This window comes from Salmo salar, chromosome ssa16 (genome assembly GCF_905237065.1).
Source record: "Salmo salar chromosome ssa16, Ssal_v3.1, whole genome shotgun sequence".
Classification (NCBI taxonomy): Eukaryota; Metazoa; Chordata; class Actinopteri; order Salmoniformes; family Salmonidae; genus Salmo; species Salmo salar.
Window position 1 is genome coordinate 44,026,872 of NC_059457.1, and position 129,878 is coordinate 44,156,749.

The window sequence follows — 129,878 nt, forward strand, 5'->3', positions numbered from 1 at the left end:
CATTTCAATTTGATCATGTAAAATATATCATGAAATAATATACTTTACCAATCCCCTTCAATCCCACTTCCTCATGCGCATTCAAAAGGGCAGGGCAATCATTGATAGGCCGACACATCCTCCAATATGCTGCTCAGCATCCAGCAAGGAGCATAAAAAGCTGACAGTGAAATGTGCGTTACTCTATAAGAGTGGTCCCAACCTTTCTCGGTTACTGTACCACCAACTAAATGTTGTTCTGCCCAGAGTACCCCTGAAGTACCCCCTCGTGTGCATTTTACCAGTAGGCCTATGGTCTCATGAGTCTTCTGAAGTATCCTCTGTGGATAGGCCAAGTACCTCCAGGGGTCCTAGTACCTCTGGTTGGGAATCACTGCTCTATAGGACAGTCACACTATCTGTAGTGTTGGTCTAGAATACGTTCGATAAAAAACACTGACTTCGAATTCGCTTAGGCATTGCTGAAGACCAGTCCTCGTCGAATAATATTCCCACACTGCTGGATCCAAATCTATGCAAGAACTCCCATTCATGAAAGCTGCCAACGTTAGCATCAGCAAAATCATCATATAGCTATAGCATTGAGGACTAGCAGCAGCACTGATAAGAGCCTTTTAGTTCATCAGTATATCACAAAGGCCAAGCATTAAACCATGGCCCATCCTTTCCTTTGCATAAGATTATGCCTTTTTATTTCCTAAATATCTGCTTGCTAACAGTTTACGACATATATATATATGTGTGTGTGGCTCAGCCTCAGTAGCTGTTAGCATAGATTTGGTTAGTACATTTCAATATGAAAGGTGGAAAGAAGATTTCATATGTTGTCACTGCCAACATGGCAGCAGATCACATGTTGGGATGGATATGTGGGTTGTGGGTTTTTGTGGTGCTAAATCATTGATACTGTTATATCTGACAGCCGAAGTTTAGATATTATTTTAGATAGAATTTTCTGCAGTTTGTGTTTCAAGAAAGTCACTGATATTTATATTTGCAATAGGAAATAGTGTAAGCAAGAGTCATTTTCCAGACCCACCTCAACAAGGAAGTGTTTAATCAGTTAAATTCCAAGCTTATTTGAAGCAACAACTAGGTGTTCTGTTTTTAAAGATTTTCTTTCAGGATAACACGCAACATTCATCTCAAAACTGATAAACATGAAGTCATACATCTCTTTGTTCTAACACAAACATACTGTACAAATGCACTTACTGTAGGGTGGTCAAACTGAAACCCATAGTGTTCCTTAAAAAAGGACTTGCATAACACCTTCATAACATTTCTTTAGAGGAAAGAATTACTTGGCACCTTGAGAGTGACTTGGAAAGCAACATGACACAGTGTTAATTTTGTCTGTTCTATTCACACCGTTCATTTTGCTGCCTTCAACAACTTTGAGCTTCAAGGTTAACGAACGTCAATGTCAATGAAGGATAATGAATGCCAATTATGTTCTTATGAAGGGTAATGATTGCATGGACATCTCCACTAAAGTGCTGATCCATCCTAACCTACTGAGCAGTGGGTGGAATTTACTCTTAACCACTGATGCAGGGTCAGATTTGATTTATCCCTAATGGCTAAGGTTAGGATTGGGGGATAGGTAATCCCCCAGATCCTAGATCTGTGGTGAAGGGTGACTCAAGCTCATTTTGAATACCCAATACTTCTCCTTCCTCGGTCCCTCCCTCTTGCTGAGCTTGGTGTAGCAGAAGTGAGGCTTGTCGCCCCTGGCAACCCCAGCCCCTCCCACTGTCTGCACTGCCAGCGCCATGGTTACCTCATGACTCTTGCTCTGCAACAGCGCCCCCTGTTGGTTCTTATCAATATTTACATTCCATTTCCGACTTCTCTCTCTCTACACACCCCCAATGCCTTGTAGCCTGGCCCCTGGTCAGGCATCTTTTTTGTAAATGTATATATAAATAGCAACATATAAATGTCTGTCGCTCTCTCGTCCTCTTGTGTAGACTCCTAGATCTCTGTGTTCATGGCAGTCAGTCAGTGAAGGGCCCAGGTAATAGAGTGGCTGTCAACACACTGCTGCATCTCTTATGCTTTGTAGTTGCGAAGATCTGCTTTCTCACAAACTGCAACGTGCTATAGAGGAAACGACAAATAAAAATGTGACGTGCTTCAATGGTCTCTCTCGGTCTCTGTTTTGTTTCTGCGTTTTCTCCCTCCATCTTGAAATGTGTTGTCTCCTTAGTCAATACAGATGAAGGTGGGTGCTGGTGTGAGTGTGTGTTTGTTCATGTGTGTGTCTTTAGCCTCAGTTCTTAGTCTAAAGTTGTAAGGCTCTCGAAGGCCTGCATTGTGAAAACCTCACAGTTCTTTCCTATGAACAAAGGTCCTGTCCACCTATCCACCAAAATGAAATGTTTTACACTGCTAATCTAGGACCTGCTGCAACATTGTTACAGCCATTGTCATTGACACAGTAACCTGGCTACACAGTCACTGTTGGCAGAAGTAGGATTGTGTGTGTGTGTGTGTGTGTGTGTGTGTGTGTGTGTGTGTGTGTGTGTGTGTGTGTGTGTGTGTGTGTGTGTGTGTGTGTGTGTGTGCGTGTGCGCGCGCGCGGAATGCTCCTCTTTTGTTTGGCGCTTTTTGATGGTCAGCAGCATTCCAACGCAATTATCAGCAACACACATGGCAGCTGCTGGAAAAAAGAATGGAGCAGTCACGCCACCCCTCCCCCACCACAACTGGTCAATTCTTCTGCACTAGCAGCTTTGATGGACAGGGGTTGAGGGGGGTTGATGGAGGGGGGCGAGTGACAGATACTGTGTGGGTGGGAGGACCTTAGGGGGTGAGGGGGGTTACAGGGAGGGGTTTGTTCAGGGCCAAACCCAGGACCAAAACACCAGTGGAGCCCGGAAGATCCAGCTCTTAGGCTTGACACACTGGAGGCTCCGAGGGAGACACAGATCCAGACGGTACTAGATTATCTGCCTGAGAGGAGCCGGGGGTGGAATGAAGAACACCTGTTGGAGAACCCAGAGGTCTAGGAGGGGAGGTCTAGAACCAGGAGGTGAGTTACAGAATGGGGGGGATTACTGAGGTATGGAATGGAACTATTCTCCTTACAATCATATAATGTAAGGAGAGAATTATTCTACATCTATGTAGAATTCTTTATTGAATTTTCATTTAGAAAATTGGGGACTTTTTGTATTTGTATTAATTAGGGATCCCCATTGGCTGCTACCAAAGCAGCAGCTACTCTTCCTGGGGTCCAAACACATTAAGGCACTTACATCATTATAAAACGAAAGATAAAACAGTATATCATATAAAATTATTACACCACTACATATCTACAATATAAAATGTACAATACCACCATACAACAATATTACAATGTACGTGTATGTAGAGTGTGTGTGCTTGCGCTTGTGTGCGTATGAGTGTGTCTGTACCTTTGTGTGTGTCTCTTCACTGTCCCTGCTGTTCCATAAGGTGTATTTTTACCTGTTTTTTAAATCTGATTCTACTGCTTGCATCAGTTACCTGATGTGAAATAAAGTTCCATGTAGTCATAGCTCTATGTAGTACTGGGCGCCTCCCATAGTCTGTTCTGATTGTGAAGAGACCTCTGGTGGCATGTCTTGTGGGGTATGCATGGGTGTCTGAGCTGTGTGCCAGTAGTTCAAGCAGACAGCTCGGTACATTCAGCTTGTCAACACTTTTAACAAAAACAAGTAGTGATGAAGTCAATCTCTCTTCCACTTTGAGCCATGAGATATTGACATGCATATCATTCATATTAGCTCCCCGTGTACTTTTAAGGGCCAGCCGTGCTGTCCTGTTCTGAGCCAATTGTAATTTTCCTAAGTCCCTCTTTGTGGCACCTGAGCACACGACCGGACAGTAGTCCAGGTGAAACAAAGCTAGGGCCTGTAGGACCTGCCTTGTTGATAATGTTGTTAAGAAGGCAGAGCAGTGCTTATTATGGACAGACTTCTCCCCCATCTTAGCTACTGTTGACAGTTTACAATCCAGGGTTACTCCAAGCAGTTAAGTCACCTCAACTTGGCTAATCCAGGGTTCAGACCTGAGCCAACTCCCCGTGCTTAGCGTGGGGAAAGTAGGACTGGTCAGGCACCGTGTTATGCGGTGATTTGCACGGTGTCGCCAGTGCGCCTGCACAGCTCAGTTCGTCCTGTGCCCGCGCCCCGCACTTCCCGGGCTAAAGTAAGTGTCCAGCCAGGACAGGTTGTGCCAGCCATACGCTCCAGACCTCCAGTGCGCCTCCAGGGCCCAGGATATCCTGCGCCAGTTCTACGCACTATGTCGCCAGTGCGCCTGCACAGCCAAGTTCGTCCTGTGCCAGCGCTCCGCCCTTGCCGGGCTAAAGTAAGCGTACAGCCAGGATGGGTTGTGCCAGCCCTAAGCTCCAGAACTCCAGTGCGCCTCCACAGCCCAGTATACCCTGTGCCTGCTCTGCGCACCCAGTCTCTAGTGCGTCTCCCCAGTCCAGTGAGACCTGTTCCGGCTCCACGTAAGAAGCCTCCAGTGATGATCCATGGTCCGAAGCCTCCAGTGATGATCCATGGCACGAAGCCTCCAGTGATGATCCATGGCCCGGAGCCTTTAGGGATGATCCATGGCACGAAGCCTCCAGTGATAATCCATGGCCCGGAGCCTGTAGGGATGATCCATGGCACAAAGCCTCCAGTGATAACCCATGGCGCGGAGCCTGTAGTGATGATCCATGGCATGGAGCCTGTAGCGACGGTCCCCAGTCCGGAACCTCATGAGACAGCCTACAGTCCGGAACCTCCTGAGACAGACTACAGTCCGGAACCTCCTGAGACGGCCTGCAGCCCAGAGTCTTCAGCGGCGGCCTGCAGTCCAGAGTCTTCAGCAGCGGTCGGCAGTTTAGAGTCGTTGTGTTGAACACTGTGCGATGTTTAACAGTGAGAATGGTAGAATGGTGAACTTACTAAATGACTGAGAGTTTGACTGTGTGATATTAGGTTGGGGATCAGCGGGCGGAGTTGGGGATCAGCGGGCGGAGTGGGGGCTACGCCCCGAACCAGAGCCACCGCCAAGAATAGATGCCCACCCGGACCCTCCCCTATAGGTTCAGGTTTGCGGCCGGGAGTCCGCACCATTGGGAGGGGAGGGGGGTACTGTCACGCCCTGACCTTAGAGACGTTTATTTTCCTCTAGTTTGGTTAGGTCAGGGTGTGATGTGGGGTGGGCAATCTAGTTTTTCTATTTCTTTGTTTTGGCTGAGTGTGGTTTTCAATCAGAGGCAGCTGTCCATCGTTGTCTCTGATTGGGAACCATACTTAGGCAGCCCTTTTTCCCTCCTTGAGTTGTGGGATCTTGTTTATGTGTAGGTGCAGGTTATGAATGCCATGACTTCACGTTTCATTTGTTCTGTATTGTTTTGGTGAGTTTCCTTTATTAAACATGTGGAAATCTACGCACGCTGCACCTTGGTCTCCTCATTCTTACGATGAGCGTGACAACAATATAGCAGGGGCCGTAAAGCAAAAACACATACGTTATTTCAGCAGAAGACTATGATCGATAATGTCAAAAGCTGCGCTGAAGTATGACAAAACAGCCCCCACAATCTTTTTATCATCAATTTCTCTCAGCCAATCATCAGTCATATGCTTGGTAAATGTCCTTCCCTATAAGTGTTGTGAGGTGTGTTCAGTGAATGTTTGCAGTAATCGTGGCTGAAAAATATTAGCCTGCAATACAGGTTTGGGTGAAGAAACATACCAAGTGAACAAAGATATTGAAACCTTTCAATATGCTGATGTAAGAAGGGCTTTATAAATACATTTGATTTCAACCGTGTCCATTTTTAATTGCCAAATGAAGAAATAATAAAATACCAAATAGGTAACCATCAGTTTCACCAAAATGTTTGTTTAATCAAGAATGTTTTATAGTAAAAACAAAAAAAAGAAGGCCCTCAATCTCCTCAAATGTAATGTTCTGTCTCCTCTCTCTCTCTTCTCAGAGGGCCTGAGTTGAACTTGATTGCCCCCTGCACCTAGCCTTGGATCCTGTTACATAGAGAGCTGCCGAACACATTTATCAACACGCTGTAACATACACTCTGCAGGATGTTCAAGTACACCCCTCCTTGGCAGGTGCTGTGTAACAGCATGGAGCATGAGACCAAGGTAAGACAACCCTTACCACAAACACAAAAGACAAAATGACCGTTGTGGTTGAAACAAAAAAAAATCCTGATTGTAGGCTACCAATTTTGTTTTGCCTTGACATCATTCTAGATGTTGCCTCATTTACCAACAATCAACAGTTTTGGATCTTCATTGTCTGAGATTTGTACCACCGCCATTACAGCCTAGATTCTTCTCATGTTTTCCATGCTCTTGTGCAAAAACTACGCCGATCATCATTGATTAAAAAGCAATTTTGGACAAATACATCTCAATAGTGCCCACTTTAATATCTGTCACATGTTACATTTGTCACTCATTTGATTCCTAGAAGTCCAGCCATAGGGATATAAACATGTATTTTCATTAGTAAGCTAAAATGAGATCAATATTAAAGGTCTTCATTCAGAGTGATAAAGTTGATTGAAATACTGTAATGATTAGTGTACATGCACATGCTAGCCACTAGAGAGCAGTAAACCTATTCTGTGTGAACATCCCCATTTCTCCAGACTGCTCTGAATCTGATTCTAAATGGAAAGTCCTCTACTACCTACTTTGGCTTGGGCCCAAAAATGTTATCTTATTTTGGCTGTGTCTTAAAACTTTTAAGTAGTTTAATTTCCTCAATAAACACTGATTTATTACTGATTTATCTGAACTGGTCAGGTGAATGAATTATTTAGCGGATGTCTCTCACCTCTCTAGTTGTTCAGATCAATGGCTGAATGAAGGTGGTTATAAGAAACAGTTGATCAGTATCTATTGTACTAGCTGGGTTTAATCACATAAACCATTAAATACATTTTCTTTAACTGGCGAAAAAACTAGAGCAATCAGAAGTGGAATGGAGGTATAGAAAGGTACATTTGAAAAGGTGTACTTTTTTTTGTCTTACAAGTCAATCACAAGTTTCTTTCCCTTAAGCTTTCTGAACTACTGCAGACCTGGCCCTGCCTGATGTCATGTCCAGCCCTTGTCGAAGTGTTAGTGTCTCTTGACAAGAGTTTCATCTTGATTGCTAAAATGTCTTGTAAAACATAAACGAAGCAGACTGGTGCGAGAGGTGCTCCACCTTAACCTAGGTAATGATTGAAAAAAGTAATGAACATTTAGAACACGTAGGCCACTATGACTCAAGCTCTTCACTGGACTGTAGCTAAGGCTGGGACATCCTCTTAGGTGAACTTCAACCCCAAAAGGAAGATGCCTCTGTAACAGTTCACAGGCAAGACTGATAATGATGATGCCTCAGTATTTGTAAACTGTGTTCTTTTCTGTTCTTGCTACCTTGTGAGACTGGTGATAGTTAAAGGGAATGGATACGTTTCATAACACCGCATATCAAGTCATGCCAGTGGTCATGAAGGGAAGGAGAAGCTTCTGTTGAAAGCACTTGAAAGCACTCAACAGGAAATTACCTTACTCATTCCCTCTGGTCAGGGTTCTCCAACTCCAGTCCTTGAGAGTTGCTGGGTGAGCAGGCTTTTGTTTCAGTCCAGCACTAATTCACCTGTTTCAAATGATCAACTAATCATGGTCTTTAGTTTGAACCACAGGTCATTTATTCAGATGTGTTGGTGCTGGGATGGAACAAAAGCCTGCACACCCAGCAGCTCTCCAGGAGTTACGGAGACTACAGGAGGTTATAGTTGCTTCTCTTAAACCACTCTAGGGGCTCTATTGCATCCTTATGCGTTAGCGGAGACTGCAGTTATGGTAAATGCCCCAGATGCCTGATCAATAGGAAATGACCTTTACATATCTAACGCGCTATCTGTAACGCTTCAGCGATAGAGATTGAATGGAGCCCCTACGTTACTTTGTTTTAGTACACATTGAAATAGTCTATGTTCTTTATGGCCCAATTGTTTATACTAAGAGGGATCTCGGTTATCTTGATTTATGATTGGCCTTGGAGAGGTTTAAAGGTTTCTCTCCTACCTCCAGTTGTTGATGTAGCGGTCTGTCAGTCTCATGTACTTTTCCCTGTTCTGTGAGAGGGTGGGACTCCAGTAGTTTACATGACATTGGCTGAACTTTGCCTGTGCTGTAAGGTGCTCAAGAGACCGTAATATATATATATATATATATATATATAGAGAGAGAGAGAGAGAGAGAGATAGAAAGTGGGAGACGAGACATCAGACAGAGAAGAAAAACTGTTTGTCTTGTTCGCTGTATACCGCTTAAGGTAGGATTCATTACTTATTTTTCTAAAATTATGTACTGTACAGTTTTCAGGTCAAATTCAATGTATTTCAACAGCATTATCGCTACTTACATTACAGATGTAGGATGTTAATTTGATCACCCTGTTGCAGGAGAACTTGCCTTCAATACAGGACATTTTAAACTTAGTATATCTGAGGTTTTAAAAGGCTTCTGAAGTTTTCAGACTTGATTTTTCCTTATGAAAAATGTATCAACCCCTACCAAAAATGTCCATTAATTATAATCCACATGATTATTCACATTTCCTGTTGTTGCAGGATTATTTTCCTGCTGTAGCAAACTGGCTCAAATTAAGATCCTATATTTGTATTTTTCTATACACTTTTATTGTGGTGGCACCTTGTATGCCCCTGTCTCTGTAGCGACACAACCTATATTGATAGGAGCACTCCAGTACATTGTTCCTTTCCAAAATGTTTTTTGAATACTAGAGCTTTAATGAGAAGTTAGCATGGATGTCCTTCCAAGACATATTAACTGGTTTGACATCTGCATGGTCAATAGACATAAGCTGCAGTAGCAGTGAGTGGGTAAAATGACCTATGTGTTGTGATAATTGTGTTGTTTGCTCTATAACCTGTTAATTCATATGCCTTCTGACCGTGATATATAGGCCTAAAGGCCGAGACAACAAGAAGACACAGTGGCAGAATAAATTCAACCACACCTTCGTTTTATCACAAAACCGGACAGTACCCTCTGTCCAGTGAAGTCCAGAAAGCATATTGTATGTACAGTAACAGACATGACCTACAGCATGGTCAAGCAAGTTAATGTTTCCGACATTTTCGGACCACTAAACAACTATTGATTTAGAACCACAGAGAGTTACCGTAAGTCGCAAAGAAAACAGGAGCTGCCTCCATTATTCCAGCACCATTTCAACTTCAACATTTTAACATTATCAAATCACCTCTGCTTAGTCTAATACAGTGACAACTAAAAGATACCCCAAAAAATGTAGTCCAATCAACGTAAGCTAATATGATGTGGCTGTCAATGGTTCTGATTTCTGTGTGCTTGTTGACGAAGCGGTCTATCACTCTGTCATACAGTAAGCGCTTTTATTTTTTGCTGTCCTAGGCTACCTGGCTAAAATGCTTGCTCGCTAGCCTAACTTCTATTCATTGGCAAAGTTAGCTAGTTAACATTAGCCTTCTACATCTAGCTACATATTTAACTTCCATCCTCTCAGGCCAGGTGCACAACAATGTATGAATTAATGGTTGGATCAGAGAATTAAGTAAAAGCACAAGTGCAAATCCGTATCTCCATCCATGGCTAATTTAGGAAAGGGCCTATTTTAGCTAACTGGCTAGCTAGCCAGCAGAGGACAACAACACAACGAGATACAACAATTCAAGTTTTTCTGTCAATGATGTATGCTCTCAATGGAATTTGATAGGAGTGATGCCAAATCCAAGCTGGCTTCCCTTCAGTGGTGTAAAGTAATTAAGTAAAAGTACTTTCAACTTTTACTTTTACTTCACTACATTTCTAAAGAGAATAATGTACTTTTTACTCCATACAGTTTCCCAGTTTCGTTTCACGCACTTATCAAGAGAACATCCCTGTTCATCCCTACAGTACTACCTGATCTGGCGGATTCACTAAACACAAACGCTTAGTTCGTAAATTATGTCTGAATGTTGGAGTGTGCCCCTGACTATCCGTACATTTAAAAAACAAGAAAATCGTGCCGTCTGGTTTGCTTAATATATGGTATGCGAAATGATTTACACTTTTACTTTTGATACTTAAGTATATTTTAGAAATTACATTTACTTTTGATACTTAAGTATATTTAAAACCAAATACATTTAGACTTTTACTCAAATAACATTTTACTGGGTGACTTTCACTTTTACTTTAGTCATTTCCTATTGAGGTATCTTTTTTTTATTCAAGTATGACAATTGAGTACTTTTTCCATCACTGCGTTCCCTTGACATTTTTTTTTTTTTTTTGGTGAGCCAGGACCATTCACAGTTGAGCTTGCTCAGTTTAGCTCAACGCTGGTAGGCACATTTTTTATACTTTTTTTGTTTAAGGGAGACCAGATGCTTGCGGGCTTCCCTTGCCTGTCATACTCTTTTGGACCAGACAGCATCAGATAGATGGCCAACACGTAGAGATACAGAGGGGCGCTGTTTCGCTCGCTCGGATTCTTTCTCCTGTGAGATACATTCAGCCTCTTGCGAATTGAAGGAAAATTATAAAACACATATACATTTTTTTTCTTTCTGTTTTTTGGGGAAGCCTGACTTCCCTTGGCATCCATGAATACACACCACTGGTAAGCTGCAGGGTAGGACAACATGTATTTCTGTATTTCTTTTGGACAGTCAATGAGTAAATGTATTAGAATTGAATAAGTCTAAAGGTTATAATAGGGATGAATCTGTGGCGAAATCTTCATTGCCCTATTTTCTACTTGTATTATCTTGAGTCTTTACAACTTGACTTTGGCCTTAGCTAATCCATGTCACAATAGGGTAATTTGTTGACAGGGACTAATGTAAGTTTGTGTGCGCGCGCACACACACACACACACACACACACACACACACACACACACACACACACACACACACACACACACACACACACACACACACACACACACACACACACACACACAGCTACAATGCCTTCAGAAAGTATTCATACCCCTTGACTTATTCCACATTTTGTTGTGTTACAGTCTGAATTCAAAATGTATTAAATAGATTCTCACCTATCTACAAACAATACCCCATAATGACAAAGTGAAAACATGTAAACAATTTATTGAAAATGAAATACAGAAATATCTAATATACATAAGTATTCACACCCCTGAGTCAATACATTAGAATCACCTTTGGCAGCGATTACAGCGGTGAGTCTTTCTGTGTAAGTCTCTAAGAGTTTTGCACACCTGGATTGTACAATATTTGCACATTATTCTATTAAACATTCTTCAAGCTCTGTCAGATTGGTTAATGCAAAACAACAACTTGCAAGTCTTGCCATAGATTTTCAAGCCAATTTAAGACTAAACTGTAACTAGACCACTCAGGTGTCATTTTGGTAGCAACTCCAGTGTATATTTGGCCTTGTGTTTTAGGTTATTGTCCTGCTGAAAGGTGAATTAATCTCCCAGTGTCTGGTGGAAAGCAGACTGAACCAGGTCTTCATGTAGGGTTTTGCCTGTGCTTAGCTCCATTCTGTTTATTTTTTATCCCCAAAAACTCCTCAGTCCTTAACGATTACAAGAATACCCATAACCAACGTTCACTCTAAGCTGCGCACATGCACTGGCCGGCAGCTCCCTTCAGACTGTTGTGCAGAAGAAATATCAGCCCGCTCAGAGAAGCAAGAGATTGAACTTCACTCAACTTTCTAGAGTTTTCCCCTTTAATTAACACTATCAATGTTTCGCTCTACTGTGCTCAAATCAACGCAATATTAGCCAATGTAACATACCGAAACAAAATTAACTATGTAAGAGACTTAGTATGCAAAATTAATTGTGCAAGAGAGTAGGATTCTATTTGCATTGACAGGAATGACTCAACCCATACTCTACACAGACCGGTGCAAAATAACCAATCAGAGCTGCAGTAGACCTATATGCAAATAGCCATGGCCATATATAGATCTGTTCCATTCACTGAAATGTTCTGTGTTAATAGCATGAGTGGTCGCATGTAGATGTACTTGTTTTGGTGTCAAAACTAGAGCTGCATGTAGCCACCTTTGATCATATTCTTTGCTAGTTAGTGAGTTATTAGCCCCGTTTTAGCTCATTTCTAGTCAACAATGAGGGTGGTTGCTTTCTACAAGGGCACAAAATGTCTGCATTTCTAGCCATCTTTGAAAAGCAAGTCAGGTAAAGGGCTTTTTTACGTCTTAAAGTGTTGTATTTTGAGATGTATTGAATAAACTAAGTAGCCAATAGGCAGAGGGTAACATAATTAGTCTGTTTCTCTCGAATAATGGTATGGGAATAATAATACATTACATTTTTTTTTTAAGTGGCTTCTTACATCAAACAACATAAAAAATGTTGTCACCTCCTTGTCAGAAGGACAAGTGGATAAACAGGTTAATGTCAAGCCCTGAAAGTTTTTTTCAAAAGTCTTATGGAATGTAGGCCTACATTGAACACCATACATTTGCTGCTGCTGACAGAACAGCTATTTCTATGTTAAAATATATGGGATGCATTTTTCTCCATTGTCTTTTATGGTATGCCACTCTTGTAGGCCTACATAAGGACCAAATAGCCACAGCAGCCTACTTGGCCACTGTTAAAACTGTAACTTAAAGTGGGTACACGTGCCGGAAGTTGCACAGAATTGTCACAATGTTCAAATTTGCGCTTAGCAGACCAGAAATTTGCTCAGTGCCCCCCAAAAATTTAAGGAACATTGCCCATAACATGATGCAGTCACCACTATGCTTGAAAATATGGAGAGTGGTACTCAGTAGTGTGTTGTATTAGATTTGCCCCAAACATAACACTTTGTATTCAGGACAAAAAATTAATTGCTTAGCAATTTTTTTGCAGTATTACTTTAGTGCCTTGTTGCAAACAGGATGCATGTTTTGGAATATTTTTATTTTGTGCAGGTTTCCTTATTTGCAGATTAAATCAAATTGTAGTGGATCTTACAGTGAATTGCTTACTTATAACCCCTTAACCAACAATGCAGTTATAAGAAAAATATGTTAAGTATTTACTTTTTTAAACTGAAGTAAAAAGTAAATAAAAGAAAAAAATGGATAAATAACAAATAATTAATGAGCAACAATAAAATAACAGTAGCGAGGCTATATATAAGGGGTACCGGTACAGAGTCAATGTGCGGGGGCACAGGTTAGTCGAGGTAATTGAGGTAATATGAACATGTAGGTAGAGGTAAAGTGACAATGCATGGATAATAAACAGAGTAGCAGTAACTGTTTTAAAGTGACCATTGGCCTCATGGTGAAATCTCCAGCAACTGAATTAGGAAGGACGTCTGTATGTTTGTAGTGTGTTGGTGTATTTATACACCATCCAAAGTGTAATTAATAGTCCATGCAACTTATTATATGACCTGAACTTATTTAGGCTTGTCGTAACAAAGCGGTTCAATTCTTACTGACTCAAGACATTTCAGCTTTTCATTTTTATTAATTTGTAAAAATTTCAAAAAACATAATTCCACTTTGACATTATGTGGTATGGTGTGTAGGCCATTGACAAAAAAAATATACATTTAATCCATTTCATATTCAGGCTGTAACATGACAAAATGTGGAAAAAGTCAAGAGGTGTGAATACATTCTGAAGGCACTGTATGTCTAACTGTACTTCTGAGAACTTTTTGGGGACCAACAATTGATTCCCATTCAAAAACCTATTTTCCCTAACCCCTAGCCCTAAACCATAACCTTAACCCCAAACCTAACCTTAACTCCTAACCCTAACCTTAACGCCTAACCCTAACCCCTAAACCTAATTCTAACTCTAAAATAGCTTTTTTACAAATGACGACCGGCAAAATGTCCTCACTTCTCAGAATTTTTGTTGGTTTACTATTCTTGTGATGACTTCTGGTACTCACAAGTACAGTATAGTAAAACATACACACAGACGTACCCATGTGAGGTAATACATTAGTGGGGGGGCAAGGAGACTTGTGTATCTCGTCCCCCACAGATCGCTCCTCTCCTCTCTCAACCAATGAGCAAAGGACAGAGGAGCCGATTCCAGGAAGTATCACTAAAAAGAGCTTATCAGGGGTACACAGTCCACTGTTACACACAGGCACACACACACACACACACACACACACACTTTAGGCTGCCTTAGAACTCTTGGGACAGTACATAACCTAAATATGAAACTGCTTGTCAGTGCGTTATCTTAGCAGTTACCATCTCTCACAAACGTATCTCTGTACTTTTTAGACGGTCTGATGTACCCATAAAGTTATTTTAAAATTCAAAATGGCCGTATATTTGCTGAAGAACGTATTCTGGATTGAGCCAAAAGTCTTGGAATCTCAGTGAAGGTTTGGACTTGGTTTACTCCTGAAAGGCCAATTTATTATTAGCCAGATAATTATCATTTTGCAAAGAAAAAAAACAAGACAGATGGGCTGGTCCAATTGTAACTTAGTGGCCTATCGGGCATTTTCACATAAGTCATAATAATTTTCACATAAGTCTTTGCTAGGTAAAGCTCCACCTTCTCAGCTCACTGGTCACCTTAGCAACACCCAACCGTAACACACGCTCCAGCAGGTATATTTCACTGGTCATCCCCAATGCCAACACCTCCTTGGACCGCCTTTCCTTCTAGTTCTCTGCTGACTATGACTGAAACGAATTGCAAAAATCACTGAAGTTGGAAACGTATATCTCCCTCACTAACTTTAAGTGTCAGCTGTCAGAGCAGCTTACTGATCACAGCCCATCTGTAAATAGCCCATCCAACCAACTACCTACCTCATCCCCATATTTGTTTTTCTGCTCTTTTGCACACCAGTATTTCTACTTGCACATCCTCATCTGCACATATCACTCCAGTGTAAATTGCAATTACTTTGCCACTATTGGCCTATTTATTGCCTTACCTGCAGGTTTGTCTATTGTGTTATTGACTGTACGTTTGTTTACCCCATGTGTAACTCTGTTGTTTTTGTCGCACTGCTTTGCTTTATCTTGGCCAGGTTGCAGTTGTAAATGATAACTTGTTCTCAACTGGCCTCCCTGGTTAAATAAAGGTGAAATATATATTTTTTTAATAAATAAAAATAATGCCAGATGACCAGTCTGCCCCTGATGAGAATAGTGAAATGCAGGATATTTCTGTCTATGTCTATTAATGACAGAATTTTGAACGGAGTGGAAGTTTCCAGGGGTTATAGATTTTACTCATTAGCCAACATGCTTGAATATCAGTCAGCATGGTATGCTATGCCATAGTGCCAAAAGTGTGTGACATTAAATTGACAATTCAACCGACCATTGCATCCAGCATCCAGTGTAGTGAGTATTTTTCTACAGCTGTTAAAGGAAGAAGGTATCCGTTTTCATTCCCCGAGAGTCTCTAATATCCTGCTCTTGTACCAGTACTCCCACCTCCAGATGAGTTGTGTGAGAAAGGGGTGAACACATCCCGCTCTCATTCCCTCATCAGGCGTCTTCATATCCTCTGACTAACTAGGCAATTTGAAAGAGAATTGGAGCCTAACACTCTAGGTACACCATATAGATGGCTGCAAATTCAGATTAAACCATTGCTTGAAGAAATTAAAAATAGCTTTTTGAGACAGCCTTTTTTAGTTTAAGTTTAATCATAATTTGCATTTGTGTTGCATTCACCATTGAGTGCATATATGACCTGACTGTGGTTTCCTGAAACCAAGTAAAAAGTAATATAAAATTTCGACTAACATCAAAAGTATAAATATCTGATTAAGTTTAGGCAAAGACTGTAGCAGAATGGTTTTATAGATCTTCACATCACAGCAATAGATCTGCTAATCTTCCATACAGAAACTCCAAAGTTCACAAAAATAGATAAGAGGTTTGACTGAGATGATTGAACCTCATATGAAATTCCCATGCATTCTTTGAGGGTTGCCATGCTAGGAAAAAAATTGGTATTGGATGATGTCACATGTTTTGCAGGTGTGCTGTAAAATGCATGGGAAATTTCAACATTGACTTCTCGATTCACGCTGAAAACCCCTGAGGTTAATACAGATTCATTACCTGACTCTGGTTTCATTGATCAATTTAAATTCACTTAAGACTGCAGTCAGGTCAGATTTTTGTTACCAACTTAATATTTCTTACCTTCTTGACAAACACAAAAATCTGTATATTTGAGACCATCTCACACATTGGATTGCTCTAAATTGTACCAGTTTGAACATAATAAGGAGTTCTCATTTCATGACCTCTCTCCTTATCAGCTAGGTTTACTGTAAAGGTGGTGTCTCACTCTCATGAGGTAGTAGGCATTGCATTTAAGCTATAAATGTTGACAATGATAGTGGCATTCCACAGCAAATCTCACGCCATCCTCTCTTACACAAGTTTTTATTGCCCCTTTAAACAGATTCCTGTGAACTATAAAACCCTGAAAAGTGCTATGCAAGTCATTTCATTTTGGTGTCACAATCTGTATTCTGTAGATATCTGGGAAGTGGGAATGACAGCCATTGTCGCTGTATGCAAAAACGTAGCTATTCAAAAAAAAATCTTTAAGATGTCTTTATGTTTAATTGTTAGAACTATCAGGACAGAGGTAGCCCTGTTTAATTGGTTGATACTGACAGGATACAGTTTCTTGTTGACTATTCAACTGTTTTGATCCATTTCCTTATTTCTTCTATTGGTTTCAGAGACTCTCAGTTGCTGCATCTGATGATTACCAGGATGTGTTGACCCAGAAAGAGGGAGACCTGATAGGGTGCCACGCTCTCCTGCTTACTGCCTCAGAAATCTCACTGTCTACACAGGAAGACACCACAACCCAAGGAACCACGGACAGCATACCCAGAAAGTGGCTGCTGCAGCCCATGTCACCCAAATTGGAGCAGGCAACAGATCTTCGCACCATGCTCAGCCCCACCACGGACGAGCCTTTCAGCCTGGACCGGAGCTGGACCTACAACAGGAATGGAAACTCTTCTGCTTTCAGTTTCGACAGCATCTCAGTAAACCACACCCGGTCTACGGTCGTCGTATCTTCCCAGCAAAAAGAGGTGTCGTCCCGGGACGTGGTGGTGCAGGCCAGGCAGGTGGCGGTGTCGGAGGAAAACTGCGGCATCACCAGCGAAGACTGGCAAGCCAGCAGCTCCAGCAGCCCTAGGAGTCCCAGCAGCACGGGCTCCTACTGCGGCTTCTACTCATTCGTGGACAATCCTGCAAGCCCCGAGGCAGAGCTGAATGAAGCCTGGATGGTGTCCCCGGAAAGGCAAGCCACCCTGAAAGAGGAGCGCAGCTTCAAACTGCAGACGTATGTTGGTGGGAAGAAGCCAGGGAGTCTGTTCAAGGAGGACAAGGACTCCCGCTACCAGGTGGACACAGACAATGGTGCCCAATTGAAGGCAGAGGAAGAGGAGAAGAAACTTAGGAAGGAGATCATGCATGGTCATGCCCCCCCAAAAACTGCCACCTACAGGGAGCAGTGGAGTGCGCTGAGCTTGTCACCCAACAAGCTTCTGGAAGGGTTCAGCTTGTGCTATGGTCCAACCAGTAGTAAATCTGAGCCCACACCAGCAGCCGAGGCTGGTACCATTGACAATGAGCAGATCAACTTCAGCGCAGCGCGAGAGCAGTTCCTAAAGATGGAACAGTCCAGGCTCAACCCCTTTCTGAAGAGTCCCAGCTCTCTAAAACCACAAGGAAGACGGTGGCAGTCAGAAGACAGTTTGCTATCCCCAAAGAGTGCGAAAAAAGACCACTCTACAGTACGGTTGAACCAAAGTCCGACCCCAGTGAAACAGCAGGATGAAGGGGAAGTCACTGGCGGAAAAGTGACAGTGTACCGCACAGAGGAGAAGGTAACCAAGAGCCAGGGTAGTCTGCTTTATGACCTTGACTCTGGACAGGAGGATCTATGGGGGGACCCCAGTATTGGCTACATAAGTCATGTAAGCATATCCAATGACAACTCTCAACCAGAAAGCAAGGCCACCCAATCGGTAAATGGTCACAGAGAGACGCCCATTGAGAGGGAGATTCGTATCACTCAGGAGAGAGAGGAGAGCCTTCGGAAATTGCGGGGCATTAAGCACACCGATGTCCAGGAGATGGTGGAGATCAAGACCAAGTCTCTGCTCTCCCAGCCTGCACCACCACTGACACCTGTCAAGGCCAAAGAGAAGAATCGGGTGAGCTTCTTCATCCAGCGCGAGATCGAAAAGGACAGCCAGAGGGAAGTGGACCTGATGCACCAGGGGAGAGTCCCAAGTCTGTACGACAGGGGAACTCCGCAGGAACTGGAGGATAGGAAGAAGATCTTTGAGCTGCCAGACCAACCTGGAGCCAAAGAGAAGAGGAAAAGGGCTTGGTCTTCACCCGGGGTCATTGTGAGGAGTAGCAGCTCAGATAGGGAAGGCTTCCCTTCCACTTGCTTCCCTCACCGGCACTCAGAAGAGACGGAGTTGTACATCAGCCGCATGAACACCACTCCAAGCATCAATACCACCAGCAAAGGCTGGGGTTCAGATTCCCAAGACCTCACCGGAGTACTGCCAAGTAGCCTCCCAGAGGAGAGTGTTACATTGAAAGGCCATGAGACCACAAAGGCGGCAAGCTCTAAAGTCACAATAGTGGTGAAGACGACAAGTACTAGCGAAATAGTAAATGACCCATCGTGGTTAGTGCGAAGAAAGGAGCCAGTTCCAGCCAAAAGCTCCTCAGCTAAAGAAGCCTCCTTTTCGTACTCTCCGTCCTCCCCTACACCCACTGCTTCTGCAGTTCAGGGGTCTGAGCCGAATGATAAGCTTTTTCAAACCTGGAGGGCGCACCTGAATTCTGGTGGCCTGCGACCTCAAAGAGCAAACACTCCAGATGTTATCCAGAAGGAGATTGAGCAGGATCTAAAACGCGAGCAGGAGCACCGGGAACTCCGGGAATCCTGTGGCCTGTCCGCCTCTATGGAAGGAAACCTGGACTGTGTAGGACGAGACGCTAAAGACACATATCAATCGCAAAGCCTGCAAAGGGTCATTGTGGAACAGGAAGACTCTGTCTTCCATGAGAGCCCTTCACTTCTTGTAGAGCAGACAAGTTTGACCAGACGGCCCTATTCCTTTATCACTCCAGTATCAATGCTAGGTAGGATGGTACATTAATCCATAGACAAATCTATACAATTACATAAAGTTACAAGACAATGTAACACAGGAATAATTCATGATGGCAATATCTTACACATGTTTTTGGCTTGATTTAAGTGACGTTGATGCATGCAGAGTGGATGTTGCATTACAAAGTCTTGTTTACTGATGGCTTTCTTAGACTGGAGGAAATGACAAGCTTAATTAGAACCTGAACTTTGGTCATATATGGGGAGAGGAACCAAAGCTGTGTTACCAGCCATGATTAACCATTAACACGGAGCAAAACAGATCGCCGTGAGGTTGTTGAATAGTTTCTCCAGTTGGGATTTTGGTGCTTTTCTTTAGAGTTAATGCACTGACATTTAGTGGTTAAGATCACTGTACAGTCACTCACATTATGGCAAGATAATCTAAAATGTTTAGCCTACCAGTGTCTATTTTCATAGGGAGTCAGACAGGTGTACAATGGTAAAAATACAATTATCATTATGTAGTTTCATCAGGGGAGCAACTTTCTCTGGGGACCAAAGTTGCGCCCCTGAGTTTCATGTTACATTCAATTTACATTTCAAATGTACTCTATCATTAATAACATAATTACAAACATGTGTTAACTCTGTTTCTTTCATTATCCCCTCCCCTCCAGATAAAACTGACAGCGCAGCTCCCTTTTCCCCTTCCATTCGTCCCACTCCCCGACTTCCCTCCTTTTCCATAGTGACCGCCCAGCCATGGGGCTGTCCAAGGCCCACCTCCCCCGTGGTTAGCAGGGTTTTCCCCATGTTGCCTGCCAGCCCATGGGCAGAGACAGGTGGCTCCCCTGGGACACCCACGCAAAAGGGCCTGACCGAGACACTGCTAGAGGATTTTGAGGAGAGGAGAGTCAAACTGAAGCTGGAAGAGAACGCTGTAAGTGAGAAAAGACTGTAGTTGGACAAGGGGGGGGGGGGGTTGTTGCTATCTTTAGACACATTGAACATTCATTATAGACACACATAAGACAAAAACATTTAGGCACACAGTTTAGAAAAAAATACAGCAATGCAATACGCCTACAAAAAAAAGCATACAGATAGTGATGGAGAAACCGAGTACATCTTGTGAGATTTCTCAACTCATAGGTTTTATATACAACAATGATAGCTGGTTGCTAATTTGGAAAATGTATTTTGTGTTTCCTGCAGTATGCAGGAATTCAGTGCATTGATGATGTGAATAATGAGGTAAGTGGTTGCTCCTCTCTGTTGATGTGCGTTTAATCATTGGTCATTTGTCTCAGAGAAGGACCTTTAGCACAGGTCCAATATGACATTTCTGCTATTTCTTCCATTTCAGGTCTTGGAGGCCACCCGCATCACCAGGCACAAAAACAAGCGGGCACTGCGCTGGGAGGCTGGTGACTACACCAACGAGGACTGCCAATGAGTCCACCAGTCCTCTCCCCTGGAGGGCATGGTGAGAGAGAGCAGAAAGGAGAAGAGATGAAAAACACAGTCATCTTAGGGAAGTTGTTGTCCCATCTCAGCACATATGAATATACTCTGACTACACACTACCAAACCTGCTGGACATATTGATTGGTCCACTTTGTGATAAACTCCTCGTCCATCAACATCAGCCACCTACTAGAGCAGGTGACCTTCCACGATTTAAAAGAAAAAAGACAAGTGAACTGAAAAAAATATACAATAAGGACAGGACAAGTTTTAAATGTCATCGGAGGTGGATTGCAAACAGAAGGGAATTTAAGAGGAGTTGTGTGCCTGCTATGAATGCACTGCCTTGTTTTGGGATGAAACGGCTACGGTCAGGTTGCAGACCCGAATCATTAGCGTATGAGTTATTTTTAAGTCTGGCAGTCACTGGCTGCTAGGCAACTTTGATTAGGCCTATCCGCCTTCAAATGACTGCATAGAAAATAAATGACGGAGCTATTTTTGTCTTGTCAGTTGTGCTTTGCAAATCAAAAACAAGCAAGAAACCATTAGATATCCATGATGTATTTAGAATGGTTCAAATTTCCAAACCAATATTCAATCCACTGAAGCACTTGCAGTACCGTCTTCTAGAAATGTTGACATTTGTCTGATAATTAATATAATAAAGAGCTACAGCAGATGTTTGTGTTCTTAATTTGACTTGAATGTGCTTTGACAGCAGAAATGAGTGTAAAACTTCTTACCTAAACCGGTCAGGTCCTTATTGCCTTTCTTAGGGCTCGACTCAATCCGTATCACGGAAATTCTGCAGTATAGCGTGATTGAAATTGAAAAGGCAACGTTAGCGCAGTCAATTGCATTCACAGTAAATGCTGCATATGTCGGCTCAATCGGAAATGACGGTACCTTTACATTTTAATTGTGCCATCTTCCGTGACATGGATTGAATCGAGCCCTTGTGAGATATGTACAGTTAGAAAGATTCCTTGCTTACCAGTCGGCTACCGTAAATGACAAACAAGTTTAATCACACTAAACCTGACTGTTTGCAACATGACAAGATATGCTTTTTATATAGACTATTGTAAGAGATACTGCTGAAAATAGCCCAGGTAATGTAGATCTCATAAGAGATTCAACTGCTACATTTGGTGGCAATGGTGGGATCCACTACTTATACAAGCGGTGATGTCAAATCGGATGCAATGTAGAAGTTGGTCAAACGATAGTGAATCTCAAACTATCAAATGGAGTAAAACATCGCCATCAGCTGGGTAGACAATTGAACTGCTTATAGGGGATTTGGGAGTGTAGCTGTAAAGTTAAAACATATTTTATCCCCATATAAACTTTGCAATAACATGATAGTCCAATTGTAGGAATACATCTCGTCTGAAAAAAGTAGAGATGAGTTGTATTTCATGGGTTTGAAGGACAATGATGTATCCCAATTTCACCTGCATTCATGCATCAGTGTGCCTGTACCCTAAAGCTGTTGCAGTATAGGGAACTGCTAGGCCCCACACAAACCACAATGGATGAAAAGATCCAAACCCCCTCCCCATGACCTTCCCCTCTAATTTGTTTGAGAAAGAGGACACAAGGAATTGAGGAAAGAATGCAGTCGATTTTAAAAGCGAGTCAAGTCTAACGGATCTACAAATCACCTTGCATCATAAATAACTACTCAACATATTTTTTTTTATTATCAGTCAGTCATAATTTAGCTATGATAAATCACGGTTTTGATGCTCTTGAACACGGCCAATAATTGAGTTTCTCATTCCAGCCGGGATTCAATCCTACCATATATGGTCGATCGACAATGCAGCTTTTAAAAGGTAGATGCCGATTGAGTCATTGCAGCTTTGCCTGTGAATATTATCTCCACGAACGCAGGAACATTGCCTTTAAAAGCTGCAATGCCTAGAACCCACGATTGGATAGAATCCCGACCTCAAATGTTTGAGGGCAGCCCTGCCTCCAGGGCACTGGCAGAACGAATGTGATTGGTTGGATGAAAGCTCAGTGCGCAGAGCTAAGAGTGACAGGTCAGTAGATGGAGTTTACAGGTAAGAGTCAAATAAAGAAAAGGCTCTCAGGGAGGGCGGTTAGAGGGCACAAGGTCGCCAGTTTGAATACCATTGTGGCTTTTGTTTCCCAACCTTAAACATACTTAACTAATCACATTTCTAATCTACTGACATTCTAAATGACTTGACAGCTTCATATGTGAAAAGAAAGAGTGGCGCCCATCCCCATGCTGGCGCAGTGGACTAGGCACTGGGAAAGGGACCAGAAGGTCACAGGTCCTAATCTTGCCTCGCTTTTATAAATAAAATGCAAGAGTTGTTTACTCAGTTGAAAGCAGTGGCGGTCAGTGCCGTTAAAGATGACGGAGGATAATTATTATTTAAAAAAAATTGTGAGCATGGCCTTATTTCTATTACAGCGTTTTGTAATGACTGTCATTCCTATTCCATTCACACAGTTCAATGTAACAGCGATAGGTTTAGGCTACTACATGATACTCTAATGTTCCCTATACACATAAGGTTGCTACAACCTAGCCTATGAATTAAAGTTTACAACGTAGTTGCATACAGGTCGAGAGAAAAAAAAAATTGAGGTGACGGACCGACACATGGACAGCCTTACACTCTCTTGCCTGCATCTAGCTGAACTAGGGTGTAATCGTTAGCCCAACAGTTGCAAACTAGAATTTCTATTGGAGAAATTCAGGTATATTTTTTCCAGTTTTGTTCCATTTAAGGAACTTTATTCTTTATTTTTTTTCAACAGAATCGGTGGAACGATAACACGTAAACAGTTAACTTTCATTACAGCTACGTTGTATTCCTCCTCCCATCATGTCCCTTCACTTGTGGACTTCAATGCACAACACATCAGCTGTAAGTGACCAAAAATCCTTTCCAAGCCAAACCACATCATAACCGCTACACACAGCCTACATTATTGTCACAATATTAGCTAAAGTAACATTGTCAACATAGCTAATTGAACTAATGTATTAGTAAACCAGCTACAATCATGCAGTAACGTTACAGTGAACAGAAGTTTTGCACTTATACTGGTGGGCCCCGGTGGCAATAAATTTGTAAAACCAAAATAAATACCTGGACTTGGAAGAGATCCAGTGTTGTGTTGGATAGTCATAGCCAGCTAGCTAACATAACATCCCTCTGTTTGAGCAGGGCACTTGAGTAGGCTAGCTGCATTTGCTAGCTAAGTAAGTTAAACTGAAAGTGAAAAAGAATGAAATCTCTCTCGCTTCTCCTTCATATTGGAATAAATTAATTTGTTCTAAACTATTTAACTATTGTGTCTCTCTTTGAGTCAACAACTTGCCACATTTCATCCACTGCAGTGCTAGCTAGCTGTAGCTTATGCTTTCAGTCCTAGATTCACTCTCGGATACTTTGATTGGGTGGACACCATGTCAGTTCATGCTGCCAGAGCCCTGATAGGTTGGAAGACGTCCGCCGGAAGTTGTCATAATTACTGTGTAAGTCTATGGAAGGGGGTGAGAACCATGAGCCTCCTAGGTTAGGTATTGAAATCAATTTACCCAGAGGACGACGGAAGCTAGCTATCCTCCGGCTACACCATGGTACTACCCTAGTGAGTGCTGTTGAGGCTACTGTAGACCTTCATTGTAAATGTGTTTTAATCAATAATTTGGTGACAAGATTAGATTTAGTACAGTTTTATCTAAAAAGGTGAACTTTTTACATGTTTTACAATTTTTATTAAATTCACTGAGGATGGTCCTCCCCTTCCTCCTCTGAGGAGCCCCCACTGGTTGAAAGTCAGGGAAATAACACCAATTACAAAGCGCACAGATTTATAAAAAGGGGTATATTTATTGAAAAAGCGAAAAACTAAAATTAGTGTTTCTATACTGAATTATCTATCCACTGTCATTATCCAACTAACCACCCCACCCACTTGACACTGCGGAAACCAGCAGTCTTTGGAAAATTTGACCAACATTCATAGCATTTACTGGGTGAAGTCCAGAAACTTGCAAGTGTGATGTGTGAACCACCAACAGGGTATGGACATAGACAAGCATACATACATTTATAAGTGCAGGGGAAAAGAGTTGTATATAACTACGAAAAATATAGCACAAAAAAACATAGCATTAAAGAAATTATGTACTAACTCACAAAATGTCCAAAGAGCAAGAGCGTATTAACTTAAAATGGGTTTATTTATTTTGGGGTCTGATTTACAGATTGGAACATTCGTTTTGTGCTACGGTCACTTGTATTATGACAGAGGTATCTCATTCGAATAGTTTTATTATAATGGAGCAGGGATGGAAACAGAGGCACAGAAATACAGGGCCAATGTTTAGAACTATTCCAATGAGCCAAATATACCACTGAACATTGCTTTCAAAATACACACATCTACAGAGATGGAGGACTCATCTTTGTATCTGTGCCATTATAGAGTCTTTGACAATTTTCTTCTTCTTCACAATTGGCAGATCCCTCCTGATGACCCGGTTGGACATGACTTCAACAGGGTCACCAGGAAGGATCAGCCAATGAAGTTGGAAATCCCATCCAGTTGACTACATTAAAATGGTGGAATCCCTCAATGGCCTTGCCCATGCTATCCTTTTGGCCACAAGAGAACTGTAATTATCTATGAATACAGCTTTAAGAATAGCTAGCCAAGAAATGCTATGGACAGCAGAGGGCGTAAGAGCCACACAATATCCAAACCAATGCATTCAGAGTCCAAAATCTGTGACATTAATGGCACACGTTAAATGGACATATCTTTACATGGACATGATGGGACTGATTTGTTATAGTCAAAGTTGAGTTAACGATGAGATAATTCTTAACTCCATTAGTGTGAAATATTTATCCAAATAAGTGACCAATGAAATGCAATCTAATTTCAATCATTTTTGCTCAGACTTATTATGGCTAGTACCAAAAAAAACATGCCGTTCTTTCAGAAGAACAATGTGAGATCGGTTCTGCTTGCTCTGTCCTGCCATTGGCTTATGATATCATGTGAGCAGCCGGTTGCTAACCAAAAGGATTGCAAATGATGAAGTAGCCACACCACATTATTGAGATATATATGTATATATAAAAAGATAACTCAATAATTTAGGAAAAATGAATAAATAGAATTGTTAATGAATTGATAAGAAACAGGATTTTACATCTTTCTGTATGAAATAATTGGAATTCTATGATCTGCCTAAATGTGGCTGGCTGCGCACACCCTTTTCACATGATGACGTCTTCAAATGTACAGTGTGCTCTGGATGAGCCATGGCAATAGTTTGCTTTAATACCAGATGTGATATTACATTAAACTGATATTCAATTAGAACTTACAAACTAACAAAAGAAAACGTGGGATCTGCATGCAACAAAAACAATCACTTCAACTGTAGTAAAAAACAAAAAAAAAGTTGTTCTAAGAATAAGAGTTATTTAACTCAAGTAATTAGAAATGTTAAAATCCTTTCATATTCCTTCTTCTTGAATAAAATGAAAATATCCTTCGCAATAAAGAGCATTATAACACAGTGAGTGCTTGGTCCACAAGTAATGTTGTGGGCATGGTAGTGCAAGCATTGGTGGCATGCATTTGGACCCAATCTGTTTTGAGAGGCTAAAAGCGTCCACATTCACAGATAAAGCCATCTACTGTACATTCTACTGCTATTAACCGAATACACAAACGATTGCTGATATAACAGATTTTTCTTTCTTGTTAAACATCTGTTTTAGCACTTATTCACTTCTGCACAATAATAAACCACTGAGATAAATGTAATGTACTGTCTTGCAAAGTATTTCTGATGACTTCCCTATTAGCATATCTAAGTATCCCTCTTCAGTGAAGCTTACCCTCTATGGAGCATGTGACATAGAATGGTCCCATTGATATGATATATTACAATGAGAAGAAAATCTGGTCTTGGAGAGGGACTCAAATAGGGGTTTGGATACAGTTGATATCCTGGGCACCAATGCAAAATATTATTGAATACAAACAAGATTGAGGGTTAGGGTCTTCTTGACCTGACTTTTGTCATAATCAGAAATACTAGACCTGCCGGCAGTAGACATAGTGTTTCACAAAAAAAAGATTTATTAGTGTGGAAATATACTGTAGGGTTTACACTTCATTCAGTGTCCTTTCTAATGAAATAACTACTAAGTAGTAAAACTGTAATTCAGTCATGAGTTTGTACATAAAATACTGCATTTTTTATTGCCTTCCATCAACCAATACGTATTAGTATTTCATTTTAGTACAAATCATTACCTAGAATTTACCTAGTTATTTCATTTAAAAAGACAATGTCAAAAGTGTATCCCCATACAGTATGTACTCTACATGAAGGGTTAAAGTGACTGATATAAATGTTACACAAAAAAACGATTTCTTGAAACTTGGACATTCTTTTGTCAATGTCGGGGTAATTCTTCTGTTCACATGCATATCATTACCTGCAAAGACATTGGCCATCTCCTCAATGTTCATAGACCGTCTATGAAACTAAAATGGGATGCAGAAACATGTTGTCCTTCAGTAAGTGCTGAGGTCTCCATGTTTTACCAGTGCACCAGGAGACATCTGTCCCATATTCACCTCCTCACACACACCCTCTGCCTTTTAACATCATATTCTATTGTAACACTCCTTCACTCACTGTGGTTCCCTTGTCTTTGGAAATTGATAACTGTGCAAATGGGTGTAGGCCTAAATATACCTATGAAATGTTATACGGATGAAATAATCGTGAAGGAAGAACTCATGAGTTCAGTCCCATTGAGGCAGAGGGTTTCGTACAGCTGTCGACTAGTCTCCTTTGAGCTGTCGCGGATTTGGATCACAACTACCTGGCTAATGGTAAGAAATGTGAGGAACTTCGATTACTATAGACTGTCTTCAAGCTCCACCTTACCTAGCATTCATAATGAACAACCTTTCTTCATGTTGGTAGACCAAAGACTCTTGGACATATTCATGTTCTGCCTTCATTTCCATGGCATAGACGTACCCAAGACAAAGATGGGTCAGAGTGTTTGCTTTTTTATATTGATAAGATTGAAAGGATGAGCAAGGCCTGTTAATCCACCAGGCTATACTTGAAGCATGCTGGGGTGGGAAATCATCAGTTGTAGATGGGGGAAATTAGTCCATCACAATTTAAGAGAAGGTGAAGGAGGTGAGATACTTTGGTGGGTAAGAGGGCAGGGATTTGTAACTTCATCTCGTTTCACCCCTCTCAGAACTCCACTTTGCAGGCAGGGAAGGTCTCCTCCTGCATGGCCACAGTGCTGTTGCTGCCCAACACGGTGATACCCAGCTCTCTCTGCCTCTCATGGGTTTCCTGGTACCACTCGTGCATCGTCAGCGAGTCAAAGGTGGGGATCAGGGTTACCTGAGAGTGGAAAGGTAGAAGGGCAAATTCAAATGAGAACATAGTAGACAGACTTAAAGGTAGACTCCGCGATATGACGTAGATGCAATAAGTAAACAGCATAGTAGGTCAATTTCCGCAACAACTATGAGCATTGAAGTGTGAGGCTCAACTTCTCCACTGTTTTGGTACCCTGGCTAACACACTAAACAGCATGAAGCGAACCTGTACACATGCGCAAATAATGCATCTCTCTCATCTCAATATCTCTGGAGCTGCTCGTGGCAACGTCATTTAGCGGAGTCTACGTTTGTTGACATTCTACAAATGTACATAGAAAAAGAGAAATGAGAAGATTGGGGGCTGACCTGTACATCGGGCCAGGCAGTCTTTCCCTCCAGTAGAGCGTCGAGAATGGGTCTCATGACTGACTCCTTCAGGGGCTCGTCGCCACTGACGATGTAGCAGGAGGAGCGCAGGCGTCGGAAGAACTCCACGTCAATGGTGGCAGAGGCACAACCAGAGGGGAGATAAGCCATGTCCAAATAAACTGGTGCACTTCCAGCTGCACTGACCTTACTGCCCAGAGAACCTGCAGGACAGATAGTTGAGTTAGACATAAGAAGACTAAATGTATTGCAATAACTTGCAAGTACAAACAATTATTTTAGAAAGCAAGTAATAAAGATGTTAATATGCCATCATTCAAAGTGTAAAACCCTGTCTGTGCCTACCTGAAGAAACTGACTTTGAAGTTCCAGGTCTGGAGCCACTAGTGGTATTGCGGGATGAAGGCCTTGTGTCAAGGCTCGAGGTGGTCTTCAATGTACCAGTTGTGCTGCCAGCCTTGGTCTTGCTGTTCAGAGCTGTACTGGAGGCTGACGCTGACCTCTGTGTGACCCCGGCTGGTTTCTTGGTTTTTGTGGCGGCACTCTTTGAGGTCTTGCTTGGCGCATCAGCCTCAGGGTCAGTCATGCAGGTACCGGGCTGGGGTGGCAAGGGGGGCAGATCCTTCATTGGGGCTGGGGGAGGGTCCTGAGAGGAATATTGTGCTCCCCTGTTGGAGTAGTAAGAGCTGGGATGGTCATGTGGATGGTGGGGCAGGAAACTCCCAGAGTCCTCGTCAGAGTCCATGTCTGCAGTGATGGAAGGGCAGTCTTCAGTCCCTGGGGGTATGTCTGAATCTGTGGCTGTGTTGAGGGATTCACTAGCAGACATGGGAGGGGTCTCCTGGCCTTGAGGTGAATGTCGATCACTATTAATTCCGCTTTGTGGCTTAGCTAGCTCCTGGGAGTGGTTGCTGTCTTCAGAGAGTTCTCGCGGGCTACCCGTGGCTAGCCCTAGAGACAGATGCTGCTGTTGGTTCTCTGGGGACTTTGAGTGCTTGAATTCACAGGGTGAGACCAGGCAGAGGTCGACATCATGGGGAACGTCAGGGAGAAGACCATGTAGTCCAGGAAGGCGTTCCTCTGAGCCATCCCCTGGTGGACGCATGTTATGAGATGTACTCAAGGGTAAGGACATCCCCATTTTGGGGTCAGAATCGGCAAAATGCCCATTTGAGTAGGACCTGTCCATATGGTCTCCCTTGGGTGACTCATCAATAGATGGGAGCACCTGTTCAAAAGACACGGAAAGAGACTCGTCAACTTCTGTCGAGTGTGGGGAACCGATTTCAGCAGGCATGGAGGTAATATTGGGTGAGACAGAGTCAGGCAGCATGAAGGGACTTAGTGTCAAAAGACTTGATTGTTTGTCCTGGGATGATGTGGAGTTTTCTAGGTTCCCCCTCAAGGAGCCTACCTCGGAGTTCCTGCAAGAACCCATGACGTTGCAGTCTTCAAACCCAAGGCTAGGCACCCTTCCCCCGAGACTACTGTCCTCACCAGAGCCCTGAGCATCCTCTTCAGGTGATTGGTGGAAAGGGGTATGCCCAGCGCTATTAGGGGCTGAGTCGGCAGGGGAGACCAACTCTAAAGTCTTCTCATCTGAGCTAGTGCATGCATCTTCTTGCCCATTTCTCAGGGCCCCATCAAGTAGCCTGTATTCAGTTGGTGTGAGATCAAAGTTCACGCTGTGATCACTTTTAGGAGTTTTGGCAAGAGGCGAAATGGTTCCCAGGGTTTTCTCTGGATTTGGCAGAGTCACCATGCAGCTGAACTTTTGTGGACTTTCCAAAATTTCCCCCCTCTCTGCATTTGCTCTTGATCCATTCTCTGTCGCTATAGTGTTCACTACAACAGCAGTCCTTTTCTCTGACTTTGCATTTTCTGCTCTGAGGTTCTCGAATTCCGCTGTCATGTCTTCAGGCGTTGACATTTTGGAACGATCAGCATCCCCCACCGAGGCAGAAGCTTTTTGATTCTCCGGCTCCTTTTTATCCGTCTTTAGCTTTGCCACCTTGTTCAATGAGTCTTTCTTAGGGATTGCATCCTTCTTCAATGTTCCATTCTTGACTAAGGACTTTTTTGCCTCTGCGTTTCCTAATGAAGGTCCAGTTGTCGCTTTTTTGACATCCTTGTTGAGAGGTTTTGTTGGTTTCCTCTCCTCTGGCTTTACCTCCTTCTTGAGATCTTTCTTTTGATCATGTTTGATGTCTTTCTTTTGTCTTGGACCAAGAGTTTCTTTCTTAACTGGTTCTTTCTTTTTCTCAAAATTCTCTTCCTTTTTAACAACACCTGCGGAGGCTTTCTCATCCTTTCTTACTTCTTTTTTCTCATCCTTTAAAGGTTCTTTCTTTGGCAAAAGCTTTTCAGCCTTTGGAGGCCTTTGTTTAGCATCCCCATCCTTCAATTTGGACTTATCTTCCCCTTCCTTCCATTCTTTATTAGCAATGTCACTTGGAGCCTTGGGTTTGGACTTCATGTCTTGCTTTTTAACATCCCCACGTCCAACTTTGTCTTTCAGCAAGGCACTGCTAGGTCTTGAATCCTTGGACAGGGACTTAAGACTCTCTCGACTCTCTGCACGTTTTGGTTGTTTATCTGATTTGGATGCTTCAAGGTCCCTGAGGCTCACGGCTGGATGTTTCAGGAATTCTAGATGCTTTACTTTCTCAAGTCCTTCAAGAATCTTGGCCTGCGGAGTACACCCAGGGAAGAGAACTCGAATGATCTTCTCTTGAGGACTGGCAGGATGCCACACCAGTAGAGCAGAGATGGAGACAAGGCAAGACAGGGGCATCTCTGAGCCTTTTATGTTAGATCCATTGCCGGGCCAGGTCTTCATGAAAGCCTCAAGATCTTTACTGCCTTTGACTGGGTTAAGAATGTACATCTCTAGTCTACCGACTCCCATCTTTTGGAAAAGAATAAGAGGATCAATGCTGGGTCCATTTGAGCGACTAAGAGGTTCTGGATTGATTGTTAGCCTTTCAAGGTGTTGCAAAGTGAGTGCCACTTGGTCGCAGCTCCGCAGTTCTTTGGGATCACTCCGGAATAACTTCAATCTCTCTGGAGCATTAAGGAAAACGACCCCAATCTCAGGGGAAATTAGATTTTTCATCCAGTCCTCATTGATCTGAGAGTCAGTAGAATGTTCCTCCTCCAGTTCTACTGCTTTCCTTTGGAGAAGACTGTTCACCCCTGGCAGATTGTCCGTACCAATGTGGGTGAGGAGCAGGGAGTCAACTCTGTCCAAATGTCTAACCAGTTTCCAGAAACAGGAGCGAGGATCTGACCCACCATTGACCAGAACGTTGAAACCGTTAACAGCAAAGAAGGCAGAGTCTCCTCTCCCACCTGGAAATAGGTAGCAGCAGGGGCGGGAGAGTTTGAGGAAGCCCACAGTACTGGGGGGCTCTAGCAGATCAAAAGGAGACTGTGGCTCCAGGGACTCTGAGAGGTATTCTGTGAACTCTTGCAGACCTTCCATTGCAGGTAGCACTGATGGTGGGTTTGTTTTGATGTTGATGAAGTCTTGTAGGTTGTGTTTCTCCAACACAGAGTTCTTCCACACCCCAGAGTTGGGACAACTCAGCGTGAGGTTAGCTTTTTGTGTGGGGTCTGCAGAGCTCAACAACTCTCCAATCTGTTCAAAGAGATAGAATGGTTTGATGTAAATCCCTTCACCAGTTTATGAATAATGATTTTGAATTTAGATTTACTGTAATATTCATTCAAAGTTACAGATCAAATATGAATTCACCTCCTCATCAGCAAATATCTGAATGAAGTCACTCAGAGAGAAACATCCTGTTTGTAAGACCAGATCTCCTGCCTCTTCAACACATTGTCCAGCAAGAACCAACAACTTGTGGCGAGACACATCAGATATAAGCCGGCGCACCTAGTGAAATGGAAAGAAAAAGTCATGAAAATTAAGCTCCATTTAGTAGCCTTTACTACTCCAAATAGGGCAATAGTATAGACTGTGTTCGTGTTACAGGGCACACAGAGAAACAAGGCCTCTCATTCAAGTTTTTTTGTGTCAACATCAGCCTGTTTACAGTCTATAACATGATAAAAAGGCAAAATGGCATTATGTTATGGCCAGATAAGACCATTTTGATCCAAATTAAATGCATACCAAAGGCCACAAACAACCCAGATTTAAAGGTATACAATGTAATCAAGTGATCAAAACAAAAGGATACACTCCTAGATGTTTCCACTTCACAATAACAGCACTTACAGTTGATCGGGGTAGCTCTACCACCGCAGAAATTTTACAAACTGACTTGTTGGAAAGGTGGCATACTATGACGGTGCCACGTTGAAAGTTACTGAGCTCTTTAGTAAGGCCATTCTACTGCCAATGTTTGTCTATGGAGATTGCATGGTTGTGTGCTCGATTTTATTCACCTGTCAGCAACGGGTGTAGCTGAAATAACCGAATCCACTAATTTGAAGGGGTGTCCACATACTTTTTATATATAGCTTAAATATTAACATTTTCATGATAAAAAGGCAATCCATCAATAAAAAAACTCTATGGCAATATTCTACTGTTAATGGTATAAAAATAATCTCAAACTCACACTGATGAAAAGCAGCACTTCAATGTGGAAAAATCCTCATCCCCCATCCTTTCCCCGAGAAAATATTTCAAGAATTACTGTTCACATGTCCAGTACTAAGCGTACTGCAAACTTTGTTCAGGCATAACATTGAAAAAAAAATCCCTGAAATTACCAGCAGATACGCTTGCAGAGAACACATAAAGCAAGAGATCGACTTTATATTTCGCCATTTAATGCATTCTAAAATATCGCAAGTGCATTAAGCATCAGGCACAGGCTAAAGTAGATTATGTAGGTTCGAATGAGGAGGGTTTTGTGAATCATTACAGCAGCAACACAATTTGATTTCCAGTATGAAATGAGAGCCAGATGGCAGGGAAAAGAAGCGTGTTATGCGATGGCAGTGCGTAGTGCAGATGTCATATGAGAAATTGGATCGTTTCCATCTCAGAACAAAGCAATAGCTATGCAAAGCAGAGCAAACCTTAGCAAAATGTCTACAAATAGCAATTTTACTGAGTCATCACTTGCCATTGACTACAATGAAAATGTCAACCAATTTTCTTATTAACAAAACAAAATATAGATACAAGTTTTTTTGGGGGGGGGGGGGGGATCAACTACACAGAAGGAGTGTAAATAAGGCCATGTGTAAAAATGGTTGAAATTCCCCTTTAATACTATGTAATACTGACTTTCATAAAGATGTGATTTTATCATTCGGAACATAGTTTATTTCCCAGTATTTTAAAATGAATATAGACTACCCACAACATACCTTGAAACTAAATAAAGACTTCAACAACAAGGTCTGATGCTAACAGTGAGAGATTTAGCCTAAATAGGTCTCACCTCTGAGCAGACCAACTCATGGGATGGGTTCACCATCACCTGGGTATCCAGAACATCTCCACCGTGCTGCAGTGTCCTCTGACCTAGAAGAAAGGAGAGAAATGGTGGTCAGAAACCTGAGAGTAAGGAGAAGCGAAAAGGCGTCCTCCAGGAGATGAGGGGTTAAAAAAGGAACATAGCCTGTTCCTTTAGACCGGCAAACAATGGGTACTAGGCAATTAGTCTGTTTCATTTACAGACTACACTAAGAGAGACAGATGGTCTGAATGAAACTGCCCACGCAGGCTAATGGCAGTAGGCTATATGTGGAGAGTTTGGGAATAACAAACCATGCATCCACTAAAATGGTTCAACAGGTTGTGCAAATCAGAAGTCAAAATCTAATCCGAAAGATCTTACAGTAAATCGTTTAGCAGATGTAGAGGCATTCAGCGTACAGTTAAGTCTTGAGCATAGCCAGAGAAAGAGCTCTGCCAGCATCAGAAACAACCAGTCTATAGACACGTCCCTGGGTGGAATGCCTCTAAAGAGAAGGCAACAACGCCGATTACATTAAGGCACAGAGTTTTGCATAGCCTAAAGATAAACCCTGGGCCAGCAGTGTGACTGTAGCTTTTAGTGCAGGTCTGAAGAGAGAACAGGACAAACACCAGGCAAGGAACTGAAACAAGTCTGAGGCAAAAACAAAATACCCCAAATGACGGTCTCAACAAAACATGACTTACCAGTAGTTCGAATGGTATTGATTCAACGGTCTTGAATAAGACAAAAACAAACAAACTGGTTACCAAAAAAAGCCAACATCTACACAATAATGGTATACAACTCAAAAGAAACAAAAAGGCAAAGCTTTTGAAATATCGTATGTTTTTGTTTTAGGCTATATTTGTTAATAATTCTAGTTATTCCCATGCTCCAAAAGCTGCAATGACATACTGAGGCTATTCAGGCTGAATAAACAACCTGTGATCCACACTCCTCCGACTGCATCACATGCCAGAATAAAGAGACATTCACTCATGCGCTGCACTGCACCAAACATCTCCATTTAGCCAACAATTTGCCACAACGACTCACAAGACGAAATGGGAGGGGTGGTGAAACTGTTTCACGACTGGGGCTACATGCTCTAAAAGGTAAAATAATCATGGAAGTCCCGGCAGAAAGCAAGGACAATGTTTTTTATGGGTTATATTGATAGCCTAACACACTATAAGGCTGTGGGAGAGGAAGAAAAGGACTTCCAGCAAGATAAAGAGGAATAACTTAAAAGTAACAGCACAAGCAAATTTATGACTAGCCAAGCCTATAGTTGAAGATAAGAGAAGCCGACAAAAGACCAAAGTCTCTGGAGTGTATCCAGTATCACTATTGAAGCAGCAAAAGTTGTCACTTAACGCACCATGTCTTACTATATGAACAACAGCTCAAATGCACATTAACCAAAAGCTCAGTAGACCCAAAACCGAGTGGACAGTTACCCAAAGGCCCAGTCCAAGTCAGGTTGTTGGTGTAGATGGTCCAGCCAGTCAAGAAGGGAGATTGAGAATGTGATTGTTGCTTGCTGTAGTCATATGTGCTAGCAGGTATTGAGCCTTTAATTGGATTACCACCCCATTAGGAAAGTAACTAAGGCGTTGCCACCCCCATTAGGGAAGTAGCTTTTGCGTTACCACCCCCATTAGGGAAAACATCGTTGGATGTGGCAGGGCTTGAAAACTATTACGGACTACAAAGGGAAACCTAGACGCGAGCTGCCCAGTGATGCGAGCTTACCAGACAAGCTTTTATGCTCGATTCGAGGCAAGCAACATAGAAGCATGCAGGAGAGCACCAGCTGTTCTGGATGACTGTGATAACGCTCTTGGTAGCCCATGTGAGCAAGACCTTTAAACAGGTCAACATTCAAAGCCACTGGGCCAGACGGATTACCATGACGTGTATTGCGAGCATGCGCTGACGAAATGTGTCTTCACTGACATTTTCAATCTCTCCCTGACCGAGTCTAATACCAACATGTTTCAAGCAGACCACCCTAGTCCCTGTGCCCAAGGAAGCGAAGGTAACCTGCCTAAATGATTACCGCCCCATAGCACTCACGTCCATAGCCATGAAGTGCTTTGAAAGGCTGGTAACACCATTATCCCAGAAACCCTTTCCCACCTGGACAAAGGGAACACCTATGTGAGAATGCTATTCATTGACTACAACCCAGCCTTCAACACCATAATGCCCTCAAAGCTCATCACACGACTCCAACACCATCAATAAGTTTGCAGACGACACAACAATGGTAGGCCTGACCACCGACAACGATGAGAAAGCCTATAGGGAGGTCAGAGAACTGGCAGTGTGGTGCAAGGACCACAACCTCTCCCTCAACGTGATCAAGACAAAGGAGGTGATCGTGGACAACAGGAAAAGGCGAACAGGCACCTATTAACGTCGGCGGGGCTGTAGTGGAGAATGTTGAGAGCTTCAAATTCATTGGTGTCCACATCACCAACAAACTAGAATTGTCCAAACACACCAAGACAGTCGTGAAGAAGGCACGAGAAAACCTTTTCCCCCTCAGGAGACTGCAAAGATTTGTCATGGGTCCACAGATGCACAAAAAGTTCTACAGCTGCACCATCGAGAACATTCTGACAGGTTGCATCACCGCCTGGTACGGCAACTGCTCGGCAAGCGTCCCACCTAGCCCATAGAGGTTAACAGCTTTTACCCCCCCAAACCATAAGACTGCTGAACAATTAATGAAATGGCCACCGGACTACTTACATTTGACCCCCCCCCCCCCCCCCCCATGTCATTAGCATACCAACCTCCCACCCCTCCTCTCATTACCACAGTTCACTCTATTTCCTGTGCTGCAAGAAGAGGAACCATTTTTTTTTTTTTTTTTTTTTTTTTACAGTCGCCAGCATGTGTAAAAGAGACATGATCAAAGAGAGGGCCCCAGCTCCAACCTTGACCCTTGCGTAGAGACGAAACCCAAAACATGAGGAAGCACTTTCTTCCTTCCTGTCGAGCTAGTTGTGCTAGCATGGTGCCATTGTAACAGCTGCAGGGCCTAGGCTTTTCCCCAGAGAACAGAATAGCACAAGGAAGCAAAGAATTATCTTAATTCTATTTTGAACAATTCATCAGGGCCCATGACCAGATAGTGTATATAATGGTCCGTTAGTGTGAATCTAACTCAGAACAGATATTAGCTGCAACCATAAATAACTTGAATTATTTACCACAAGGGTCAAGACTACCTGGCTACCAAGGCTCTCAAGACCACCTCCGCCTTTTCCACATGCTTTGTGTCTGGTTGAGCCCTGTCCTATCAGAGATCTGTGCCAGCTGCAGGGGGAAACTTGAGGGGCACCTAGGGCAACATCCGACTCCCCACCACGTTGGACGGAGGCAAATTAAAACCACCACAGCATGACTTTTAAGCAAAGGATTAGCCTACAACAAAATTCACGCTTTCTTCCCCTCATCTCCCTGCCTTCTTGATATGGGCAATTCCACGATAATGGAGTGATGCACAAGGAAAATGTGAAAATTATGCACAAGGATGACTTAATTTTCTACAGATTGTTTTACAAAAACACATTTCCTTGAAGAACAGTGCAGATGCAAAGTTTGGTAACAGAATGACAGCTTGTGCTGTTTGTGCCATCATTCTGTTACCAAACTTTGCATCTGCATTGCTCTTCAAGTAAATGTGTTTTTATAAAACCTTGTGGAAATTGTTAAAAGTAGTTCTTGCGCATGGAGCTGTACGGTTTATTTAACTTTGGTTTTTGTTTGACATACATTTTGAAGTGAAAAATCTGAATCTCACTGTGGAATTGCCCATCTCTCATCTTTGATGGCTCTCTGGGCTTTGGCACCATTTTCCCCTTGGAGCAGATCCTTTCTTCCACTGTCAGGTACTTATTGTCCATATACACACTGCAGTGTATAATTCTACGCTGCTGGAAAACAAGGCTGAAAGTGGCCTGCAATATTCACAGCAATTCAGCTGAAAGGCCATTTTCTGCCTTTACTCTTCAACTCTGGATGAGTCACAATATGTAGCAATTGTGTAAAATAATTTAATTAGGGTTTTGGTAGAGGAATATGCTTAAGATGCTGCCATATTTCAGATGTGATGAGTCTCCTCTGTAACCATTACTTTTGAGGTGAATCGTAATTCTTTAAAGGTTTGTCATTTGCAGGTGTATCCAAACATTCTTCTACCCCCTCCCCAGCCACCGAATCCAACCCTGTAAAAGCACTGTTTCAATATTTCACAGCAATGCAAACTTACACACAGGGACACTGACACACACCCCCCACCATCCCATGTGTCTGCAGTGCACTCTGCCAGGTTAGAGGCAGGTTTTTTTTTATCTAAGCTGTAAATCACAGGAGGAGCTACATGACATGTTGCTGGGAGTGGACCAGCTGCTCGAGTAACCAGGGCAGCCAGTAAACCGCCCCAGTCCCCCCACTATAAAAGGAAACAGTCAGCCTCACAGGGGCCAAAGTCCCCTTACTCAAAACAGATACCATCTGTCAGCATCAAATCAAAGTATATTTGTTACGTGCACCAAATACAACAGGTGTAAACCTTACAGTGAAATGCTTATTTACAGGCTCTAACCAACAGTGCAAAAAAGGTATTCAGTGAACAATAAGTAAGTAAAGAAATAAAAACAACCGTTAAAAAGACAGTGAAAAATAACAGTAGCGAGGCTATATACAGTAGCGAGGCTATAACAGTAGCGAGGCTATATACAGGCAGGGCTGATTGAGGTAGCATGTACATGTAGATGTAGATATGGTTAAAGTGACTATGCATATATGATTAACAGAGTAACAGTAGTGTAAAAAGAGGGGTTGGCAGGTGGTGGGACACAATGCAGAGCCCGGTTAGCCAATGTGCGGGGGCACTGGTTGGTCGGGCCAATTGAGGTAGTATGTACATGAATGTACAGTTAAAGTGACTATGCATATATGATAAACAGAGTAGCAGCAGCGTAAAAGAGGGGTTTGGGGGGGGCACACAATGCAAATAGTCTAGGTAGCCAATTGATTAACTGTTCAGGAATATTACGGCTTGGGGGTAAAAACTGTTGAGAAGCCTTATCGTCCTAGACTTGGCACTCCGGTACCGCTTGCCATGCGGTAGTAGAGAGAACAGTCTATGACTGGGTGGCTGGGGTCTTTGGGCCTTCCTTTGGGCCTTCCTCTGATGCAACCAGTCAGGATGCTCTCGATGTTGCAGCTGTAGAACCTTTTGAGGATCTGAGGACCCTTGCCAAATTGTTTTAGTTTCCTGAGGGGGAATAGGCTATGTCGTGTCCTCTTCACGACTGTCTTGGTGTGTTTGGACCATTCTAGTTTGTTGGTGATGTGGACACCAAGGAACTTGAAGCTCTCAACCTGCTCCACTACAGCCGCGTCGATAAGAATGGGGTCGTGCTTGGTCCTTCTTTTCCTGTAGTCCAAAATCATCTCCTTAGCCTTGGTTACGTTGAGGGATAGGTTGTTATTCTGGCACCACCCAGCCAGGTCTCTGACCTCCTCCCTATATGCTGTCTCGTCATTGATCAGGCCTACCACTGTTGTGTCGTCTGCAAACTTAATGATGGTGTTGGAGTCGTGCCTGGCCATGCAGTTGTGGGTGAACAGGAAGTACAGGAGGGGACTGAGCACGCAGCCCTGAGGGGCTCCAGTGTTGAGGATCAGTGTGGCAGATGTGTCGCTACCTTCCCTCACCACCTGCGGGCAGCCCGTCAGGAAGTCCAGGATCCAGTTGCAGAGGGAGGTATTTAGTCCCAGGATCCTTAGCTTAGTAATGAGCTTTGAGGGTACTATGGTGGTGAACACTGAGCTGTAGTCATTGAATACTCACATAGGTGTTCCTTTTGTCCAGGTGGGAAAGGGCAGTGTGGAGTGCAATAGAGATTGCATCATCTGTGGATCTGTTTGGCGGTATGCAAATTGGAGTGGATCTAGGGTTTCTGGGATAATGGTATTGATGTGAACCATTACCAGCCTTTCAAAGCACTTCATGGCTACGGACGTGAGTGCTACGGGTCTGTAGTCATTTAGGCAGGTTGCCTTCGTGTTCTTGGGCAGAGGGACCATGGTGGTCTGTTTGAAACATGTTGGTATTACAGACACAGACAGGGACATGTTGAAAATGTCAGTGAAGACACCTGCCAGTTGGTCAGCACATGCAAGGAGCACACATCCTGGTAATCCGTCTGGCCCCGCAGCCTTGTGAATGTTGACCTGTTTAAAGGTCTTACTCACGTCGGCTACGGAGAGCGTGATCAAACAGTCGTCCGGAACAGCTGATGCTTTCATGCATGCCTCAGTGTTGCTTGCCTCGAAGCCAGCAGAGAAGTGATTTAGCTCGTCTGGTAGGCTCGTGTCACCGTGCAGCTCGCAGCTGTGCTTCCCTCTGTAGTCTAATAGTTTTCAAGCCCTGCCACATAAGACAAGAGCCGGTGTAGTACGATTCAATCTTAGCCCTGCATTGACGCTTTGCCTGTTTGATGGTTCATTGGAGGGCACAGCAGGATTTCTTAGAAGCTTCCGGGTTAGAGTCCCGCACCTTGAAAGCGGTTGCTCTACCCTTTAGCTCAGTGTGAATGTTGCCTGTAATCCATGGCTTCTGGTTGGGGTATGTACGTACAGTCACTGTGGGCACGGCATCCTCGATGCACTTATTGATAAAGCCAATGACTGATGTGGTGTACTCCTCAATGCCATCGGAAGAATCCCGGAACATGTTCCAGTCTGTGACATTAAAACAGTCCTGTAGTTTAGCATCTGCTTCACCTGACCACTTTTTTATAGACAGAGTCACTGGAGCTTGCTGCTTTAAATTTTTGCTTGTAAGAAGGAATTAGGAAGATAGAATTGTGGTCGGATTTACCAAATGGAGGGCGAGGGAGAGCTTTGTACACGTCTCTGTGTGTGGAGTACAGGTGATCTAGAATGTTTTTTTTCCCCCTCTGGTTGCACATTTAACATGTTGATAGAAATTAGGTAGAACTGATTTAAGTTTCCCTGCATTAAAGTCTCTGGCCACTAGAAGTGCCACCTCTGGGTGAGCGGTTTCCTGTTTGCTTATTTCCTTATACAGCTGACTCAGTGCAGTCTTAGTGCCAGCATCCGTCTGTGGTGGTAAATAAACAGCCACGAAAAGTATAGCTTAAAACTCTCTAGGCAAATAGTGTGGTCTGCATTTTATCACAAGATACTCTACTTCAGACGAGCAAAATCTAGAGACTTCCTTAGATTTCGTGCACCAGCTGTTGTTTACAAATATGCACAGACCGCCGCCCCCCCATTTCCAGGCTTCAGCATACAGATCAAATGTCCCCCAGGGCTCAGTTCTAGGCCCTCTCCTATTCTCACTATACACCAAGTCACTTGGCTCTGTCATATCCTCACATGGTCTCTATCATTGCTACGCAGACGACACACAATTCATCTTCTCCTTTCCCCCTTCTGATAACCAGGTGGCGAATCGCATCTCTGCATGTCTGGCAGACATATCAGTGTGGATGACGGATCACCACCTCAAGCTGAACCTCGGCAAGACGGAGCTGCTCTTCCTCCCGGGGAAGGACTGCCCGTTCCATGATCTCGCCATCACGGTTGACAACTCCATTGTGTCCTCCTCCCAGAGTGCTAAGAACCTTGGCGTGACCCTGGACAACACCCTGTCGTTCTCCGCTAACATCAAGGCGGTGACCCGATCCTGTAGGTTCATGCTTTACAACATTCGCAGAGGAAGCGGCGCAGGTCCTAATCCAGGCACTTGTCATCTCCCGTATGGATTACTGCAACTCGCTATTGGCGGGGCTCCCTGCCTGTGCCATTAAACCCCTACAACTCATCCAGAAAGCCGCAGCCCGTCTGGTGTTCAACCTTCCCAAGTTCTCTCACGTCACCCCGCTCCTCCACACACTCCACTGGCTTCCAGTTGAAGCTTGCATCTGTTACAAGACCATGGTGCTTGCCTACGGAGCTGTGAGGGGAACAGCACCTCCGTACCTTCAGGCTCTGATCAGTCCCTACACCCAAAGAAGGGCACTGCGTTCATCCACCTCTGGCCTGCTGGCCTCCCTACCTCTGCGGAAGCCCAGTTCCCGCTCAGCCCAGTCAAAACTGTTCGCTGCTCTGGCACCCCAATGGTGGAACAAGCTCCCTCACGACGCCAGGACAGCGGAGTCAATCACCACCTTCCGGAGACACCTGAAACCCCACCTCTTTAAGGAATACCTGGGATAGGTTTAAGTAATCATTCTACCCCCCCCCCCCAAAAAAAGATATAGATGTACTAATGTAAAGTGGTTGTTCCACTGGATATCATAAGGTGAATGCACCAATTTGTAAGTCGCTCTGGATAAGAGCGTCTGCTAAATGACGTAAATGTAAAATGTAATGTCGTATTCTTATATTTACATCTGGCTATGAAGGACAACTCCTGCTATAAATTAGGCGGGACACTGGGCTTTGGAAAACATTACTAGTTGAAACCATTAACTGACCTCACATGCATAAACAGCCTGCTGGCCAGTGGTAATGGATGGCACCAGTACCACCCATGGCATTGCGTACACAGTCCCAGGCAGTCAAATTAAAACATTGACTCATGTCTATCATTAGTGTCCTATGGAGAGTCCAAGAGGGGGCATGTAGGACAAAGTGCCTTTTGTCTTTGTCAACGAACATCCATCCCTGTTTGCTTCCAGTCAACATAAAAGGCCTATGGCCTCCTGATGCTTTCCAGAGGGCTAAAACACACTGTTGTCATCAACAAACCCCATGGACAGTTTTGTTTGCTTCAATCATAAGGAGTGAAAAGCAGAAAGGATGCTGTCAAAATGCAGCGTCAAAGTCCTTTTAGTGCTGCTGAGAATGGTAACTGAACGAAAGGCAGCGCAAACAAGATTGAAGATGGGGAGAATGCCACGTGTGTGTACACACACACACACACACACACACACACACACACACACACACACACACACACACACACACACACACACACCCTCTCCAGAAGTGATGAAGAGTAAAATGGGCCCAAGGGGTAGAGTATTTGTTTGGTTGTGTTCTGCTTTGCATTAACAGATGAATACACAAGCAGTATTTCAGTCAGCTGAGTTAAGTTTCTCAGTGTTACGAGAACAACAGCCTGTGGCGAAAACGTTGATGAATGGTAATGCAGTGTCCACAACATAATAAGAGGGCACACACTTTCTGCTGTAACCTCCAACCAAGGCTGGCGACTAAGGAGAAGGCAATCGAGTCTTTTTCTCAACATCAATTGTATAATTTTCCCAGATTGTATTGTAGATTACCTGGATGATAGATAAATATACATGCAACATGTAAAGTGTTGGTCCCATGTTTCATGAACTGGAATAAAATAACACAGAAATCTTCCATATGCACAGAAAACTTATTTCTCAAAACTGTTGTGCACAAATGTGTTTACATTCCTGTTAGTAAGCATTTCTCCTTTGTCAATATAATCTATCCATCTGGCAGGTGTGGCATATCAAGAAGCTAATTTAACAGGTGCACCTTGTGCTGGGGACAATAAAAGGCCACTAAAATGTGCCTTTTTGTCACACAACACAATGCCACAGATGTCTCAAGTTGAGGGAGGGAGCATGCAATTGGTATGCTGACTGCATTAATGTCTACCAGAGATGTTGCTGGAGAATTAAAAATGTTAATTTCTCTACCATAAGCCTCTTCCAATGTTATTTAAGAGAATTTGGCAGTACGTCCAACTGGCCTCACAACCGCAGACCATGTGTGACAACGCCAGCCCAAGGCCTACAGAGTCGGCTTATTCAACTGCGGGATTGTCTGAGACCAGTCACCCGGACAGCTGATGAAACTGCGCAAAACCAAATAATGTCTGCACAAACTGTCAGAAAACATCTCAGGGAAGCTCGTCATCCTCGCCAGGGTCTTGATTTGACTGCAGTTCTGCGTCGTAACGGACTTCAGTGGGCAGAGTCTCACCTTCAATGGCCACTGGCATGCTGGAGAAGTGTGCTCTTCATGGATGAATCCCAGTTGCAACTGTACCGGGCAGATGGCAGACAGCGTGTATGGCATTGTGTGGGCGAGCGGTTTGCTGATGTCAATGTTGAACAGAGTGCCCCATGGTGGCGATGGGGTTATGGTATGGGCAGGCATAAGCTATGGACAACAAACACAATTGCATTTTATCGATGGCAATTTGAATGCACAGAGATACCGTAACAAGATCCGTGCCATTCATCTGCCGTCATCACCTCATGTTTCAGAATGATAATCCACGGCCCCATGTCGCAAGGATCTGTACAATTCCTGGAGGCTGAAAATGTCCCAGTTCATCCATGGACTGCACTCACCAGGCGTCACCCATAGAGCAAGTTTGGTATGCTCCAGATCAACGTGTACGACAGCGTGTTCCAGTTCCCCCAATATCCAGCAACTTCGCACAGCCATTGAAGAGGATTGGTGCAACGTTCCACAGGCCACAATCAACAGCCTGACCAACTTGCAGTAAATAGTGTTCACACCAGATACTGACTGTTTTCTGATCCACGCCCCTACCTTTTTGTTAAGGGTATCTGTATTCCTAGTCATGTTAAATCCATAGATTAGGTCCTAATTTATTTATTTTAATTGACTGACTTCCTTATATGAACTATAACTCACTAAAATCTTTGACATTATTGCATGTTGCGTTTATATTTTTGTTCAGTGTAGATATCAGATGAATGTGCTAAGTTCAATGAGTCTTTACAGCAATCAGATTGAGTTATCATGGGATAGACAATCTCTGGTGGGGAAGGAAGCAAGCTCCATCTCCACTGGAGTGTGAAGACGCTGAGCGAATGTAATATCACTGGTGTTTGCCAGGCCGAGCAAGACAGACTTTCTAATCCGCCGACGGTCAGTCCATCTAAGTGCTGCTCTGCTAGATATAGCCTCTCCACACGCAAACCTCTAGTCCCAGGGCACCGCCGTGTTGCTAACCACTGTGGCCCAGCATGCCAACAGCAGGGAGGAAGCCCAGGGACAGACACACACCTAACAGTGAATAACATGACAACGGGAACTGGAAGCTATAGACTACTGTAAGGTGGTTCCAATGGCTCAGTTGGTTGGAGCATGGTATGTGTGTGTGTGGGTTTGATTCCCACACGAGTTCTCTAAGTGGCTTTGGATGAATGACCATATAATTATAATCAATGAATTGCAAAGCATAGAATTTTTGGGAATGGATATTCTGATTTAAAGCAACTTTCTCCTACCATTTAGAATGTTTGACTAATTTATGCTTATGATGTCTTCTCTGAGAATTGTGATCGTCATGGGATGTAACAGTGTGTTACACAGAAAATGTGTAATGTTTTTTTTTTCTTCATCTTGTGTTCTCAATTTCACAGCTGTCAAGTTTGAAAAGTGGGTCATGAACAGCATTCACACAGATATTCAATGGGACTTATTTAAACGACTGATGGAAGAAACCGTCAAAAAGGAGTCGGAGAACATAACTAAAAGAACAGCAGGCGTTCACGTGTGAGTCATAAGTTTGAAAGAAACAGAATGGCATGGGGTGGTGGTTTAGGGGTGATGAGGATTTCAGCTGTTCACTCAGCTGCCTAACACACCCAATTCCATCTTGGAAATGTACCCCATAAAGAAGAGTTCCTGGTACCAGTCTGTTCAGCCAAGGCAGACTGACTTGAGACTACGGATCCAAGCAATAGTGCAAGAGCAGTTGACAATAAAACGAACAGTGTATGAAGCATCTAATCTTCAATAGGCTTGAATTTTTATTTAACAAGGCAAGTCAGTTAAGAACAAATTCTTATTTACAATGACTGCCAACCAAAAGGCAAACGACCTCCTGCAGGGACAGGGGCTGGGATAAAATTAAAAAAAAAACATCACGACAAGCGACAAAACTACATAAAGAGAGACAAATTACCATTAACATCATGCCTTCAACCACTTTTACATGCCTTGTTAACATACAGTGCATTCAGAAAGTATTCACACACTGACTTTTTCCACATTTTGTTGTGTTACAAAGTGAGATTACATTGATTTAAGTGTCATTTCTGTCATCGATCTACACAAAATACTCTGTCAAAGTGTAAAAACATTTGTAAAAAAAGTAAATTAAATAAATATTGATTAGATAAGTAGTCTACACATGTAACACCTGGATTCTGCAACATTTGCCCATTATTATTTTCAAAATTCTTCAAGCTCTGGTTGTTGATCATTGCTAGACAAATTTCAGGTCTTGCCATAGATTTTCAGGTAGACTGAAGTCGAAACTAAGTCAGCCACTCAGGAACATTCACTGTCTTCTTGGTAAGGAGTATAGATTTGGCCTTGTGTTTTAAATTGTCCTGCTGAAATGTGAATTCACCTCCCAGTGTCTGGTGGAAAGCAGACAACCAGGTTTTCCCTCTAGGATTTTTACTGTGCTTAGCTCCATTCCGGGTTTTTTTTTATACTGAAAAACAGTCCTTAACAATTACAAGCATACCCATAACATGATGCAGCCACCCCTACGTTGTATGGGATTTGTCCCAAACATAACTTTTATTTAACTAGGCAAGTCAGTTAAGAACAAATTGTTATTTACAATGACGGCCTACGGGGGAATAGTGGGTTAAATGCCTTGTTCAGGGGGAAAAGGACAGATTTTTACCTTGTCAGCTCGGGGATTCGATCTAGCAACCTTTCGGTTTCTAGCTCAAGTGGTTATGTTTATAACACTTTCTATTATTAAGGACAAAATGTTAAGTGCTTTGCCACATTTGCAGTATTACTTTAGTGCCTTGGTGCAAACAGGATGAATGTTTTGGAATATTTTTATTCTGTACATGCTTCTTTGTTCCTACGTTGCCTCCTATGAAAGCCATTATCTAACTCTTTTAAAGTCACCATTGGCTTCATGGTATAATCCCTGAGCGGTTTCTTTCCTCTCCGGCAATAATTAGGAAGGACACCTGTATGTTTGTAGTGACTGGGTGTATTGATACACCATCTAAATTGTAATTAATAACTTCACCAAGCTCAAAGGGATATTCAATGTCTGTTTTTTATTGTTTTATAAACATATTTTTATATATTTTTTTCCACATCTACCAAGATGGGCCCTTCTTTGCGAACCATTGGAAAACATCCCTGGTCTTTGTGGTTGAATCTGTGTTTGAAATTCACTGCTCGACTTCGGGACCTTACAGATAATTGTATTTGTGGGGTACAGAGATGAGGTAGTCATTAAAAAAAAAATCATACTAAACACTATCATTGCACACAGAGTGAGTCCATGCAACTTGTTCTAAAAACATAATTACACTTTGACATTATGGGGTATTGTGTGTAGGCCGGTGACAAAACATCTCAATTTAACAATTTTAAATTCAGGCTGTAACAACAAAATGTGAATCAGTCAAGGGGTGTGAATACTTTCTGAAGGCTCTGTACATGGGCCAAAGCAATGTGGTCTTAACCTGCAGAGACTACAGGCACTTTTAATACATCAAACAGAAAATTGGTCAAATATGGCCACACAAAGAGAGGTTAAATAAAAGGTTAAAAAAATATGACAGATGAATGTACATGTTTTCTTTCAGAAGTCAGTGGTGGGGAAAGTCCCCAAATTCTCCTTACCTTTTATTTCCTCTGAGAAGAAGGCAGAGTGTCTCGACACAAATAGCTTGAGCTGCTCATCCAGGTTACAGGCTGTCAGGTCCACGTCCCATGAGCGGATGCCTGTTGAAACACACACACACACACACACACACACACACACACACACACACACACACACACACACCTTAGGAGCACACTCAATACTCAGGTCAACAGCATTTTCAATTATTCAAAGCAAATATTCACTTCTTAATTACTTCATATGGATCAGTGTCCCGTCAACGGGACAGTTGTTGCTCAATATGCATAATGTGATGTCGTTTTATACAAACAAAAACAACAAAAATGGATCAGTGTAGATAGCACATTCATCTGATAAGTTCAATGAGTCTTTACAGCAACCAGATGTCCGTGATTGGGTGTCCCATAGGTCAGCGCACAATTGGCCCAGCGTTGTCCGGCTTTGGCGTCAATGTAAATAAGAATTTGTACTGAGTTACATAAAAAAATTAGTTGAGTTCTTACTGATTTTTTTTTATTTGTATCTTTAATAGTGGTAAACTGACTTCAAAGAGACCACATTCAAGTCCTCCAACCCCTACTTAGTCTGAATGCTGCTCTCTGGCTCCACAACAAACCCCCTCCCAGTCATGCAGAGGTGTGAATACCCAGCCAGCCTACAAGTAGAGGATGCTAAGTGCTTTGCAGCAAAAAGACTTGGGACCAGCAGCACAATCTTGTGTAGAGGGTGTTCTAAATACTGTAATTGTAAATAGTGTGTACATTTTTTTTTTTACTTTGTGTGTGGTTTGTTCACTTATGACATTAGATCAGTGTTGGCTGCTAACTTGGCCCTTAAATATTTCACTTTGTGTTTGGAGACATTGGATCAGCATTCTTGTCGCGTCTCCTGTTAGTGCATTTTATGTATGGAAGCTAATAATGACATTCCTGGGAGTGTGTAAACTTGTATTTTTTATTAGCATAGCATTTTTGTATGTGTTCTAGAAAATCTACCAATTCGGCCACATTTGGGAAAATCGTGAAGGACACCTGGGTGACTTCACACTAAACGTCATGTAGCTTGCTCATTCTTGAAGTTATAAGTCTGAAATTTTGCACACACTGTTGCCTTATTGTGGACACCATCTAAATTACAGCTTCCTAGCTGAATGTGTGGCTTGTCTCTTGCATTTCAAAGATGGTACCAAAAAAAAGAACGTTTTTTTTCTTCTTTGTATTTTCTTTAACCAGATCTAATGTGTTATATTCTCCTACAATAATTTCACATTTCCACAAACTTCAAAGTGTTTCCTTTCAAATGGTGTCAAGAATATGCATATCCTTGCTTCATTGCCTGAGCTACAGGCAGTTAGATTTGGGTATGTCAATTTAGGCAAAAAAAAATAAAAATAAAAAATAAAGAAAGAGGGGCTGATCCTTAAGAGGTTCACGAGACAGGCACTTTTACTAAGGCCACAAAGTGAGATCCCAAAGGACTTATGAGGAATGTCAAGTATGAATTTAACATATAAATATAATATCCAATCCTCATAATGAAAGGCAATGCTAGCTACATTATAACAACACAATGAAAACAATGGATGCAACAAGAGGAGCTTAGCTGCACCCTGACTAGGGTTGCAAAGGGTAAGAAACTTACCGGTAAATTTCCAGAATTTTTCCATGGGAAGTTAAGCCCTGGAATTTGGGGAATTTTGCTGAAATTCATCAAAAAAGTTAGCTTATAATAGTGCACCTTTTTTGTGGCATATTTTGGTTAAACTATCCCCAATTCAATGGAATTGCAACCCTCTGCATGCACAGTGCATTCTTACATCACATGTACAGCTGATTCTCATGATCTTGCACACTAATGAGATGCTATTGAGCCCACACTAATACACTGTCTGAGCCAAGGACTACATGTTTTCTGGTCAATTTTGATTACAATACTGGGTGGAGTTTATATATATGACATACATTATTTTTGTTAACTAGTAAATAGTAGCCTACAGCAAAGTGTATTTAAATCATTTCTAACTTGCTAACAATCTCTGCTAGTTCGTTTTTGCTACCATGTGGGTTTTAGCTTGCTTGAGCCTGCTAACTGAGTGTTAACTCACTTGTTTCCATACATGTTTAATTTTAAAACATTTATTACAAAAGGAGTAGTTTAATCTAACTGCATAACTATTTATCTGTACATGAAATTGTATTTATTTTATTTCCCCCCCCTCACTAATTTTTTTCTAATGTTTACAGGAAAATGCTACGGGCACTATCTGATGTGTGGAGACATTTCACTGCAGCTAATGTAGAAGGAAAAGCTGTGTACATTTGCAAATACTGTGCCAAACAACTTCTGACAAAAGTCCCTCTACTTCCATTTGAGGTGAAAATGATGAATCAGACACCTTATCGATAGCAACAGCTCATGGTCCTCCTGGAATCAGAAGTTTTTTTGGCTCAATGGAGGAACGTAGTCAGAGAAATGCTGATGAGGCTGTGTATGCAACTGGTTCACCTCATGCTCACAGGCAATATGTATTGGAAGAGATTTCTGAATGTTCTTCGCCCTGCATACACCCCTCCAACCAGACATGCTTCATCTACTCATTTGCTGGATGCAGAGTTCAGGTGAAGGTCAAGCAAATCATAGAGAAAGCAGACTACTGCAATCATCTCTGATGGGTGGTCGAATGTTCGTGGGCAAGGAATAATTAACTACATAATCTCCACCCCCCTCAACCAGTATTCTACAAGAGCACAGACAAGGGACAACAGACACACTGGTCTCTACATTGCAGATGAGCTGAAGGCAGTCAATGACCTTGGACCACAGAAGGTATTTGCACTGGTGACAGACAATGCTGCGAACATGAAGGCTGCTTAGTCTAAAGTAGAGGAGTCCTACCCTCACATCACACCCATTGGCTGTGCTAATCATGCATTGAATCTGCTCCTCAAGGACATCATGGCACTGAAAACAATGAATACACTCTACAAGAGAGCCAAGGAAATGTTTAGGTATGTGAAGGGTCATCAAGTTAAAGCAGCAATCTATCTCACCAAGCAAAGTGAGAGGAATAAGAGCAGTGCGTACACGTTGGACCCCAAGTATGCTGGTAGACCATCCTGTCTGGTGTAGAGATCAACAAGGCCTATGGTGTCATCACTACCGTGTCTCACCACCTTGGCCTGGGTGAGGGCAAGGTTCTTGGCAGTCTGGCGAAGTGCACTTCCAAGCAAGGGCTTTGGGATGGAGATGCAATATGGCAGTCATGCCAAACATATCTCATCAGCCACCTGGTGGAAGGGACTTTGTGGAGCTGAGGCTCTTTCCCTTGTTTCCTCCATCATCCTCTAAATCCATCAGCCACCTCAAAGCGCAACTGGTCCTTGTTTGGGAACACACACCAAAGCACGCAACAGGCTGACCAATACAAGGGTTGAAAAATTGGTGGCCATCCGTTAGAGGTCGACCGATTAATCGGAATGGCCGATTAATTAGGGACGATTTCAAGTTTTCATAACAAATCGGTATTTTTGGCAACCGATTTGCAAATTTTTTTATATATTTTATATTTTTTATATTATTATTATTTAATTTTTTTACACCTTTATTTAACTAGGCAAGTCAGATTAAGAACACATTCTTATTTTCAATGACGGCCTAGGAACGGGGGTTAACTGCCTTGTTCAGGGGCAGAACAACAGATTTTTACCTTGTCACCTCGGGGATTCGTTTTTGCAACCTTCCGGTTACTAGTCCAACGCTCGACCACCTGCCTTACATTGCACTCCACGAGGAGCCTGCATGGCAGGCTGACTACCTGTTATGCAAGGGCAGCAAGAAGCCAAGGTAAGTTGCTAGCTAGCATTAAACTGATCTTATAAAAAACTATCAATCTTAACCTGTTGGGGCTAGGGGGCAGTATTTGCACGGCCGGATAAAAAAAACGTACACGATTTTAAACTGGTTACTACTCTTGCCCAGAAACGAGAATATGCATATAATTAGCAGATTTGGATAGAAAACACTCTAAAGTTTCTAAAACTGTTTGAATGGTGTCTGAGTATAACAGAACTCATATGGCAGGCCAAAACCTGAGAAGATTCCATACAGGAAGTGCCCTGTCTGACAATTTGTTGTCCTTAAGTTGCATCTCTATCGAAAATACAGCATCTCTGCTGTAACGTGACATTTTCTAAGGCTTCCATTGGCTCTCAGAAGGCGCCAGAAAGTGTAATGGGGTGTCTGCAGTCTCTGGGCGAAGTACAGCAGCTCTGTTTGTGAGTGGTCAGCCTGGGAACAGTGAGACTGAGAAGCGCGTTCATGAGAATTCAATTTTTTTTTATTTCAGCCTTTGAATGAATACAACGTCGCCCGGTTGGAATATTATCACTATTTTACGAGAAAAATAGCATCAAAATTGATTTTAAATAGCATTTGACATGCTTCGAAGTACGGTAATGGAATATTTTTGAAATATTTTGTCACGAAATGCGCTCGCGCATCACCCTTCGGATAGTGTCCTGAACGCACGAACAAAACGGAGGTATTTGAATATAACTATGGATTATTTGGAACCAAAACAACATTTGTTGTTGAAGTAGAAGTCCTGGGAGTGCATTCTGACGAAGAACAGCAAAGGTAATCCAATTTTTCTTATAGTAAATCTGAGTTTGGTGAGGGCCAAACTTGGTGGGTGTCAAATTAGCTAGCGGTGATGGCCAGGCTATGTACTCAGAATATTGCAAAATGTGCTTTCGCCGAAAAGCTATTTTTAAATCTGACACCGCGATTGCATAAAGGAGTTCTGTATCTATAATTCTTAAAATAATTATGTATTTTGTGAATGTTAATCATGAGTAATTTAGTAAATTCACCGGAGGTTTGCGGTGGGTATGCTAGTTCTGAACGTCACATGCTAATGTGAAAAGCTGTTTTTTTATATAAATATGAACAAAAACATGCATGTATTGTATAACATAATGTCCTAGGAGTGTCATATGAAGAAGATCATCAAAAGGTTAGTGCGGCATTTAGCTGTGGTTTTGGTTTTTGTGACATATATGCTTGCTTTGAAAATGGCTGTGTGATTATTTTTGGCAGGGTACTCTCCTGACATAATCTAATGTTTTGCTTTCGCTGTAAAGCCTTTTTGAAATTGGACAATGTGGTTAGATTAACGAGAGTCTTGTCTTTAAAATGGTGTAAAATAGTCATATGTTTGAGAAATTGAAGTTATAGCATTTTTGAGGTGTATGTATTTCGCGCCACGCGATTCCACTGGCTGTTGACTAGGTACCTAGCCCAGGGAAGTTAACATAATCACTAGTTAACTACACATGGTTGATGATATCTAACGTGTCCTGCGTTGCAGATAATTGATGCGGTGCCTGTTAATTTCTCATCGAATCACACCCTACTTCGACAAACGGGTGATGATTTAACAAGCACATTTGTGAAAAAAGCACTGTCGTTGCACCAATGTACCTAACCATAAACATCAATGCCTTTCTTTAAAATCAATACACAAGTATATATTTTTGAACCTGCATATTTAGTTAATATTGCCTGCTAACATGAATTTCTTATAACTAGGGGAGTTGTGTCACTTCTCTTGCGTTCTGTGCAAGCAGTCAGGGTATATACAGCAGTTTGGGCCGCCTGGCTCATTGCGAACTGTGAAGTCCATGTATTCCTAACAAAGGCTGTCATTAATTTGCCAGAATTGTACATAATTATAACATTGAAGGTTGTGTAATGTAACAGGAATATTTAGACTTAGGGATGCCACCCGTTAAGATAAAATACGCAACGGTTCCGTATTTCACTGAAATAATAAACGTTTAATTTTCCAAATGATAGTTTCCGGATTTGACCATATTAATGACCAAAGGCTCGTATTTCTGTGTGTTTTATATTATAATTAAGTCTATGATTTGATAGAGCAGTCTGACTGAGCGATGGTTGGCACCAGCAGGCTCGTAAGCATTCATTCAAACAGCACCTTCGTGCGTTTGCCAGCAGCTCTTCGCAATTCTTCAAGCATTGCGCTGTTTGTGACTTCAAGCCTATCAACTCCCAAGATTAGGCTGGTGTAACTGATGTGAAATGGCTAGCTAGTTAGCCGGGTGCGCGCTAAAAGCGTTTCAAACGTCACTCGCTCTGAGACTTGGGAGTGGTTGTTCCCCTTGCTCTACATGGGTAACGCTGCTTCGAGGGTGGCTGTTGTCGATGTGTTCCTGGTTCGAGCCCAGGTAGGAGCGAGGAGAGGGACGAAAGCTATACTGTTACACTGGCAATACTAAAGTGCCTATGAGAACATCCAATAGTCAAAGGTATATGAAATACAAATCGTATAGAGAGAAATAGTCCTATAATTCCTATAATAACTACAACCTAAAACTTCTTACCTGGGAATATTGAAGACTCATGTTAAAAGGAACCACCAGCTTTCATATGTTCTCATGTTCTGAGCAAATGTTAGCTTTTTTACATGGCACATATTGCACTTTTACTTTCTTCTCCAACACTTTGTTTTTGCATTATTTAAACCAAATTGAACATGTTTCATTATTTATTTGAGGCTAAATTGATAGTATTTATCTACTATATTAAGTTAAAATAAGTGTTCATTCAGTATTGTTGTAATTTTCATTATTACAAATAAATAAATAAAACCGGCCGATTAATCGGTATCGGCGGTTTTTTGGTTCTCCAATAATCGGTATCGGCGTTGAAAAATCATAATCGGTCGACCTCTACCATCCGTACAAATTGGAGGCTTTTTGAGCCTGACAACGAGCCATTGTCAACAAGGTTGAAAAGTGACAGTGAAGATGAGGCCTCAGAGTCTGATGTTCAAGAGGTGGACATTGAGGAGGTCCAGGGAGAAGACATGGAAGCCTGAGAGGAAGACAACCAAAGCTTTAGTTTCTAGACAATCAATTTACAGATGTTTGTTAAAAATGTTTTTGGGAGATGCCATTTGATCTTCGGTGATCATTCAATATTCCCTTTCTTTTGTTGTTCAGTGAAATCATCCCATGTGAAGAGTCAACTCATTTAATTAAAGTTAAATTCGTAACTAAATTGTTTTTTTATTTATATTGGAAGGATTTAATCATTTGCAATTATGTCTACTTATGATAAGGTATAATGTTTATGTTTCGGTCTCTATATGATAAGGTAAATATATCCAATGCAAAAAAAAACAGCTACATTTAAATGGTATTAATAATAATTTGCATATATTCCCACTGAAAGTTTCCACCTCTGAATATTCCCAAAATGTGCAACCTAGCCTGACAGAAGCCAGGAAGATTTAGGCTTATATGTAATTAGTCAGTGCTGAAAGAGGAACCTACCCAGGCTCAGCAACCTTGACTACCTTGGGTAGATGTAACATAGTAAATCTTTCCTTTCCATTTAGTATGATACAAACATTAATACATATTACATTTCATAATGTGTGTCCATCATCCATTTCGTATGATATGTTACAAATAGCAATTTGTACAATGTGTTATGAATTTGCAATACGTATAAAATGTTACAAATTCCGACTTGTTGCCGCTAACGTTAGCTAGGCTAATAACAACGCAAGCCTTTAGATACACTTTCCTACTCATTCATTACTGCTGCACTGCTTGTTGTAGCCCTGAGAGGAAATAGGAAGAAGACACATTTTATGGCTTATAAAAGTGTTGAATACAAAGTGTTGACAGTGCTGAGTAAGAAATTAAACTTGAATTCACTCAAAAAAAAACAGCAGCTCTTTGCTGTATTCGTTGACGTTCTCTCTAGTCATGGTTTTGAAATCTCACAGTATCAATTTTGCCATTGCTTTTTTCATTTTTTATTGCCTGCTACGTTACTGCAGACTCGGTCATCTGATTGACCAGCGGTAGCATAGTGCACTTGATTTCCTCACCAGGCCCACCGGGAAGGCAGAGTTGGTACCTTCAGACACATGAAATGGCAACAGGTTGCCTACCCGGCACGCAGGGCAGCGGAATTGGCTGCACCTACCACCAACAGCCCGAGACTAACAAAACAAAATAGGAACACAAGGCTTTATCGTTAGGTTTTTTACAGAAATGCTTGGCATTCGAAAATAAATGCCTTGGAGATCGACAAGTTGATCGATCGCGATCGACCGGTTGGTGACCACTGGGTTAGGAAAAGCGTTAGCTAACAAGCTGCATAGTTGCAATGTAGCTTAAAAGTAGTAGTTAAATGCAAATGTTAAAGTTGTCCGTGATCAGATTCGAACATGCAACCTTTGAGTCGCTAGACGTTCGCATTATAAGCCCACACATCGACCTCTCCTTTCCGTTAAGTAACCATACCAAACGTAACATACAGTATCATACTCATTTGAGTGTCCCTGATTTAACTTTACTATGTTACGTCTAGTTTATGAGACCAGGCTGGGCTCAGTGGTTTAATAATAACATACAGACACTCCCATTCTACAACCCGAGTATCGGGCGACTAAGACTAGTTTAATTACATGGCTAAGGCTGTGTTAATGCTGGTCAGGCTAAGAGGTTGTTTTAAGAGAAGGATTCAAAGTGAAACTAACAGGAAAGCATAGACTTAAGGGATGGGCTGAAAAATTCACTCATTCCCACAACTAGACAATGCTACTTGTGTACTCGTAATGAAATAAATCTATTTTCAGTTAATAAGTAACTCACAGTAAATAATTGAAAGGTTCCATTATGGAACTGTCACTGTTGGAGGTACTTTCTGTAACATCAACATGCTATGCAGCTGATATGTGAACAGAAGCCTCATATTACTAGCATCAGTGACATAAGCAAGAGTTACAATAAAATGCCATAATATACAAAAATAAAAAAAACCTGTGAACTAAGAGTATGACAATTTGATAAAATAGAATTGATACGTTTAATCTCCAATTAGCCGAAGCTACAGGCTATATACAGTTGAAGTCGGAAGTTTACATACACTTAGGTTGGAGTCTTAAAAACTCATTTTTCAACCACTCCACAAATTTCTTGATAACAAACTATAGTTTTGGCAAGTCGGTTAGGACATCTACTTTGTGCATGACACGGAATTTTTCAAACAATTGTTTACAGAGATTATTTCACATATAATTCACTGTATCACAATTCCCGTGGGTCAGAAGTTTACATACACTAAGTTGACTGTGCCTTTAAACAGCTTGGAAAAACCCTGAAAATGAGGCCATGGATTTAGAAGCTTCTGATAGGCTAATTGACATAATTTGAGTCAATTGGAGGTGTACCTGTATTTCAAGGCCTACCTTCAAATTCACTGCCTCTTTGCTTGACATCATGGGAAAATCAAAAGAAATCAGCCAAGACATCAGGAAAATAATTACACACCTCCACAAGTCTGGTTCATCCTGGGAGCAATTTCCAAATGGTTGAAGGTGCCACGTTCATCTGTACAAACAATAGTACGCAACTATAAACACCATGGGACCACGCAGCCGTCATACCGCTCAAGAAGGAGACGCGTTCTGTCTCCTAGAGATGAACGTACTTTGGTGCGAAAAGTGCAAATCAATCCCAGTACAACAGCAAAGGACCATGTGAAGATGCTGGAGGAAACAGGTACAAAAGTATCTATATCCACAGTAAAACGAGTCCTATATCCACATAACCTGAAAGGCCACTCAGCAAGAAAGAAGCCACTGCTCCAAAACCACCATAAAAAAGCCAGACTAAGGTTTGCAACTGCACATGGGGACAAAGATCGTACTTTTTGGAGAAATGTCCTCTGGTCTGATGAAACAAAAATAGAACTGTTGGCCATAATGACCATTGTTATGTTTGGAGTAAAAAGGGGGATGATTGCAAGCAGAAGAACACCATCCGAACCGTGAAGCACGGGGGTGGCAGCATCATGTTGTGGGGGTGCTTTGCTGCAGGAGGGACTGGTGTGCTTCACAAAATAGATAGCATCATGAGGACGGAAAATTATGTGGATATATTGAAGCAACATCTCAAGACAACAGTCAGGAAGTTAAAGCTTGGTTGAAAATGGGTCTTCCAAATAGACAATGAACAAGCATACTTGCAAAGATGTGGAACAAATGGCTTAACGACAACAAAGTCAAGGTATTGGAGTGGCCATCACAAAGCCCTGACCTCAATCCCATTGAAAATTTGTGGGCAGAACAGAAAAAGGGTAGTGAGCAAGGAGTCCTACAAACCTGACTCAGTTACACCAGCTCTGTCAGGAGGAATGGGCCAAAATTCACCCAACTTATTGTGGGAAGCTTGTGGAAGGCTACCCGAAATGTTTGACCCAAGTTATTAAACAATTTAAAGGCAATGCTACCGAATACTAATTGAGTGTATGTAAACTTCTGACCCACTGGGAACGTGATGAAAGAAATAAAAGCTGAAATAAAGCGTCTCTACTATTATTCTGACATTTCACATTCTTAAAATAAAGCTGTGATCCTAACTGACCTAAGACAGGGAATTTTTACTAGGATTAAATGTCAGGAATTGTGAAAAACTGCATTTCAATGTATTTGGCTAAGGTGTATGTAAGCTTCAGACTTCAACTGTAGGTTAGTGTAAATGTGGACCTCTACAGCTTGACAAATGTAAGCGTGACTGTCATCATGGTAAATGTGGTACACTAGTGCAGTGTAAAACTCAAATGTGAGGGCATAGCATTCATACAATACAGTCCATATGACGAGCCCTACATGACAAGAGGGCTACTGCCAAGAAAGGGCACTGCAGTAAAGGGATTGGCAGTTTGAGGGCTTAAGCATTACATGTGTTAATGATATAATTAACTTTGACAGTGGGAGGGCGGTATCAGATTCAACTATGCTAAACCGCAAAGTAGACCCTGGAATAGGTTGACCGATAAATTAGGGCCGATTTCATAACAATCAGTAATTGCCATTTTTGGACGCCGATTACATTGCAATCCACGAGGAACTGCGTGGTAGGCTGACCACCTGTTACGCGAGTGCAGCATCAAAAGGACCTGTGGCTGCAAGGAGCCAAGGTAAGTTGCTAATGTAACCGATGTGAAATGGCTAGTTAGTTAGCGGTGGTGCGCGCCAATAGCGTTTCGATCAGTGACGTCACTCGCTCTGAGACTTGAAGTAGGGTTTCCCCTTGCGTTGCAAGGGCCGCGGCTTTTGTGGCGCGATGGGTAACGATGCTTCGTGGGGTGTCAGTTGTTGATGTGTACAAGGGTCCCTGGTTCGAGCCCGGGTTGGGGCGAAGAGAGGGACGGAACCTACACTGTTACACTAACTCGCATTAAACTTATAAAAAAAAACTATCAAACATAACATAATCACTAGTTAACCTAGTAATATCACCAACCATGTGTAGTTAACTAGCTTGTCCTTCGTTGCATATAATCAATGCGGTGCCTGTTAATTTATCATCCAATCACAGCCTACTTGAATTTTGTCAAACGGGTGATGATTTAACAAAAGCGCATTCGCGGAAAAAAGCACAATCGTTGCACAAATGTACCCAACCATAAACATCAATGCCTTTCTTAAAATCAATACACAGAAGTATAATTTTTTTTAAACCTGCATATTTAGCAAAAAGAAATATAGCATGATAGCATGCAATATTAACTTCTCTTGCGTTCAGTGCAAGCAGAGTCAGGGTATATGCAGCAGTTTGGGCCGCCTGGCTCGTTGCGAACTGTGTGAAGACCATTTCTTCCTAACAAAGAACGTAATTAATTTGCCAGAACTTTACATAATTACGACATAACGTTGAAGGTTGTGCAATGTAACAGCAATATTTAGACTTAGGGTTGCCACCCGTTCGATAAAATACGGAACGGTTCCGCATTTCACTGAAAGAATGAACGTTTTGTTTTCGAAAATATATTTTCCCGGATTTGACCATATTAAGGACCAAAGGCTCGTATTTCTGTGTGTTTATTATATAATAATTAAGTCTATGATTTGATATTTGATAGAGTAGTCTGACTGAGCGGTGGCAGGCAGCAGCAGGCTCGTAAGCATTCATTCAAACAGCAATTTACTGCATTTGCCAGCAGCTCTTAGCAATGCCTGAAGCACAGCACTGTTTATGACTTCCAGCCTATCGACTCCCAAGATTAGGCTGGCAATTCAAAGTGCCTTTATGAACATCCAATAGTCAAAGGTATATGAAATACAAATGGTATAGAGAGAAATAGTTGACGCGTCATAATGCCTATAACTACAACCTAAAACTTCTTAACTGGGAATATTGAACCACCAGCTTTCATATGTTCTCATGTTCTGAGCAAGGAACTTATTGGTCAATCAGTATTGTTGTAATTGTCATTACTACAAATATATAGAAATACATTTTTAAAAAAATTGGTCGATTAATCGGTATCAACCTTTTTTTGGTCCTCCAATAATCGGTATCGGTGTTGAAAAATCATGATCGGTCGACCTCTACCCTCGAGAGCAAATTAATTGAGATTAATAATTTTATAGCCTAAATATCTTAAGACCTATTTGAACACAAAAGGCTAAATACAAAAACCTCACTCCCTGCCTATACTGTGTGTATGATTAATTTTTGTTTTCATAAAGAAGATCTGCTTTTTGCTGCCGAGAGATCAAGAGGGACGTTGACAAACCAGGAGGAAGCAGCCTCCCCCCTTCTGTCTGTCTGGGACAAATGTAGCCCTGACCTCATCATCATATGTTGTTTTTTTACTGAGACTTCTCCAAAAACAGAGAGAAAAAAAAAAGCTCAAATAGCAGAAGCAAAAAGTGCTTTGTGCGAGGCAGGCGACTCGTCTCCCAGTCTTCAGAGAGTATCTCCTGTCACAGCCAATCGTATTCGTCGCTCAGATCGTGACACAGGCCTATAGGCTATGGTGGATAACTCACTTCCTGTTTTATGTAACATAAAAGGCGAGAGAACACTGTCCTGGGGTCATTTCATCTCGTTCTGGAACTACTAAAGTAAGTTGGGATGATTTCTAATAATTAACATACTCTGTGGCACTCTAGTTAGGCTACTGTGTGTTACCAGTGTTAAAACATTTTCACAATATAAAGAACGGAGCTATGAGGTACTTTTTTATTATTTGAAATATGAGATATAAAATAAACATCTGAATTCATCTGTGTGTTCCGATCTCCAGTCGACATTCCATTCTGAAGGGTTTGGAATTACGATCAGCCATTCTATTCTGAGTTTCTAGACTGAACTGCCACTACAGACATTGTGATGATATGATTTGTCATTCATGTTAAATTCAGTTGAAATATTGCTGATGCAATGCTACAGTAGCCTACTGTTATCTTCGTTGAGGATTTTGGCATGCTCATTCAAATCCCCCAGAGAGCACAAGGATTACTGTAATTGCCACAATGATTTAGCCAAGCTGAGAGCACTGTTTTAGTATGCATCCCATCTAAAAATAAAAGTTTTCTAACACTGAATGATTTGGGCAGCACAAAATATGTTATTGCCCTTTGGCAGGAAAGGGCGATCCAATCATTGAATACAAAGCCCATATATGTAACTACTATGACAGAGTATCTCTAGACTGAGAAGACTGAGGCAAATGTCTCAGACTGGCACCCGGGCTAGAGAAAAACAAGGGTCTGGGGCCTGGGCATTAAGTTACTTCCTCATAACCTCAACACGCAAATGTCTTTGTCTGGCAGTGGTTTAGAACTTCCATTGAAAAGATGTAGCCATTTGTACTGATTCGCATGAACACATTGAGTGGAATGACTCAATTCAAAAGGAGTAATTAAAAGTAACTTATTTCTGTCTCTCAGTACATTGTCAAAAACACAAAACCAACGATTAACAACAGGGATTGGCCTAATAGGCCTAATCTTTGAGTTAGACAGTACAGCACACGAAGAGTAGAGTAACAATCATACTATGAAATGCAACCTTCAAGACATAATACATCTTGCATCCCAGATGAAACATGCTAACTACAAAAGGTCATAATTTTTTCCTTAATTTCATTACTAAACTATAACTTCTCGTAGGCAGTGGAAATTAACAGACTCCTTTATGCGATATTGGCTATACCACGTGGGCCGGTCCAACCTGCTTTAAACCAGTGCCACGCACAACACCCCCCCTCAACACAAAATTTCCCATAATGACAAAGCAAAAACAGGTTTAGAAATTTGTGCAAATATTATAAAGGGGAAAAAAACTGAAATATCACATTTACATAACTATTCAGACCCTTTACTCAGTACTTTGTTGAAGCACCCTTGGCAGCGATTACAGCCTAGAATAGTCATGGGTATGATGCTGCAAGCTTGGCACATCCGTCTTTGGGGAGTTTCTCCCATTGTTCTCTGCAGAAGCTCTGTCAGGTTGGCTGGGGAGCGTCGCAGCACAGATGTTTTCAGGTCTCTCCAGATATGTTAGATCGGGTTCAAGTCCAGGCTCTGGCTGGGCCACTCAAGGACATTTAGAGACTTGTCCCGTAGCCACTCCTGCGTTGTCTTGGATGTGTACTTAGGGTCGTTGTCCTGTTGGAAGGTGAACCTTCACACCAGTCTGAGGTCCTAAGCGCTCTGCAGCAGGTTTTCATCAAAGATCTCTGTACTTTGCTCTGTTCATCTTTCATCTTTCCCCACAGCATGATACTGCCACCACCATGCTTCACCGTAGGGATGGTGCCAGGTTTCCTCCAGACGTGACGCTTGGCATTCAGGCCATAGTGTTCAATCTTGGTTTCATCAGAACAGAGAATGGTCTGAGAGTCTTTAGTTGCCTTTAGGCAAGCTCCAAGCAGGCTGTCATGTGCCTTTTACTGAGGAGTGGCTTCCGTCTGGCCACTCTACCATAAAAAGGCCTGATTGGTGGAGTGCTAACAAAATGGTTGTCCTTCTGGAAGGTTCTCCCGTCTTCACAGAGGAACTTTAGAGCTCTGTCAGAGTGACCATTGGGTTCTTGGTCACCTCTCTGACCAAGGCCCTACTCCCCTGATTGCTCAGTTTGGCTGGGCGGCCAGCTCTAGAAAAAGTCTTGGTGGTTCCAAACTTCTTCCATTTAAGAATGATGGTTGCCAATGTGTTCTTGGGGACCTTCAATGCTGCAGAAATATTTTGGTACTTTTCTTCAGATCTGTGCCTTGACATAATCCTGTCTCGGAGCTCAATGGACAATTCCTTTGACCTCATGGCATGGTTTTAGGCGCTGAAATGCACTGTAAACTGTGGGACCTTACATAGACAGGTGTGTGCGCCTTTCCAAATCATGTCCAATCAATTTAATTTACCACAGATGGACTCCAATCAAGTTGTAGAAACATCTCAATGATGATCAATGAAAAGAGGATGTACCTGAGCTCCATTTAAAGTCTCATTGCAAAGGGTCTGAATACTTATTTACATAAGGTTGTTTTTTTATTATTATCTTTTTATTCCTAAAAACCTGTTTTTGCTTTTTCATTATGGGGTATTGTGTGTAGATTGAGGAGGAAAAATTGTTATTTCATCCATTTTAGAATAAGGCTGTAACTTAACAAAATGTGGAAAAGGTCAAGGTGTCTGAATACTTCCCGAATGCACTGTACATGTCTGGGGGCTGGACTAGGGCTGGCTTGGAGCAAAGAAACACCAGCAGGTCAAAATGTCTTATTTTTCCAGGCTGTCCATCAGCACAAATTAACCTCACATAAGAACCAGCAAAGCTGAACCATCTAACCGACAGACCAGCTCATCTGCACAGCGTTGTTCCCTCAATTTGCCCCTCCCCCCTCTTCTAGTTTCACTTTGGCAGCAATCATAAGCATGCTGACCATGTACCCCACAAGACATGTCACCAGAGGTTTCTTCATAGTCCCCAAGTCCAGAACAGACTATAAGAGGTGCACAGTACTACATAGAGCCGTGACTACATGGAACTCTATTCCACATCAGGTAACAGATGCAAGCACTAGATTCAGAATTAAAAAAAAAAGACAAAAATACACCTTTTGGAACAGCAGGGATTGTGAACCAACACACATGGGCACAGGCACGATAACATACGCACTACACACACAGATTTTGTGTTGTAGATTCACTACCGGTCAAAAGTCTTAGAAGACCTACTCATTCAAGGGTTTTTCTTTGTTTTTAATATTTTCTACGTTGTAGAATAATAGTGAAGACATCAAAAACTACAAAATAACATATAGAATCATGTAGTAACCAAAAAAGTATTCTTAAAATAGCCACCCTTTGCCTTGACGGCATTGCACACTTTTGGCATTCTCTCAACCAGCTTCACCTGGAATGCTTTTCCAACAGTCTTGAAGGAGTTGGCTGCTTTTCCTTCACTCTGCGGTCCGACTCATCCCAAACCATCTCAATTTGGTTGAGGTCGGGGATTGTGGAGGCCAGGTCATCTGATGCAGCACTCCATCACTCTCCTTATTGGTAAAATAGCCCTTACACAGCCTGGAGGTGTGTTGGGTCATTGTCCTGTTGAAAAACCAAATGATGGTCCCACTAAGCGCAAATCAGATGGGATGGCGTATCGCTGCAGAATGCGGTAGTAGCCATGCAGGTTAACCTCTCGTCCCGTATGCGGGATCAAAATCCAGCGAAAACTCCTAGCGACATTAGCATAACGAAATTTAATATTGATTTTTTTTCAAATATAGGACTGTCTCATATCGTTTTATAGATTTATTTATTTTATTTATTTCACCTTTATTTAACCAGGTAGGCAAGTTGAGAACAAGTTCTCATTTACAATTGCGACCTGGCCAAGATAAAGCAAAGCAGTTCGACAACATACAAAAACACAGAGTTACACATGGAGTAAAACAACATACAATCAATGATGCAGTAGAAAAAAAATAAAAAATAAATAAAAGATTATATACAATGTGAGCAAATGATGTGAGATAAGGGAGGTAAAGGCAAAAAAATGCCATGGTGGCAAAGTAAATAAAGTATAGCAAGAAAAACACTGGAATGGTAGATTTGTAGTTTGAAGAAAGTTCAGAGATAAAATATAAATAATATGGTGCAAAGGAGCAAAATAAATAAAATAAATAAATACAGTAGGGGAAGAGGTAGTAGTTTGGGCTAAATTATAGATGGGCTATGTACAGATGCAGTGATCTGTGAGCTGCTCTGACAGCTGGTGCTTAAAGCTAGTGAGGGAGATAAGTGTTTCCAGTTTCAGAGATTTTTGTAGTTCGTTCCAGTCATTGGCAGCAGAGAACTGGAAGGAAAGACGACCAAAGGAGGAGTTGGCTTTAGGGGTGACCAGAGAGATATACCTGCTGGAGCGCGTGCTACAGGTGGGTGCTGCTATGGTGACCAGTGAGCGGAGATAAGGGGGGACTTTACCTAGCAGGGTCTTGTAGATGACCAGGAGCCAATGTGTTTGGCGACGATTATGAAGCGAAGGCCAGCCAACGAGAGCGTACAGGTCGCAGTGGTGGGTAGTATATGGGGCTTTGGTGACAAAACGGATGGCACTGTGATAGACTGCATCCAGCTTGTTGAGTAGGGTATTGGAAGCTATTTTGTAAATGACATCGCCGAAGTCGAGGATTGGTAGGATGGTCAGTTTTACGAGGGTATGTTTGGCAGCATGAGTGAAGGATGCTTTGTTGCGAAATAGGAAGCCGATTCGAGATTTCACTTTGGATTGGAGATGATTGATGTGAGTCTGGAAGGAGAGTTTACAGTCTAACCAGACACCTAGGTATTTGTAGTTGTCTACAAATTCTAAGTTAGAACCGTCCAGAGAAGTGATGCTGGACAGGCGGGCAGGTGCAGGCAGCGATCGGTTGAAGAGCATGCATTTAGTTTTACTTGTATTTAGGAGCAGTTGGAGACCACGGAAGGAGAGTTGAATGGCATTGAAGCTCGTCTGGAGGGTTGTTAACACAGTGTCCAAAGAAGGGCCAGAAGTGTACAGAATGGTGTCGTCTGCGTAGAGGTGGATCAGAGATTCACCAGCAGCAAGAGCGACATCATTTATGTATACAGAGAAAAGAGTTGGCCCAAGAATTGAACCCTGTGGTACCCCCATAGAGACTGCCAGAGGTCCAGACAGTAGGCCCTCCGATTTGACACACTGAACTCTGTCAGAGAAGTAGTTGGTGAACCAGGTGACGCAATCGTTTGAGAAACCAAGGCTACTGAGTCTGCCGATGAGGATGTGGTGATTAACAGAGTCAAAAGCTTTGGCCAGGTCAATGAATACGGCAGCACAGTATTGTTTCTTATCGATGGCGGTTACGATGTCGTTTAGGACCTTGAGCGTGGCTGAGGTGCACCCATGACCAGCTCTGAAACCAGATTGCATAGCGGAGAGGGTGCGGTGGGATTCGAAATGGTCGGTGATCTGTTTGTTAACTTGGCTTTCGAAGACCTTAGAAAGGCAGGGTAGGATGGATATAGGTCTGTAGCAATTTGGGTCAAGAGTGTCACCTCCTTTGAAGAGGGGGATGACAGCAGCTGCTTTCCAATCTATGGGAATCTCAGACGACACGAAAGAGAGGTTGAACAGGCTAGTAATAGGGGTTGCAATAATTTCGGCAGATAATTTTAGAAAGAAAGGGTCCAGATTGTCAAGTCCAGCTGATTTGTAGGGGTCCAGATTTTGCAGCTCTTTCAGAACATCAGCTGAATGGATTTGGGAGAAGGAGAAATGGGGGAGGCTTGGGCGAGTAGCTGTGGGGGGTGCAGTGCTGTTGAATGCAGTAGGGGTAGTTAGGTGGAAAGCATGGCCAGCCGTAGAAAAATGCTTGTTGAAATTCTCAATTATAGTGGGCTTATCGGTGGTGACAGAGTTTCCTATCCTCAGTGCAGTGGGCAGTTGGGAGGAGGTGTTCTTATTCTCCATGGACTTTACAATGTCCCAGAACTTTTTAGAGTTGGAGTTGCACGAGCGAATTTCTGTTTGAAAAAGCTAGCCTTGGCGTTTCTAACTGCCTGTGTGTATTGGTTTCTAACTTCCCTAAAAAGTTGCATATCGCGGGGGCAGTTCGATGCTAATGCAGAACGCCACAGGATATTTTTGTGTTGGTTAAGGGCAGTCAGGTCTGGGGAGAACCAAGGGCTATATCTGTTCCTGGTTCTAAATTTCTTGAAAGGGGCATGCTTATTTAAGATGGAGAGGAAGGCATTTAAAAAAAATAACCAGGCATCCTCTACTGACGGGATGAGGTCAATATCCTTCCAGGATACCAGGGCCAGGTCGATTAGAAAGGCTTGCTCGTTGAAATGTTTCAGGGAGCGTTTGACAGTGATGAGTGGAGGTCGTTTGACCGCTGACCCATTACGGGTGCAGGCAATGAGGCAGTGATCGCTGAGATCTTGGTTGAAAACAGCAGAGGTGTATTTAGAGGGCACGTTGGTTAGGATGATATCTATGAGGGTGCCAGTGTTTGCGGCTTTGGGGTTGTACCTGGTGGGTTCATTAATAATTTGTGTGAGATTGAGGGCATCAAGCTTGGATTGTAGGATGGCTGGGGTGTTAAGCATGTCCCAGTTTAGGTCACCTAGTAGCACGAGCTCTGAAGATAGATGGGGGGCAATCAGTTCACATATGGTGTCCAGAGCACAACTAGGGGCCGAGGGGGGTCTATAGCAGGCGGCAACGGTGAGAGACTTGTTTTTGGAGAGGTGGATTTTTAAAAGTAGAAGTTCAAATTGTTTGGGTACAGACCTGGATAGTAGGACAGAACTCTGCAGGCTATCTCTGCAGTAGATTGCAACACCGCCCCCTTTGGTCGTTCTATCTTGTCTGAAAACGTTGTAGTTAGGGATGAAGATTTCAGAGTTTTTGGTGGACTTCCTAAGCCAAGATTCAGACACAGCTAGGACATCCGGGTTGGCAGAGTGTGCTAAAGCAGTGAATAAAACAAACTTAGGGAGGAGGCTTCTAATGTTAACATGCATGAAACCAAGGTTATTACAGTTACAGAAGTCATCAAAAGAGAGCGCCAGGGGAGTAGGAGTGGAGCCAGGCACTGCAGGGCCTGGATTCACCTCTACATCCCCAGAGGAGCAGAGAAGAATAAGTATGAGGGTACGGCTAAAAGCTATAAGAATTGGTCGTCTGTGACGTCCAGAATAGAGAGAAAAAGGAGCAGGTTTCTGGGGGCGATAAAATAGCTTCAAGGTATAATGTACAGACAAAGGTATGGTGGGATGTGAGTACAGAGGAGGTAAACCTAGGCATTTAGTGATTATGAGAGAGATATTGTCTCTAGAAACATAATTGAAACCAGAAGATGTCATAGCATGTGTGGGTGGAGGAACTGAGAGGTTGGATAAGGTATAATGAGCAGGGCTAGAGGCTCTACAGTGAAATAAGCCAATAAACACTAACCAGAACAGCAATGGAGAAGGCATATTGACATTAAGGAGAGGCATGCTTAGCCGAGTGATCAAAGGGTCCAGTGAGATTCAGACAGCTAGCCGGGCCATAGGTAGCAAGCTGGTGGAAGATGGGAGGGAGGTCTGTTTTTAGCCACCTCGTGCGTTTCCGTCTGTGGGTTAGTGGGGTTCCGTGTGGAAGGGGGACCAGTCCAAGTTGGCAAAATAGTTAGTTATAGTGGCCCAAGAAAAGTGTCCGATAGACCTATTCAGATCGCAGCCGAAAAGACAGCTAACGATTAGCGGGCCGCAGATGGGCGATCAGGTTACGTCGCGACGGAGGGGCCAGTTGGATAACTCCCTCGGGCAGATAACGTCGGTGGTCCAGTCGTGAAGACCCGATGGGGCTCCGCATCGGCAGTAAAACGGGTCAGGATAGGTGAGTTGTAGCCCAGGAGACACTTCAGGTGGCTAGCTCAGGAATAGCCCAGGAGTGGCTGACGGAACTCTTCAGCTGGCTAGCTGGCTAGCTCCGTAATAATGTGTGTTAATTCCGTGACCGACGTTGCCAATAGTCACTCAGGTAGCAGCTAGTTAGCTGCAAGATCCAGGTGTAAATGTCCAGAGCCTGCGGTAGAAATCAGGGAAAGGAGAGAGAATAGGTCCGGTATGCTCTGGTCTGAGTCGCGCTGTACAAAAACTGGCGATAGCTTTTCGAGCTAATGGATAGCTGAGGACAGCTAACCGTGGCTAGCTGAACTTCAACGTTAGCCAGTGAAAATGGCTAACCTCTTGCTAGCTTCTGTTGTGGAATTCAGATGAGGTAAATAATACTTTCTTTTTTAAATTGGTGAGGCGGGTTGCAGGAGAGTGCTTTGAGTTTGAGTTTAGAATAAAAAATTAAAAAAAAATATATATATAATATATATATAATATATATATATATATAAAAAGATAAGTGAAGAAAAAAATATGTAAATATATATATATATATACACGGGACACGACAAGAGGAGGGTAGAGGACGTCTGAACTGCTACGCCATCTTGGATGTAGATACACCTCTCCTGAATCGACCCACGTCGTGCGATTTCATAAAGGTTTTACAGGAAAAGCAAATCATTAGATTATGTTAGAGGAGTCCATCGTAAAAGCAACAACATAGCCATTTTCCGACCAACCACATGCATCACAAATAACCAAAAAACAGCACTAACCTTTTACAAACTTCATCAGATGACACACCTAGGACATCATGTTACACAATGCATGCATTCTTTTGTTAAATAAAGTTCATATTTATATATGAAAACAGCATTTTACATCGGCGTCTGACGTTGACTAACTATTTTCCCGTCAAATGCATCCCGGGAAACAGTGCTACAATTTACTGAATTACTATTCGAAAACATTTTTAAAAATGTAATATTGTCATTCTAAGATTTATAGATGAATATCTCTTGAAAGCACCTGTCATACCAGATTTAAAAATAACTTTACTGGGTAATCACACTTAGCGATAAAATGGGATGCGATACTCAGAAAATGAGCTAGTAAACCTAGCTTGGCGCCATCTTGGAACAATCGCATATCACATCTAATCTTGTATAATATTGTCAATAATCGCTTACCTTTAGTTGTCTTCATCAGAAAGCACTTCCAGGAATCCCAGGTCCACAACAGATGTATTTTCGGTCGAAAAAGTCCATCCTTTATGTTCCATTAGCTTGCTGTTGTTAGCGCGTCTGAATGCTGTATCCAAATGCTCTGCCGGGCGCGGGACAGCCGTTTCGAAATAAAACTTTTTTTCCCATTTAGGTTCGTTCAAACATGTCAAACGTTGTATAACATAAATCTTCAGGGCCTGTTTCAACAAGAGAGCCAATGAGATTTGAGGGGGACGATTGTATTGTGTTTCAAAACGTTTCGAAAGGTGGGGGTAGACAGGGCCGCCGGCGTCATAATGGTGATGGCCCTCCCCCTGTGACCAATTTCCAACACGTCTCATTCACTGAGTTTCGACAGTAGAAGGCTCAAAACACTTTGTAAAGACTGGGGACATCTTGTGGAAGCAATAGGAAGTGCTCAATGAACGATAGCTCACAGTGTGAATAATAGGCAACGACGTGAAGTTGAGTCCACAATTCAGAATTCCACTTCCTGTTTCAATCGGTCTCGGGGTTTTGACCTCCATATGAGTTCTGTTATACACAGACACCATTCAAACAGTTTTAGAAACTTTAGGGTGTTTTCTATCCACAAGTATTAATTATATGCATATCCTAGCTTCTGAGTTTGATTAGTAGGCCGTTGAAAATGGGCACGAATTTTTTCCAAAATGCGCTGTGGCGCCCCCTATCCTAGGGTAACGTCAATTATGTATGCCTTGAATTCTAAATAAATCACAGACAGCGTCACCAGCAAAGCACCCCCACGCTTTACAGTGGAAAATACACATGCGGAGATAATCCGTTCACCCACACCGCGGTTGGAACCAAATATCTCCAATTTGGACTCCTAACCAAAAGGACACATTTCCACCGGTTTAATGTCCATTGTTTGTGTTTCTTGGCCCAAGCAAGTCTCTTCTTATTGGTATCCTTTAGTAGTGGTTTCTTTGCAGCAATTTGACCACAAAGGCCTGATTCACGCAGTCTCCTCTGAACAGGTGATGTTGAGATGTCTGTTACTTGAACTCTGAATCATTTATTTGGGCTGCAATTTCTGATGCTGGTAAAGCTAATGAACTTACCCTTTGCAGCAGAGGTAACTTGGTCTTCCATTCCTGTGGCTGTCCTCATGAGAGCCAGTTTCATCATAGCGCTTGATGGTTTTTGCGACTGCACTTGAAGAAACTTTCAAAGTTCTTGAAATTTCCGCGTTGACTGACCTTCATGTCTTAAAGTAATGATGGACTGTCGTTTCTCTTTGTTTATTTGAGCTGTTCTTGCCATTATATGGACTTGGTCTTTTACCAAATAGGCCTATCTTATACCCCCCTACCTTGTCACAACACAACTGACTGGCTCAGGAGGAAATAAATTCCACAAATTAACTTTTAAGAAGGCACACCTGTTCATTGAAATGCATTCCAGGTGACTCCTTCATGAAGCTGGTTGAGAGAATGCCAAGAGTGTGCAAAGATATCCTCAAGGTTAAGGGTGGCTATTTGAAGAATCTTAAAATATTTGTATTGGTTACTACATGATTCCATATGTGTTATTTCATAGTTGATGTCTACACTATTATTCTACAATGTAGAAAATAGTAAAAATAAAGAAAACCCTTGAATGAGTAGGTGTTCTCAAACTTTTGACCGGTAGTGTATGTGGTAGTGGAGTAGGGGCCTGAGTGCACACACTTGTGTGTTGTGAAATGTGTTCTGAATGTATTGTAATGTTTTTAAAATTGTAGAACTAACTTAATTTTGCCAGACCCCTGGAAGAGTCTATTGATGTGTCACACAGCAGTCTATTGACATGTTCTGTATTATGTTTCATGTTTTGTGTGGACCTCAGGAAGAGTAGCTGCTGCTTTTGCAACAGCTAATGGGGGTCCATAATAAATACACATACAAATATAGGAGGGGAGGGATAGTGTATTAAGGGTAGAGAAAATCTATATTGTGATACATTTCCTGAATTGACGCGATAACGACAAATAGAAAAACAAGTTTATAATAATGGGCACCACAGTTTATTAATTTATTATCTTTTAAACTTCTACTAGTTTAATGGTTGTAGCTTTCAATTGTTCCATTAACAATCACCCATATTAGCAACTTAATTTAATTTCTAACTTCACATTTCTCTAGTATAGGCTACTTACTGTAATGAACGATATCAGCAAAATGCCTGCGATACATGATTGGTATGGTCGGTGTCGCTAATTTTCTGTGTATCATTCCAGCTCTAATTCAGGGGCTGCATTCATCTCTAAAAACGAGTGACATTAACAGAGAAAGTCAGATTCCAACACTTAATAATGTCACAAAGAATATTTTTGTACAGCCCAAACCAAATCATTAACAAAGCGCCTGCCTCGATCACTGACTAGGAACGAAAGAAATGTTGAGCTGTGTGACACACAGAGAAAATGTGTGTGTGACAGTCACATGGACCCTCAGTACAGACAAAGGCTGCCACAATCAAAGGGGAGAGTGTGGACTAAAACAGAAGAAAAACACTTTATAGATAACAGGGGGCTAATGGGAGCGGGGGGTAGACAGAAATGCAGTTACATTGCCTTCAGAAAGTATTCACACTACTTTACTTTTTCCATATTTTGTTGCATTACAAAGTGGGATTAAAACTGATTGAATTGTAATTTTTGTCAACGATCTCCACAAAATGCTCTAATGTGAAAGTGGAAGAAAAATTAGAACATTACTTTGTTATTAAATCTTGCTTAGATAAGTATTCAACCCCCTGAATCAATACATGTTAGAACAACCTTTGGGATCGATTACAGATGTGAGTCTTTCTGGGTAAGTCTAAGATTATTGCACAATAGACGACGACCGATTAATCGGCATGGCCGATTTCAGGTTGTCATAACAAATCGATCTTTTTTGATGCCGATTATGGACGATTATATTGCAATCCACGAGGAGCCTGCATGGCAGGCGAACCACCTGTTACGCAAGTGCAGCAAGGAGCCAAGGTAAGTTGCTAGCTAGCATTGAACGTATCTTATAAAAAAAAAAACAATCAACCTTAACATAATCACTAGTTAACTACACATGGTTGATGATACTACTAGTTTAACTAGCTTGTCCTGCATTGCATATAGTCAGTGCGGTGCCTATTAATTTATCATCGAATCAGAGCCTACTTCGCCAAACGGGTGATTTAACAAAAGCGCAGTCGCAAAAAAAAAATGCACAATCGTTGCGCAAATGTACCTAACCATAAACATCAATGCCTTTCTTAAAATCAATACACAGAAGTATACATTTTTTGAAACCTGCAAATTCATGTTAGCAGGCAATATTAACTAGGGAAATTGTGTCACTTCTCTTGCGTTCAGTGCAAGCAGAGCCCGGGTATATGCAGTAGTTTGGGCCGCCTGCCTCGTTGCGAACTGTGTGAAGACCATTTCTTCCTAACAAAGACCATAATTAATTTGACCGAATTTTACATAATTATGACATAACATTGCACAACCTTCAATGTAACAGCAATATTTAGACCTAGGGATGCCACCCATTCGATAAAATACAGAACGGTTCTGTATTTCACTGAAAGAATAAACGTTTTGTTTTCGAAATGATAGTTTCCAGATTTGACCATATTAAGGACCAAAGGCTCGTATTTCTGTGTGTTTATTATATTTTAACTAAGTCTATGATTTGATATTTGATAGAGCAGTCTGACTGAGCGGTGGCAGCAGCCTCGTAAGCATTAATTCAAACAGCACTTTCCTGCGTTTGCCAGCAGCTTTTCGCAATGCTTGAAGCACAGTGCTGTTTATGACTTCAAGCCTATCAACTCCCGAGATTAGGCTGGCAATACTAAAGTGCCCGTAAAAACATCCAATAGTCAAAAGGTATATGAAATACAAAATGGTATAGAGCAAAATAGTCCTATAATTCCTATAATAACTTCAACCTAAAACTTCTTAACTGGAAATATTGAAGACTCATGTTAAAAGGAACCACCAGCTTTCATATGTTCTCATGTTCTGAGCAAGGAACTTAAACATTAGCTTTTTTACATGGCACATTTTGCACTTTTACGTTCTTCTCCAACACTATTTTTGCATTATTGAAACCAAATTGAACATGTTTCATTATTTATTTCAGACTAATATTTATGTATTATATTAAGATAACATAAAAGTGTTAATTCAATATTGTTGTAATTGTCATTATTACAAATATATAAAAATCGTCCGATTAATCGGTACCGGCTTTTTTGGTCCTCCAATAATCGCTATCGAAAAATCATAAATCGGTCGACCTCTATTGTACAATATTTGCCCTTATTTCTTTCAAAATTCTTAATGCTCTGTCAAGTTGGTTGTTGATCACTGCTAGACAGCCATGTAAGTCTTGCAATAGACTTTAAGCGGATTTAGGTCAAAATTGTAACTACGCAACCAATGTAAACTCAGAAAAAAAGGAACGGCCCTTTTTCAGGACCCTGTCTTTCAAAGATAATTCGTAAAAATCCAAATAACTTCACAGACCTTCATTGTAAAGGGTTTAAACACTGTTTCCCATGATTGTTCAATGAACCATAAACAATTAATGAACATGCACCTGTGGAAGGGTCGTTAAGACACTAACAGCTTACAGACGGTAGGCAATTAAGGTCACAGTTATGAAAACTTAGAACACTAAAGAGGCCTTTCTACTGACTCTGAAAAACATCAAAAGAAAGATGCCCAGGGTCCCTGCTCATCTGCATGAACATGCCTTAGGCATGCTGCAAGGAGGCACGAGGACCGCAGATGTGGCCAGGGCGATAAATTGCAATGTCCGTACTGTGAGAAGCCCAAGACAGCGCTACAGGGAGACAGGACGGACAGCTGATCGTCCTCGCAGTGGCAGACCACATGTAACACCTGCACAGGATCGGTACAGCCGAACACCTGCGGGACAGGTACAGGATGGCAACAACAACTGCCCAAGTTACACCAGGAATGCACAATCCCTCCATCAGTGCTCAGACAGTCCAGCCTCTCTCATCCTATTGCAGACAGAGGTCTTGTAGGCCTGCTGTAAGGCAGGTCCTCACCAGACATCACAGGCAACAACGTCACCTATGTGCACAAACCCACCGTCGCTGGACCAGATAGGACTGGCAAAAAGTGCTCTTCACCAATGAGTCGCGGTTGTCTCACCAGGGGTGATGATCGGATTTGTTTTTATCGTCAAAGGAAAGAGTGTTACACCGAGGCCTGTACTCTGGAGCGGGATCAATTTGGAGGTGGAGGGTCTGTGATGGTCTTGGGCGGTGTGTCACAGCATCATCGGACTGAGCTTGTTGTCACTGCAGGCAATCTCAAAGCTGTGCGTTACAGGGAAGACATCATCCTCCCTCATGTGGTACCCTTCCTGCAGGCTCATCCTGACATGACCCTCCAGCATGACAATGCCACCAGCCATACTGCTCGTTCTGTGCGTGATTTCCTGCAAGACAGGAATGTCAGTGTTCTGCCATGGCCAGCGAAGAGCCCGGATCTCAATCCCATTGAGCACGTCTGGGACCTATTGGATCAGAGGGTGAGGGCTAGGGCCATTCCCCCAGAAATGTCGGTCAACTTGCAGGTGCCTTGGTGGAAGAGTGGGGTAACATCTCACAGCAAGAACTGACAAATCTGGTGCAGTCCATGAGGAGGAGATGCACTGCAGTACTTAATGCAGCTGGTGGCCACACCAGATACTGACTGTTACTTTTCACCCCCCCCCCCTTTGTTCAGGGACACATCATTCCATTTCAGTTAGTCACATGTTTATGGAACTTGTTCAGTTTATGTCCCAGTTGTTGAATCTTATGTTCATACAAATATTAAGACATGTTCAAGTTTGCTGAAAATAAATGCAGTTGACAGTGAGGACATTTTTTTTGCTGAGTTTATATTTGGCCTGTGAATTTGTCTCCCAGTGCCTGTTGGAAAGTAGATTGAACCAAGTTTTCCTCTAGGATTTTACCTGTGCTTAGCTTTATTTTGTTTATTTTATCCTAAAAAACAAAAGTCCCTAGCCCTTGCAGATGACAAGATTACCAGTGACATGACGAAGTCATCACCATGCTTGAAAATATGAAGAGTGGTACTCAGTAATGTGTTGTGTTGGATTTACCCCAAACATAACACTTTGTACTCAGGACAAAAAATGTAATTTCTTGGCCACATTTTTTGCAGTATTACTTTTGTGCAAACAAGATGCAGGTTTTGGAATATTTGTATTCTGTACAGGCTTCCTTTTCACTCTATTTGTATTCTGTACAGGCTTCCTTTTCACTCTGTCATTTAGGTTAGTATTGTGAAGTAACTACAATGTTGTTGATTCATACTCAGTTCTCCTATCACAGCCATTAAAGTTGAACTGTTTTAAAAATCACCATTGCCCTCATGGTGAAATCCCTTAACGGTTTCCTTCCTTTCCGGGCAAATGAGTTATGAAGGGCGCCTATATGTTTGTAGTGACTGGGTGTATTGACACACCCTCCGAAGTGGAATTAATAAGCGCACCATGCTGAAAGGGATATTCAGTGTCGTGTTTAAAAATAAGAAAATCTACCAATAGGTTCCCTTCTTCACGAACAATTGGAAAACCTCCCTGGTATTTCTACATCAATCTGTGCTTGAAATTCACTGCTTGACAGAGGGACCTTACAGATGATTGTGTATGTATGGGGTACAGATATGTGGTAGTCATTCAAAAATCATGTTAAACACTAGTATTGGACACAGAGTGAGTCCATGCAACTTATCTGACTTGTTAAGCACGTTTTTACACTTAACTTATTTAGGCTTGCCATAACAAAAGGGTTAAATACTTATTGACAAGACATTTCAGCTTTTCATTGATTTGTAAAAATGTCTATAAAGATAATTCCACTTTGACATTATGGGGTATTCTGTGTACATCACTGACACAAACACTCAATTTAATCTATTTTAAATACAGGCCGTAACAACCAAATATTGAAAAGATCATGGGGTGTGAATACTTTCTGTAGGCACTGTAAATGACTGACTGCTAAAACTCACTTCAGCCATTACCATGAACAAACATTCAAAAGGACTGAACTTTACACACCCAGTCTCCTTATGGGGGTACAAGCTCAACAAGTTACAGCCTACGTCTAGCGTTTGGACAATCACACACACAGCTGCATTGTCCCCAATAACCTACGCCAGCCCAAGCTGAACCAGATATGTGACCGACCACCTTGATTCGGTCTTATGAAGCAAAATTTAAATTTGTGTTTTTTACATTTGATAAAATCAGACGCGCAGAGCTACAAAATGGGAAAGAATTCTGCTTTGAAAGTTGATCAACTTGTAACCTCACTTTTGAGAAAATGGCCTTTGAATATTTTGGTAGCTACTGGAGAGCTCTTCGTCTACACCATTTCAGCATTGTTCACACCCTCTTAAGCTTTAGCCCCACCCATCTCTTTTAGGGTTGATCTGAGAGTTCTGTCCTAACAACAACAGTCAAGCACCCAAGCTAACATGCTAATGTTGGCTAGCTTGCTAACTACTTCCAGACAAATGAGAGAACAGCTCAGACCATTTTACTCACCCTAGCAGAGCTGGTTAAGCTGTTTTTATGTTATCCAGAATGTTGGTGACTGCAACTGTGCTGCTGGCAACAATTTACGCTTTTTTTGCCAACGTTTACTGACAGACATTGGCCATATTCAACGGGTGTTGAGCTTTTGGGAATTCGTCAGTTATTCTGTGCTCTGGCACAGACGAGTGCTCTGAAATCAGAGTAGATAGCTGGTAAATTCGCTCTGGCTATCAACAGTTGTCGCAGTGACATTCTATTGAAATGGATACTTCCATAGTGGAGTCTTTTGTGAAGATGTGTTGCTAGCTAGCTAAACAATTAACCATAATCCCAACTCATGACGTTACTACCCTGCAGGTAGCTAACTAACCAGGTTTAACGTTAGCTAGCTAACATTAGGCTATAACTAGCAAAGAAAATGGCTCCGAGATACAAATCATAAGATCATACACGTAACGTTAGCTAGCTAGACAGACAGCTAACGTTAGCTAGCTAGCTAACAGTACCGTTTAACTTGAAATGAAAATGATTACCTACACATACTGACCAGCTCAAATAGACAGAAGCAAGCAATATGGAAGACCAATCCGAACTCATCTCTCAGCATGTCCAGCCCAAAAATTATCTAAACCAATCATGGCTAGCGGGAAGATTGCAGCCTTTTTCTGTGGCTAAACCAACTAGGCTCGTAATTTAACAATTTTATTCATATTTATAGATGGCATACAGGTCTGTTATTAAGGCACATTAAATTTCACATGTTCCAGAAGGCATTTCTGCCAAAAAACACATTTTGATATAATAAAAGTGTCTCTTTATATAATAAGTAGTGACCCGGGATGGACACCTAGTTTCCTGAAATTAGTCACAAATGGCTGACAACATTCAATGTTACTGCCAACTTACCCAACGCCTGCATTTAAGGACCACGCTCTCCTAGCAAGCAACCCAGGGAATTCTGGGTAGCACTTTCTCACCTCTGGACTGTAGGGTTGATGGAGTCTGTCTGGATGGTGATAAGTAACTCTGAATAGCCCAACACTAAAGGTGTGGCGGAGGAAACAACATGTACATCCTGTCAAAGAAGACACTTCCACTCACTGGCACTCTGGTGAATCCAAACTGAAGTAAATGGGCTGCATTATTTATGCTCTGCAGTGTGGGCTGGGCTCTCAGGCCTGCTGGCTTCTACAAGCCCAGAGCTGGGTGTCCGAGAGACTTCACCATTCCATCACACAGAATGACAAGACAATTATAGCACAAAACTATTCATTGACATTTGTAGTCAATTCCTGTAATGGTACACAAGTCACCAACTTGCATGAATTGATGGGAATCAAGTAATGTTGGTGAGCATGGGGAAAATATTAGAACGAGAACATGCTAAATGTAGTAGCAGAGTCTTAAAGCCTATGCAAAAAGCATGGAAATCAAATCACCATTTGATTTGTTACTTATTTTCCAAGTAGCCCAATGCGATGGAAATCTCATATGCTTCCGTTAACTCTAACACTACACAGGGGTGACACAAATCAGGATATTGACATTATTTGGGAAGATAATTTCCTGCTATTCACTGAAGCATGAGCGGAAAAAAATCCTAAACTACAAGCAAGAGGCAAACAAACAGTGTTAGTGATACAAGCATTGGAGTGGTTAAAGCTTACTACAAACTGTCTCTACTAGTCAGAGCTAATAATGCAACACTATGACAGATGCTAACAGGCTGACCACATCGCTCGCGTCGCGTGCGCTGCAAAATAAAATTTAGAAATCTATGTTATTCAGTTATTGCACCCACACTGCTCACAAGCGTCTGCGTTGCCAAGGGCTAAGATAGAAATCAGATCTATTTCTGACGCTGATCGCGCTGCAAGTCCTGCCGCTCCCATCTCATTGGTTTATAGAAGCAGGTACCGACGTGCCACCTACTCATTGGTTATACCCACGTGGGTGACTGAAAGACAAATGAGGTCAGTGGCGGTAATGCACCTAATTTATGAAAGTTGCCAATCGCAATATAAAAAGTCAAGAGAAGAAAAAGCCTGGAAGGAAGAGAGATGACTAGAAACGATTCGGTTGACCGTTTTGTGTGTGGATTAATTGGCGGAGTAGAGGACCTTGTGCATTTCAGGTAGAATAACAACTCAAATGAATATAATTGGTTCAGAGTTTGTTTTGATATTTTAACCTGCGTGCCGTGATCGCGTTTGGTGTGAGGGGACAAAATAAATGTATGCACAATGGTGCACGCGCGCAGCCGGTTTGGGTTTCGTGTAAGGGTTGCATGTTCGTAACTAAACTAAAACAAACAGCAAGAAGACACCCTTAAATTTTTATTTTTAAAAACACTTGGAAGCTCGACGAAAAAAGCACTCCCTTTCTGTGCATTCACCTGACAATGACGCTGATGATTTTGTGTTAGACCAAAGGACCCTGAGGTCTTGAGTGGTCTCAAAAGGCAAAACCTTTACAATGATGTGTTGACCCTGAAGCAGTCAGTGCACAGTGGAGTTCTTCCCAGTGAGAACCCTCCAGAAGTCCAGCACAGTGGCATCTTTGAACCAGACAGACATCATTAAAAACACAGTGCATCTTATGGATGCAAGCCAAGAGAAACCTCTCTCTAAAACAAGTTGTCTTAAAGAGATGAGGAAGATACAACGTACAAGCAAGATAAACACTGAGCAATGGTAAAACCTAGACCAATGTAATCTAAAAAGCATCTTCCCCTGCTCAATATGTTAAGTCTAGTTAACAAACATCACACCTTTCCATTTCGCAATGTCCTTAGAAACTGAGGCAAAAGCTGTTAGTCTCCTTAGATAGGGCTCAACATCTGTATCCTCCGCTCTTCGGTGGGCTTGTTGCCATGGGATAAAAGAGTGATCTGCAGTGTGGCTGGTAAGGCTAGTCTGTAAGAGACGATGAGCTCAGTATAACTAGCTAGATGTGTATGCTAATAGCCTAAAATGTACATACCGTTATTATGATTCATTCAGCTATACCATGGTGTTAAGTCAATTTTGTGATCTTACACTAACACACCATGCAGGGGCCCACTGTTAACCATCTGCTAGTAGATCCAAAATCATTGTTGTTATCCCTTACTGGCTTCCATCTACCTGGCATCATATTTGATTATGTACTTGGTCACAGAGGTGTCACGCCCATAGGGGGCAAGTGCCCCTGAGATTAGTCCTGTTTAAAAAAAAAAGAATATCTGTAACACTACAAGCCACCTAGCAATTTTATGAAGTTGGCTTTCCCTAGCCCAGATAGGTTGGAAGGTTGAGAACCTCAACTAGATACCAAGAAGCAATTTCAAGCTATCAATCAAGTTAAAGTAGCTAGCTTGTCTAACTATCTTAGCTGGCATGCCTTTCTGGCAAAGTTAGTAGAGTTTAGAAAAACAAGCAATAATATAATAAAAAGAATACTGAATAAGGATGGGTTCATAAATTCACTCTGGAGTGCCATTGTGTGCTCAGAGTGCACTCTGGGCATTCGTAAATTTGGAGTGTTGTTGGATTGTCAGAGCGCACACTGGACGCACACGCTCTCAGAGCGCACACTGGACGATCTGGCCAAGAAGTAGGGTTGGTGTGAGTGTTCTGATCTCACAACGACAGTCAAGCACCCAAGCTAAATAGCTAAAGTTGCTAGCTTGCTAGCTATTTCCAGAAACAAATGAGAGAACACCTCACTGACCATTTTCTTACCCTAGCAGAGCAGAGCAGGTTAGGCTGTTTCGTTATCTGGAGCGTTGGTGACTAACTGTGCTGCTGGCAACAATTTAATAGTAAAACAATTTAAGAACACACCCTAAGGCTCACATTCCTTTCAATATTTTACCCAATTTTAGCAGACACACAGAAGCATATTTAGTTTGTTTAAAAAATAAAAACACCTGTCAAGAGGATACAGACCGCTCAAGAGGAATGCTTAGAGTTGCAGGAAAATATACCTTTTTGACATAGAATTAAGCATTATGATTGAGTTTATTTTATTTTTACAGTTACAGTGCACATTAATCAATGTTTCAGTAAAAAGTGCCGGTAAATTTCAACCGCAGTCCCTGGGCAGGTTATTAAAAACAATTACAATACAGACAATCAATGAGCAGTGAGCACACGCAGCGCAACATAGGACAAACAAGACATAGCATGCAGACAGAGAAACAAAGCACAAAAAGCAACAAGACAAAATCCATAAAAGCAACAAAGTGTTTCCACACATCATGGATTATGGCTGTAGAATGCTGTAAAAACAATTTCAGGTGTTGGAGAATTTTGCTTTTTTATTTTTTCAAACTTTCGGCGGGGGCCTAGCCCCCCTTCAGACTCACACCCCCCCAACCAACCAACCCAACCATCCTCACACTTTGTGCCCCCTCAGATTTTGGGGATGCATGACGCCCCTGCTTGGTCGTGGAAATATTGCATACATTTACGAGACTTGTGTGATATTTCAATGCCAATTACCAAATCGCCGATTTGTGCGTTGATTTGAAATTAGTTAGAACCATTTGTTGACGACGTATACTTAAAGGTTGAGTAGTACAGTACAATATGCGCCTAGACAATGTCACCTGTGCTAACCGAGCTATAGTTCGAGCCAAGTCAGGACAGAAGAAAACGCGGGCAGGCGCCAATTCATAATACGATAGACATAAAATGGGCCGAATTACCTCTCTCTATCTCCACAACCACGTAGTCCACAAGTCCAGTCCGACTATGTTCACCGACAATGACAAGCAGAGAATACTTGTCGTTGCTGAAGCCAGGATGCAAAGTTCGGTTCACATTTTCCATTGCTTCCACCTCTTCAGTTTGTTGTGTCGCCATGTTGAAAAGTTTGGCAAATAATGCCATAGAGACGCCCCTACTTTATGTATAGGGCGGAAACTCTGTAGATTGACACTTTCCACACCAATCGGATCACTGTGGTCAGGGATAAAGGTACAGTAACTACAGTAAATAAACTCATATTCAAGTATATTCTCTAGACAAATCGAAAATAGTCTCACATAGTTTGCCAAAAAGCTCATATTAAGGCCTATTACGATTATTATGGTAACCTAATTATTATAAGATAATACGCTGTTATATGATATTATAATTGATATTATTATTCATTATTATTGACAACCTGGACCAAGATTTTATACTTCGCTTTGAGATCATCTGTTGCAATATTCATATTCATAATCAGTTGTTACTCAGGTGGTTTCCTTTTCTCCAATGAAAATCTGTTGCTTCTCGAAATGTCTGTTGCGACCTCTGGAGTCAGTTACTTCTCATGTCTCCAATTTCAATGCAGAGATGTGACATATCATTGTTGCGTTACTCCCTACAAAAACATCCGTTAAAGCAGGAAGTCTTCAAAAAACGTATGTTTATTCCATTCTTACACATTTACATATCTAAAACAGCAAGATTTGAGAATACACAATTTGTCCTCATACAACATTGAGTCATCCCGATGGTAGCTGTCGTCCTCGATTCCCTAAAAGCATTTGAGGATGGAGAAGTTGCAAGATGTTCCCCGTGGACACTCGCACAACTTCCCAATTCTTGCACCTTTGCGAACTGCACATTGCTGACCCGCATCAGCATCACACTGTCAACACAGAGAACATACAGCCTACATTTATTTTTGCTGTAGGTAGGCCGACTGGAGCCTACTTTAAAATAACAGACACAGAATAATGGTCACGCAAAATATAAAAATGTCCATGTTCAGGCATGTCTTACCAAGTTTCTACAAAACAATTCTATTTCAATTAAGTCAATCCTAAAACTATTCCTTACCATGGGAACCCAACCCAACTTCTTCTCATAGGCCGGCATCTGCTTACTCTGTAGTTTTTCAAGAACCTCTTGTAAAGCTTCAAACTATAGAGTAGAAGAAACATGTTTAGTTTGACATGTTCATATCTATTCTCTGTCTGCAATGGTAGACTATAAACATATCACCAATCTAAGTTTCACCATTATGAGGTGTGTATTAGCGTCCATTTGAGTAATCAATGTGCGTATGCTGTGTGAATTGATATACCTCAAAACCATCCGTCCAAGTTATTGAGCAATTTACCTTTTAGAACCCTATTGGTAGGCCTATATAAAACCCATAAAAAATCATTGCGAATAACGAGTGTTTTTATCTCACCAATTCTTGTTCTTCTTGTGTCTTGATGGAGTCTTCAGGGGAGCGTGTTTCCAGAAAGTCGTGGGAGTTGGCCAGCACCACCAACACCGAGCAGGTAGCGCTGAGGAGGAGGAGCAGGCTGCCGACCATGGTGCTGAAACGCGCGGAACCTGATTGGAAGTTGATAGCAAAGCAGGCGAATCAGTAGGTCGAGGCTAGTATTCTGGCTGGCAGACAACCTGGACCAAGGTTTTATACGTTGCTTTGACATCATCTGCTGCAATATTCATAACACTGAAATTATCGAATTATTTGACATGTAACATTTCCGGGCAAATGTGTTCAAATAGCCTGTACACGTTCTTATACTTTTGCTATTTTTAAAGGGGAACATAACGAACTAAACTCTGGCAAAATAGCATTTCCAAAAAAGTATTCCCTCCAGGGAATGAAGAAATAGTTTGAGTTGAAGCCCAAAAATAAGGATTAAGGAGGCTTCAATGTTCTTTATTAAGAACACATAAGCTGTGAAAATCACAACAGCACATTTTGAGTTGTTGGCTATATTAGCAGCTATTATGAATCCTAGACCAAATCCATAGAAATCTCACAGCTTTACTGCTAAGGACCCTTTACAAAAAACTGCCTGTATCTTAACTTCAGTATTCAAATTCCCAATAAAGATTCTAAATCACTGCTATTTTGAGGGTCCTACGTCTCATCTGATCTTTTGACCATCTACGTCTGCTTCCCATCTCCTCTTGTGCGCATAACCTCATCCTTGACCCAAGGATTGTTCCAATTGACCCAGTGTCATACCCAGAACACTGCGTCATCCACAGAGATAATAGACAATACAAAAATATACATTTTATGGTGACTGGTGAGGGCTTGTGTGATTTCAGATTCAAATAATTTTAACCACATTTCTAGGCTGCACATATATATACTTGATGCAACTGAAAAACTGCATGCTAAACCTTTGTGTGTTATAAAGTATAAACATTTTACTACTCCCTACTCAATAGACATTTCCGAGAAACATGGTTTAATTATTTGGTCTAATATTGACACTATAGTTCTTATGTGCTGAAGAAAACCATGTGGTGAAGCTCTGGGTTAAAGGTGAGGAGATGAAACCATGTGGGGGTGGTTTGAGACATCCAATAACCTACAGTCCAATATTGCATTTGCAATCATTTTCAACCATTACATTTTATCTACATAAAACATGTATAAGAAATGCAAAAGAAATGCCGAGGCATACGATTTGGTTGAATAAATGTTCTCTTGAAGAAAAAAGGAAAAAAAATTCCAAACATATTTTAAATTTACAGTAATAAAATAAACTCCCCAAATGAACTTAAACTGACATTTAAAAAAAAAAAAAAAGCAGGATTAACAATTCATTCCATTTTTTTTCCACTTGACCATAAACTAGCTGTCCCATTATTTTATTTCCCCCCCAAAAAACAAACACTGGAAAAGCTTTTTCCAACAGTAAAAAATAAATAATAAAGTGCCAAAAACATCAAAGTAAAAATATCCTTCCAAAAAGCCTCTTGGAAGTGCTGAGTTAACAGCTTGATGAGCTAGGGTCACCGTACCCCTAACACCATACCCCTATCCACAATCATCTTCTGGTCACGACACCCATCTTCAGTAAGAAAAAAACCTGACAACTGCAATGCATCAGACACAGAGCCCCAACTGGACTACCTCTGTGTAGTACAAGAACATTCGGTCTTTGGAACTCGTCCTGTTTCAAGAGAACAGCTCTTTTCGTCTTCTTCCCCATTCTAGGGTCTTAAACCAACCTGAAAGGGAAAAGGCAGGAAGACAGAGTTATGAGCACTTAACAGTACATAGCCTACCTGTAGAATCCTCAGGCTTGTATCGTAGGTACTAATATATATATCATAAAATATTTATTCAGTCTACAATCTTCAGTGACTGCAAAATGTAGGCCTTTACTTCTGTAAGGTCCAAATAGACCTACAGTTATAATCAATTGCTATAGATCGATATACTTTAGTGCTATCCCGCCTTCTCCAATTAAAATATTACAATTATCCTGTGATAAAGCAGTTGAGTTACAGTGAGTTGGAATTGAAACCACATGAAAGATCACTTTACCCTATTCCTCTGCCCGTTTCTCTTTATGAGCCCTCTTGCGACTTGCCGCTGTCTGCTGCATTGCCTAAGTACCAAAAAGTAACGTTCCATATATCATTATGAAATCAGTTTCCTTTAGTAGTAATTAAATCATGATCTGATAAAAGGAGATTTAAAGAGATTTTAAGGTGGACGTCATATCCCATATGAGACTCTGAAATGTTAATGGGGAGTATTGACATTGACAGTTGCCGCGTTCAAAACAACTAGAAAAATATGAGGTCAAATCACGACGTCAGTGATATTCAGGTCGGAGCTCTAGAAAGAGGCCCAAGTTCCCAAGTTGGAATTCCGAGTTGGAATACCGTTAAAATCGATTTTTCCCCCAGTCGGAGCTCGTTAATTTATTTTATTGTTCATAGTTCCTCTGAGGTCAGAGATTTCCAAGTTGTTTTGAACGCGGCAATAGAACCTATGAACATGGCAGCGTTTCCGTCAATAGGAACAAATGGTCTAGAAATGGAAGAGGCTCTTGCTAACCATGTAGCAGCCAGTGTGGTAGCCACACAGGTACCAGGAGAGCAGCATGCTGGATAAGTCTGTAACGGCCGAGTCTAGCCCATCGCCAGCATCCACCAGCCCTGCTCGGGGGGGCCATACACACGGTGGAGGTGGAGGAGGAGGCAGGAGTGACAGGAAGTCCTGGAGGAGAATATACCATTATTACACCAGCATTAAAAATACTCAAATACAAACTGTGAAGATCTCTTATTTATAAAACACACCCACAACATATCACAGACATTAAATAATATTACTCTTGCTAGATGTACAGGCTTGAGGTAGCCAGTCTCACACAGGTTGAAGATAGACATGTAGGTAAGAAACACACACACACAGCCTCACCAAAGACCCATTGGGTGGTGGCACTGGAGGAAAAAAAGGAAAGGGGTGATCATTTGGTTCCCGACTCCGGCCATTTGGTTCCTCTTTCTGACTACTTGGCTTCTTCTTATCCCCCTGCTCATTGCCAAGGTTATAGCCTTTTCCCTGAAACAACACAGAGAGAAACATACAAATATCACAATGTGTAGTTTGGGACATGCCATATTTTCTTTTATTTATTTTACCTTTATTTAACTAGGCAAGTCAGTTAAGAACAAATTCTTATTTTCAATGATGGCCTAGGAACACTGGGTTAACTGCCTTGTTCAGGGGCAGAACGACAGATATGTACCATGTCAGCTCAGGGATTTGAACTTGCAACCTTTCGGTTACTAGTCCGACACTAACCACTAGGCTACGCTGCCACCCCAAGTGGACAAGTCTGACATATTTCAATGCAAACGTCCTTATCTGTAAACATCAGACGTCAGTAAAGCATAACCATGTGTCAACAATGTATTCCAGACGTCCTGAAAGAGGGAATAGTACCCAGACTCACTGGAGGAAACTCAAGTGGCCGAGGTGAGGAAGGCTCCTCTCGTCCCTCTTGTTGAGGTGTCCTCCACTCTCTATCCTTCTTCCAGTCTGCGCTGTTGTTACTAGTGGACCTGAACCCTTCCACAGCCTAGGAGTGAGAAACTTGCCTTACTGGGCTGACCCACGCAGTGCTTCAATATGAAAGTTTTCAGGCAACCCGACCAAATGTACATAGAAATGTGTGTCATAGATATGTCATTCTCATTGAAAGCAATTCTAAGAAGCCGTAGATTTGTTCTATATCCACTATTTCTATGCTTCCCGTTGTTATGTATTATTTTTTTTGGCGTATATTACATTTGTTTTTGTACGCCAGCTTCAAACAGCTGAAAATACTTTATTTTTGGTTATGGAAAATATATTTCACGATGTTTTAGATGGTACAATGATTCACTACACTATACTTGCTTGTTTGTTTTGCCACAAACTGAAACTAGGCAAACTACTCGTCTTTTAGCAACCAGGAAATGGCGGAACGATTTCTGCATACTGCATCTTTAAAGTTTGAAACATCTTACCATCAAACTTTACTTGAACCGTCTGGCATAAAGGCCACATAAATGAGGGTTCAAGTGAAGTTTGACCCCTTGTTGCACCTTGGCAGTAGCTCTTCCACAGTGTCGTCCCAGGTCATCTGGCGATAGCAGGGTGCTCAGCTCCAGCTCCTCCTCGTTCCCGTAGCCTTCAAACTTCACCCGGCAGCGTTCGCCTCTCATCCACACCAGTACCGCTGGGTAGACCAGGCCATCCTCTGAGTACACAGCACGGCACCGGGAACCCAGCATCCACACCTGGTACACAATGCCATCCATACGGGGAAAATACATTTAATAGACCAGGTAGTAATGAAAGCAAGCTTGAAAAACAGAACCAAAAGAAATCAAGTTTTCAACAGTGCTATCATGAATCTTTTACCAAGAGTGTATTTATTAGTTGCATACTGTCGTAAAACAAAGTGTTCTTCTGATGACATTCATGCCCGTTTTGGTTTTAAGATATTCCTCCCTTCATCAATTCACAAGGGTGAATCTCATGACTTGGAAGGGGCCATCCGCTGACCACATCCCAAAAATCTGTCTTCCGTATAGCCTAACTGATTACTTTTGAGTTTGCCTTTGGGTCAACCGGTCCCTTATTTGGCACATCAGATTCTGAGAGTTTCGATTCCATCAGTTTCTGTGGATTGTCTGCAAGCTTCTCATCGCTCTCCTTTTCATCGCTCTGAAAGATAAAGATGAAAGGAGATTATTCAGGATTCAATGTTGGAAAATTGTTCTTCGGATTAAGACATTCATGTTATTTGTTTTTGGTTTGAGGACATCTCTCTCATCATCAATTCACAAGGGGTAAATTTCTTGACATGGAAGGGACCATATCCAACCAATCTTATTCTTTCAAATAGCCTAACAGTTTTGATTCAGACAGTTTCGGTGGGTTGTCTCCAAGCTTCTCATCCCTCTCTTTTTCATCATTACAGCTCTAAAGAATGAAACAAAGACAAAGGAAATAATTCAGGATTTGTTATTGGACCATTGTTCTTCTGATGAAAACATGGAGACATTCATGCTAGGCCTATTTGGTTTTTTTAAACTTTGGAATGTTTCCATTAATCAATTTAACTTTCTTTTTTACTCATCTAACTACATAATGGTAATAATTTATTATAATGGTAAATCTCCGTTGTTATACTAGGTAAATCAAGATGTAGCCTAGGCCTATTCACAATACAGGTGAATGCATACTCAATGAGTGTGTGCATGCATTGAGCTTTCAATCTTGTTTTGGCTGATTTTATGAGGCTACAGATGAAAAATAATCTGTTTACCTTCCATTTGGGACTTTTTTTATTGTACTGATCAACAACATTTGCATAGAAGAAGCAATCACTTATTTTATAAAAGTGTGCACTGTCTCTTTAAGACCCATGATGTCATACACACACAAAGTCTGAGGCTAGGGCAAAGATGATCTTGACTGGGAGAGACAAAGTGAATGAATAAAGTTTTTGGTGACAATCAGCAATATTTTGCATTGTGGTTTGCATATTATCCCAAATAAGGGACTAGGGTAGTGAATTGATGTTGGCTTCAGTTGTAAGCTAGCAAGGAAAGGTAGCCTACAAAGCTGGATGCTACCGGTATCTTCTTGCACTGTAGTGTTCTAGCCTGTAATGGACATTGTTTTGGGAACACTAATTAGTGGTTTCAAAATGTCTACATGCCATGCTTTATTATTCAAATGTGTTAACTTTTGTGCAGCTTAAGTGGTTCCTCGTGTCAGGCTAGAGCTAGCCATGAGTAAGTGGAGCAGGCACGGTGCTCTCGCGCTGTAAGGGAACAGACCTGATCCTCTCTCAATCAGTAGACCAGGTGACACACATTTGACAGAAGTACCGAAAGTAATACAAATTTGAGTACCAAACTGTTTATCATGTTCTAGTTTCGGTATACCGTGCAACACCATTGCCTATGGCTCACCCGTTTCTCCTTCCGGGGCTGGTCAGCAGCTTCAGGTAGCATGGCGCTCAGGTCCATCTCTTCCTCGTTTCCATAGTTGTCAAACTTCACCTTGCAGCGCTCTCCCTCCAACCAGACCAGGGTGGCAGGATAAACCCGCCCATCCTGTGACCACACAGCCTTGCAGTGGGACCCTACCTCCCACTGCTCAAAGAATCACAGATATAAAGCGCATTAAGAAAAAGATTCAAGCTTTATACACCACAAAAATGTCAGTCTTCCATCTATAGACTAACTGATTACCTTTAAGTTTGCCTTTGGGTCAAACGGTCCCTTACATGGCACACAAGATTCTGAGAATTTCTGTGGATTGTCTGCAAGCTTCTCATCACTCTCCTTTTCATCGCTCTGAAAGATAAAGATGAAAGGAGATTATTCAGGATTCAGTATGGGAAAATTGTTCTTCTGATTAAGACATTCATGTTAATTGTTTTTGGTTTGAGGACATCTCTCTCATCATCAGTTCATAAGGGGTCAATTTCATGACATGGAAGGGACCATCCTCTGACCACATGCCACAAATCTTATTCTTCCATATAGCCTAACATTTATGATTCAGTTTCTTTTTCATCATTACAGCTCTAAAGGATGAAACAAAGACAAAGGAAATGATTCAGGATTTCTTATTCAACTGATGAAAATATGGAGACATTCACACTAGGCCTATTGGTTTTCGGTTTTAACACATGCCCAACAATGGCCCCATCATCAATTCACAAGGGGTATATCTCGTGACTTAGAAGGGGCCATCTGACCACATAGCATTAAGAGAATCAGAGACCAAAGATCATGAGGTAAGCTTCAAGCCTACACACACCAAAAACATTTGTGTTCCATCTATTGACTACCTTTGAGTTTGCCCTTGGGTCAACGGTTTCCAGACTTGGCACACAAGATTCGGACAGTTCTGACTCAAACAGTTTCTGTAGATTGGGGAGAAGCTTCTCCCCACTCTCTTTTTCGATGTTTGAGCTCTGAAGGATGAATGAAACAAATGAGAGTCATTAGGTTGATATTCATGTATTGTTTTGGGTTTCAAGCCATTCCAACCACCATCGATTCACAAGGAGGGAAATCTCATGAGGTGTTTCCTTTCCCTTTGTCCCATCTCCTGAATAAAATGTTTTAGCTAACAAACTACACCAGAGCCATGTATTGAGATTTTTTTTTAAATACATGGATCTGCAGTCTGCACTACACTAACTCTATCTTAACCACAGACGGGGGAAGTAACTTATCCACCCACTAGTATACTTGTCAAACTTTAACCAAAATGTTTGAAGGGCTTCGTTATAAGCCTTTACCAGTGCCGAGTTATCAGTAACCACATACCCGTTATTCTACATCAAAACAGAAACCAAATTAATGTTAATTTAATAAGAAAGTACCTAGCTAGCAGTTGACGGTAGCACGGCTACCTGCCAACTTTATCTGTGGCTAACGTTAGCTAGCCTCATCATCATCTTGGTGAAGGGAGATAGCTTGCTAGCTAGCTATAAAACCCTTACCTCGACTCCTTCACTTCGCAATACAATACTTGCTGGACATTCAGCCATAACTGTGAAGTTCAATGAAACACACGTAGTGACTTATTGTAGGTTGTTTCAAATGTAGAAACAAAAGCATTGATTACATTAAATTCCCGCGAGTGTGTCAAAAGCTGCCGCGCACCATGTGTATGCTACAGTGCATTCTGGCAATTGTAGTTCTTAAATGGTTTTGTATTAATGGTTGCAATGGCACCCCCTGTGGAACCGCAACATACCGTTCACATTATTATGACAGTATAGTAAATTATTCTCCACCCGGAAAATAGGCTACCATATGGTAGAATCAGAATGATCAAGTTCTAAAACCTTTACGTAGCAGCAATATAGCCTATAACCCAAATGCTATAACATATTGCTTTTGGCTTTCTTGGCTATTAACTGGAGTAGGCCTACTCAAAGTCATGCGAGTGACCCATCGGGCCACTATACTAGATAGCCTATAGGCTACAGCCAAAATGAGACAACGCATGTTCCCTACCCTTCTCCATCCATATCCTCTAGCCGCCTCCACCCATTCCATTCAAAGCATTCCATTAGACCAAGGTATTTCATTCTGTACTAGTATGCGCCGGTCACAATTACCATCTTAAACCGGGGAAAGTGTCACGGCTAACTATATCGTGTCTGTGAGTTGTCCTACTGAATTTACTGGACAGCGGGGGTCCACCGAGGAGACAGGAGACATGCCAATAGCCTAGTCAACAGCACTTAGCCCTAATATACGAATTACCGTAGGTTCGAAAAATCGCAGTGAGCTCCCCATGACGTCTTTCCATGCATTCCAATAAGGTGAAGAATGTGAGACGTGTATTGCCTGCAGCAGGCCTACACTCTAAAAATAAAATGTTAATCGACTATCCTTTAGGGGTTCTTCAAATTGAAACGGTGGGAGAACCCCTATAAATTCTTCGAAAAACGATTTAAAATGATTATTCAAGGAACCCCCTTTATTGGATCCTCGAAGAACCTTTTGGGGTACATTTTTTAACTACCCTGCTGTCCTTTCAAATTCAAAAAACCAAACGTTTCAGTTAGGCAGTTAGGTTCCTGCAAGAACCCCCACCAATTAAGACGGTTCCTCGATGGTGTTCTTGGAATAATATTTTGGGGACAATGTTCAGTGCCTGGTATCGATTTGGGAATCTAGCGTTTCGCACTAAATTAATATAATCAAATAGACAATTTATTTATTTTTTATTTTACCTTTATTTAACTAGGCAAGTCAGTTAACAACAAATTCTTATTTTCAATGACGGCCTAGGAACAGTGGGTTAACTGCCTTGTTCAGGGGCAGAACGGTGACAATGATCAAACGCAACTTAATAACAGCAGTTCAGGTTTGATAGGCCTATATCGTAAATTGGAAAGCGATTGGAAGGCGATTGGAAAGGCTAATCTTGAACTGTGAATTGCGCAGTTTTAATTAAATCAAATTGTAGCCCACTAGTCCCAAAAGGCTACAGTAGGCTATCGATACTACCTCTAATCATTATAATAGATAGCCTAAAACAGATTATCTTCTCATGATCAACATGTCATGTATTGACCACTTTGTAACAGTTAATCATTCTCTTGATTCGTTTTTCGGCTGATTATGTTTTTGACGAATAGGCCTAGTGGTTATTGTTACGGCTACTTTATCATTAGTAGTATTTATGGGCCCGGGACTCGTAGGGCATCTGTGTGAAACACTAGTAACAGATGAAAGGGAAAAGTTGATATTTGCTCGAATCCCTATGCAGCCATTCCGACCGGTCTCTTTTTATTAGGGGGTAATTGCATCGTTTTTTTGTCTCAATTTATCGTGGTACACTCAAAAAAATGGGGGTTCAACAAGGGTTCTTCTAAGATCCTCAAAGTTCCTCGAAGAACCGTAGGGTTCTTGCACTAAGGAACAAGTCAATCTTCACACTTGATATAAACTCCAGCTCGAGGAAGCTGCTTTTCAATATCAGTCTTCGAGAGTGTAGCTATTCAGCTGACGACTAAGTGGCGCTCCACGCTAAGAAGAATAAAGTTTTATTATAGCCTCAATGTTTCTGATAGAAACATTGATAGATCACTGTTATTGCACTCTCATTGTGAGTTTTGAGTAGTACTTTTAAAATATGTATTCCTTGAAGTTGAACAATAACATGGGGTAGTCTTTATTTATTCAAAAGTGATACATTTATACAAATTAGTTAACTGTCTAATATCCATATTTATCCATATGGGTTTAATCTGCAGAATATCTGCATAATCTGCACTACTGTGGTTTTTAAAGTAAAACGTGAGAGCTTGGTTTGGGTCTCATGAAACAATTCAGCAAGGGGCATAAGGGGGAACAATAAGATTTGCAAAGTGTGACAACTTTCGTTCCACAAAATGAGTGCCTTTTATGTCCCTTTGATATTTTAGGTAGAAATTGTGCACAAATACTGAATTTCAAAAGCATATTGTATTAAATGATGTGCCCTTTTATATAGACCACATGGAATATTCAATAAATATGATTTTTAATATGAATAAAGACTTGCTAAAGTGCCCAAACTCAGCATTTTCATATGTCCCTCTGTGCATCCTCTGTGACTTCTAGGAAGATTTTAACCCCCTTAACCCCAACTTTTTCAATTTTCTTTGGCTTTGACAAAGCCATTTCTGAAGATTATAATTTATTTCATGTCATTAGTGATTCATTTTCTGGGGTTTGTGGTTTAACCTAGCGGGTTAAACCACAACCATGTTACCCATAGATAGACAGGCTAGAAATGTTTTAACAATAAATCAATAACAATTTAAGTTTCCATTCAATTGTCCCTCCTTGTTGCACACAACAAGATTCCATTCCCCCTGTGACAAGGAGATTTATGGCTGATTTACGATGAAGTTGTCAACTCTGTTAAATCAACCCGGTTACTTTATTTGTCACTTAATAGGCACTTACTGTAATTTGTTTACTTAACCTCTTGATATGGGAAAACGTGTCATTTATCAAGCTCAACATGTGCTCTTTATGACAGAATATAACATTTCTGTGAAAAAAAAAAAAAATTCTCACCAAGTTACATTACTCAAAAGGCACCTAATTAGTGGAACGACCCACGTGTTCCAACTTGCAGTTTCGGTGCGATGCAGCACAGAGCAGCACTTGCAGTTTCTGTGCGATGCAGCACTGAGTCCACTGAGGGGCGACTAATGGTTAACGTTCAGAATGTCAGAAACCACTATTATTTCTTAACATCATCATACTGTATAGAATAGGAACTAGAAATATATCATTACAGTCTATTCAAGATTATAGGATACATAGATTTTTACATTTTGGCATATGCTATAAACCAATGCACATATAGCAACAATATAATAATCCTTCATCATCGATAGGCATGTAGTCTACAGTAAACGTTCATGCAATGTGGATGGATGGAATAAATTATAACTGAGACGAATGGAGTAGCCCTAGTTTACCTTTATTCTGTCTGTGAGGTGAGATTTCGTAATAGATTGATTGGATAAGATCCACTAACAGCTTGTAAACACTGATCCTGTGACTGTGATAAAATTAGCCACGGTGGAACTAGGATAGCTTGGTACAGGTGATGAAAGTTCCAGATATTATGAGTTCACTACAGAAATCCGGGCACATTCTAGAAGAGATGACTTGTCTTTCAGAAAAAAATGGCAGTGGAGTAGATATCCCAAGAAAATTTCATTTACATTGGTTTAACTGGATGTGGACGCATCTTGATATAAGCATTATGCTGCGCGTGCAATAACATCTGCAAAATATGTGATCGCGACAAGTACCATTTTATTTGATGTATTGTGTAATCAAGATGCGTCCACACATTGTAGCATTTGATTTTTCACGAGGGAGGTCAGGTGCTATGGTAACAAACATGGACGTTGACAATGTACCCCTCTCTGCAAGCTCCTCTGTCTACAAAAATTGTATTTTTGCCATAAAAAAAAGTTTTGTATAAAAAAATGTAATGGAACAATGTATATAAAATCACACTTTCATAGAGATGCTCACAGTGACCTTGCATATAGGCCTACTATATTCTGATAGGCTCAAACAACCCCAGTATGAAGAAATACGCAGCAATAGAAAAACTAAGGAAATTCCATGGCACTCGTAAACAAACTGATACTAAGCGAGGGAGGTGGGGGATTCTCTGAAAGAGCCCACGTGGCTCCCGAATTACGTTGGCGTAAACAGCCAATTATTGAAAAGAGTGGGGATTCTAGTACACCAATGGACCAATCAGGGAAGTAGTGACTGAGTAACGCCACGCCTAGCATGAGCGTGGATATAACCCTTGAGTTTTGCACTGTTGTATCAGAAACAACTGAGCCACAGTCAGAGCTAATAGAAGGACTTTGCAATTCAACAGCGAGCGAGTTTACACTGAAACATTGCAAGGGAACCTATACCGTATTGGATTACTGATTTGCCGGACGCGCTGGAAACCTCGATTCGGGAATATACTCATTGGAGATTATCCTTGTGGATTATACAATTAACGAACTTCAATATGACTCTGGAAGAACTGGGATGCAATATCACTGAGAAAAAGTAAGTTTTTGCACATTTGTTGCGCAGAATATCCCACAGCTTGCTGTACGCATAGTGTGTGCATTGACAATCGGCTAGATGGTTTGGCAGTGGAACGTGAAATATAGCCTCAGCACTGAACAGTGCTCAGTTCAACAGTTTTAAGTAGCCTATTCGCAATTGTGGTGCATAACTAACAGAATGCATTTTTCTTGAAGGATGGAGACCGTGAGTCAAGCTCTAGAAGAGCTGCTGGTGGCAGCGCAGCAACAAGACTGCCTGACTTTGGGAGTCTACGAGTCTGCAAAACTGATGAATGTGTAAGTGTTATTATAAATTCTATCATATTATTGCCCATTTCGTAATATGGGTCAATGCAACATAGCTGCAACCATGATGCGCTATTTATTTATATTTGCTATATGGAAAATATAATTAATGTGCTATTCTCTTTCTTTCTGCAGTGATCCTGATAGTGTAGTCTTGTGTGTTCTGGCGACTGATGAGGAAGACGAGGATGACATCGCACTGCAGATTCACTTCACGCTCATCCAAGCCTTCTGCTGCGACAACGACATCAACATACTGAGAGTCTCGGGCATCAGGCGCCTCGCTCAGGTTCTTGGCGAGCCAAGCACCGCTGACAGCAACGGCAACGAGCCCAAAGATCTGCACTGCATCCTTGTCACTGTAAGTACAGCCTGCTGTCTTCTTATTTTGATTACATTGAACGCGCAATAGGCCTCGTGCATAATTATTCATCTTGTGCTCATTGTTAATATTGAATACATCAAAATAATCGAAATGTCCTAATGTCATCATGATTTTCTCATTCAAGACATACCTAACGATATCTCCCACGTTTTGTCTACAGAACACCCAGTGCCAATCTCTGAAATGCCAAGCGTTGCAGGACGTGGGCAACTACTGCGAGGAGAGCCGCTGCAAGAACCAGTGGGTGCCTTATCTGGCCCTGCAGGAGCGCTGAACTAACGACCCTCACTGAGAAGCGTGAAATAAACAAGTCGTGAAACTAAACAAGTCGTCATTCTTCAAGAATGAGAAAGGCATTCAAGGGGCATTATCGATAGGCCTGTGTCTGCCTACCCCTTGCCGCTACCCAGTGACGGAGCTGGGAATGCGCATGTTCCAAGGGACAATGCACATGCATCCATAACGCATCGGACCCCAGTTCTCTTCCTCTGCGGAAAGGAAAAGTATCCGCTGGAGTGGGGAGTAAAAACGAACGGTAGAGAAGACTCACTGCTGTTTGCCCAGCCATTTTGGAGCAACCGTGGGCGGCTGCATAGCGTGGGAACTGATTTGCAGTTTCGTTTATGCAGAGGAGGGACAAAGCAACAGAGAATACAGACTTGAAACTGGGTTTAACCCTATGCTTTCCGACGTGGAAGTCGGGGTATTTATGATGAAATGCAATGTGAATGACTTCAATGCTCTATGGTTGGATGTTATGAGCTTTGAAGAAGTGTCTTCAGAGCAACAATGCCTATGGATTGTTATTATGTGAAATATATTGATCAGGTATTCTGGCTACACTCATAGCCCGATGGCTGTCAGTTAAGAGGGTCAAAACTTTGCCACAATGTAACAATGTATTTGACATTGACACATCAAACTAATGTATTGTTATTATTTAAGTTGAACCGAGTAATATATGACAGTGAACTAACTGCATTGCTGAATTTAATGTTAAACCTATTTGAATAAATTATTGAACTGAAAGTTTGAATTCTCTGAGTGCTTTATCTTGTGGGAAAGGGGGGGGGGGGGTGCAATACTGTAATACTGTACAGTAGGCCCTAACCTAGGACTACTGCACAGTATTGTACATTCTGGACTTCACTACCTTCACTACCTGCTTGATTAGGCAACAAATTATTTTATATTCACCTGTGTCCTGTCTGAAATTCAGACCTGGAAAGAGCAACACTTCTTAAAACAGTTGAAATGCTGTACTTAGATGTTATACCATTTAATCTAGGCCATAAATACATAATATGTAACCTATATACTGTTTCTACAAGGATGGAGTTTGAATTGACACCCATCCTAATGTATATGAACTATGTTATAACTAATGTTATAACTAACTAATTATATTATCTAATGTCTTGCTATTGCTCACCAAAATGTTTGCTTCACAACACCATTATTACATGCAATCTTACACTTTCATGCACATTGTTGAGATTTACTGTTTATTTCAGGCCAGACAGTAGCTTTCTGATGCTGTGATGCGTCCACAGTAGCCTACAGTTTGATATCCAGAAAGCATTCATCACTCAAATGCCATGCACAGATGGCTGAAAGCATCTGATGTCTAAGTCCCTAATCGGCCTATATGTAAAGAATGGATCCCTTCACCTGAAACATAGTTGTGCAATTCATATAAAAAGTTAGGTCAAATTCCAGTTGGGGGTTTTTTGTTGTGTAAAAAGACAAATATGGACTAACCAAATGGGTTGAGACAAGGCAGTACTGTAGTTCCAACCGGATTTTCTCTCACAATAGGCCCTCAAGGAGGAACTAACTGATGAAAGCCAGGATTGTGGCATAGCTCATGGCATATCCTCCTTCCTTATATTGTTGGCTGAAGTTAGCCTCTTTCAAATCCACTTGTGCAAACCAACAGTGTGTATCTGCGTGTGGGTTTACAGGTAGTTGAGGGTGCAGCCACGTCTCCTGGCTTACTGGTAACTACGTCACATCCTGGATGTGACATCCTTAACGTGGTGACCAGTACTGTTGTGACACCCTGCCCCGGAGGGGACTGTGACTCCCTATAGGGCCAGTGACGTGGGACACTTGTTTGACTTGGCAGTTGTCCTGAACCATTCGTGTGCCTCAGAGTACAGCGAGAAATTATCAGACGGCAGTTCACTTAATGTCTTTGAAGGCACACTTCTCTGACAAACACAGGATCTGCCATAAAGTGGGCCTGGCTAGGACACCGGTAACAGACAGTTTGTTGATGTAGATAAGGCTTAGTGTTTGGGCCATTACAGGTTGGGACATCAGAGACACAAGGATGCCACTGGGTTAAGCACTCACTGGTTTGACTTGTATTGAGCTGTAGCCTAGTAATAATGTTGTAGTAGACAATTAGCACCAAATATTCTCGCCAAACAATTGGACAGAGAGCTGCAATATAGACTAAGAAAAGCTGCAGTATGCAGAGGTGATTCAGGGTCATAAGCAAATGCCTCTGGGGAGGTGGAGGGAGGGGAACAAGCTAAACTGTACATCTGCAGTCCATAACTACATAGTGAAGGCTATACTATGTGCCCTTTCAATATACAAATGCCTATATCCAAACAGTGAGCATAACCTAATGTATAACCACTGTAACTACACTTGCAAGTTTATATCAATAGGAGTGAGGCAGGGATGTCCTCTCCAGAGGAAAATAGAAGGGGCAGGCAGGGAGAGAAAGTGAACCGTGAAAGTAGCCCTAGTAGTAGGTGTGCTGGATCATTGGTCACACACACTATAATTAGGTCACTATGGTAACCACAGGTCAGTGTCCAAGACTAAATAGGCTGTAAGCTGGTATGATAAGGCTTTAGAATAGACAGTGTCATTCATCCCTGCAGCACGTTGCACATGTCGGGAGGCGTTACATGTAAGCAATGATACCATGACAAGGAGCCCTGGTTAGCACTGGGCTGGCTTTTGCCATAAACATTTATTCTCTATCAGCAGAGCATGTGATTTAGAGTTTAAAATGGAATCCAGTGTGTGGCTCCAAGGTATGCATCCTACTTGTGTACTGGCTCGTGGCTGTCCTGCAAGACAGACATCCAAACAAGTGACCCTACATTTGAAATTGAATCACCCTTCTAGCTATTAAGATGTATTGGAATAAGAGAGGCAAGCACATGAGGCACTGTTTAGCTGATATGCCTACTTCTGTAGACAGGTAAGACAGGGATTTTACACTACAAAGCAACCAAATTAGCTCTGATCTATCCTAAAATAGAGTTTCTTGCATTCCTTAAATAGAAGGCATATTTTTAGTTGCAGAGACACAGGACGATTATAGAAGTGTTCATTCTCAGCATCATGCCCAGATCTGAGCCTATTTCTGCTCCACTTTAATGGAGCGGGGTGGCCACATACAAGATGGCTATGTACACGTACAACGTGAATCCGTAAAACGTGCGTCACATTGCCATAGAAACTGCAAAGGGTAGCCAGAAAATCATTGCTGGCTCTCTATCGGTGTTTCAAGACGTTTTCTTTTTAAAATAATAATCACAACCTGAACCAATCGCATTTGGCTACTGACGTGTATTCCACTACGTACGGGTATCCTCCGGATTCGTCATTGTCCATGTAAGGGTGGATTTGAGACACTGGATGCTGCATAACAGTCACACAGAGATGATGAGTCATAGCACAATTGAGAATTCCTGACTCTGCTGCTTATGCGTGCATGATGCTGAGAAATGTGTGTGGGCTTTCAAAATAAATGTGTGTGGGCTTTAGAAAAAACGAACTAATCAATAAATCACGACATATCCCTGAAGGAAAACGTTATTACAATACTGAATATTATTAGAAGTCACTCAGGACATGGAAAATTGCCATTATTTGCTCTAATTGAAAATATTTGTTATTGTTGTTTTAATTACACATCATCACCACATCATCACTTTGAGAGAACGATATTCACCCACGGTTTCCTCCTAGGGTTGTCACGTCTTGCACCTCTTGCCTGGGATTGTCATGTCTAGATGGGATACCGCTTTTGTCAAATTTAGTCAAAAGTGTATTTATTTTAGCATTTTAGCTAGCCCTGACTTTTTTCCTAACCTTAACCTAATTCTCATAACTTGCTACGTTCATTATCATAGCCTGCTGCGTAAAATTTCCTAAACCTGCTACGAAAAGTCAATATTGACTAAAGCTATATCCCTTCTAGACAACACCACCTGGAAGCAGCACCGCTGGAATGTAAAGAATGCGGGTGGAGTGGCGCGAAAAGTGCGCGCGGGTTTCTTTTTCAAACGTGTATTTGCATGGCCCAATATGGCGCTCTTTTCCAGCGCGAAGCATTGTAGGCAGGCAAAAATACACACACACACATTTACGTATGAACACACATTGGAGCTAAATAAAAGGGAATTTAAGATAAGAGCTTGATTTATAAAATGCAATAGAACAATTCAGTGAAGCAGCAGACTATATGATTGGGGATAGTCATGTGTGTGCAAATGCCAAATCATGAAGGATTCCAATTAGGCCTACAAAAGCCATAATCTAATAGAGTAAACTGCAGAAATAATACTGCCTAATAAAATAATAGAAATCAAAGTTTATTTGTCGCGTTCACAGATTTGCAGATATTATCGCAAGTGTAGCCAAATGCTTGTGTTTCTAGCTCCTACAGAGCAGTTACACCTAACAATACAAACAATGCACACATAATCCAGATTTAAAACAAATAACAATAAGAAAATAAGGAATATCAGAATGAGCAATGTCAGAGACCAGAATATAAATATATATATACATATAATGGTGTGTAAAGACAGTATGGACAGTATATGAATATAACATGGGTGTACAGCAGAAGATATTGTTAATGTCGCGACAGTTCGTTTCTGGTAATAGAACAAAATAGTCATCACATAGTAACTTCTGATTTAGCTGTACTTTAATTAATGCAAACACGTGTGTGGTATATGTGTGGTTCGTATATATACGGTCTCGCTGTTTTACCTCGCAGGGCAAAACAGAGAAGAGGGCGTCACATTCTATTGTTCTCTCTTTTATACTGAGAGATATTTCCTGCTCAATGCTGGCCTGTCCGAGGGAGGAGGAGCGTGGTTTAAACTTGCTCCTCCTGTCGTCGGCGTGTAGGCTGATCCCAGCGTCGTGACGCACTTCCTGTTGCCGGTTGTAGTTCTTGTCTTCAACAGATGATTTACTCGTAGTTTATGTACTTAGCATAGCTTCCCCAGTATATTATATAAGTTATGCATACAAATAGCCAGTTCAACCCTAACAATATATAGGATGAGCTGTGATTAGAATACAGTATATACATATAAAGTGGGTTAAACAGTACGTAAACATTATTAAAGGGACCAGTGTTCAATGAGTCTATGTACATAGGGCAGCAGTCTCTAAGGTGCAGGGTAGACTACCAGGTGGTAGCCGGCTAGAACAGTGGCTAAGGTTCAGGGCAGGGTACTGGTGTCAAAAGTAGTTCTTCAGGAGGGGTGAAGTCAGGCGCAGGAGACTTAGGTACGTGAAACACGTTTAATGAAGAATGCAAGTCCAAATAACCGAACCGACAAGGCAGGGTAAAAATAATTCCAAACAAGACAAACACAGTCTAGGAACGTAGCGGGACGCAGCCCAGCAACCCTAATGCCAAAACGCGTAACGTATTCTTAAGGACAAGAAAAAATAATCCCCCAACCTACAACAACAGACACGAAACAATCCCACACAACCCCCACACACATAACAGACAGACTAAATACCCCACTAATTACTAAACACAAAACAGGTGCTACCCTAACCAGACATTACCAAACGAAAACAGAAAAGGAAATTGGTGGCAGCTAGTAGGCCGGCGACGACGACCGACGCCCGCACAGGGAGAGGCGCCAGCTGTGGACGTTGTGACAACTGGGCGTAGGCCAGCTAGTGGTGACTGTTTAACAGTCTGATGGCATGGAGATAGAAGCTGTTTCTCAGTCCACGGTCAGCTCCTTCGATTTGTTGACGTTGAGGGGCGGTTATTTTCCTGGCAGCACTCCACAAGGGCTCTCACCTCCTCCCTGTAGGCTGTCTCATCGTTGTTGGTAATCAGGCCTACCACTGTTGTGTCTTTAACAAACTTGATGATTGAGTTGGAGACATGCGTGGCCCGCAGTCATGAGTGAACAGGGAGTACAGGAGGGGGCTGTAAGGGTGCGTGCTGGTGGCAGGGAAGTCAGGCGCAGGAGATCGAACGTGGTATAAAACGGAGCAGTTTAATAAGTGCTCAAAACCTCCGAAAACCAAAATATACAAAATAATACACGTGGGTACAAAACCCGTCGCACACCAGAACATATCTTGCACAAAACTTACAAACAAACAATCACCGACAAGGACAATGAGGGGGAACAGAGGGTTAAATACACAACATGTAATGAATGGGATTGGAACCAGGTGTGATACAAGACAAAACCAAAGGAAAATGAAAAGAGGATCAGCGATGGCTAGAAGGTCGGCGACTTCGACCGCCGAGTGCCACCCAAACAAGGAGAGGGACCAACTTCGGCGGAAGTCGTGACATGTGCTGAGCACGCACCCCTATGGGGCCCCGTGTTGAAGATCAGCGTGGCAGAAGTGCTGTTGCCTACCTTTACCACTTGGGGTCGGCCCATCAGGAAGTCGAGGACTCAGCTGCACAGGGAGGGATTCAGACCCAGGGCCCTGAGCTTAGGATGAGTTTGGAGGGCAGTATGGTGTTGAAGGCTGAGCTGTGGCCAATGAATAGCACTCTCAAGTAGGTGTTCCTTTTGTCCAGGTTTGATAGGGCACTGTGCAGTGCAATGGCGATTGTGTCATCTGTGGATCTGTTGGGGCGGTATGCGAATTGCATTGGGTCTAGGGTAGGGCTGGGCGGTATAGCATATTTTATTACCTGTATTGATGCACGGACCAGTTTGGGTTTTTACTTTATCTTCTGTAACAGTATTTGAATGTTTAGTTTGTTAAATGTGATATGCCCTGTGTGACATGCATTTTTATAGTTTACACTGCTACTTGAGTCATCCCTCTCAGCTCTCTCTCTCTCTCTCTCATGCCGCTTTCCACACAGACCTAGCCCCACCCCCTGTCACTCACACATTTGTTGTTGCTTGACCAGAAGACACTTGCGTTCAGTCTGCATGTTCAATGATGACAACGATGTTGTTACCACTTTACTTCTTAATATATACACTGAACAAAAATATAAACACAACATGTAAAGTGTTGGTCACATGTTTCATAAGCTGAAAAAAAAACGTATTTCTCACAAATTTTGTGCACACATTTTTTTTGTTGATCCCTGTTAATGAACATTAATGATTTGCCAAGATAATCCATCCACTTGACAGGTGTGGAATATCAAGAAGCTGATTAAACAGCATGATCATTACACAGGCGCACCTTGTGCTGTGGACAATAAAAGGTCACTTTATGTACAGTTTTGTCACACAACACAATGCCACAGATGTCTTTGTGGGAGTGTGCAATTGGCAAGCTGGGGGGGGGGGCTAATGAATATATTTCAATTGACTGATTTCCTTATATGAATAGTAACTCAGTAAAATCTTTGTAATTGTTTCATGTTGGGGTTATATTGTTGTTCAGTATGAATCCACAAGCGTTCTATATACACACTATTAGTTTGTGTTTCTTACATCTGCAAACAGCTAGTTTGTCTTTTCTTAGCAAGTTTTAGCTAAATCGTGTAATCCGCTAATGCTAATCAGTAGTTAGCAGGATAGATACCTAGCTATTAAATGTATTGAGTTAGAGCAAACATAGCTAGCAAATACAACCTGATACCAGTGCCGGTGTAGGCCTAATTGGCATGTTGATTGTGCAACAGTATCTTCTAAATCAAAGAGGAATAGGCAAAGCATGAATATGTTGGCCACATGAAGAAACATTTAATGTAGTCAAAGATTATAGGGTCCCCCATGAAACACTGACCATCACTTTGTTTCCTACTCTTTCACAGTAACTCCTTCTTGGCATTTTCATTCATTGTCATGTCAAACAAAACTGTATTCAAAGTGCCCACTATTATTTATATTCTAACAATAGAATTAGAATAAACATTCTATTTCAATGATTCCAACAGTTCACCCAAGTGTTTTGATTTAAATCAAAGTCAAATCGCAATTGCAACATTTGTTTAAAAATAAGGCCTAGTTTTTTTGCCCATATTGTGCAGTCCTACCTGGCAGTGTGGGAAGGATCTCAAATTAGTGCAGGAAATGAAGAAGTTGATGGAAATGCATGAAATAGTTTTGGGTTGATGTTTAATTGAACAGTAGAAAACTATCAGAATGTGTCACGTCCTGACCAGTATAAGGGTTATTTGTTATTGTAGTTTGGTCAGGACGTGGCAGAGGGTATTTTGTTTATGTGGTTCCGGGTGGTGATTTATTTAGTAGGGTGTTGGTTTAGTTAGTTCCGGGTTTTTGGGGTTATGTTCTATGTTTGTATTTCTATGTGGTCTCTAGTCTTTTGTATTTCTATGTCTAGTTGATTGGAGTTGGACTCTCAATTGGAGGCAGGTGTTTTCTAGTAGCCTCTGATTGAGAGTCCTATATATGGGTATGTGTTTGGTTAAGTGTTTGTGGGAGATTGTTTCTTGTTTTGCTGTGTGTGCGCGCCTTACAAGACTGTCTAGTTCGTTTGTGGTTTTGTTTACGTGTTTATTTAGTTTTTTCCTTCTTTGTCCGTAATAAAGAAGATGAGTATACACTTCCCTACTGCATTTTGGTCCTCTATTCCTGACGACAACCGTTACAGAATCTCCCACCACAAAAGGACCAAGCAGCGGAGAAGGGAGCGATGGGAATATGATATGGACTGTCGGGAAAAGGAGACATGGGCAGAGTTGAGGAAAGGCATTTCCAGGGCTGTGGAGGATTTAAGGGAACCCGAGAGGCAGCCCCAAGATTTGTTTTGGGGGGGGGGCACACGGGTAGTTTGGCTGGGCGAGGAGTGAGCCCCAGGCCAAATCCCCGTACCTTTTTTGGGCAACCAGTGACTGGACAGGTCCTGTGCTTCGGGGTAATGGGTACTGTGGCGAGGCCAAGTATTTTTAGGCCAGTATGCGCAGTACCAGCGCCCCGCATTTGCCAGGGGGAAGTGGGCATCCAGCCAGTAAGAGCGATGCCAGTTCTGCGCTCGAGACCGCCAGTACGCCTCTACGGTCCAGTGCGTCAGCCCAGTCCGACTCGTCCTGTTCCCGCTCCCCGCACTAGCCCTGAGGTGCGTGTTCCCAGGCTGATACCTCCAGTACCAGCACCGCGCATCAGGCTTCCAGTGCGTCAACCCAGTCCGTCTCGGCCTGTTCCCGCTCCCCGCACTAGCCCTGAGGTGCGTGTTCCCAGGCTGATACCTCCAGTACCAGCACCACGCATCAGGCTTCCAGTGCGTCAGCCCAGTCCGACTCGTCCTGTTCCCGCTCCCCGCACTAGCCCTGAGGTGCGTGTTCCCAGGCTGATACCTCCAGTACCAGCACCGCGCATCAGGCTTCCAGTGCGTCAACCCAGTCCGTCTCGGCCTGTTCCCGCTCCCCGCACTAGCCCTGAGGTGCGTGTTCCCAGGCTGATACCTCCAGTACCAGCACCACGCATCAGGCTTCCAGTGCGTCAACCCAGTCCGTCTCGGCCTGTTCCCGCTCCCCGCACTAGCCCTGAGGTGTGTGTTCCCAGGCTGATACCTCCAGTACCAGCACCACGCATCAGGCTTCCAGTGCGTCAGCCCAGCCTCGAGAGTTCGGCAACAGTGTGCAGTCCAGAGTATCCGGCAACAGTGTGCAGTCCAGAGTATCCGGCAACAGTGTGCAGTCCAGAGTATCCGGCAACAGTGTGCAGTCCAGAGTATCCGGCAACAGTGTGCAGTCCAGAGTATCCGGCAACAGTGTGCAGTCCAGAGTATCCGGCAACAGTGTCTAGTCCGGAACCGAGGGAGTCTGCCTGCGACCCGGAACCGAGGGAGTCTGCCTGCGACCCGGAACTAAATATGTTTAACTGTGTATCGAATGAGTCTGCCTACAGTGTGGAACGGAAGAGGTCTGCCTACGATCCGGAACGATGGGAGTCTGCCTACGGCCCGGAACTGAGCAAGTCTGTCTGCAGTCTGGAGGGCAGTAGGCCTGAGCCGGAACCACCTCCAGTTTAGGTGGGTTGGGGAGGGGGGGGGGGGTTTGTTTATTTGAGGTGCATCCGGGGTCTGCACCTTTGGGGGGGGGGTACTGTCACGTCCTGACCAGTATAAGGGTTATTTGTTATTGTAGTTTGGTCAGGACGTGGCAGAGGGTATTTTGTTTGTGGTTCGGGGTGGTGATTTATTTAGTAGGGTGTTGGTTTAGTTAGTTCCGGGTTTTTGGGGTTATGTTCTGTTTGTATTTCTATGTGGTCTCTAGTCTTTTGTATTTCTATGTCTAGTTGATTGGGGTTGGACTCTCAATTGGAGGCAGGTGTTTTCTAGTTGCCTCTGATTGAGAGTCCTATGTATGTGTTTGGTTAAGTGTTTGTGGGAGATTGTTTCTTGTTTTGCTGTGTGTGCTTTACAAGACTGTCTAGTTCGTTTGTGGTTTTGTTTTATTTTGGTTTTTCCTTCTTTGTCCGTAATGAAGATGAGTATACACTTCCCTACTACATTTTGGTCCTCTCCTTACGACAACCGTGACAGAATGGAGAAAGACCCCTTAAAATCACTTAGAATTCATGTGTTGCCACCGTAGGGTCACGCACTACTCATAAAGCAAATGTAGAACTTTTATTATTCAAAAACATAATATACAGTCAAATACCAACATCCCATTAAAAAAAAAGAAAAATACTGTGATATGATATTTTGGCCATATCGCCCAGCCCTAGTCTGGGGTGTTGGGTAAGGTGGCGGTGATATATATATGGTCCTTAACTAACCTCTCTAAGCTCTCAAAGAATATGCCTAATGGAATAACACTGCTTGCCTCTCATTACCATCTCAAACATAGACAGCTATTTATGCAATTAATAATATAATGAGTTTAAAATAATTATAACATGCTGTTCTATTACTTTAGTTGGCATTGAGTGTACTTAATATAGCAGTCCTTCCATGCAACACATGTTATGTTCCGAGTGCAGTAAAGTAGAGTCAGAATATTCTAAAGTGTGTAGAATGAGAGACTGGACCGAGACTTGCAAAGGAAAACAGCTGAAAAGAGAAGTTTGGTTTTCTCTCCACACAGACAGACAGACGGAGTTGGAGACATACTAGCATAGCCTACCACCCAGTTTAGCCTACTTTTTTAATGCTCACACACATAAAGCCTTGATCTGTGTGTGCAGCTGTGATGGCTGCCACCCACCCTGCCACTGTGTCTGTCTGCCTTCTAGTCTGTCGGGGGAGGTTGGCAGGTACAGAATGTCTGCTGTCAGTGCCACTCATAACCCCAGAGTCTCATAGCCCCACTACCACCCATAGCTAAGAGACAGCGTAGTCAAGTAACGTTCACCTAGACTAGCGCCAGACTAGAGTCTGAGGTCACAGAAAAGCTGCTTATAAACAGAAATGAAAAGACACCAGGCGCGTTTTATGATCTCATGCCATGCTGCAATCTAGACCAAATCAAACAGGCGTTACGCAAAGAATCCCATTCGTTTTATCATCACCCCATTCAACACTTTAATCAGACTAGGATCAATGCTTTGTTTCAACATCATAAACTGTAGCGGAGTAGTGCTAAACCGGGCCTCAATTACACACAGAGAAAGGAGGTTTACAGCAGATGTGAGTGAACAGAGTGTTCTCTCTGCCACTGTTGCATGGCGGTCATATGGGTACTCAGTATTGAGAGAATGGGGTCAACACTGAAGTGTCAGGAAATGAAGAAACAATGAGAGGTTATTTTGGTCCAACATTCCCCCCAGGCATGTAACAAGGCACTGCCTGGTACTGATAAATTGGTGCATCGTTGAACTTGGTCTGACAGACTGACTGCGTCTGGAACTGTCCTTGCCCACAGGTTCCAGTTGACTCAAGACACAGAGGCTGCAAGGGAGTGGATAGTGTTTTGCTGTGTAGGGCAGGTCTCATAGCAACTACGCCAACAGCACACCAAACAGTCTAGAATCATGTTGTTTGACTTTCCTCTGTTAAACTATTGCTAGTTAAGTCCCTTGTAGCCCCTCAGTGAAAAAAGAGCTTAGCATAATGACAATGAACCATGACAAAGCAACAATGCAAGTGCGTGAGCAAAACCATAGAACGAATACACACATTATTGTCAACTGGGCAGGGTACTTGAAGTCAAATGGCAGAGGTTAATCATCCTATGGTAACTGGTGAGGCCAGCAACCTTTCTATCAAGTGTCAACTTAGCACAGTTGTGGAATTGGCTTTGGACATGTGACCTCCTTCCAAAAAGGTCTTCAAATGACCATTTGACCTGACCTTTCGACTCTCTCACATCTAGGCTTCTGGGCACTCATAAAAGACCCACACTCCCTCACTGTCTGAAGCATGAGTTCCAATGAAGCATGGGCCAGATGCCTTTCTGACTTGGAAGAAAAAGTGTCAAAAGTGAAATGACTCCCTTCAGTGTCATTATTGTTTTGATGGTGATGGTCAGGGATAGGGCTTTTTTAGAAGTGCTTCAACCCCCAAAGACTTGAAAGCAGCAAAGGTAACATAGCGTCAGTGGAGAGTGTGATTGTGTGAACCCTGCGATAATAGGACCTATTGTGCAACATGCTCTTCTGGCACAGAGAGACAATGCCTCGCTGTGTGTTACAACAGTCCCTCTGCAAAAACGGTGGAAAATGTTTTAGGAGCTGCCCTGAGGCCTCCGGCCGACACATTGAAAAGCACAATAGCTGTGTTCATGAGAGTGTCTCCGCACGCAGGCTCCACTGCAGGACAGGGCGGCTGCCGTCTGGAACCGTGTATGCTGATCCCAGCTGACGTCAAGCCAGCCGAGCTGTAAAAAAGAAAAGAAAAACTGGAACAGGAGACCTTTTCTTTCCAGCGTAGCCTCGCTCTGCCCCATTGAAAGTTGCTGGCAGAATTAAATCAGCAAGACTCCAGCTAAAAATAGAGGGCTGAGAGGACTGGGCTATTTTTAGAAGGCTCAGGCTATATTTAAATGTAAAGGGAGTGGTCCGCGTTTTAGACTGGGCCGTCCTGAAGAAGACCAGAGGGATTTTAAAATTTCCTCTCCTTTAAATAAAATAATTAAATCTAACCCGCAAGGTTCATTTTTTCCCCTCCACCTCAAATGGCTCTTTCTCCCTCTGAGCAAGTTGCTTGTGTGTTTGGCTGGGCTGCAGTGAAATGTGGCAACACTTCTGCCAAGTGAGGACTCAGTGTCTGTGAGGTGGCTGGGCCAGTTTAGAGCAGTAGCTCTAAATTACAGACCCACGCTAGGGGCCCCCAACCCATCTCTCCAACCCCTCCACCCTACTCCTTAACCATACCGCTCTCCACCCACCCAACCTCCCTTTCATCTAAACCAACTCATCCTCCCCCGATCCTAAAGACATGGCGGCATGGCGCTGGCTGCAGCCGTAGCGCATGATACATGCAATTATCCTTTACTGCATGCAACCCGGAGACACCACCACAGACGTTGCCCCGACGTGCACTTGATGACACAGTTTCTGTGCCCTCCGAGACCATTCATCCGCCTATATCAAATCAAATCAAATGTTATTGGTCACATACACATGGTTAGCAGATGTTAATGCAAGTGTCGCAAAATGCTTGTGCTTCTAGTTCCGACAATGTGTAACGGCTCTCGTTGGTGGTAGGAAGAGTAGACCAAAGCGCAGCGTGGAAAGTGTTCATGATTCTTTTATTCACAAAATACTAAAACAAAATACCAAAAGGCGAAAACGAAAGCGCACAGTTCTGTCAGGCACAGACACTAAACAGAAAACAAGATCCTACAAAAACCCAAAGGAAAATGACAACTTATATATGATCCCCAATCAGAGACAACGATAGACAGCTGCCTCTGATTGGGAACCACACTCGGCCAAACACAAAGAAATAGAAAACATAGACCTTCCCACCCGAGTCACACCCTGACCTAACCAAACATAGAGAATAATACGGATCTCTAAGGTCAGGGCGTGACAGTACCCCCCCAAAGGTGCGTACTCCGGCCGCAAACCTGAACCTATAGGGGAGGGTCCGTGTGGGCATCTACTCTCGGTGGAGGCTCCGGTGCGAGACGCAGACCCCACTCCGTTTGAGGCTCCCCCCACTTCGGTGGCGCCTCTGGTGCAGGAATCGTCGCTGGGACCTCTGGACCGTAGATTGTTGTCGGGGACTCCAGGCTAGGAACCCCCCCTGTAAGCTCCGAACTGGAGACCCTCGCTGGAGGCTCCGGACTGAGAACCTTCGCTGCAGGCTCCGGACTGGGGACCGTCGCTGGAGGCTCCGGACTGGGGACCGTCGCTGGAGGCTCCGGACTGGGGACCGTCGCTGGAGGCTCCGGACTGGGGACCGTCGCTGGAGGCTCCGGACTGGAGACCGTCGCTGGAGGCTCCGGACTGGAGACCGTCACTGGAGGCTTCGGGCCATGGATCTTCACTGGAGGATTTGTGCCATGGATCATCACTAGAGGCTTCGTGCCATGGATCATCACTGGAGGCTCGTGCCATAGATCATCACTGGAGGCTTCGTGCCATGGATCATCACTGCAGGCTTCGTGCCATGGATCATCACTGGAGGCTTGGTGCGTGGAGCCGGCACAGGGTGTACCAGGCTGGGGAGACGCACTGGAGACTGGGTGCGTGGAGCAGGCACAGGGCGTACCAGGCTGGAGAGACGCAATGGAGGCCGGGTGCGTGGAGCAGGCACAGGTCGTACCAGGCTGGGGAGACGCACTGGAGACCGGGTGCGCGGAGCTGGCACAGGATATACTGGGCCGTGGAGGTGCACTGGAGGTCTGGAGCGTAGAGCTGGCACAACCCGTCCTGGCTGGATGCTCACTTTAGCCCGGCACGTGCGGGGCGCTGGCACAGGACGCACTGGGCTGTGAAGGCGCACTGGCGACACAGTGCGTAGAGCCGGCGCAGGATATCCTGGACCGAGGAGGTGTACTGGAGACCAGGAGTGCTGAGCCGGCACAACCCGTCCTGGCTGGATGCTCACTTTAGCCCGGGAAGTGCAGGGAGCCGGCAATGAGCGCACCGGGCTGTGAATGCGCACTGGAGATACAATGCGCATCATCGCATAACACGGTGCCTAACCGGTCACACGCTCCCCACGGTAAGCACAGGGAGTTGGCTCAGGTCTAAACCCTGACTCTGCCAATCTCCCCGTGTGCCCCCCCAAAATGTTTTTTGGAGCTGCCTCTCGGGCTTCCGTTGTTGTTCTAATTCCTCGTATCGTCGCCGTTCCTCTCTTGCTGCCTCCATCTCCTCCCTTGAATGGCGATACTCTCCAATCCACGTCCAGGGCCCTTCTCCATTCAGGATTTCCTCCCATGTCCACTCATTTACATTTACATTTAAGTCATTTAGCAGACGCTCTTATCCAGAGCGACTTACAAATTGGTGCATTCACCTTATGATATCCAGTGGAACAACCACTTTACAATAGTACATCTAAATCTTTTAGGGGGGAGTTAGAAGGTTTACTTTGTCTTATCCCAGGTATTCCTTAAAGAGGTGGGGTTTCAGGTGTCCCCGGAAGGTGGTGATTGACTCCGCTGTCCTGGCGTCGTGAGGGAGCTTGTTCCACCATAGGGGTGCCAGAGCAGCGAACAGTTTTGACTGGGCTGAGCGGGAACTGTGCTTCCTCAGAGGTAGGGGGGCCAGCAGGCCAGAGGTGGATGAGCGCAGTGCCCTCGTTTGGGTGTAGGGACTGATCAGAGCCTGAAGGTACGGAGGTGCCGTTCCCCTCACGGCTCCGTAGGCAAGCACCATGGTCTTGTAGCGGATGCGAGCTTCAACTGGAAGCCAGTGGAGAGAGCGGAGGAGCGGGGTGACGTGAGAGAACTTGGGAAGGTTGAACACCAGACGGGCTGCGGCGTTCTGGATGAGTTGTAGGGGTTTAATGGCACAGGCAGGGAGCCCAGCCAACAGCGAGTTGCAGTAATCCAGACGGGAGATGACAAGTGCCTGGATTAGGACCTGCGCCGATTCCTGTGTGAGGCAGGGTCGTACTCTGCAAATGTTGTAGAGCATGAACCTACAGGATCGGGTCACCGCCTTGATGTTAGTGGAGAACGACAGGGTGTTGTCCAGGGTCACACCAAGGTTCTTAGCACTCTGGGAGGAGGACACAATGGAGTTGTCAACCGTGATGGCGAGATCATGGAACGGACAGTCCTTCCCCGGGAGGAAAAGCAGCTCCGTCTTGCCGGGGTTCAGCTTGAGGTGGTGATCCGTCATCCACACTGATATGTCTGCCAGACATGCAGAGATGCGATTCGCCACCTGGTTATCAGAAGGGGGAAAGGAGAAGATTAATTGAGTGTCGTCTGCATTGCAATGATAGGAGAGACCATGTGAGGATATGACAGAGCCAAGTGACTTGGTGTATAGCGAGAATAGGAGAGGGCCTAGAACTGAGCCCTGGGGGACACCAGTGGTGAGAGCACGTGGTGCGGAGACAGATTCTCGCCACGCCACCTGGTAGGAGCGACCTGTCAGGCAGGACGCAATCCAAGCGTGGGCCGCACCGGAGATGCCCAGCTCGGAGAGGGTGGAGAGGAGGATCTGGTGGTTCACAGTGTCAAAGGCAGCAGATAGGTCTAGAAGGATGAGAGCAGAGGAGAGAGAGTTAGCTTTAGCAGTGCGGAGAGCCTCCGTGACATAGAGAAGAGCAGTCTCAGTTGAATGACCAGTCTTGAAACCTGACTGATTTGGGTCAAGAAGGTCATTCTGAGAGAGATAGCAAGAGAGCTGGCCAAGGACGGCACGTTCAAGAGTTTTGGAGAGAAAAGAAAGAAGGGATACTGGTCTGTAGTTGTTGACATCGGAGGGATCGAGTGTAGGTTTTTTCAGAAGGGGTGCAACTCTCACTCTCTTGAAGACGGAAGGGACGTGGCCAGCGGTCAAGGATGAGTTGATGAGCGAGGTAAGGGAGAAGGTCTCCGGAAATGGTCTGGAGAAGAGAGGAGGGGATAGGGTCAAGCCGGCAGGTTGTTGTGCGGCCGGCCGTCACAAGACGCGAGATTTCATCTGGAGAGAGGGGGGAGAAAGAGGTCAAAGCACAGGGTAGGGCAGTGTGAGCAGGACCAGCAGTGTCGTTTGACTTGACAAACGAGGATCGGCTGTCGTCGACCTTCTTTTCAAAATGGTTGACGAAGTCATCCGCAGAGAGGGAGGAGGGGGGGAGGGGGAGGAGGATTCAGTAGGGAGGAGAAGGTGGCAAAGAGCTTCCTATGGTTAGAGGCAGATGCTTGGAATTTAGAGTGGTAGAAAGTGGCTTTAGCAGCAGAAACAGAAGAGGAAAATGTAGAGAGGAGGGAGTGAAAGGATGCCAGGTCCGCAGGGAGGCGAGTTTTCCTCCATTTCCGCTCGGCTGCCCGGAGCCCTGTTCTGTGAGATCGCAATGAGTCGTCGAGCCACGGAGCAGGAGTGGAGGACCGAGCCGGCCTGGAGGATAGGGGACATAGAGAGTCAAAGGATGCAGAAAGGGAGGAGAGGAGGGTTGAGGAGGCAGAATCAGGAGATAGGTTGGAGAAGGTTTGAGCAGAGGGAAGAGATGATAGGATGGAAGAGGAGAGAGTAGCGGGAGAGAGAGAGCGAAGGTTGCGACGGCGCAATACCATCCGAGTAGGGGCAGAGTGAGAAGTGTTGGAGGAGAGCGAGAGGGAAAAGGATACAAGGTAGTCGTCGGAGACTTGGAGGGGAGTTGCAATGAGATTAGTGGAAGAACAGCATCTAGTAAAGATGGGGTCAAGCGTATTGCCTGCCTTGTGAGTAGGGGGGGAAGTTGAGAGGGTGAGGTCAAAAGAGGAGAGGAGTGGAAAGAAGGAGGCAGAGAGGAATGAGTCAAAGGTAGATGTGGGGAGGTTAAAGTCACCCAGAACTGTGAGAGGTGAGCCATCCTCAGGAAAGGAACTTAACAAGGCATCAAGCTCATTGATGAACTCATCCTGGCCACGCTGCTTGGTCCGTTTTTGGTGGGATCTTCTGTAACGGCTCTCGTTGGTGGTAGGAAGAGTAGACCAAAGTGCAGCGTGGAAAGTGTTCATGATTCTTTTATTCACAAAACACTAAAACAAAATACCAAAAGGCGAAAACGAAAGCGCACAGTTCTGTCAGGCACAGACACTAAACAGAAAACAAGATCCCACAAAAACCCAAAGGAAAATGACAACCTATATATGATCCCCAATCAGAGACAACGATAGCCACCTGCCTCTGATTGGGAACCACACTCGGCCAAACACAAAGAAATAGAAAACATAGACCTTCCCACCCGAGTCACAGCCTGACCTAACCAAATATACAGAATAATACGGATCTCTAAGGTCAGGGCGTGACACAATGCAGTAATATCCAACAAGTAATCTAACAAATTTACAACAACTACCTTATACAAACAAATGGAAAGGGCCTTCCCTGTGGCTCAGTTGGTAGAGCACGGTGTTTGCAACGCCAGCATGGTGTGTGCAACGCCAGGGTTGTGGGTTCGATTCCCACGGGGGGCCAACACAATTTTTTTTTTTAAATGCATGAAATGAAATGTATGCACTCACTACTGTAAGTCGCTCTGGATAAGAATGTCTGCTAAATGACTTAAATGTAAAATGTAATGAATAAGTACATATAAATATACAGATGAGTGATGGCTGTGTGGCATAGGAAAGATGCAGTAGATGGTATAGAACACAGTATATACATATGAAATGAGTAATGTAAGATATGTAAACATTATTAAAGTGGCGTTATTTAAAGTGACTAGTGATACCTTTATTAAGTCAATTTATTTAAATTGCCAGAGATTTGAGTCTGTATGTTGGCAGCAGTCTGTATGTTGGCAGCAGTCTCTCTATGTTAGTGATGGCTGTTTAACAGTCTGATGACCTTCAGATAGAAGCTGTTTTTCAGTCTCTCGGTCCCAGCTTTGATGCACCTGTACTGACCTCGCCTTCTGGATGATAGCGGGGTGAACAGGTAGTGGCTCGGGTGGTTGTAGTCCTTGATCTTTTTGGTCTTCCTGTGACATCGGGTGCTGTAGGTGTCCTGGAGAGCAGGTAGTTTTTCCCCGGTGATGCGTTGTGCAAACCGCACTACCCTATGGAGAGTCTTGCGGTTGAGGGCGATGCAGTTGCCGTACCAGGCAATGATACTGCCCGACAGGATGCTCTTGATTGTGCATCTGTAAAAGTTTGTGAGTGTTTTAGGTGACAAGCCAAATTTCTTCAGCCTCCTCAGTTTGTCCGTGATGTGTACGCCGAGGAACTTAAAACGTTCCACCTTCTCCACTACTGTCCCGTCGATGTGGATGGGGGGGTGCTCCCTCTGCTGTTTCCTGAAGTCCACGATCATCTCCTTTGTTTTGTTGACGTTGAGTGAGAGGTTATTTTCCTGACACCACACTCCGAGGGCCCTCACCTCCTCCCTGTAGGCTGTCTCGTTGTTGTTGGTAATCAGGCCTACCACTGTAGTGCCATCTGCAAACTTGATGATTGAGTTGGAGGCGTGCATGGCCATGCAGTCATGGGTGAACATGGAGCACAGGAGAGGGCTGAGAACGCACCCTTGTGGGGCCCCAGTGTTGAGGATCAGTGGGGTGGAGATGTTGTTTCCTACCTTCACCACCTGGGGCTGGCCCGTCAGAAAGTCCAGGACCCAGTTGCACAGGGCGGGGTCGAGACCCAGGGTCTCGAGCTTAATGACGAGTTTGGAGGGTACTATGGTGTTAAATGCTGAGCTGTAGTCAATGAACAGCATTCTTACATAGGTATTCATCTTGTCCAGATGGGATAGGGCACTGTGCAGTGTGATGGCAATTGCATCATCAGTGGGCCTATTGGGGCGGTAAGCAAATTGGAGTGGGTCTAAAGTATCAGGTAGGGTGGAGGTGATGTGATACTTGACTAGTCTCTCAAAGCACTTCATGATGACAGAAGTGAGTGCAACGGGGCGATAATCATTTAGTTCAGTTACCTTAGCTTTCTTGGAACAGGAACAATGGTTGTCATCTTGAAGCATGTGGGGACAACATACTGGGATAGGGATTGATTGAATATGTCCGTAAACACACCAGTCAGCTGGTCTGTACTTGCTCTGAGGACGCAGCTAGGGATGCCTTCTGGGCCGGCAGTCTTAGGAGGGTTAACACATTTAAATGTTTTACTCACGTTGGCCACCTAGAAGGAGAGCCCACAGGCTTTGGTAGCGGGCCGTGTCAGTGACACTGTATTGTCTTCAAAGCGAGCAAAGAAGTTGTTCAATTTGTCTGGGAGCAGGACGTTGATGTCCGCGACTGTAGACACTGCCACATACGTATTCTGACCCAACTGCCATGTTCCATTGCACTCGTGTTCGACTTGTGTTACCAGAGGTAACAACACAGAGTTCAGTCCAGGTGCTTTGGTCAGACAACAACTAAGTTGATTATTGGTCAAATTCCATTGGGTAACAGGTCCAATACTGTAATAGAACAAACTGTGCTCTTTGCTGCCCTTCACATTCCTCCTGGTTTATTCTCGGACATCTTATTAGATACACATGAGAGAGGAGAGGTCACTAATATAATGTTATTGTACCGCTACCTTGTCATACCAGAATGTATAATTTTGAATTGCATTAGACATCTAATTGATCTGGCATTCAATGGAGAACAATCTGTACAATCTGACTGTGTTCTGGTAATACCATCATATTACCCTAGTTCTCGATCGATTGTGCACAACAAAAGAAACGTTTATTACGATTTCTCCATCTAATGATAAGATTGACTTGACTGTTCTATTTTGTGGAGTAAACTTTGTGTATTTTAGGGCTTTGCAGTCATTGTGCTAGTCCTTTCTGTGACTTGTAAAGCCGACAACCCTTTCGATGAATGTTCATTTCCGTATAGATTATATAATATTTTAACCAAAAGATTAAAGTTTCAGTTCTCAAATGGAGAAGTCATGTTGCAGCCTGTGTTGGCAATTTGCATCTCATGACCTGGTCATCGTGAATAACTTGAGTTGAGTGAAATTCTGAGTCAAGGGGAGTTTTTCAGCACCTAGGGTAGTCTTCACCACATGACTCAGCTGGATGCCCTGGGGGTCCATGTAGGGAAACACGTTATAGACAGCACTTTGCATATTCGCTGAAACACAACACTGAATTTGTCACGCTGATATGAATGATTCGGGAGACAGGCGCAGAAATGCGTAATAGTTTTTTTTATTACACCCAAATTACGGCGTGCTGTGTAAAGGCACGGGGACGAAAACAAAACAAACACCATACAAAACACAGGGTTGAAACCCAAACAAAAGAGCGAAGAGTACCTAAAATAAATAACACAAGCGCACAATGATTAACACTAGGGACGAGGCCCGTAATCATCTGCGCAATCCACAATGGTACGAAAGCCAAAACACCCAGCACAGGTACTCAGACGAACCAATGGACATTGTAACAATAATTGACAGGACACTGGTAAACCAAGGACACACTTATACAATTACTAATCACTTGGAATAGGGGCCTGGTGTGCGTAATGAAAGTTCCGGAGGGATCCGTGACAGAATTCAACAGCTGTGTCCAAGAGGAGATATCTGTGGGACTTTAATGTTCTATAAAGAGTGAAGAGCATTTGCCTAAACAGTAACCTCTTACATCTAGATGTTCCGCTAGCGGAACGCCTCACCAATATCCAATGATAGAGCATGGCGCGAATTACATATACCTCAAAAATCCCAAAACTTCAATTTTTCAAACATATGACTATTTTACACCATTTTTAAGACAAGACCCTCCTTTATCTAACCACATTGTCCGATTTCAAAAAGGCTTTACAACGAAAGCAAAACATTAGATTATGTCAGGAGAGTACCCAGCCAGAAATAATCACACACCCATTCTTCAAGCTAGCATATAATGTCACAAAAAACCAAAACCACAGCTAAATGCAGCACTAACCTTTGATGATCTACACCAGATGACACTCCTAGGACATTATGTTATACAATACATGCATGTTTTGTTCAATCAAGTTCATATTTATATCAAAAACCAGCTTTTTACATTAGCATGTGACGTTCAGAACTAGCATACCCACTGAAAACTTCTGGTGAATTTACTAAATTACTCACGATAAATGTTCACAAAAAACATAACAACTATTTTAAGAATTATAGATACAGAACTCCTTTATGCAATCGCGGTGTCTGATTTTAAAATAGCTTTTCGGTGAAAGCACATTTTGCAATATTCTGAGTAGATAGCCCGGCCATCATGGCTAGCTATTTTGACACCCACCAAGTTTGGCACTCACCAAACTCAGATTTACTACAAGAAAAATTTCATTACCTTTGCTGTTCTTCGTCAGAATGCACTCCCAGGACTTCTACTTCAACACCCAATGTTGTTTTGGTTCCAAATAATCCATAGTTATATCCAAATAGCTGCGTTTTATTCTTGCGTTCAAGACACTATCCGAAGGGTGACGCGCCGGCGCGTATCGTGACAAAAAATTTCTAAATATTCCATTACCGTACTTCGAAGCATGTCAAACGCTGTTTAAAATCTATTTTTATGCAATTTTTCTCATAAAATAGCGATAATATTCCAACCGGGAGACCTTGTTTTCGTTCAAACACTGAAAATAGAAAATGGAGTCTTCACATGTACGCGCGCACCAGTGTCATTGTTCTCAGAACGACCACTTTCCAAAAGCCCTACTGTTTTTTGCCCAGGGACTGCAGAGTTATTATTCCCCATTCTGGCGCCTTCTGAGAGCCTATGGGAGCCTTAGAAAATGTCACGTTACAGCAGAGATCCTCTATTTTCGATAAAGAGGCTACAGAAGACCAAGAAATGGTCAGACAGGGCACTTCCCATATAGAATCTTCTCAGGTTTTGGCCTGCCATATGAGTTCTGTTATACTCACAGACACCATTCAAACAGTTTTAGAAACTTTAGGGTGTTTTCTATCCAAATCAAATAATTATATGCATATTCTAGTTTCTGGGCAGGAATAATAACCAGATTAAATCGGGTATGTTTTTTATCCGGCCGTGAAAATACTGCCCCCTATCCTAAACAGGATAACCTCAGGCCCTCACTTATAGGGATCCTATCACATTCTCTACTAAGCCATGATCTTTTGTAATTATATTGAACAAAAGTGAAGATAGTCAAATCAGTGTTCTGCCCAGGATCAGTTTGGATTATGTAGCTCACAATGGTTAAAGGAATCAGTTGTTATGGGCTGAAAGCACTATAATCTGCTATCTGCCCATACTGAATAGGGCCTCCATTCAATCTGTAGCACAGAATATCTGCATTGTAGCGCGGTTCACATTTAAAGGTAATTTACGATTGAGCCGATATCTGCAGCGTTTACAGTGAATGCCATCTCCGCGACCGTGGGAACATTGCATTTAATTGTCAATCGCTATAAAGAGAATCTTCAGCGCTACGGATTGAATTGAGCCCCAGATATCTGTTACAGCGGGGAATGCATCATTATCATTAGGCAAACAAATGAAATAAGGATAAACAAATCAGACCTTGTTTGCATACAAAATCTTTATAAATCCCAATTCAACCATCGTAATAAGACTCAGAAAAAAGTAAGCATGGATTGTAGTTGTGTATTTATACTGTATCCTGCTGTATCCTACTGTATTAGTGTGTGTGTGTGTCACTTTTTTCCTTCTTTCATCTAAATGGCTGTTAACAATTAAATTTAGCACAGTCATATCTTGGGTGGTCTCATTAACTGTGTTGTGCAATGACTGGCTTACCGCCCTGACATTTTTTGTGTGTATTTTCTTTGCTCCCAATCAATTATAAAAAGAAGCTGTTGCAAGAGGGGAAAACATAGCCTTATGCAACACCCAATAGGAAGTGAGTTGAGTGCCTACATGGCCATGTATCACTCACCTGCACAAATGCTGCAGCCCTTTTATGACTGCACCATCCCATAAACATATGCTACTTTACCTTTTAGGGTGCCAGTTATATAGGGAAGCATGTTATAAAATGCCTAATAGAAAGCATACACCCATGTTATAGGTTTGTTTCCCTAGCAACAGGAAGCTTACCCCAGAAAGTTTTTTCTCCCTCCTTTTCCTGAACTGATTGCCTGATGTTTTGCACGCTTTGCATTATGGGTCAATTGTTTTTTTGTCATTGGTTCTCACAGTTGAAAAATGTACTCATTGTTCTTCTGTATTTTAATCATGAAGACATTTTTGAGAACAGCATGCAAAAAAAAAACATCACATCAATGATGACAATAGATAAATGCTGTTTGGGTTGTACTTTTGTCCTATAACTTAAAATAAGTTGTTAACTTTCTGGTGGGGTTCAGAGGTCACTAAAATCCAGTTGATCTTTGGCTTTGGCGACTGAAGTCAGGCCATTGTTTGCATTGTCGTCCTTTTGTTTGTCTAAAATGGCCGCCTAATTGAAAGGTGCCAGTGAAACCAGGGGAAGCCCATAAAGTCATGAGGAGTGCTGCATGGTCTGGTTGCCCATCAGCTGAGGAATCAGCGAGAATCAAGGCTTTGTTTGGGTCCTCCCCCCTTCTCTCGCTCATGCGGCCACAATCGGTAGATGGTGGGATGTTGGGATGGGGTGGGGCTGTGGTGTGGTGGGGTGGCATTGGGATAGAGTTGAGTAGGGTGAGGTTGGGTGGGGTGATACAGAGGTAGCCAGACTTGGAGAGGGAGTAGTGTGTGTCTAGAGAGGATAAGTTAAGGGATGTCACTGGAGAGAAAAGGCTTAAGGACATAATGCGTAATGTGAAAGAGGCCAAGTTGGCCAAGTGGTTTCAGGTATAGATTTCTCAATGGCATCAGTGTCTTCAATTCTTTATGTGCTTGTGTGAACTAGCTTCTATACATTTCAAAGTATAAGAAATAATGAGAGAGAGTGAGTGAGAGAGAGAGAGAGAGAGAGAGAGAGGGAGGGAGGAACGGTGTATAGCACATAAATGTAGACACTATCTATTGAAATGTACGCGAGGAAGAGAAAATATGCTTCTAATATGCTTCTCCTCCTAATGAGAACCAAATCACTTCACACCGCATTCTGTACACAGTCCAATATACGCTGTTCCTTACTCACCAAAGAGACAAGACACAAACTGTCTGAGCTGTAATGTAATCAAAGCCTGAGAACTGGAAAGTGACCAAAAGAACATCATGTGACCCGTGCTGCTTCGCTATATCAAAAAGACATCACTCTTCTCATTTGAGTTTGTGTACTCATGTTGATTAGTTAGTCAATCTGATTGCTGATAAAAGCACTGGCACATTCCTTCTGATATCTATGATATGCCCTTACTTGGAGGACTTTCAATGCTTTTGGAAGACGGCCGTTACTCAATGTGCCCTCATTTCTTTTGTCATGTGACCTGACATGATAGTGTGTGAGTCAGATGAAATACTATTTACAGCTTTACTCCCAGTTATAAAGTCATGAGTACCTTGTTCTTGGCGGTATTTTTGTGAAGTGGCTGATGGCTCTGGTTGGTTTCCTGTTTGTGTAAATGATCGATTCAAGGTCAGATAGCGTTAACAGAAGAACCTGATATAAGGTACAGTGCATGGCCTTCATGTCGACCTTTGCAGTGTGGCTACATACACTACATGAGCAACAGTATGTGGACACCTGCTCGTTGAACATTTCATTTCCAAAATCATGGGAATTAATATGGAGTTGGTCCCCCCTTTGCTGCTATAACAGCCTCCATTCTTCTGGGAAGGCTTCCACTAGATGTTGGAACATTGCTGCAGGGATTTGCTTCTATTCAGCCACAAGAACATTAGTGAGGTCGGGCACTGATGTTGGGCGATTAGGCCTGGCTCACAGTTGGTGTTCCAATTCATCCCAAAGATGTTCAATAGAGTTGAGGTCAGGCTAGTCAAGTTCTTCCACATCAATCTCGCCAAACCATTTCTGTGTGGATCTCGCTTTGTGCACGGGGGCATTATTATGCTGAAACAGGAAAGGTTCTTCCCCAAACTGTTGCCACAAATTTGGAAGCTCACAATCATCTAGAATCTCATTGTATGCTGTGGAGTTAAGATTTCCCTTCACTGGAACTAAGGGGCCAAGCCTGAACTATGAAAAATAGCCCCAGGCCATTACTCCTCCTCCACCAAACTTTACAGTTGGCACTATGCATTGGAGCAGGTATTTTTCACTTTTCACCTGCCAAACCCAGATTTGTCCGCCAGACTGCCAGATGATGAAGCGTGATTCATCACTCCAGAGAACGCGTTTCCACTGCTTCAGAGTCCAATGGCGGCGAGCTTTACACCACTCCAGCCAACGCTTGGCATTGCACATGGTGATCTTAGGCTTGTGTGCGGCTGCTCGACAATGGAAACCCATTTCATGAAGCTCCCGACTAATAGTTATTGTGCTGACGTTGCTTCCAGAGGCAGTTTGGAACTCGGTAGTGAGTGTTGCAACCGCAGACAGACTATTTTTATGTGCTACGCGCTTCAGCACTCGCTGGTTTCTTTCTGTGAGCTTGTGTGGCCTACCACTTTGCGGCTGATCCGTTGTTGCTCCTAGACGTTTCAACTTCACAATAACAGCACTTACACAATAACAGACTGGGGCAGCTCTATCAGGGCAGAAATTTGCCGAACTGACTTGTTGGAAAGGTGGCATCCTATAATGGTGCTACGGTGAAAGTCATTAAGCTCTTTATTAAGGCCATTCTACTGCCAATGTTTGTCTATGGAGATTGCATGGTTGTGTGCTCGATATTATACACCTGTCAGCAACGGGTGTGGCTGAAATAGCCGAATCCAGTTATTTGAAGGGGTGTCCACATACTTTTGTATATAAAGTGAATTTAGTACTACACGCACACACAGGAACACACACACACACACACACACACACACACACACACACACACACACACACACACACACACACACACACACACACACACACACACACACACACACACACACACACACACACACACACACACACACACACACACACACACAGCCAAAACTTGTAGCACAGTAGTTGAGGGAAGAGAAGTCTATTGCCTAGTAGGCCTAATGGTAGCAGCTTATTCATTAGTCTTTGTCCTCTTACAAAGACATCTCCCTTCTAGTGAAGCATCTACAGAGGAACTGAAGGTGTCTCCTGAACTATTTCACCTATTTCTCTAAGACCCAGCTGTCGTTAATTCTGCAAAATCGGACTACTTCAACAGTGGAGGACCCATTAATCTTGCCCTATGTGCTGTTGTCTGTGCCCAATAATGTTTGTACAATGTTTCGTGCTGCTACCATGTTGTGTTGCTACCATGTCGTGATGTGTGTTTTGTCATATATTTAGATTACATTTAAAAAATTTAATCCCAGCCCCTGTCCTCGCAGGAAGCCTTTTGCCTTTTGGTAGGATGTCATTGGAAATAAGAATTTGTTCTTAACTGACTTGTCTAGTTAAATAAATAAAAAATCCCCCTTAATAGTGTCATTTGTGCGACTGTGAGGGCCACCATTTCAACATCGACAGATCTGCCAGATGTTACTCTGTACACCTTGAGGGATATAACCTTCAGCCGTTGGTAAGGTTACCTGGGCTGTGTGGAGTGACATGTCAAACCATCAACAATAGTTTCGCCCTCCATGATGATACAGTGCCTCACTAACCATTGGTTATGGATTTCCAAACAATCCTCCCACTTTTTGTCACATTCAAAGGCCCCCATTTTGATTCTTACATCAACAGACTGTCAACGGCCTCTCCACTGTAAATTCCTACCACTCTATCCCTTTCCTCTCCCTCTGCCTTCTTCTCTCTGTCTTCCCAAACAAAGAGAGAGACAAAGGCGGACGAGGTCTCTGTGTTGGATTTGTCGACAGTGGCCGAGGGCCGGCCTATCTAGCTGGGCTGACACCTGCTTTGTCCCAGGGCGACGTGTGCCGCCCACCCGCCTGAGTGCTTCATTCGCCACCCCAGTGGGTGTCAGAGGGTCAGGTTTGTCGTATTCACTGGCACGCTCTCAACTTTCCATGGCCCCCATGGTGTACCAACGACAATTAAACTAAACTGTCCCACACCCGAGCTCCACAGTGTTCAGTCACAATACTAAAGACAAGAGTAGCACAATGGAAAGAGTATTTGACTTGTTTTTATCGCTTGAGATGGGGTGTATCAATTAGGTAGTTGGTTGGCAACTCACTGAGTCAATGGATATGACTTTCCACGAAAAGCAATGTTCCTCGTAAAGGGAAAACAAAATGTACAATTGAAGATATATCGATGTGAAGAGCTAGTTAGTCTTAATGTTCCTGGTTTGGTCATGGTTCCTGGTTTGGACATTCTTAATGTTCCTGGTTTGGTCATGGTTCATGGTTTGGTCATGGTTCCTGGTTTGGTCATGGTTCATGGTTTGGACATTCTTAATGTTCCTGGTTTGGTCATGGTTCCTGGTTTGGTCATGGTTCCTGGTTTGGACACTCTTAATGTTCCTGGTTTGGTCATGGTTCCTGGTTTGGTCATGGTTCCTGGTTTGGTCATTCTTAATGTTCCTGGTTTGGTCATGGTTCCTGGTTTGGTCATTCTTAATGTTCCTGGTTTGGTCATGGTTCCTGGTTTGGTCATTCTTAATGTTCCTGGTTTGGTCATGGTTCCTGGTTTGGACATTCTTAATGTTCCTGGTTTGGTCATGGTTCCTGGTTTGGTCATGGTTCCTGGTTTGGTCATGGTTCATGGTTTGGTCATTCTTAATGTTCCTGGTTTGGTCGTGGTTCCTGGTTTGGTCATTTACAAATCACATGTCAAACTGAGGCAACTTCCAGTGGCTTTTCACAAGGCCAGTGAATATATCAGATTGGATGAAGCATCAATCTGCAGCATCCTACCCAAACTGTCCCTACCCATACTCAGGACACACACACAGTGTGCGTGTCTAAACTACGCTAATAAATGTGGTTGTTGGTGTGTTCAGAGTATAGTTTGACTTTGTGAGTATTCTAAATCCCTGGAATGGTATCAGTGTGCAGCAGGAGAGAAGAGCATGGCAGCGTCCGCGCTTTCCATCCATCGCCACAAGGCCAGGGGCCAAATCTCTACATAAAATACCAATTTGGCACATTGGAGAGAACAATGCCAACTCAAACAATGCCAACTCTTCCCTGCCCCCCCCCCCCCCCCCACACACACAGTTTTGCACAGCAGCATGTGCCACTATTTACATCACAAAGCTCCAGCAACCCTAACGCAGCCCCCTCCTCCCGTCCGCCTGCCTAGTCCCTCAAAATAGACACCCACCCCTGGTGCCCTGACCCTGCCTGTCTTATCTCCCTCCTCCCAAGTCAACGCCCTCTCCATGCTGTTCCCATTTTCTAGCCAACAAAGGCCAAGGGGGTGGGGGGATACTACAGTTGGAACTGAACTCATGCTGCTATGATGAATGTTGGTTGAGTGAAACCTGCCCGGGCTTGTATAGTAAATGTATCAATTCCCACTGCATTTACTTGTAGGTTTGGTTTGCTTAGTGCAAGCAAGCACTAAAGTAAGAAAGGAATTTAATCCATCTCTCAGGGAACAGGACAAGCAGGAGTTGAAGCAGACATCCTAGGAATCTTGGGTCTCACAGCAGTATCTGAGCGCACGTTTTGCACACAAACAACCCTCTCTGACTCATACCCACCACAGGCGGGGATACGGGCCCAGTCTGAAAGTGTCTGGAAAGCCAGCGCTCCACCCCGTAATAATAACGATGATTGAGCAGGCCACATGAACCAAACAATTGCATACAGAGTCCCAGACTAGACACCCACCCAACCACCAGGCCAGTCAGTCAGAGTAGACTCCCAGCCACCAGGCCAGTCAGTCAGAGTAGACTCCCACCCACCCACCAGGCCAGTCAGTCAGAGTAGACTCCCAGCCACCAGGCCAGTCAGTCAGAGTAGACTCCCACCCACCCACCAGGCCAGTCAGTCAGAGTAGACTCCCACCCACCAGGCCAGTCAGTCAGAGTAGACTCCCACCCAGACACCAGGCCAGTCAGTCAGAGTAGACTCCCACCCAGCCACCAGGCCAGTCAGTCAGAGTAGACTCCCACCCAGCCACCGACCAGGCCAGTCAGTCAGAGTAGACTCCCACCCAGCCACCCACCAGGCCAGTCAGTCAGAGTAGACTCCCACCCAGCCACCCACCAGGCCAGTCAGTCAGAGTAGACTCCCACCCACCAGGCCAGTCAGTCAGAGTAGACTCCCAGCCACCAGGCCAGTCAGTCAGAGTAGACTCCCAGCCACCAGGCCAGTCAGTCAGAGTAGACTCCCAGCCACCCACCAGGCCAGTCAGTCAGAGTAGACTCCCACCCACCAGGCCAGTCAGTCAGAGTAGACTCCCACCCAGACACCAGGCCAGTCAGTCAGAGTAGACTCCCACCCAGCCACCAGGCCAGTCAGTCAGAGTAGACTCCCACCCAGCCACCGACCAGGCCAGTCAGTCAGAGTAGACTCCCACCCAGCCACCCACCAGGCCAGTCAGTCAGAGTAGACTCCCACCCAGCCACCCACCAGGCCAGTCAGTCAGAGTAGACTCCCACCCACCAGGCCAGTCAGTCAGAGTAGACTCCCAGCCACCAGGCCAGTCAGTCAGAGTAGACTCCCAGCCACCAGGCCAGTCAGTCAGAGTAGACTCCCAGCCACCCACCCACCAGGCCAGTCAGTCAGAGTAAACTCCCACCCACCAGGCCAGTCAGTCAGAGTAGACTCCCACCCACCAGGCCAGTCAGTCAGAGTAGACTCCCAGCCACCAGGCCAGTCAGTCAGAGTAGACTCTCACCCACCAGGCCCGTCAGTCAGAGTAGACTCCCAGCCACCAGGCCAGTCAGTCAGAGTAGACTCCCACCCAGCCACCAGGCCAGTCAGTCAGAGTAGACTCCCAGCCACCCACCAGGCCAGTCAGTCAGAGTAGACTCCCACCCAGCCACCAGGCCAGTCAGTCAGAGTAGACTCACACCCAGCCACCAGGCCAGTCAGTCAGAGTAGACTCCCACCCAGCCACCAGGCCAGTCTGTCAGAGTAGACTCCCACCCACCAGGCCAGTCAGTCAGAGTAGACTCCCACCCAGCCACCAGGCCAGTCAGTCAGAATAGACTCCCACCCAGCCACCAGGCCAGTCAGTCAGAGTAGACTCCCACCCAGCCACCAGGCCAGTCAGTCAGAGTAGACTCCCACCCAGCCACCAGGCCAGTCAGTCAGAGTAGACTCCCAGCCACCAGGCCAGTCAGTCAGAGTAGACTCCCAGCCACCCACCAGGCCAGTCAGTCAGAGTAGACTCCCACCCACCAGGCCAGTCAGTCAGAGTAGACTCCCACCCAGACACCAGGCCAGTCAGTCAGAGTAGACTCCCACCCAGCCACCAGGCCAGTCAGTCAGAGTAGACTCCCACCCAGCCACCGACCAGGCCAGTCAGTCAGAGTAGACTCCCACCCAGCCACCCACCAGGCCAGTCAGTCAGAGTAGACTCCCCACCCAGCCACCCACCAGGCCAGTCAGTCAGAGTAGACTCCCACCCACCAGGCCAGTCAGTCAGAGTAGACTCCCAGCCACCAGGCCAGTCAGTCAGAGTAGACTCCCAGCCACCAGGCCAGTCAGTCAGAGTAGACTCCCAGCCACCCACCCACCAGGCCAGTCAGTCAGAGTAAACTCCCACCCACCAGGCCAGTCAGTCAGAGTAGACTCCCACCCACCAGGCCAGTCAGTCAGAGTAGACTCCCAGCCACCAGGCCAGTCAGTCAGAGTAGACTCTCACCCACCAGGCCCGTCAGTCAGAGTAGACTCCCAGCCACCAGGCCAGTCAGTCAGAGTAGACTCCCACCCAGCCACCAGGCCAGTCAGTCAGAGTAGACTCCCAGCCACCCACCAGGCCAGTCAGTCAGAGTAGACTCCCACCCAGCCACCAGGCCAGTCAGTCAGAGTAGACTCACACCCAGCCACCAGGCCAGTCAGTCAGAGTAGACTCCCACCCAGCCACCAGGCCAGTCTGTCAGAGTAGACTCCCACCCACCAGGCCAGTCAGTCAGAGTAGACTCCCACCCAGCCACCAGGCCAGTCAGTCAGAATAGACTCCCACCCAGCCACCAGGCCAGTCAGTCAGAGTAGACTCCCACCCAGCCACCAGGCCAGTCAGTCAGAGTAGACTCCCACCCAGCCACCAGGCCAGTCAGTCAGAGTAGACTCCCACCCAGCCACCAGGCCAGTCAGTCAGAGTAGACTCCCAGCCACCCACCAGGCCAGTCAGTCAGAGTAGACTCCCACCCAGCCCATCAGTCATTGAGACGTCTGATCCCTCTGACTCTCCCCATTGTCTCCCCCCACTCATTCCTGGGATGAGACCACACACACACACACACACACACACACACACACACACACACACACACACACACACACACACACACACACACACACACACACACACACACACACACACACACACACACACACACACACACACACACACACACACACACACACACACACACACACACACAAATGCCAGGAAAGCCGTGAGCTTGAGGGAGCAAACTCCCTCAAGGGTCAAAATAACAAACCAAACGCCCCACACTCAGCCGCCCCACAGATGCACAACTTTGCTCATAAAACCAATGTTCTTATTCACTGGTTATTGCACATCACAAACCCACCCTGACTCCCCCGCAGCTTCCTTTGGGTTGGTGTAAATAGCTTTTGTCTAAATGTCAGAAGCCTGTTGGGAAATAGAGTCTCCTACATAATCTCTACACAAACGTCAAATCCCAAAAAGAAATACAAAATTCCAGACGGTGGTTTTGCCACTGGTCTTAGTTATGCAGCCGAAATGTCTAGCACTTCTGTGCGAGCATTTAATGTCAGGGTCGAAGACAAAATGCGTCGTAGCACAATGTCTGGCTACCAGGTAATAGAAAAAAGGGGATTGGCGAGCTTAGCTGCTTCTACAGTAGTAAACCTAGCAATCCGACATAATAATTATATGTGTGGGAGAAGAATGTTTGAGACAGTGTGGAAACAGTATCTGTTTTGCAGAACACTGACAAACATGAAAATCTGTCAACTCCTGTCTTTGAGCGTTGCAGTGCAGTAGTATTACTTGTCACTCCCCTCTTGCATTGAATTGACCAATTCATGCTATTGGTTAGCTACTTCTAATTTAAACCATTTCCGGTACTCCACCTGATTTAATGTGGCCTACACTAGCGCTTCTCAAATCATCTACAACATTTAGAGAGTATTGATAAAGCTTTGGGCTCAACCAGGGGGGATCACCTGGCCTAACTAATCACACTGTGACATAGGTTTAGGTGGGATGAGAGGGATTTATGCGAGGTTCCCCAGATCCCCCACCTTGCTGAACGGATGGTCAACCAGTCACCTGTTGTCGTTTACCACTACTG

The 129,878-nt window shown here is 43.2% G+C and overlaps 5 protein-coding genes across 8 annotated transcripts; 2 read left to right on the plus strand and 3 right to left on the minus strand.

Annotated features, from left to right (window-relative positions):
- Positions 1-2,838: 2,838 nt before the first annotated feature.
- Positions 2,839-21,349, plus strand: LOC106573926 (mitotic interactor and substrate of PLK1). Of its 2 annotated transcripts, XM_014149388.2 has the most exons (6): positions 2,839-3,037; positions 5,993-6,158; positions 16,784-19,226; positions 19,878-20,140; positions 20,416-20,454; positions 20,567-21,349. In XM_014149388.2, exons 2-6 carry the CDS (start codon positions 6,099-6,101, stop codon positions 20,654-20,656), a joined length of 2,895 nt encoding a protein of 964 aa, XP_014004863.1. In that variant the 5' UTR covers positions 2,839-3,037; positions 5,993-6,098; the 3' UTR covers positions 20,657-21,349. The 2 variants fall into 2 exon arrangements, with proteins under 2 accessions (XP_014004863.1, XP_045553260.1); XM_045697304.1 differs by lacking the exons at positions 2,839-3,037; positions 5,993-6,158 and adding an exon at positions 8,053-8,352.
- Positions 21,350-24,530: 3,181 nt separating this feature from the next.
- Positions 24,531-82,084, minus strand: LOC106573927 (microtubule-associated protein 1B). Of its 2 annotated transcripts, XM_014149389.2 has the most exons (7): positions 81,877-82,084; positions 47,625-47,726; positions 33,918-34,000; positions 32,252-32,392; positions 28,840-32,134; positions 28,474-28,697; positions 24,531-28,126 (listed from the first exon to the last, which is right to left on the minus strand). In XM_014149389.2, the coding sequence occupies exons 1-7, from the start codon at positions 82,058-82,060 to the stop codon at positions 27,971-27,973; spliced, it is 4,185 nt and encodes a 1,394-aa protein (XP_014004864.1). In that variant the 5' UTR covers positions 82,061-82,084; the 3' UTR covers positions 24,531-27,970. The 2 variants fall into 2 exon arrangements, with proteins under 2 accessions (XP_014004864.1, XP_045553261.1); XM_045697305.1 differs by lacking the exons at positions 47,625-47,726; positions 81,877-82,084 and adding an exon at positions 34,643-34,940.
- Positions 82,085-82,563: 479 nt separating this feature from the next.
- On the minus strand, positions 82,564-83,959 carry cart1 (cocaine- and amphetamine-regulated transcript 1). Its single transcript, XM_014149393.2, has 3 exons — positions 83,358-83,959; positions 83,000-83,083; positions 82,564-82,808 (listed from the first exon to the last, which is right to left on the minus strand). The coding sequence occupies exons 1-3, from the start codon at positions 83,484-83,486 to the stop codon at positions 82,695-82,697; spliced, it is 327 nt and encodes a 108-aa protein (XP_014004868.1). The 5' UTR covers positions 83,487-83,959; the 3' UTR covers positions 82,564-82,694.
- Positions 83,960-84,363: 404 nt separating this feature from the next.
- LOC106573928 (survival motor neuron protein) lies at positions 84,364-91,165 on the minus strand. Of its 2 annotated transcripts, XM_014149390.2 has the most exons (11): positions 90,958-91,165; positions 90,298-90,423; positions 89,693-89,797; positions 89,411-89,593; positions 88,035-88,154; positions 87,530-87,724; positions 86,896-87,021; positions 86,358-86,501; positions 85,992-86,153; positions 85,473-85,536; positions 84,364-85,153 (listed from the first exon to the last, which is right to left on the minus strand). In XM_014149390.2, exons 1-10 carry the CDS (start codon positions 91,003-91,005, stop codon positions 85,474-85,476), a joined length of 1,272 nt encoding a protein of 423 aa, XP_014004865.1. In that variant the 5' UTR covers positions 91,006-91,165; the 3' UTR covers positions 84,364-85,153; position 85,473. The 2 variants fall into 2 exon arrangements, with proteins under 2 accessions (XP_014004865.1, XP_014004867.1); XM_014149392.2 differs by lacking the exon at positions 86,896-87,021.
- A 4,138-nt stretch (positions 91,166-95,303) lies between these two features.
- On the plus strand, positions 95,304-97,282 carry LOC106573930 (growth arrest and DNA damage-inducible protein GADD45 beta). Its single transcript, XM_014149394.2, has 4 exons — positions 95,304-95,560; positions 95,758-95,859; positions 96,004-96,229; positions 96,414-97,282. The coding sequence occupies exons 1-4, from the start codon at positions 95,520-95,522 to the stop codon at positions 96,525-96,527; spliced, it is 483 nt and encodes a 160-aa protein (XP_014004869.1). The 5' UTR covers positions 95,304-95,519; the 3' UTR covers positions 96,528-97,282.
- Positions 97,283-129,878: the final 32,596 nt, after the last annotated feature.

Coding starts and splice junctions, on each gene's coding strand:
- LOC106573930 (XM_014149394.2), top strand. CDS start 95,520: ATGACTCTGGAAGAACTGGGATGCAATATCACTGAGAAAAA. Junction 95,860..96,003: donor TCTGCAAAACTGATGAATGT/GTAAGTGTTATT, acceptor TTCTTTCTGCAG/TGATCCTGATAGTGTAGTCT. Junction 96,230..96,413: donor TGCACTGCATCCTTGTCACT/GTAAGTACAGCC, acceptor TTTTGTCTACAG/AACACCCAGTGCCAATCTCT.
- LOC106573927 (XM_014149389.2), bottom strand. CDS start 82,060: ATGGCATTATTTGCCAAACTTTTCAACATGGCGACACAACAAACTGAA. Junction 47,727..81,876: donor GGTTGTGGAGATAGAGAGAG/GTAATTCGGCCC, acceptor GTGTTTCAACAG/GCATCCGCTCATGGGACGTG. Junction 34,001..47,624: donor CTTCTCAGAGGAAATAAAAG/GTAAGGAGAATT, acceptor CCTTTCTTCTAG/GTCAGAGGACACTGCAGCAC.
- LOC106573928 (XM_014149390.2), bottom strand. CDS start 91,005: ATGGCTGAATGTCCAGCAAGTATTGTATTGCGAAGTGAAGGAGTCGAG. Junction 90,424..90,957: donor TGCGAAGTGAAGGAGTCGAG/GTAAGGGTTTTA, acceptor TTCATCCTTCAG/AGCTCAAACATCGAAAAAGA. Junction 87,725..88,034: donor ACCCAAAGGCAAACTCAAAA/GTAATCAGTTAG, acceptor ATTGTGTACCAG/GTGTGGATGCTGGGTTCCCG.
- LOC106573926 (XM_014149388.2), top strand. CDS start 6,099: ATGTTCAAGTACACCCCTCCTTGGCAGGTGCTGTGTAACAGCATGGAG. Junction 20,141..20,415: donor TGAAGCTGGAAGAGAACGCT/GTAAGTGAGAAA, acceptor TGTTTCCTGCAG/TATGCAGGAATTCAGTGCAT. Junction 20,455..20,566: donor TTGATGATGTGAATAATGAG/GTAAGTGGTTGC, acceptor CTTCCATTTCAG/GTCTTGGAGGCCACCCGCAT.
- cart1 (XM_014149393.2), bottom strand. CDS start 83,486: ATGGTCGGCAGCCTGCTCCTCCTCCTCAGCGCTACCTGCTCGGTGTTG. Junction 83,084..83,357: donor CACAAGAAGAACAAGAATTG/GTGAGATAAAAA, acceptor TCTACTCTATAG/TTTGAAGCTTTACAAGAGGT. Junction 82,809..82,999: donor AGTTGGGTTGGGTTCCCATG/GTAAGGAATAGT, acceptor CTGTGTTGACAG/TGTGATGCTGATGCGGGTCA.